This window comes from Phoenix dactylifera, chromosome 11 (assembly GCF_051530095.1).
Source record: "Phoenix dactylifera cultivar Ajwa chromosome 11, Ajwa_hap1_PhDact_Kaust_v1.1, whole genome shotgun sequence".
In the NCBI taxonomy this organism is placed as follows: Eukaryota; Viridiplantae; Streptophyta; class Magnoliopsida; order Arecales; family Arecaceae; genus Phoenix; species Phoenix dactylifera.
The window spans coordinates 30006506-30111330 of record NC_143200.1 but is presented as its reverse complement, the minus strand read 5'-3'; the positions used below and the strand labels follow the sequence as shown (position 1 = coordinate 30111330).

General features: G+C 39.6%; 9 protein-coding genes and 1 pseudogene across 33 annotated transcripts; 7 read left to right on the top strand and 3 right to left on the bottom strand.

The window, feature by feature from the left end:
• Window positions 1-2483: 2483 nt before the first annotated feature.
• Window positions 2484-3849, bottom strand: LOC103714081 (putative xyloglucan endotransglucosylase/hydrolase protein 23; annotated as a pseudogene). The gene is made up of 3 exons (XR_015971578.2): window positions 3592-3849; window positions 3290-3487; window positions 2484-3178 (listed from the first exon to the last, which is right to left on the bottom strand). The product of XR_015971578.2 is annotated as a putative xyloglucan endotransglucosylase/hydrolase protein 23 (transcript).
• A 5582-nt stretch (window positions 3850-9431) lies between these two features.
• Window positions 9432-12449, top strand: LOC103715558 (cation transporter HKT2;1-like). Of its 3 annotated transcripts, none has more exons than XM_088707840.2 (4): window positions 9433-9800; window positions 9968-10921; window positions 11329-11553; window positions 11892-12449. In XM_088707840.2, the coding sequence occupies exons 2-4, from the start codon at window positions 9984-9986 to the stop codon at window positions 12094-12096; spliced, it is 1368 nt and encodes a 455-aa protein (XP_088563966.2). In that variant the 5' UTR covers window positions 9433-9800; window positions 9968-9983; the 3' UTR covers window positions 12097-12449. The 3 variants fall into 3 exon arrangements, with proteins under 3 accessions (XP_026663658.3, XP_088563966.2, XP_038983780.3); XM_039127852.3 differs by having other exon boundaries at window positions 9931-10921; XM_026807857.4 differs by having other exon boundaries at window positions 9432-10921.
• Window positions 12450-17815: 5366 nt separating this feature from the next.
• On the top strand, window positions 17816-23019 carry LOC103715527 (putative mitochondrial adenine nucleotide transporter BTL1). Its single transcript, XM_089926367.1, has 6 exons — window positions 17816-17951; window positions 18118-18346; window positions 19412-19506; window positions 20962-21292; window positions 21903-22140; window positions 22364-23019. Exons 2-6 carry the CDS (start codon window positions 18176-18178, stop codon window positions 22612-22614), a joined length of 1086 nt encoding a protein of 361 aa, XP_089782493.1. The 5' UTR covers window positions 17816-17951; window positions 18118-18175; the 3' UTR covers window positions 22615-23019.
• An 895-nt stretch (window positions 23020-23914) lies between these two features.
• LOC103715526 (large ribosomal subunit protein P3-like) lies at window positions 23915-26370 on the top strand. Its single transcript, XM_008803184.5, has 2 exons — window positions 23915-24203; window positions 26005-26370. Exons 1-2 carry the CDS (start codon window positions 24006-24008, stop codon window positions 26173-26175), a joined length of 369 nt encoding a protein of 122 aa, XP_008801406.1. The 5' UTR covers window positions 23915-24005; the 3' UTR covers window positions 26176-26370.
• Window positions 26371-32760: 6390 nt separating this feature from the next.
• Window positions 32761-41753, top strand: RID2 (S-adenosyl-L-methionine-dependent methyltransferases superfamily protein). Its single transcript, XM_008803183.6, has 9 exons — window positions 32761-33212; window positions 33356-33431; window positions 33755-33838; window positions 33961-34016; window positions 36702-36758; window positions 39645-39694; window positions 39798-39950; window positions 40638-40773; window positions 41256-41753. The coding sequence occupies exons 1-9, from the start codon at window positions 33117-33119 to the stop codon at window positions 41418-41420; spliced, it is 873 nt and encodes a 290-aa protein (XP_008801405.3). The 5' UTR covers window positions 32761-33116; the 3' UTR covers window positions 41421-41753.
• A 686-nt stretch (window positions 41754-42439) lies between these two features.
• Window positions 42440-60711, bottom strand: LOC103715556 (protein ROLLING AND ERECT LEAF 2). 12 transcript variants are annotated; one of them, XM_089926353.1, is made up of 9 exons: window positions 57818-60711; window positions 56466-56518; window positions 55429-56384; window positions 53940-54040; window positions 53052-53202; window positions 47673-49179; window positions 47321-47529; window positions 46997-47220; window positions 42440-43292 (listed from the first exon to the last, which is right to left on the bottom strand). In XM_089926353.1, exons 6-9 carry the CDS (start codon window positions 48790-48792, stop codon window positions 42650-42652), a joined length of 2196 nt encoding a protein of 731 aa, XP_089782479.1. In that variant the 5' UTR covers window positions 48793-49179; window positions 53052-53202; window positions 53940-54040; window positions 55429-56384; window positions 56466-56518; window positions 57818-60711; the 3' UTR covers window positions 42440-42649. The 12 variants fall into 12 exon arrangements, with proteins under 12 accessions (XP_089782479.1, XP_089782478.1, XP_089782481.1 ...); XM_089926352.1 differs by having other exon boundaries at window positions 53052-54040; window positions 55429-55534; window positions 56232-56384; XM_089926355.1 differs by having other exon boundaries at window positions 53052-54040; window positions 55429-55506; window positions 56232-56384.
• Window positions 60712-62345: 1634 nt separating this feature from the next.
• Window positions 62346-68134, top strand: LOC103715524 (eukaryotic initiation factor 4A-15). Of its 3 annotated transcripts, XM_088707829.2 has the most exons (6): window positions 63022-64136; window positions 65686-65764; window positions 65841-65910; window positions 66012-66118; window positions 66209-66639; window positions 67175-68134. In XM_088707829.2, exons 3-6 carry the CDS (start codon window positions 65843-65845, stop codon window positions 67808-67810), a joined length of 1242 nt encoding a protein of 413 aa, XP_088563955.1. In that variant the 5' UTR covers window positions 63022-64136; window positions 65686-65764; window positions 65841-65842; the 3' UTR covers window positions 67811-68134. The 3 variants fall into 3 exon arrangements, with proteins under 3 accessions (XP_008801404.1, XP_088563955.1, XP_008801403.1); XM_008803182.6 differs by lacking the exons at window positions 63022-64136; window positions 65686-65764 and adding an exon at window positions 62346-62595; XM_008803181.6 differs by lacking the exon at window positions 65686-65764.
• Window positions 68135-72557: 4423 nt separating this feature from the next.
• HMA3 (heavy metal atpase 3) lies at window positions 72558-81075 on the top strand. 7 transcript variants are annotated; one of them, XM_039127841.3, is made up of 10 exons: window positions 72558-72682; window positions 73249-73473; window positions 73894-74151; window positions 75352-75449; window positions 76744-76999; window positions 77089-77226; window positions 77555-77882; window positions 78340-78542; window positions 79268-79467; window positions 79779-81075. In XM_039127841.3, the coding sequence occupies exons 2-10, from the start codon at window positions 73260-73262 to the stop codon at window positions 80859-80861; spliced, it is 2778 nt and encodes a 925-aa protein (XP_038983769.2). In that variant the 5' UTR covers window positions 72558-72682; window positions 73249-73259; the 3' UTR covers window positions 80862-81075. The 7 variants fall into 7 exon arrangements, with proteins under 7 accessions (XP_038983769.2, XP_038983770.2, XP_089782475.1 ...); XM_039127842.3 differs by having other exon boundaries at window positions 72560-72692; XM_089926349.1 differs by having other exon boundaries at window positions 72564-72653; window positions 79783-81075.
• A 2829-nt stretch (window positions 81076-83904) lies between these two features.
• On the top strand, window positions 83905-98027 carry LOC103715520 (uncharacterized). 3 transcript variants are annotated; one of them, XM_026807854.4, is made up of 15 exons: window positions 83905-84188; window positions 84731-84858; window positions 84950-85021; window positions 85093-85176; window positions 88235-88303; window positions 88384-88440; window positions 88984-89037; window positions 89122-89184; window positions 89358-89420; window positions 89810-89974; window positions 90116-90271; window positions 91311-91391; window positions 91490-91551; window positions 91674-91809; window positions 97725-98027. In XM_026807854.4, the coding sequence occupies exons 1-14, from the start codon at window positions 84035-84037 to the stop codon at window positions 91756-91758; spliced, it is 1293 nt and encodes a 430-aa protein (XP_026663655.4). In that variant the 5' UTR covers window positions 83905-84034; the 3' UTR covers window positions 91759-91809; window positions 97725-98027. The 3 variants fall into 3 exon arrangements, with proteins under 3 accessions (XP_026663655.4, XP_008801398.4, XP_008801397.4); XM_008803176.6 differs by having other exon boundaries at window positions 85093-85206; window positions 91677-91809; XM_008803175.6 differs by having other exon boundaries at window positions 85093-85206.
• Window positions 98028-99247: 1220 nt separating this feature from the next.
• Window positions 99248-103081, bottom strand: LOC103715519 (protein CUP-SHAPED COTYLEDON 2-like). Its single transcript, XM_008803174.6, has 3 exons — window positions 102495-103081; window positions 101178-101449; window positions 99248-99974 (listed from the first exon to the last, which is right to left on the bottom strand). Exons 1-3 carry the CDS (start codon window positions 102661-102663, stop codon window positions 99483-99485), a joined length of 933 nt encoding a protein of 310 aa, XP_008801396.3. The 5' UTR covers window positions 102664-103081; the 3' UTR covers window positions 99248-99482.
• Window positions 103082-104825: the final 1744 nt, after the last annotated feature.

The following is a 104825-nucleotide window of genomic DNA, read 5'->3' as shown; positions in this document are numbered from 1 at the left end:
AGTGTGTGCAAATGACACATATCTGTGTACAGTAAACAATAAATTGTGTGCACAGAGCAGAATGCTGAACTTAACTGAGTTTTCTGCTTTTTGTAGAAATAATCCTTTTCTTCTTTTTCTTTTCTTTTTCTTCTTTCTTTCCTTTTTCTTCTTTTTCTTTCATTTTCTTCCTTTTCCTTTTCTTTTTTTTCTTTTCTTTCTTTTTCTTCTTTTTCTTTCTTTTTTTTCTTCTTCTTTCCTTTTCTTCTTTTTCTTTCCTTTTTTTTCTTTTTCTTTCCCTCTCTTCTTTTTCTTTCCTTTTCTTCTGTTTTTTTTTTCTTTTCTTTTCTTTTTTTTTCTTCTTTTCTTTTTTCTTTTCCTTTCCTTTTCTTCTTTTTTCTTTTTCTTTCCTTTTCTTCCTTTTGCTTTATTTATTTATTTATTTATAATTATTTTATTTTATTAGAATATATTATTTATTTATTTATTTTATTTATTTGTTTATTTATATTTATTGATTTATTTATTTATGCATTTATTTAATTATTTATTTTTTTTCTTTTTTTTCTTTCTTTTTCTTTCCTTCTCTTTTTTTTTCTTTTTCTTCTCTTCTTCCCTTCTTCTTCTTTCTTCTTTCTTCTCCTCCTGTGAGCCGGCGGCGCCGGAGGGGGCCGGGCCGTGGCGGCCGTTGGAGGGGGCGGGGCCGCCGTCGACGGCGAGCCGGGGCCGACGGCGGCCGCGGGAGGGAGCTCGGGCGGGGGCCGTGGGAGGGGGCGAGGCCGCAGGAGGGGGCTAGGGAGGGGGCGAGCAGGGGCCGGCCGCGGCCGCAGGAGGGAGCTCGGGCGGAGGCGCGCCATGGTCGGCGGCGGCCGGGCCTTCTTCTTCTTCTTTTTCTGCTGAGATCGAAAGATTAGGAGGGGAAGGGGCACGGGAGGTGGCGGAGCCGCGGGATGGGGCTCGGTAGGAAGCGAGACGGCGCCGGTGGCAGCCACGGGAGGGAGCTCGGGCGGGGATGGGCCGTGGTCGGTGGCGGCTGCCCCTTCTTCTTCTTCTTCTTCTGGGAATGGGAGATCAAAAGGGGTAGGGGCATTTTCGGTATTTTTTGAAAAAACAAAAGGGGCTGAAGGACCGGGAATTAAACTTAATAGAGATAATGGACGAAAAATTTTAAGACCGGTCAACGGGGACTTTTTGTTATAGCGTGGTCTAAAAGAGGGTGGGTGATTAATTTCCCCAAAAAAAAATTGCAGAACCTATTGAGGGTTGATAATAGTTTTGTTATATTTTTTCACTTTATCAATAAATTATTTTGGTTTGCTTTTGGAGGCGAAGCAAGTTAATCTAGACTGAATGTATTAACTTACTTTTACTCTTCTTTACTTCGGATAAATTACTCCAACTTTTATAGGGTGGAGTAATTTATTTCTGGATTAAGTAGGGTAAATGAGTTTGGAAAGAAAAAGGTTATGCACCAACTTTTTTGGATTACCCATTTGCACTTAAAAGAGCAGTTTAATTCAACTGCTTTAATGAGTGTTTGGCTGAACAGGATGCAATAACTAGGTTAAACGGCTTTCTCCCTATTATTCCATTTCTAGATGCAGCCTATGATTTACCTTTTTTAGAAAAATAATAAATAAATCTAGGACGAGCAGCCATGCTTTTGCCTACACTTAAATAGTAGGTGCATATGTATCTTTAGAATCAAAGTTGGCTGTAACATAATTATTTTTTGGAGCCCTTCTGTTTAGCAATAATGTATAATGATAACAAAAAACAAAATAAATAAAAGCTGCTATAGCATGGTAATAATGGATGTTAATAGATGTTTTTCGTTCTATTGAAATTAGATAATTCTTTTCAAATCTACATCTTTGTTAGTTGAAAAATATTTTTTAAATCTTTTGGTGTTGTGTTTTTTTTTGTATTAGATGTCTCGGCAATAATTCTTCTTGTGTTTATCTTTTTAGTATTTTCTCCTGATTATTTTCTCTCAACGAAATTTAGTAAAAAGACCTATACTTTGTTTATTATAGTGGATCTTTCTTCTAGTGGATGTATAATTTAAAAAGATCACCAAACTCAACATAAAACACTTTCACCACTGTTGATAGGTTTGGATAGGATTCAAAAGCAACATTCATCACATCCAAACTCAGTTTAGTACTGAAACTTTAAAAAATCATAAATTTTAGTTCAGAAAGAATACGACGATGCGATGAAAAATTAATTAAAAAAGAGGTTTGATATGTACCACAATTCGCTGGTGATGATAAATTAATTAAAAAAGAGGTTTGATCCAAAATTAATGGAATAAAAAAAGAGATGTAGACCATGCTTTAGTCAATTATCTTATTTTCTTTTATTCTATTCTAAACATTCAAGTTGAATAGGTTGAAGAAAATTCTTTGCTCTTCTTGCTTGATCAATGTAGCCACGATTCTAGATAAGCCATGTTAAATCGTGGTTTATTTATTTTTTATTATTTTATTCAGCTGTTAACAAATTCAACTAAAGAGATATATATTTGATCTCAAGTATGTATTCTCTATTTGCGTTGTCAATATTTGGAACTTATTACCTGACTTTCAAATGTATCCATCATCTCCTTTGAAGTTCAGCTGAACGATTAAACAATACTCAGCCTGGTGTTTTTTATTTTAATTCATCGTATCATATTACATGGAGAAAATAATTCTATAAATTGTGTCCTGTGTCTTTTAACAAGAATGACAACGAAGCATATGTGTTGGCATCGTGTAGAAGAATGAATGAATCAAAGAATAACGGAACTCGTTCACTGTTCTTCTCCTCTCTTTCAGGCTATGGAGCACTCTGGAGGCAGGCCCTGAGGGAACCGTTTGAGGTCAGTGCAGTAGTTGTAGATCATATGGTTCTCATCCTCTCTTGGCTTGTGGAATCAAGCTCCTGGTTCCACCAGCCAGCATTGTCAGATTTCTGTGAAGGACAATTGGTGGTACCAGAGGACCAGATGCAGGCATCAGCATTGAAAATTCTGTACGAGGCAGTGAAGGGGGCTTTCGTCCAGTCGGTCTTGATGCGCCCGCCTTGTGTAGCCCAGTCATCAGCATTCCAAAGGCTGGAGTAGATCCTCATGGGCTGGCTCTTCGGAAACGCAATGCCCCTCGATTATTCGAGGTTCTTGAAATCTCTGATCGGTATGCCATCAACCATGAAGCTGAGTGGAGGATGAACCATGGTGAGCATGTCATTCAAATTTTTTCAGAGAATGAATGTTTGGTTGCGTAGAACTAGTCTTAGCGTACGTAGGTAGGATTCGATGACTTACATAACGTGCCCGGGGTTCCAGAGGATGGAGTACGTGTGGAAGTCCTTGGTGGGATCGAACCAGAGGTGGAACTGCATCTCTCTGTTCCCCTTCCCCTGGGTGAACACATTAATTGGTGTGGAGCGTGTAAGGGTCTCCACTGAGGTTTCCGAGGAACTCGAAGTCGATCTCATCATGACTTGGTCCTCGTGAAGACAGCTGCAGTTCAGGTATACATCGTACATGATCCATTAGTTTCTAGAGATCCAATTGAAAAGGAATCTACGGAGCAATTTGGTCAAACAGAGGTGAATAGAGCTTACATAGAAGGCAGTGACGGTGCCAGCGGAGTTCCCAGGGACGAGCTTGAGCTGCATGTCAATCTCGCCGAAGAGATACTCGTTCTTGGACTGGAAGCCGGAGCCGGAGGCTTTGTCGAGGGAGAGAGTGAGGAGCTGGCCATTGTCGAGGATCTTCCCACGCCCATCACCCCAAGTGATGTCAAATTCTTGGTAGAAGTTTCCAGCCGAGGCAATGCCCATCATATAGCATGCTAAGAGAGGAAACAGTACTGATTCCATATAGCACTAGTAGAAGAAATGGTATAGAGAGAACAAAGTAGCGCTGGTATGAGATTGAAGGAAGAGAGAGGATGAAGTTGGTGTGTCGGAGTGAGGAAGGGAAGAGGGGGGATGGTTGGGTTTATCCCCGCTTGGGATAGGTTTCCGAGGGCAGAGCTTATTTGCCGCGTTTGGTTCCGGATTTGAGTCAAATGCTGTTGGAGGTATTGATTTTTTTTATTTTTTTTGATATTTTTAACCTTTTAATTTCTTAGGTTTAATCGACTCTTTTTTTCCTGTCTGAAGGTTGACATTCATGCAGAAAACTATAGACGTATAGACCGATCTGTATATATGAGATGTATAGATTTTTTTTTTTTATAGAATACGAGATGCATATTTTTTTTCTTATAGCTTTATCCTGTAGACTTGTCTATTTTCTAAATGTTTGATTATAATTTGTTGAATATAAATTTCTTCGAGCTATATCCCTGCACAGGATGTTGGATTCATTCTTGTCTTTCTTTTGAAATAGCCAGCGTCGGCAAGTTGATTTTTGATACTTGCATTGTTAATGCTTTATAAAGCAATGAAAATAAAACTGCTGACGCTTATAAGCGTCGATATATACATTAAAAAATATCGAGAATGCCTAAAAATGATGTAGTGCGAAGAGAAACATGAGGTTTAAGGAGTTGGAACCACGTCCCTTGGCATTGAGGTAGTGTGGTATTTATACAATTCCGAAGCCTTCACATGAGCAAGTGGAAGTCGAGAGAGAGGGAGAGAGAGAGAGAGAGAGACAGCTATCTGGACGTGGTGTTGGTGCCCTTAGGACTCCTCCCCGACCTATACAATGATCCAAATGAATGGGCTGGATTTCCTGCCTTTACAGCCTATATTACTGTAACAATCCATTTGAATCGTAGCCCAAATCCCATTTATGGGCCTGCAGAGCTGCTGGAAAAATAACATATTTATAAGATATCTTTTTCTCCCTCCCACGGAACTTGGGCTGAAGGGGTACGTATTTATATGGGCTCCGTCCAAATCGACTGTCAGTTCCACGAATTCAATAAAAAAAAAAGTAGCCTAATCTTGCTGAATTTTTCAGACATGCTTGTGACGTGCACAACTGTAACACGCCAAATCTTGGCTGCATTGCCTTCACGATAGAAGTTACCCCATGAAAGTGCTTCGCCTGCTGATTCCCGAAATGGTGCAATGCATGCATCCATAATTTGACAAATCGCCGATTATATTTGAGGACAAATCCACTCCTGACGCCATCATTTGCATAAAGTATTGAATAATACTCGATGAATATACCTCCTATACTGGTTATGTGTTTTGAGAAAATACATACGATTAACTTAGAAAGAAAAGTCTACCTCATTGGATGGCTCTGGAAACCGGTTGAAACTAAATTTTTGATTAGCAATCTGAGGAAGGCTTCATTTCAATCATGCGCTCATCAGAAAGGGAATTACCCCCCTTAGTGCATGCTTTGGGGAGACTTTCGGGCTTCGAGCCTGCCAGTGTTTGTGTGTTTGTGTGCGTGTCTAAAGGAGAAGGAAGAACGCTTGGGATGAAAGACTCCGTGAAATCAGCCTCAGGAATATGCTGCGAGCTATAAAATTGTGTACATAATTGAGCTCAAGAGCAGACCTACCTTTAAACAATGGTCATTATTGGCCATGATAAAGGCAAAGTCAGCCGTCGCAATTAATATGTTGCATTATTGAAAGCATCACAAGAGGAGCCGTGTTGCCCAGGCAAAGGTACGCATTTTTCTTCGGAAGAAGGCCCGAAGAAGAAATAAATAATTCATCGATGCTTAAAGCTCATGGTCATGGAAGGTTCCAACTGAAAATGGATTGTCGCCATTCAAACTCTTTAACCAATCTTGATTCGCTTGGCCTAATAGTTATTTAATTTGCAGGTCAATTCTCACTCTAGGGAGGCTGCAAACATGCTGATCTGTTGACATGTGGCGTTTTAGGTGAGAAACATATGGTATTTTATTATCACACGGAGCAACTCTCATATATTCCTCAAGTTTGAAGTGATAGGCTAAATCTTTGTTAAGGGGAACGAACCATCGCACTTTGTTGACGATGGGGCCCGGTTCAGTTGACATTAGTAAATAAAAAAAATGCTGTGCTGCCCAGGGAATCTAGGGGCTAGCTAAAGGCTGACAAAAAGGACAAGCTAGGACAAGCTACGTGCACGCACTCTTTTACACCATTGGAGGTCGCGGTCAACGACTACCATGGACGAGATCCATTATGAATTTAGCATGAAATCAACCTAAATAATAGTTTTATTTTACCCTATGATGAAATTATTACCTGGATTTATTTTATCCGAAATCCGTCTAATAATTCGTCCATCTTGATGGTGCCGCCTAGGGAGAATGTAATAATTCATACAGAGATGGTTGATTTTATGCCAAAGATTCGTTGGTGGACATGTCCGGCGGGTTTTCATCATCCTAACTGATTTTTTTAAGCCAAATCTTTTATTATAAGAACATATTTTTTAAATGCTATTATGCTATCTCGTCTGAGGTGTCCTAGGTTCTCTCGACTTTGTATTAAATTATCATGCAATTCGATAACCAAATAATAATATAACCTGAGCGTTAGCTTTCAAGCATGGGATACTTCAGGGGTGTTAAGTATTATCCCTATCTTAATACTTTCTAGATTGATATGCATGATTTTTTCATCCAAAAGCATCAAAACTATGTTTGCGCCAATGATACGCGAAGCGCGCAGGCAACAACATCCCATCTAAAGTAGATGCACCTTCTTGGAGAGCACTTGTAACCGAAGGTCCTTAGCGCATAAATTGGCACCATCCATTATTAGAGTGCAGAGTTAGTTTGACTCCTCTTTCATTATAGAGCGGATTAATTGCAACTACTACGATTGCAACCCTGACAAGGAGGCCACTAGTGCTCCAGCTTCCCCTATTGTCCGGTAAGGACTCGTTTTGACTTTTGATTATGTATGGTCAAGCCAAACTAGCCGACATGCCTTGCTGGCAACTCCCAACATCATGTTAATTAGTATAACCCTTGCGAGCATCCATGTGACGTTTTCTGAAAATAATTCAGCATCCATATGATCTACCATTGTGATGGCTAATTATACCCTATATTGGATGCATCAGCATAATTGTGCACCACGCCTATCAGCTCGTCTTTTTTCTATAAGCCAATTACCCAGACAAAGACATGATGAATAAGTCCTAGCAAGAAGAAGATGAGATGATTAGTATGTTGTCTGACCACATGGTGCATGCATATGGTGTAGGTTATGGACAAGTTTCTAATCACCTTCGAAGGCTCAAAAGTTTCTATATTATTTATGCGCGCCGATCATCTGCAAAAAGAAGATTAAAATCTATAACAAAGAGTGGACCATTCACAATGCAGCCACAAAATATCCCGATCAGATCATTTTATCTATTAGTCATCCATTTTAAATATTTATTTTTGTAAGTATTTGTAGCAATTCAGGTAATTTAATTGTAAGCAGTATAAAAACAGCATTACATACAATGGACGCCGAAATATTTGTAAACAGTCGTAACAAGTTGTAATTTGGTTATGTAGCTTCAGATCGAAACAAGATATATGAAAATCATACCGTATGTGGCATCAATTTAACCAAATGAGATGCTAGGACTCGTTTTTTTCCTTAAAGAAAAAAATATACACAAAAATTGACCGACTTCCTAACTGCAGCAACTAATTAATGCATCCACAATTCGACATGGAGCTAATCTCATTCAACAACAATTCCACCTACAAAACAATCATTTACTTTTAGAATAGATTTACCGCGTACAAGGTTACGGTGGCTGGGACCCAAGTCACCTACCGAACCCCACAAAAGGCTGAAATATACCAATAATTGAAAGAATACTTCACTTAACAATGCACATTATCATTGGTTTTTTTTCAAAAAAAACAAAAAAGTCAGCTCCGGCAATTAAAAAATGTCGCATTATTGAACAGCACAGCATCAATGATAATTTTGACCATGTCACCGGGGAGAGACGAACCTTTTTTTTTGCACTCATAATTGCTACAGGGACAGAACTTAAAGAATCAAGTGATGAGATTTGAACGGTAGCCTTCCAAAAGGCCTCAACCGCACTCTGGATTCACCTGAATTAATATTTATTTAATCTTTATTCCAAATTTGACTCTTAAAAGAGACCGAGACCATAGGCGGCTAGGTGAGTTCGAAGATGGCCTACCAGGTGGACTCTGTGCATTATTATATCATATAAAATACCTGGTCATATAAAATTACATGATTGTGTAATTTATTAGTAGAAAAACGAATGATAAATGTTCCGGCTCCCATCCCTCGTGGTTGTCGACGATTGGTCTCTCCCACGAGGGCTGGATGAATGTCACGTGGAAATTAGTCCATTTCCGGGGGCTCCACGTTGGAAAGCGGAACAAAAAAGGCGTGCCTTAGTAGTCTTTTTTTTTTTAGTTGAAAGGGTCGGCGTTTCTCGGCAAGAAAATCCAACGAAAAGGATAAATATATGTGTGCGATGCGCACCCAATGAATGGGATTGTCGCGAAGACCAAATCTAATGGTTAACACGCTACTATTAGGCAATCCAATGGCCTCGCATTATTCTCGGCCTTTCCTTAATTTTTAGTTCCAAGCATACATAATATGTACGCAGGGGTGGGCCCACAGTATCGACATGCCCTGTACTCTTGCCTCGAAAGGACAAAAAACAGAGAATTTCCCAGAAGGAAAGACATAAAAATAAGAAAAACGAAAGCTCGGCTTTACATGCGAAGATAGATGCAGCTTCCAGTAACAGTGATTACATGTCTGCATAGCTTGCACCATGTCACGGAATCAGACGTCCATTCTCTTGATATCTGATGTAGGATCATAAGTTAACTTGAATTCGTATTCTGTTATGGACCCATGCTATGTCAACCACAAACATCTTGCCAGACTGATCAGGAGTATGCCAAATGCGGAGCAAATTAGGAAAAATTAAAATGCAGCATCTCCGTATGCTGGAACTGTAACAACCCAAAACGGCTAGTCGAAAGGTATTATTTGGGTTCCTCAATTCTGTATAACTATCCAAGATTTCTTTGGCGAATAATCGATGTAAGACTAAACATATGCCCGCATGGGTCCTCACAGAAATAACATGCTTTTCTTTGCTTTTGTAGGTTACATGAACTAAAGTGCTGGCCTATGCTAGTCATATGTATTGATTATAAAATTTGCAATGTTGGGTATTGAAATAGACTCAATTTTACTAATCAAGTGGTTGAGCTCACACCAATAAGCCTACTCTATTTTACCACGTAAATTTTGCTGGATAATAATTAATTTTTTTATTTGCCGATCCCTTGCAGCAGCACACTCGTCAGCTATGGTTCAAATGTTGATTTTTCTTTCCTTTTTGCGATACCGCTAGTTATACTACAGCAAGTCCAAAATTGTCAAACTACTTCACTAAACCATGTAACCAGGAATAATGAATTCAACAAGTACTTCCAAGTTCTGACATCATAAGTACATCGCGATCTCTTCCTCGGTCGCCCTAAAGCTCCAATTGGTCCTCAAACGAAACACCTTCCTGGAATCTTCCCGTATTTATTCAGGATACCGTTCAAAGATTGCAAATTAAGGAAAAATTGAACAGGCCTGCTGCATTTAAATCATGAATGGTAAACCTCCATCCTCATATTTAATCTACCCCTTCGTCTATATATGTTTCTCATTTCTCGGTCTAACTCTATTAATAGGCCAGCTAGTCCCCCAGTCCCATTACGACAAGCCCCGTCTCCCTCTACAACAAGCTTCGCCTCCCCGAGCGCTTTTCTCTGTGAGGAGATGGCTGTCTCTCTCAATCAACCCCTAAACTTTGCCTGCTGGTTCATACTCAACAGTACGCATAGTTTTGCTCGGGTAAGTAGATATTGGCATAAGAACATCGCTCCGGTGAGCAGACATGTGCATCAAATCATGGCCTTGCATTTGAGCCCGTTCTGGATTCAGCTTTCTTATTTTGTTTCTCTTGCCTTGCTGGGTTCTCTAGTCCTGATGATACTTAAGCCAAGCAACCCTGCCTTCAGTCCTAGGTACGTCGACATGCTATTCATGTCCACATCTGCAGTGACGCTCTCGAGTCTCTCGAGCGTCGAAATGGAGAATTTTTCGAGCTCTCAAATTGCCGTCCTCACCCTTTGGATGTTCTTAGGAGGGGAGGTATTCGTTTCCCTGCTCGGCCTTCTGCTGAGAAAAGATGATCGGTATGGCGACCCAGGCACTGCCGATAATAGAGTTGATCCAGTCGTCGACGCAGAACTTGAGTCTACGGATCCTTCAAATGCCGTTGACCGCATGGAGTTGGGTCCTGCAGTTATCGGTTCGGACGCTTCTCTGAGTGATGGCAAGGATTTGAGGCTTCGTTCTGTGACATACTTGGGCTATGTGGTGATGGTTTATCTTCTTCTGATTCATGTCGCCGGCTCTCTATCGATTTTATTATACATGGCTTCCGTTTCGAGCGCAAGGGATGTGTTAAAAAGAAAGGGCATTCATGTTTTCCTCTTCTCCTTGTCTACTACCGTTTCTTCTTTTGCGAATGCGGGCTTCATACCGACGAACGAGAACATGGCGATCTTCAAAACGAACCCAGGTCTCCTACTCCTGATAATTCCTCAAATTCTCGCCGGCAATACGCTGTTCCCTCTGTTCCTCGGATTGGTGATATGGGCCTTGATGAGGCTCTCTGGAGCTGCAGAATTCGAGTATCTATTGAAGAATTCAAGAGAGATCCGGTTCCGTCATTTGCTTCCTAAACTGCGAACTGCTTTCCTGTCTCTCACCGTTCTTTCGTTTATAGCGGCTATGGTCGTGCTCTTTTGCTCCCTCGACTGGAGCTCGGCAGTATTCGATGGATTGAATCCATATCAGAAAATCGTCAGCGCCTTATTCATGGCGGTGAATACCAGGCACGCCGGTGAAAACTCCATCGATGTCTCCCTCGTCTCTCCAGCAGTTCTGGTGTTATTCATCGTCATGATGTCGGTTCTGATCTCTTTTTTGTTTCTTTTTCTATACCTTCTACTCTTTTGCTACTCTGTCTCTGCTAAAGAACATTTGTTTAAGAATTCTCTGATTTGTTTAAGTATTGCTTATTTTACGGTACCTAATGATGCGAGCTTTTTATATATACCACTCAAAACTATTACTGCGGATGATGTATCCAAAATACGCCATGCACGCTCCTCCCCATCTCTGGTGCACTCAGGCCTAAAATATTTAAATATTTTTTTGGGGGGATGTAAACCGTGGATCAAGTAGTATTGCTATATACAATCATAACTTCGTAAATGTTAAGTCATGTTAAGGGCATGGAGTTTTAAATCCTTATTAAGGCAATCCTGATTTCCGACTGACAGGTTATTTGCACCTACCATTTGCTTCACAGGTACCTTCCGTCTTCCACAACCTTTCTACCCATTCAAGAGGATGACACAAGCTCCGTGGGAAATAAGAAAAGCAAGAGAAAAAGATGGTTGGTGCAGAACCTAATATTGTCGCCTCTCTCCTATATCGTCATCTTCGTCATTGCCATCAGCATCATTGAGAGAAGAAAGCTATCCAGAGACCCACTAAATTTTTCCATTTTGAACATAAGCTTCGAAGTGATGAGGTAAGGGCGTATTCGATCTCTCACTGTGAACAACATTTTGATCAGTCATGATATAATAATGACCTGAACGAGGAAGATGAACAAAAAAAAAAAAAAAAAACCCTGTTCGTTAGATAATGCTAGCAAAAATTTTAACCCTGAATCTACCTTTAGCTATGTTAAACACAACTCATGACTTCATCCAAAAAAACTAGCTAGAAGGTATTATTTGGTTTTTTTAGTTCTGCATAAGTATCCAGAATCTATCCAGCTGATGTAGGACTAAACATATGCCCGCTTAGATTGTTACACATAAGATATCTCGCATTGACCGGAGGATCGGGATTTTGTTGATGCAGTGCATACGGAACAGTCGGGCTCTCAACAGGCTATAGCTGTGCCCGATTGCTGCAACTACATCCTGATGTCAAATGTCAGGACAAGTTATATAGTTTTGTGGGGGCATGGAGTGACGAGGGGAAGCTGATTTTGGCTTTCGTCATGCTTTATGGGAGGCTTAAGAAGTTCAGCTGGGGAGGTGGGAAAGCTTGGAAGATAATTTAAGCTATGAAGAAAATCCTCTTTCCTACAGATGAAGAAAATCCACACAGGGAATGGCCCAGAGCTATTGAACTGCGGAAAAGACTCTGCAGAGTACATCTACGAGTGCCAGGAGGATCACCCAAGTAGTGTTTGGATAGCACTAAGTGCACTGAAAAATACTAGAGAACAACCAAGATGGAAGGTTAAGAAAGAGGCAAGGGATGCTCTTTCCAAGCTCCTAGCTGGTATCATAATCAATTTACCAGTCTATCCTGTAAATTCAACAAATATTTTTGTTTTCTGAGAAACCCCCAAACTATCTTTACATTGTAATATTTTCAGGCATATGAATGAATTGCAAGATTCATAACAAAGTTCATGAAATCACCTTTGCTTTCTGCTCTTCGCTGTCACTTCATCCTCACTGATGTCCAATGAAATTAGATATGTAGACATGGATTGTCTGAATGCTTGTTGATCATTAAAGCATATAACATAGTATACGTTGTAGCTGAACATGGTGCATTACACTAAAATATCGCGAGACCTCTGATCATCATGTAGTTAACAGTTGCTCGACAATTTTACAGGGTAAGGACAGAAAAAATGGCAAATTAAAATTAGAGTAAATTACAAAATCTTCATAAAATTAAAAATAAATTATGCTTGCATCCAATAGTTTAAGAAACCTACGCTTATGCTTACCTTCCTGTTAGCTCTGTTTTTGCTGGTGTAATGTCTCTGGGTCTTGTTGGTACATAGATTGAAGATATAAACAGAAAAGCACACTAAGAAATTCAGCAGAGTAGAACATGACAGCAACAAACACAAAAACAATAGAACAATAGTTGGGCACAACTGCCAAAGAATTCAACCATGCCAACCCCGGCCAGGTCCTGCAATATCTCTGGGTTTGAACTCACCCAAATTGGACAAATCTCCTTAGAAAATAGGGACCTTACTTCCTCTGCTTTGGGTGGTTCCACATTGCAGACTTATGTAGTTGAGTCTTCCATGCAGTTTTTGGATATTTTGCATATTGATTCTCATAGATGTATATATACAAGAATCGTATAATATATCTATTTTTATTAGAAAAAAAGTTTCATGACCCTCTTTTTAAAAAACCTTGATCGATTGCCGATTTGTTAGGTACTAATTCGAGATTCTCTGTCCTTTCGTGACTCTCTTATTTTTGTATGCATTTAGTCCTACATCAAGACAGGGTTATCCTTCCAATAATTCTAATTCGAAAATGATATAAGTAAACAGCTAACTATGTAATGCACTGGTGTGGTGAATCCATATCATTCTAGATGTGATACAAAGAATAATGTAATTCTCCAATAATGATTCAGTTTTAAATTCTCATTTCTACTATAATTGCTGATTCTGTATCACATCGCCCATTCCGGGCTCAGATCCACAGATACAAGATGGATGAAAACATAAAAAGTTTATATGAGAAAAATCGAACCTGACGAGAGATGGGTGGGCAAGCGGCCCGTGATGCTTCAAATATTCTATATCTATAGAATAGAAGAAAATAACAAAAAATAAAAAGATGCGTTGATGCTTATTTGAAATCTAGACAAAGATGTTCCAATAGAACCCGGAAGCAAGTAATAGTAATTTTTGATGAATGCGGTTGCATTATAAGATCACAATTGCATAAATCGAGCAAGTTCGAATTGATATAACAAAAAGCCGGCGATGCTAAATTGAAGAAATGATTTGCAATATTGTGCATGATATCATTTGATATCTTGCCTGTAGTGTCACACCCCTGATCCGAGTTCACGATTCGGAGGTCGTGTCAACCACCACATACTTTTAAAAAATCCTCCCCACAAGCATACTGGACATTTCAACATGATTTTATAAACATACAATGGAACAACCTTAAATAATAATATACAAATTTTTATTTCAATAACTAACTTAACATTTAAATGTCTCACAGTTCTAATATTATTCTAAGGTAATACATCAATTTAAATGAACTCTAATATAAAATAATTTGTACAAAAATTCTGCTAGTCGCTCTCTCATATTAAAAACCCCAATCAGGCTAATTCTCTAAATCTATAAAATAATAAAAAATTATATAATGAGATAGATAGTCCAGTAAGCAATGATCACTTTAACTAAATAAATTAGTTAATCGAATAGATAATAATTTGTATAAAATAAGCATACATGCATTACTAATGTACGAATCAAATTTTTCTTAAAATGTTAAATTTTGTTTATGAATTCAAATTCTTTCAAATATTCAATTCATTTTATCGATCCTGTGGTATGACTACATCATCCTGTGGCATGGTCATAGCACCGACTAATTTTTTAGCGGTGAGCTGCGCATCATCTTGAACAAAGTCCTTCAAGACCGCTGGTCTGCTCGTGGTATGTTGCCAATCATTTTGAACACAATCTTTAGGACAAATCATGTACTAACAAATCTGATTCAGACGGGCCTTTGGGCGGCATAAGGATGCTGGGCTGGGCCAACAGGCCGGCCCATTGAAGCTCGGACCCATAGGTAGTCTTCGTAGCATGGTGTATTGGATTTATTAATGATTAAATGTTTTATTTTATTGCAATCTCTTAGTGGTATGGTTGGTTTGTGTGTGGGGTTTGTACTCACAAGGTTTTTTGTGTCACCCCCCTTCTTCCCACATGCTTTTACGACCGTGCAAGCTTTGCACGAACGTAAAAGCAAGAATGCTGCTGCACGAACGTAAAAGCATCCTTGCTTTTACGACCGTGCAAGCTTTGCACGAACGTAAAAGCAAGAATGCTGCTGCACGAACGTAAAAGCATCCTTGCTTTTACGACCGTGCAAAAGGCACGGGATGCGCCCGTCTGCTTTTACGACCGTGCAAAAGGCACGGAGGGACGCTCTCTTCAGGGACGCGCCCATCCACGCGAATGTTTCGCGCCTCACGCAAAAGACGCGCTCGCAACCATACGTCTGTTAGAAGTCTATAAATAGACGACCTCTACAGATTAATTTATTATTCCTTTTCTTTTTCTACTCTCTCTTCCTACCAGTTAAAATATTTCTTTCAAAATTGTTTAACGGGCTTGCTGCATATTGATTCTGGGTTCGAAGCCTTTTTTGATCCGTGCAAATCATTGAGGCAGAAGGAACGAGAGGCTGTTGTATCTCAGGAGTAGAACGCCATCCAAGCCTAGTGCACTGTAAGGCGGCGAAATCTACTTCAAGGAAAGTGACCAACATACCACGCCTCAGCATCTCGGATTTCATTTTTCCTACTTTTACTTTTAATTTTTATTTTAGCCTATTACTGCCAATTATTTATTGAAGTAGAATAGTTTAGTTTTATTTCTGCTTCAAATTTTTATTGCCAACATGGTGTCCATTCTTTTTTTTATTATTTTATATATATTTATCTTAAGAGCTTTTTCAAGTAATATGCAGTTTACCCATATGAGATTGCTCTTTATACTTTCTCAAGATCACCATCTTTTGGAATAGAAAAATTTTATGCTCGTTAGAGAATATTTTCTCTTTAATTTTCTACCACTGATTTGTTTTTTTGTACTGCTAAACAGAAGAAAAGAAAATTCCAAAAGAATTTTTTTTGTCAACAAAGTTTTTTTCTTCTATTTTCTTGACAAAATGACGACATGGTCCGTACACTGAAAGGAAGGCTTCAAAAGGAAGTTGGCTATGCAAGCTAAGAAGCTGATGGTACCCAGCAGGTGGACCGGACAAGCAACAACGACATGACGACCATTGCTTAAAGGCCCGAACCCAAACCCATGGTGGGTTGGGATTAGCCGTCACGTCAACCATGCATTATTATCACATTTTTAGATTAGCCTCCTCAGGCTAGGATTCGCTTTCGTGCTTGGCATCTTCTTTTGGAAAGATAAGCCTCCGTGCCATCATCTAGCTCGAAAGCAACATCCAGGAAAAATACTTTGGAACTTTCTCTGCATTTATTTCAAAGAAAATTTTTTATGGCCAAGGATCAAAACATGAACGACACATGTTTCCTCTTTTTTTTTTTTTTCCTTTTTAAATAACGAAGATCACCAACTATATTACCACTTTATTCACTGGAAAATACAGAAATCAATAACTGATTGAGCACCATCATCACACCCCCATACTGCACTAATCTTTCAATAAATTGAGTGATGATATGTAGCAGTACTCTTAATATGGCCAAGGATCCATTGAGAAATGATGGTTTGTATAGTTTTTTAAAAAACAATTACTGCATCTACTAGGTAATTGGTATGCTTTGATAAGACTAGGAAAGAGCAATGCCCAAGTTTCTTTGATATGTTGGGTGTACTGTCCGTTTCCCCGCATGGCATGCTAATTTGCAGATAAATTAACTCGGTTTCCAGCAAGTCCTGCCATTGATGACGCTGAAACAGCGCGCAGAATGAAGTCCACTGGAAGTCTTTCTGGATGCGTTCGAACAAGATTCGTTGACCCATGAGTTAGTGATTAGAGCCGTAGAGGAGCAGCCAGATGGGGACGGGCTGCGGCCAAGGTTGACCGAAACTAACGCCCATAATGCACCGTCCCATCCACTTAACATCGGCCGAGCTTGGTGGGATGCCAAAAATTCCATGCGTCGCCGGACCCAATCGGTATGTTTTCAAATATAGAACTGTATTAATATTTTTATGAATAGCAGAATAGTATAGATTTAGAATTAGACGTAGGTTGGATGGGACCTGGCCATGCCCTATCCGACTCTGATGAGAGCCCAAGTCCGGGCCCAACCTGAACCTTGTTGGTCCGGTCCCAATTTGTGGTGTGAACTGCGATTCACAAACAAGTTTTTTTTATTGATAATTCAAAATTTTTATCACTTTAATATATCTTGAATCGTATCCAACTATTATATTTTTAGAAGATTCTATATAAGCTTGAAAACTCTAGTGTTCGATAGTTGATAGCTCAAAAAAAAAACAAAAGAGATGTTAATGGACTTGAGACTTGATTGGGCCTAAATTCGGGCTCCATTTTTTAGCCTTGTTCAAGCTCGGGCTCGAGCCGAGCTCAAGCTGAGCCAATAATACACCCAAGCTTGTCCTGAAAAATAAATAAGCTCTATATTTAAGCCCATTCTCAGCCCTATATGGAACTATCTTTATGCTATAAAATTGTCAATATAAAGTAAAACTAGTTATAGACCTCTAAATCATTGATTCAGCACAACTAGATGCTTAAATATCAATGGCAAAACTACTCGCGTTAACAATGTTCTGCAATGAAATCCAACTCTCAAATAGGCTTGATAAAAACCACTGCAATATAGGCAGAAAATAGAGCAATACACTGATGTACAGAATATTGCACACCGGCTTAATAATTTTTAAATTGTATTTTTGAGTTATTAGTGATGAGGTATAGTTCCATATTGGATAGATTAAAAATTTTAGTGGTGCTTATACGTTCATAGGTCTCTCCTTTTACTAGCTCAAATTTTTGGATTGGATTTTAACAGTCAGGGTATTTTTGTTGAATAATATTTTTGATTTACTGGTGAATAAAGTGATCAAAACTTGATGCCTCTAAACCGAGTGGATTGTGAACCATCTCAAGCCAGTTAGCCAATGGCTGGAACCCATCACCAAAGTCAGAGTCCAAGCACAATTTTCAGTTGACTCCTCAAATTTGGGGGTTCTTGAATGGGACCCATACACTCCCCCTTTTTTGAGAAAGGAAATACTTTTATAAACCCATACAGTCCCCTTTACCTTGGAAAGCTACCACCGATACGCCTGGTGAAAAGATTAGCTTCGCAAAGCTAGGGTTCGGTCGAAGCAAAAAAAAAGCTAGGGTTCGGTCCCCTTGGAAAACGTTCGGCGCAGAACCAAAGAAGGTAAAAGGACAAAAAATTGAAAAAAAAATAAAGGGAGAAAAAGAAAAAGAAAAAAAAATCGCGAGACAGGAAGAAACAAATCACAAGCCGAGGCAAGAAAGGGCAAAAAAAAAAAAAAAATCTACCTTACAATTTGCTCACGTTTTCTTGTTTTATTTTTTTTCAGCCTTCCAAGAATTGTTTACGCTTCCAGAAATAGAGGAAGAGAAGAGGCGATCGGCACAATGGGTTTAAAGTTTGAGTCGCAGAAGAGGAGGAAGAAGAAGCGGGAGATGAGGCCGCTGGGGGATGCTTACGCCGTGGAGATGGCGGTGCCCAAAGAACTCGACGTCGACAAAGACGCTCCCGCCGTCGAGCTCCGCATCCGGATCCCCGATGTCGGAGGAGCATTCAAGGTGGTTTTGTTTGATCCCTCCTGTTGTCTCTCCTTTGATCTCTGCCTTTTATTTGTTTATGTATTTTCTTCGTCATGCCAAAGGTCGCACCTTGATTACAGCTTTGTTTTCCTCTTTCGGATTTGGAGAGGAGTCTCTCAATTCCCAAAAAGATGGATTCTTTATTTTTTCTGCTCCTACATTGCTTCCCCGTGTGAAAATCGCATCTTTTTGATTTTGAATAAGATCGGCATCTTCCAATTCGATTGAGCCTTCCATGTTCTGCCAATTATATGCATCATTACAAAGTTCCCACTTTTTTTGAACTTTTAGCTCTATTCCTCGTCTTGGAATCGGAAGGGTCTGATGACACCTTGAAGTACAATGGTTTAGTATTCCACAAGTTGATTTTTTTTAAAAAAATCAAATATATATATATATATATATATATATATATATATATATATATATATATATATATATATATATATATATATATATATATATATATATATATATATATATATATATATATATATATATATATATTTGGGAAGCTCTTTCTGTTCCATTAGGAGTTCTGCGTTTCTGATTATTGCAATTGCTTGGTGTTTGGGATCAATATGGATTGAAAGGTTGAATGCCTTTGTTTGTCTCATCATTCGAGCACTGGTGCAGGCATCAAACAAGACCATCTTAAAATAAACTTAATGTGTTAGTAGCAAAGCTTCGCCATCTTGGTTGCCACACTAGCACTGTATCAACATGGTACAAATTTTTTTCTACATACCGATGTACCTCTAATATTGGATACCAGTACCAAACCGGTACGGTACGTTTCGTACCGACTGATTTGGGCTGGTACGGCGAACCATGCCTATGATGTTTGTTTCCCAATTTCCAATCCCTTCTATGATAAGCTGTATTTGTCACAGAAGGTTGTTCTCAGGCAAGATACTTCTTGTGTGTCCAAGTGTGAAAACGATCTAAAGTGCGTAGGTGGTTTAAGAACTACCATTGAACTCTGAATGGTGATAATAGATTTGTAGCCTGGTGATCCATAAACTTTTATTTGCTTTGCTGCAGAGCTTCTTTAGGACTAGAGAAGTCGGAGAGTTTGTCAGTGGGGCATTAGCTGGTGCCATGACTAAAGCTGTTCTTGCTCCTCTAGAGACTATACGGTGGGCTTCTCTTTCTTTCCAGGCTTTTCATTATATTTCCCTTGAATTCGATATTTGGGTTTAAAATTTATTCTTCTGCAAAATTTCAATCCATGTATACTTTTGCCCTCACTATCTTTTTATATTCATATTTTATTCGTGCAAGATATGGATTCAAATTCCAGTTGGCTTTCAATTTGCAAAGGGTGCAGCAGCTGCTAAAAATCCTCATCCTTTTATTTTCTTTCTTTCTTTCTTTCTTTTTAACTATGGATATCTGTATAGATTTTGTTTAAGTTGATAAACCAAAAGGCAGACCTCAGGAGTTACCTAGGATTTTTCATATTACATCAAGTGAATGCTGGCCAAGGAGCTGGAGTTGTCTAGGATGAACCACATGAACCGATGAACATCAAATACAAACTCCACTGCTCACCCCAACTTAGAGTTCTTGAACTTGGTTCACATTCTAAACCTGCAGCAATGAGGCAAATCTTATCTAATTTCAGATTTGAAACCCATTCATGAACTCAGACTATGCCATCTGACTTAGATTTACTGAAATATAAATGCTACATACATACATTTATAAATTACAGAAATGTAATTTCAGTTAAGGGTTTTTCTTTACATGCTGCATGCTAGGTTCTCTTGCATTCATATATGTGATGATTGTCACTTCCTTAATGCATACCAGAATCTTCTCGTGATTAGAGATCTTTTCTATGTCCGAAACTTGTGATTGCCATTTACTTTTCAAAATTTCATAGTTATATCTTGCTCAGTTCACTAACTTGTGTTACTGCAATCTTATTTACCATAAATTTCAGTTCATCGAGTTATGTACTGCAGTTGACACTTGTCATAACTTTATTTAACTACACAAATTTTTGCTTACATCTAATGCCGTTCTCAGTTGGCAAAATATTAATTGCATTTGTTGTCAGTAGATTCTTTATGAACATGTTTTATTTATGTGCTTTCTAGAAACCATCGCTGTTAAAAAATCTTATGATCCATGATCAGATCTTACAGTTTGGATCTCATCCTTGGATCGTGATCAGTTAGAATCGTAGGATCTAGATCCGTATTGTGGATCATACAATTCCTTAGGTCATAATATCTAACTTCATCATATTATTTAAATATTAAACCAGTTGAAAGTTCATCTTCTATAATTTATTTAACTAATGACTTTTAGAATCACTTATTTATTAATAACAAGCCTTGAGCACATGAACCTAGCAAGCATTTTGGTCTATTTTAACTTCTAAGAAGTAAAGAAAAGGAAAACCTGGAGTTCATGGAGTTAAAAACAAGGGGCATATCTTTGTGCTTTATGGCCATTTGTGAACTAAAGCTGTCAGACTCTTCAATTGATAGCTTTGATATCTTAGACCACCGATATTATTCTTTTCAGGATGACTAAGTCAGGATTGAGGAAAACATCTTATGGCATTGACATCTTGTTTGCAGAACTAGAATGGTTGTTGGAGTTGGATCCAGACACATTCCTGCCAGTTTCATAGAGATCATTGAAGAGCGTGGATGGCAAGGACTTTGGGCTGGAAACACCATCAATATGCTCCGTATAATTCCCACCCAGGCAATTGAGCTTGCCACATTTGAGTGTGTCAAAAGGACCTTAACATCAGCACAAGAGAAGTGGAAAGAAGGAAGTCCGAAGGTGCATATTGGTTATATCAATTTAGACCTCTCCTTTCCATGGATTTTCCCAGCTGCTTTTGGTGGTGCAGCTGCTGGCATCGTAAGCACGCTCATATGCCATCCTCTCGAAGTTATTAAGGTAAAAAGATAGGTTGAACTAGTGGTCAATGATATCATAATGTGGAAAAAGATGACATTGATATTGATCCAATAACTTGCTACTTTAATATTACTTTGTGACCTGAAGTAGATTCAGATATAGCTATTGTTCATTGCTCATTGTTACTTAATGTAATTTTAGTTTGTGATGTTCTAAATCAGATTTTGTTATTTTGTAGTTTGTGATTTTCTAAATTAGATTTTATCATTTTGGTCACTGAATTTCCCAATTTTGAAAGCAAGCATCATCCTGAATTTTTTCCTAAATTCCACTGAATATTTTTTTAAAAATTCAATAAATTAGCAAGTTTCATTCTTACTTAGATTAGTTCCAGCAATGTTGCATAGAACTAACACCTTAAATTTTACATATTTCAGCTATAAACCAAAGTCCCTCTTGTTGTTTCCTATTTAAGACTAATAACCAGTGTCTGTTGTCAGACGTTAAAACAAGACATCAGAGACCACATAAAACTTATTCTAATTTTGTGAGACTGATTGATCTTTGGTACTGTCGACTGCATACCAGTATGGTATTTTGTGATGCTTTTTCAAATGTCTTGTTTTTTCAATTACTGTATTTCTTACAGGATCGTTTGACTGTGAATCGAGAGGTCTACCCCAGCATTAGCCTTGCTTTCAGCAAGATCTACAAGGATGATGGGATTGGTGGTTTCTATGCTGGCCTTTCGCCAACACTAATTGGCATGCTTCCATACAGCACGTGCTACTATTTGATGTATGAGTCAATGAAGAAATCTTACTGCCAGGCACAGAAGAAGAATTCTCTGAACCGTTCAGAGCTGCTGATTATTGGGGCTCTCTCAGGTGAGAGTTTGCTTAAACATTCCCTGGTCTTTTTTTCCTTCTGAATTGCTTCCGATGTGATTCAAGAAGCGAAACTGTGTTTTCGTTCATCAAAGTTCTGGAGTGGTATTGGGAAAGCTGAAAGCAATGTATCTTTCTTATCGATCGGAGATTTGTAATTGGGAAACAAAATAGTAGCCTATTATTTACTGGAGTTGCTTTTGTGTTGTTTGCATCTCATCAGGTTTTACCGCAAGCACAATCAGTTTCCCACTCGAAGTGGCAAGGAAGCGGCTGATGGTTGGAGCCCTGCAAGGAAGGTGCCCGGCTCATATGGCAGCAGCCTTGTCGGAGGTCATTCGCGAGGAGGGTCTGTTGGGTCTCTACAGAGGGTGGGGTGCTAGCTGTCTGAAGGTCATGCCTTCTTCGGGCATTACATGGATGTTCTATGAAGCATGGAAGGATATTCTGCTAGTGGACAGACCTCGGTTGTAACGGCTCCTGGTACTCGACTCCATCTGCATGACCCTGTATTGGAGGATGCTAATTTTTTCTAATTCCATGCATACATAGATTTACATTGGAGAGGGAGGCTGGTGATCTTCCTAACGAGATGGAAAATGTTTGCGACGAGAAGGATCGACTAGTGCTGGTGGGAACTCTGTATCACAACTGATTAGTCTGATGGTGCAAAGAACTGAGAGAAGTGTAAAAAAAGTTATTGGAAAATGATAGTCATTAAGTTTATCGATGTCAGTGATATATAGTTTACACTAGCGAGCGAAATCATGCTTGCGCCCTCAAAAGAATTTGCAGCGGTAGGACATGAAACTCATTCTCAGTAACCTATATTTTTATTTGGCTGTAAAGCAGTGCTTGATGAGAATTCATGAAAATAAATCTGGCATTACGTGTGGGAGTATTTTTCTCATGCAAAAAATAATCTCATAGCTTATGTAGAGCCTTTTTGCTGCTTCTTGAGCACCATGGTTAACTGGTTCAGCCTTCAGCTTAAGTAGGAACCTTTTTCAAGCTGGTTTGGGGTATGGTCTAGCCTGATACAAAAAAATGAATGGAGTGAAACAAGGAGTTCTATAAATTTAGCATAACCGTTAAGGTGTTTTAAGTGGCAGTGCTAGCATACACAATATAGAAATCTAATGCAAAATAATCACACAGCATGCTCATTGCTCAGAGCCTTCTTGTTATACCTCTGGGGCCACAATGAACTAGTTCCCTAAATTATAATTGCGAATTGCGACAAGCAAGGTGATTCCTGTCATATTCCAGCCTAAGAATTCTACATGCTAGCATCGCCATTTATGTTCCCAGTTTTGCTTCGCCTCGGTCCTCCCGGCGTGACCTCAAATAATTTCTACATTATTTTGGCACTTATGTATACACCTTTTTGTAAATTAAAATAAAACTTAATATTAGTTTTTAAAATCAACAAAGAAAAGAAGTCTGGTAACCTACCTCAGGCAAGATCCCACATCATCGAAAGTGAGTTGAAGTCAAAATTATGACTCCTAACCCAATCCAAGTAAACAACCAACAAGTCCAGTATTGTGGCTTGGTTTCATGAGGGTAGTCAGGCTGCGGATTCTAGCAGCTGATGCTTATTAAAAAAAAATTAAAAAGATAAAAAAAAAGGGAGAGGGAGAGCTGGGCGGTTGGCCCGCTACTATAGGATTGGCCCGGCCCGGTCAATTGGCAAACCCAAGTGCAGGGAAGAGGGTCATGGGCATTTTCGTCTTAAGGATTAAGTACTTCGCACTATAAAAGTGAGCGAAGAGAGAGAGAGGTAGGGTTCCTCCTATCCTCTGTATCGTTCGAGCGGGAGGACGGCTTGAGGCTAGGGCAAGGTTTCCATCAACTCGGATCGAATGGGGGTGTTCACATTCGTGTGCAGGAGCTCCGGCGCCGAGTGGAGCGCAAAGCAGCTCTCAGGCGACCTCGAGGGGTCGGCGTCCTCGACCTACGAGCTCCAGCGGAAGCTGGTCCAGGCCGCGCTCGCCGCCGACTCCTCCGGCGGTGTTAGCTCCTCCTTCTCCATGGTCTCCCCCTCCTCGGCCGTCTTCCAGGTGATCGATCTGGACTCTCTTTTGTCTGTTCCGTTGTTGATTTCAGATTTCTTGTCGGGAATTACGTTGCATCCAAATCAAACCTTGATCTTCGGTTAAGCTAGGAGATAATTTTTTTTCTTTAAAAAAAATGATAGGGTTTATGATGCGCTGCAGTTTGGGGGTTTGGATCTTTGTTTATCATTCCAAGATTCGCTGGATCTTGGAATTTTACCGGATGCATACTTTTTTTTGGTCTTCTTGGATTTTTTTCATTTTGCCATGACGTGGAGCAAAAAGAAGGAAAAAAAAAGGGTTTTCGTGGTTTGGGTTTTGTTTTAGAAGACCAAAGAAGACAGAGGCAAGAATTTTTCCGCAGCGGGATAATAGATTAACATTTTCGTGAAATCTTTATGCTTCAATAGTATAATAAATAAACGATCTAATGGCTTAGGGCTAGAGAAAATGGAAATGTAAAGTCTTTTTGAGAGGAGATGGTGGTAACGGTTCAAAGGAGTATTTGTATGTATACGGAAGGAGGAGTTCGATAGCGTGGATGCATATACCGGTCCTTGTGGGCCATGAAACTGTTAATTATTTGTGGTGCAACAGAGGCACCGTACGTATCTGGAAGCATGGCGAGTCTTGGTGAACAAGAGCATGGATCTTTTGCTGTCGCGCGGCACCGCAGAGTGCTGTGCAGGTATGGATGGCCACTATTGGACGGGCATCAAACAATGCAGTTTACTAGTGCATGCCTTGTCATACATAGTGCATGTTGTTTGATGGCCATCCACTCCTGATGCCGGCCATCCAGGGATGCACATCATTCTGCGGTGTGCCGGCTGCACCGGACAGGATCATGGTTGGGTGAATAATTGATTTGCTGAATGTAGCAGTATGGCCCTAGGAAATAATGGTCGCTGAAGCAGAAGAAATAGTGTATTTATAAGCAAGCTTACTGCAATATTTCCAAGGGGGTGTGCAACCTAGGGCTAGAGAGTTCTTTGTGCAGATGCTTCTGTGTTAAACTGTAAATAAATAATGAGTAGCCTTTGCTAGCATAGCTCGATCAAGTATCCGGATAGAAAAATTGGAAGAGCATCTGTTTTTGAGTATCTGCTTCAATGAAGGTGGGGAACTGCCTGATGAACTACTAGATTTATTTTGAGTTGGGCTTCTGAAGGATCTAAAGATATAGTTAGGTAATGCCTTTTGCACATCTCATTGTGTTCTTTGTGCTTGCTGACTAGATACATGCGGTTATGCAAGATGTTATCCTTTCAATGATTGTTATGCTTTATTATATGCTTTGATAACCTTTGGAGTATTGGCAAGTTCTCTTGGAGGTGGATGGATTGCAGTGCTCTTGCGCCCTTTTTTGCCCCTCTGGCGTTCTACATTGTTGCTTGCACTCTGCCTTTTTTTTAAAAGCAAAAAAAAAAAATCCTTTTTTGGAAAAAAATCTGATGTAGTTTCATATAATATTTTCTTTTATGTATCTTTTTTTGGTGGCATTATGTGAAAAAAAAGGGTGCATGCTTATCAGTTATCCTGTATAGTCTGTCCCCGTCACTCCGGGGAGAGGGTGTGGTTGGGGTTTGTATGGTGAACTTTGAATTACGTACTGACTGTGTGAGGATAACTGCATGCCCCTCTCTGTTCATAAGCAATCCTCTTGTTGCATCACTTTTTATTTTTTAAAAGATGATAGAGGTTCTTTTTCTTCCTTTTTTTCCTCCCTATTTTCCCTTGGGGTCTATTACTTGCTGAGTTGCTTTAACATGATGCGGTATTCGAATGGTAATCCTTTGTGCTGCAGGTGATAATTGGTGGAGGTGGAGGTGGAGCATTCATTGGTGGTGCAGCTGCAGGTGCTGCAGCAGCTGGTTCGGCTGCTGGTGGTGCTGCTCCGGAGGCTCCTCCTGCTGAGGAGAAGCAAGAGGAGAAAGAAGAGAGTGATGAGGATATGGGATTCTCGCTCTTTGATTAGATTTCCATTCTTATATTTCAGGAGAACAGTATGAGTTTGCAGTTTTAGTTTGCTTTATTAGTATTATGTTTATGGAATGCACTCTTCATATTAAGATTTTGACTGGCAGATCCTAGTTTATTAGGTGTTATGTTTATGGAATATTCTCTTCATAATGGTGAATTGTTACAACCAAGCTGATTCATGTTAGTATCACCATATATGTTCCCAGATTTGCTTTTCTCTCTGTCCTTCAAGTGCGACTTCAAATAATTTTTTCATTATTTTGTCTCCTATATCTACACCATTTTGTAGGCAAGCTTTTTTGTAAATTAAAAATTAAAAACCTTAGTTTTAAAGAAGTTTCTTAATATCAGTTTTGTGGCCATGTTGCGCCTTGGCATGCTAAACAGACAGCTGGGCGGCTGGCCCACAACTTTAGACATTGGACTGGCCCTGCCCGATCCTGTCAATTGGAAACCTGTGCAGCAGCAAAAATGGTCACGGGCATTTTTGTCTTAAGGATTAAATTCTCTGCACTATAAAACGGACCTAGAGTTTCTTCAATCCTCTGTATTGTTCGAGCGAGTGGACTTGAGGCTACTGTTAGGGTTTTCATCATCTCGGATCGAATAGGGGTGTTCACATTCATGTGTAGGAGTTCCAGCGCTGAGTGGAGCGCAAAGCAGCTCTTCGACGACCTTGAGGTGTTGGCGTCCTCGACCTACGAGCTCCAGCGGAAGCTGGTCCAGGCCGCACTCGCCGCCGACTTGTCCGGCGGGGTTACCTCCTTCTCCATGGTCTCCCACTGTTCCACCGTCTTCCTGGTGATCGATCTGGTGTCTCTTTTCTCTCTCTCATTGTTGATTTCAGCTTTGTTGTTGGGGATTATATGGCATCCGAATCGCACCTGGATCTAGGGTTTGGCTAGTGTTTTGCTTTTTTTTTTTAAAAAAAAATAATGGGGTTTATAATGTACTTCAGTTTGATGTTTGGATCTTTGTCAGTCAACTGATTCGCTGGATTTCATTTCAGGATCAGATTACATTACATGATTTATACCGAATGCATACCTTTTTTGATTGTCTTGGTTGTTTTCTTTTCGCCATGATGTGGAGCAAAGAAAAAGGAAAGGTGCTTTTCAGGGTTTGGGTTTTGTGTTGGAAGATCTTAAGAATTTTTGCCACAGAGGGACAATAGGTGAACATTTGCGCTAAATTTTTATGCTTCAGTAGTATGAGAAATAAACGATCCAAGGGCTTAGGGCTAGAGAAAATGGAAATGTAAGGTCTTTTTGAGGGGATATGGTTGTAACAGTGCAATGGGGGTATTTGAAAGTATATGGATGGGGAAGATTGAAAGGGTGAATGTATATGTGATGTGTTATACTAGTTCTTGTGTGCCATGAAACTGTTAATTTTTTTCGGTGCAACGGAGGAACCGTACGGATCAAGAAGCATGATGAGCCTAAGTCTTGAGTGCGGTGAATAATTAATATGCTGAATGTAGCAGTGGTCCTAGTAAATAATGGTTGCTGAAGCAGAAAAAATATTGTGTATCTAGAAGCATGCTTAGTGCAATATTTCCAAGGGTTTGTGCAACCTAGCGCTAGAGATCCTTGTGCAGATGCTTTTGTGTTAAACTGTGAATAGTAATGCCTAGTTGGCTTTTGCTAGCATGGTGCTTGATCAAGTACGTGGATGGAAAAATTGGAAGTGCATCTGTATCTGAGTGTCTCCTTCAATTTTGGGGAACTGCCTGCTTGGAGACTAGATTTATTTTGAGTTGGGTTTCTGAAGGGTCTTAAAATCTGGATCTGTAATGCTTCTTGCACATCTGATCGTGTTCTTTGTGCTTGCTGACTAGATACCTGCGGTTATGTGAGATGTTATCCTTTCAATGGTTGTTATGCTTTGTTAAATCCTTTGAGAACTTTTGGATTATTGTGTTATCCTCTCTTGGATAATTTCCAGTTTTTGTTGGTGGATTGATTGAAGTGCTCTTGCATCCCTCTTACCCCTCTGGTGTTCTATGTTGTCGTTTGGTGTTTCTTGTGCTCTGCCTTTTTTTGAGGAAAAAAAAAACAATTCTGGTGTAATTTCATACGATAACGTTCTTTCATATCTGTCTATGCTAGGCCTAGTGTGTATATTTTTTGGTGACATTATGTGAGAAAGAAAGGTGCATGCTATCCTGCCTACTCTGCCCCCCCATGTAGAGGGGAGGTTGTTTTGAGGGTGAACTTTGAATTGCTGAACGTGTGAAGATAACCACTTGGCACTCTGTTCATGAGCAGTCCTCTTGTAGCATGACTTTTTATTTTTCAAAGGATGAGAGATGTTCTTTTTTCTTCTTCTTCTTTTTTATTCCATTGGGGTTTGTTACTTGTTGAGTTGCTTGAACATGGTAATCCTTAGCGCTGCAGGTGATAATTGGTGGAGGTGGTGGTGGGGCATTCATTGGTGCTTCAGCTGCAGGTGCTGCAGCAGCTGGTTTTGTTGCTGATGGTGCTGCTCCCGGGGCACCTCCTGCTGAGGAGGAAGAGAAAGTAGAGAGTTCCGATGAGGACTGGGGATTGTCGCCCTTTGATAAGATTTCTGTCATCTCTCAAGAGAACAATATGAGCTTGTGGTTTTAGTTTGCTTTATTAGGTATCATGTGTGTGGAATACTCTCTTCGTGTGAAGAAATTTAACGAACACTGAAGGATTAGGACGGGCAGATCCTAGTTCACCATATGGTTGCGGGCTCCGTTCTCTGCTTCAGTCTCTTTTCGATTGCCATCCATTCTCCATCCCTATCATAATAAGTGGGTGGAAGTCCATGTACTGAATCAATTTTGGCAGGTCATCTTTGATGGATCACTTGGTGAACCAAGCGCGGAGGCCTAATATCACTATAGATATGCGAGAATGATGCTGTTGTCTTTGTAGCTCCTGGGAAGAAAAGCAGCCTGGGCATTGAAGTAGACGTGCAAGTGAAAACCAACTAGAGCAGAGAGAACACAATCTGGATGACCGTTAAGGAGCTGTTTGGATTTTAGATGTTAGGAATTCTGTCGGGGTGCAATGATGTGTAAATTAATATATGATGTCGAATATAGGTAACAAAAACATGTCAAGAACTTCGTAGATTTCCCAAATTTATGTTTTATGAGATGCCTAAAGTTCCATGCCTTTTATTATATTCAATAAGGAGCTGTGACCACCCATTTCTCCGGGACATTTGGGTTATGGTGAGGGTCTGAGGGATGGAGGGGCTTTCAGCCCAAGCATGCATACCACGAAGCCAATGAGGCTACAGATTGGGTGGCTCCTTATGTAGCATATCACTTCGGCAGTATTTTATGGTCTGGAGGTGGAAAGTTGCCCCTGGCACTTGAAGGTATTTTATTTTTTGATTTTATTGGGTGTATTCTTACTCGTCCGGTATAATCCACCCGTCCTAACAAAAAAACAAAACAAAAAAAAACAAGAAAAAAAAAAGAAAGAGGGAAGTGCTCTAAGGCGTTTGTTGATGCTGTAAAATTGTCAAACAATATTGGGTGTTGGTGTTTATAGGGCGATCAAATACCTGCTTTCTTATCTCATGGTCCTCGCATGGCGGGAGGGCCTGGTGAATTTCCGCCCCATGGAGGAAGTAAAGCTCGCTGTGGGTAGATATTAATTCCTGCGTCATCATGCTAGTTCATGTGAGCCACATCAATCATGTTGTGTGATGTGGCAGCAGGATCATCATTTTCTCGTCATTTCATTCTACAATGTTGTCCTTATTTTCTTCCTGCACGTACACTATTTGCGCACCGCAATTTTGCGAAACACGAGCAATTAAAATGGTCACTGTTTATAACTCGTGCAATGAAATTAAATCGGCTCCATCTAGTCCTCTAGGTTAGGGGTTATAAAATCTGACCATCACTCGTCAACCTGCAAGATTCGATGGACACAAGAATTGTTTAACAAGATAAGATCTGTTCAAAATCAATTTGGAATCAACTCAATTATAAATGAATGAGTTTGGGTTTGGCCCTGCGACTTGATGAGGTAGTCAGTTGATTTGATCAGGAGCCAACTGGCTTGCAAACCCAATATTCGATAGTTCTCAAATGTGGTTCAATTTACTATAAAAAGATAAAAGGGGTTTTAGAGAGTAATGGGCATGATGCGTCGCAGGATTTTGGCATGTTCGAGTTGCATTTTAATTAGTTTTATTTTAATTATCATATATCCTAAATTTTTACTTTGTTAAGATTATGATGATATATTTGAAGCTAAATTTAATTATATTGCTCATAATCTTTGTAGACTATGGGTGTATTTAATATTGCTTTAAAAGTAGTTTTGCAACTTTTAAAGTTCAAAACACTCTCAAAAATACATGTTTGGTAATATTATATAGAGAATGCTTCTACAAGGAAAAATGCTCTTAGGAAAAGCTAGAAAACTTAATTTCTGACTTCTCCTCTGTTCATAAGGTATAAGCAATGCCAAATACACTCTATATTTTATTAGCTTTTTTGAGTCATGTGTATATGATGGATGAGTAAAAACTTAATTGCTTGGTGGATACACATGAGTTTATAAAAAAATAAATTGTTCAAGTATAGGTTTACATTGTTAGGTATGAACAGATTTTTTTTGACCTAAACTTGCCCTGACTTTATTTGAAAGCAAATTGAGTTTTGCTGCATTTCTTATTTCTAAATTGATAGCATCGAATGACTATTGCATGTTTAGGGTTAGAAGTGGACCCAATCAGACAAGTTAGGATAGGCTGACTTCGGGTTGAGCTATGGCCTAGGCCTGATAAAATTTGATTTAGGTTTGGGCTTAAAAGGAGAGGCCATAAATATCTCGGGTCAGACTCAGATAGATGCTTGGCTTGGTCCGAGCTTAACCCAAGACTGAGCATGAAGCAAGCTAAAAAATGAAGCCCGAATTCAAGCCTAAGGCAACCTAGAGTCGAGACTAAATGAGGCTTGAGGCCCGACCATTTAATAACTTAAAGTGGTCTAATTGGGTCCAGTCCAAGACGAGGCATGATCTCTTGGTTGAGGTCTTCTCTTGAAGTAACTCTTGAAGAAAACTAGGTCTTCTATGCACCCTTCACCCTTGAAAATCGCTACCCAGACTTCGATTCCACTGAGGTTGGTTTTGCCTACGGAGCAACTCGATTTTCACTGATTTGAAGCTTCGCATCCTACCAATCCTCTCAACACGCCCTCGCCGCCATGTGGTTTGCCGAAGCCTACTGCGCCCTCATGTGAACGATCATCATCCTTGTTGTCCTCATAATTTACCTTATCATATGTTCCAAAACCCCTTACCTCAACATCCAGAGCACCACCCTCAACAATGCCTACCTCGATGACACTAGCGCTCTCAATACCAACATCATGATCCTCGCCAACCATTCAAATATGAACTGTAAGGTGGGTGTACGTGTAGGTGGACCTCTACTTCATGGGGACGATGAGTGCAATGCGGGTGGCGGAGCTGTTTGCTGAGCGGCTGGGGAGTCAGCATTGAAGAGCTTGCACATGGTGATAGTGCCGCCATGGGAGGCGGCGGAGTGGAGCTAGGGATGATGGGACCGATCGAATCCGATTACAAGTTGAGCTTGAACTCGAGCTCGGATTAGGTTTGTGCCTGGATTTTCCAAATTTCTTGAGAGTAAGCCTAACCTGAAGCTTGATAAAAAAAAATTCGGGCCAAACTTGGGTTGGGGCATGGCCCAACCTAGCGTATTTGCATCCCTGTACATATTAAATATGATGGACATTGTTAACCTGTTCTTTATTGGCCTAAATATTTGATTGAGTTTAGTGGTTAATTAATATGGCAGTAGAGATCAAATTTGTTAGAAGTTTTTAGGTTTGAATACTCTCGATGCTAAATATTTATTTAATTCACCGGACTCCATAGGGAAAGCTTGATCCATAATATTGGCTCATTTCTTACTCTAGAGACATGTTTTTTTTTTTCAAAAAATTCTCTTTTGATGCGTCTCGCGGTGTTGTGTCCTTCTCGCATGATCAGTCTGAATTCTTGCCTTCAGATAGAATCCTGAAAAATTAATCATAAGTAGAAGGCATCCGGGCTTTTGATGCGACCGGACCCAGTCTGCTTCCGTGGCTGGTTTTAGCCCGACTGGAATGAGTGCTGCTACGCGGCGCCCTCTTTGGGTACACAGGAAAAGTTCTCCTGCCACGTGGCACCAGGGATTTTTAACTTAATCCCCCAAGAGTTCTAAAATTAGCCAGGGTCCGAGCTGCATGTCGCCCTCTTGGGTAGGGATGGCAAAATATAACCCGACCCACCAATCCAATCTGCGTTCGATCCGTCATATACAAGTTTGGATTTGGCCTAAACAAGTTTAGGTCGTAAACAAGTTGACGCATTTAATATGTTTATTAATTGAATTAGATACATATTTTAAATATATGATGTGTTTAATCCGTATAACTTATTTAACTATTGAGCTGATAAGGATCACAAAAGACAAGGGCCGGCCCAACTATCCCTCTCGACTCGCTTTCACCGCCTCGGCCCAACTCCCCGCCTCGGCCCGATTTCACCGCGAGGTCCACCGTCCGCGACTTCTCCTTAGGGTTGGTGTTTGTCCAATGGCGCCGCCCGAGTTCTCTTTCGCTCTCCCCTCTCCTCGCCTCCGGATTCTTAACCTCCCGAGCTCTCTTCTTTGCCTGTCCCTCTTCTCCTCTCCTCCAGACCTCCGCCTCCGCCCTCTCCTCCCCCTTGCCGACTACTTCCGCCTCCCCGTCGACAGCCGCCCAAGGAGACCATCCTTATCACAGCCAAGAACTTCCTATCTCTTTACCTCGCTCGCATCGCTCGGGTTTCAATTTACTTTCTGCAGGTTTTTAGAGTTGTTAGGGTTTTGCCGCCGTCGTTCTCTCGATTCTTTTGGTGGTGGAGATAGAGAGAGGCGAGATACAATAGAGTCATGCCGCGGCCGGAGATACAGGCCCCGCCGGAGATCTTCTACAACGAGGCGGAGGCTCGCAAGTATACCACCTCCTCTCGAATCATCGAAATCCAAGTCAGTTGTTTCTTTCTTTCTCCATCTCTCTGTGTCTCCCTTCCTTTTCTTTTTTTTTTTTCCTTCTTTTTTTTTAATAGGGTTTATAATCTTCTTTCGTTGCTAGGGGTTATAATCTACTTGTCCCCTAATTATTGTTTCAGGCGAAGATTTCTGAGAGGGCTCTGGAGCTTCTTGCCTTGCCCAACGACGGGGTTCCCCGGCTGCTGCTCGATATAGGTCCGATTCCCGCTTCTGATATCTCTGCTTTCTTCTTCTGTTTTTTTTTGAGCGGATTCTTTGCGTTCCTCAAAGTCGAACATGTTCTCGAAAAATTGAGATCGACACTTCTATTTATCGTTATCTCTTTCAAGAACATTAAATTGGATGCGGAATAAACAGTTCTATCTTGGGAAATTCCATGGGACATTGTATAATTATGCTTCTTGAATGGAGTATTGCTTGCTGTTGATGACCAAGTGATTTACCAGATTCTTTCTACTTCACCTGCGTACAGGAGCTGACTTGTTCTCTTCATCTGATCTTTTTTATTTCTTCATCAGGCTGCGGCTCAGGACTTAGTGGTGAGACCCTGTCCGAGAATGGGCACCACTGGATTGGCTATGACATTTCACAGTCAATGCTTGGTGAGTAAATTGCCTTTTTTTTCAAAAAAAAAGAAATTGTGAAGATTACTCTATAACTTGTTTCTGTTTTTCATCCCACACCCCAATATTTCTTGTTCGTGACTATATTTAATTCTGTTCAGATGTCGCGCTGGAGCGTGAAGCGGAGGGTGATCTTTTGCTTGCTGATATGGGCCAGGTATAACTCTAATTTGTTGCGCGGTTGTCTCATTCATTTTTGGTCCTCTTGCCATCAAAATTTCACTTGTAAATTTACAGATGATAGGTCATCTTAGAGTAGGTACTTCATGGTCTATCTCGCAATTCATTAATTCATCTCGATAGCCTTGATGTTCCAATGCTATTTGATTCTGGTGTGGGTTGGCACCATGCAGTACTAACACATGCCATGAGCCAAAATTATCTTTGATTTGCTTGAAAATCTGAAGTAACTTTTCGAGTAGACTGCATCTTGCTTGGGATGTGACGAAATGAGGCCTACAACTGACAGGTTCATGCCAACAATTTGAATTATGTTCAAAATTATGTATCCTCTTAGGTTGGAACCACCTGGATTGATCTATATTGCCTGGTGTTGGTTAATGCTAAAGTAATGCAATATATTGCATCTTGCTGATGTTCTGCTTTGAAGTTGAGTCTAGATCTACTTCAGAGGAAAAAAAAATCAAAAGAATATGGAATACTAGGCCAGCTATTAGCAGATATTTATATTCTTACAGATTCCTTTTACCCTGTTTTAGGGACCTTCTTTAGCAGGATTATACAGAAAATGCTTTTAAGCTCTACCTTAGGTGTCTTACTAAATGTGGATTTGAGATCAATACCATTCATATTTAAAACATTGCCTTGGAACTGTTATAAAAGATATTCGTATTTACTCGCATAATGATGGCAGTAGCATGTTCGGGAAAAAAATGCTGGAAAATTTTTTGTTAGCTTGCATAGTAGAAGTACTTGCATGATAATAATTGTGAAGAAATTTTGAATAAGTTTGATACAATAAAAGATATCAAGTACTTTATAGTTATAATGTGTGATTTTTGATGCTTTCTGTTCTGGCTTCTTCACTTTATTTTGTTCAGGGCCCGTTCCAATGGTAAACTGACTGTAGGGCTGTCAACGAGCCGAGCCGAGCCCGAGCCACAGCAGGCTCGGCTCGGCTCGTTCTATAAAAGTCTAGGCTCGGGCTCGGGCTCGGGCTCGGTACCGAGCCCTGTACTGGGCTCGGGCTCGGGCTCGCCTGGCACAGCTCCGGCTCGGGCTCGAGCTCGTGAGGCTCGTTTGCCCGAGCCCGAGCCTGCCCCGGCGGCCGGCGCCCCATCCCTATCATTCGTCGGAGGACGGGAGGAGAGAAGAACGAAGGAAATAAAGAAAAAAAGAAAGAAGAGAAGAAAGAAGGGGGCGGCCGCGAGCACCACCGGCACGGACGTCGGCCGCGGGTCGACCGCAGGCGCTGCGGGCGCCGGATGCTCGGCCGCGGACTGAGAACTGAGGAGCAACCGAGCAAAGAGATGATGGACGGTGAGGAAAGAAGAGGAAACTCACCAGCAAGTCGGGGTCGGCCGGTCGCCGGTCGGGGGTCAGCACCGCAGCAACTCAGCAAGTCGGAGTCGGGAAAGATCAGGGAGGAGCAAGTCGAGGGGTCGAGTCGTCGTCTCGTCGAGGTCTAGATGATGGAAGGGGTGAGGGGTTCGAAGGAGAGGGAGGGCCGGAGGCGGAGCCTGTGAAGGGTTTGGAGGGGAGGTTTCGGTGGTGCTGTGAGCCTGTGACTGCTGTCTGTGGAGTCGGGATTCACGGCCGGCGGCGCGGCGTGCGGGCAAAGGAAGGCGGAGCGCGGCGGAGCTGGGGCTTCAGGAAGTCGGGGAAGGCCGGAAGGGGATCGCCGGACGCCGGATCCAGGAACTAGGGCAGCCGTAGCAAGTCGGGGGAGGGCTGGGAGCCTGGGAGTGGGAGAGGCCGAGACTCGAGAGGGACTGAGGTCTGAGGGAGATTAGGGCATGAGCATTTAGGTCGACGGTGGGGGGCCTGGGGGCTGGGGAAAATGGGATTTGGCTATTGGCCATGGGAGTCGGGACTCGGGAGTCACACTCGAAAGGAGGCTGGCTGGGTGGGCCCGTGGGCCGTGGGTCATGAGAGAATGAGAGTTGTTTCCTTGTTTAGCAATTAGCATTCAGCAAATAGCGAAAGGTCCAAGCTTGTTTGGGCTCGTGAGCTGCTCGGGCTCAAGCTCGGGCTCGGGCTCGGATGTAAACGAGCCTCATATTGGGCTCGGGCTCGGGCTCGTTTGACTAACGAGCCGAGCCCGAGCCGGGCTTTTACCGAGCCGAGCCCGAGCCGAGCCCGAGCAGCTCGGCTCATTAACAGCCCTAACTGACTGTTCCTCATACTGAGTAGTCAGCTTGGTCTGTTGTACTGAAAAATGCACCTGAGTGGAATTGATATGAAGACAACAGCTCCCAAATATATAACTTCTGGTGTTTTTTTTAGACTGCTCTTCATACTGAGTAGCCAGCTTGGTCTGTTGGACTGAAAAATGCACCTGAGTGGGATTGATATGAAGACAACAGCTCCCAAATATATCTTTTGGTGTTTTTTTTGTGGGAGGGGGGGGGGTATCGGACTTGACTATAGGATGAATTTGATAATGGAGTATCTTTGGTTTTTGCTACCATGTTCATATGATATGGAGATTATTCATATTAATATCACTTGCTCTCATCTAAATAAGGATTGCATTAAGTTTGGTTCTTGCTTATGATTACTTGAAATTCATGGAAAATGTTTTAGGGTAGTTTGCAGTAATGCAATTACAGATTGTTTACATTGTCAATCTGAACTGATCTGATATTAAGTTAAATTATAGGGCCTAGGCTTGAGACCAGGAGTCATTGATGGTGCCATCAGTATCTCGGCCGTTCAGGTTGGCAATTTTCTCCCCTTCTCTTTCCTTTTCTTCTGACTAGCTAATTGACAATATGCTTGTTATTTTTCTTGTTTCTTTGTTGAATTTTTTATTAATATCAATATGGTTTGCAATTTTGCTAAAAATGTGCCTTTTGCAATGTTTTTCATGTTTTTCTTGATGTTATTGCCATAATTTGTCCTTGCAATTTCTAGCCATCCTGTGTTTGTAGTTTAGTTTTTGTTATACAATGAATTTTGGCAGGATGATTTTTTTTTTGCATAGTGTTTTTTTTAAAAAAGGAATAATTTGTTTGAAACGTTTAAAACAATATTTAGAATTCTAAATTCTTGCGATGATAATATGAATCTTATCAAAAGAAATGATGACATATAATCCTCAGTAGCTAGTATCGAGAAGCTTTATATGTAAAGAGGCATCATGAAGGGTTTGCTTAGTATCTCGATTGGCTTTTTAAAGTCTTTTCCATGTACCATTCAAAAAGAAGTATTCTTGGTCATAACAAATGGTTTCTTGTTGCTGGGATACAAATCTAGTATTTTTGAAAACCTTATCCTGTGTATTCTCAATTAGATTTAACTGATATTGATTCTTTTTTTTTTTTTGCTTCTTTCTATTCCATATGTTCTCAATTGTTTGCTTCCCAACTTGCTTCTCACCACAACCTCCTAGAATAAATACAGACCCATACACATTCATGGGTACATATGCATATACATACATATGTGTCTTTTTGTAATAGCATCAACCCTTGACTTATTCCTATTTAGGGCATTGGAGAAACTATGATAATCAATTGTGTCAAAGAATGGACAATCAGTCACTAGAAGAGACTACAATAACTAATCTCATGTTATTCCAAAGAGCAATTGGAAACAATACAGTTGTATTTTGTATGCTTTACATTTCTTGATTCATTGGTGATATCCTATTTGAGTAAAACTTTTGCAAGAAGGCAAATTGATGCTTTTACTTGATTTTTTTTTTTGCGGGGGGTTGGGGGGTGTTTGTCAACAAGGTGATGCAGTTTCTTGCTTGTCATGGTATGGAAGTGTGATTTGCCGGTAAATTTTTTTATTTTAATCAAAATCTCCTTTAAGATCTTTTGAATCGTCTAACTCATGTATTAAGCATGTTCATCTTTCTATTGGAACATCTATAAAAATTTTAAAGAATACATCTTGTAACCTAAAAGTGGAGGTATAAATAAAACCAAGCATGTAAACAAATGATTAGCTATTGATAGTTAAAACCATATCCTAATCATTTTAATTTTATCCATCTCTTCTAGTAAAAGAAGCTCATTGAATAAGCTTGTTAAATTTCCCTTTTATTTGTAGCAACAGACACCCAAAAAAGAAAAGAAAAGAAGTGCTGGCGCATAGTTTGACACCAATTTGCAATTGTTTGATATTAGGTTGAGAGCCAATAATAGAAATTCTGGAATTTTGACAGATAATATGATTCATAAAGCCATGCTCTTCTAGATGGGGCTTGCAAGTTAAGATTTAAAAATTCTCATATTTTCTTGATGCATGAGCTCTTTCCCTTCCAGGAGTCACTTTTGAATAGTATCAAGCTAATGCTGAGTTTTGTGTTAAAAAAGATACTCAGTTTTTTATGACTTTTGATACATGTTTACTTTCCATTAAGATTATTTGTGCTGCGGCATCCAATTTCTGCATTGGGAACTGTCGAGTTTCATCAATTCAACTATTTGATGATTTTGGTAGCCTTCTTTAGTCATAATGGGCATTTAACATTACGGTAAAATATTATGGAAACCTTTGACACTGTTGTGTATTCAAAATATAGTATGCCGTACCGTACCAGACGGAACCGGTACCGGTGGCGTACCGACACTCGGTACGCCAAAAAGTGTCGGTACGCCAAAAAAAAAACTGCGTATCGTACTGTACCGACACTATGCTAGTGTGGCACCGGTATGGGGTTCGGTACCGAGACGGTATACCTTGATTCAAGATCAAGCATCTTGTTGTAGGTTTGTTTGTACTTCTACCACCCTTGTTTAAATTCTTTGAAGTGAAAAAGAGTCTTCTAGCTTTTGGTCACTTGCTATTCTACAGAAAAACAGAATTTCGCCCTTGCTAAGTTTCCAGTGATTATGCTTTTTTTTTCATTTTTTTTATAAAATAATCCTATTCTAGCTGAACTCTGAACATGAACCACATGCAAAAAAATCAGACTTGCACTCTTATTAGCCTCCATTTCTAGATAGACAGATGCCCAACTGGTTGGTCATGTATTCTTGAATCAAGCTTTCAGTCAGTTAACTCCTGATGGAACACGTACCTTAAGTCAAAGACTCCCTCAACCGGAAAAGTAAGTTACGGTGTCATGTTTCTGACAAATGCCCGACCTTCATCCTGTATATTGTTGTAGGATTTTGAAGTCACGCTGCTTTTAGGGCCTTTTTGGATGTTGAAATCCAGTACCAGGACATTAGGTGCTGACAAGAGTAGTTTTTTGTTCAAAATAAATGAATGATTGGCTAATCCATTCCTGTCTTACCCCTTTTTTATGGATAACGAGTGTCCCTTCAGGTGATCTATCTTATTCCTAGAAACTAGGGATTTGTTGTGCTGAGCTGCCCCTGTTTCTTAAGTTGCCTCCCTTCATTTGTTCTTTGTAAAACTGAACCACATCCAAACAAGCCCTTAATGTTGATTGTATGCCCATTTCATTGCACAATTGGACAGGCTACTTTTGTAGTATTAGAATTATGCTGCTGTCATAATAAAAAAATTGATTGTTAAGTTGATTCTATTGTGGTGGTGGTGGTGGTGGTTGTTGATTTCAAGCTTATTTGCTTCTGTTATGTGCTGCTTAATTGAGCTTTCTTTTTTGAATTGGATTTTGCAGTGGTTATGTTACGCTGACAAGTCCTCTCATGAACCAAGGATGCGATTAAGGTATGTGCTTGATTCATATTCTTATTTTGATTGCATAAATTCTGTTAAATATCATGTCTTTCCTGTCATCATCATGTTAACTGTTGCTGCGGTTGCTTCACAGGGCTTTCTTTGGATCATTATATAGATGCTTAGCAAGGGGAGCTAGAGCAGTGTTGCAGCTATATGCTGAGAATATAAATCAGAGTGAGATGATCATGAGTTATGCCATGCGTGCTGGATTCGCAGGTGGTGTTGTTGTTGACTGGCCTCACAGGTATCCACAGGAAACACCTACCAATGATGGGTTTTATATGTCCAAGCTATATGCGCTAACCATTTGTTCAACCATGCAACTTTTTAAAATTTTCTCTTAAATTATCTTTTCTGTCAACTCTGTTTGCTGGTGATTGTCTATAAGTTTAGCCACATTATGAATTACAGATTTGCAGTAGAAGTTGTCATTTGGTAGGAGCCAAAGTTATGTTCATATCAAATTGTTAACGTGTATGCCCTTAGACGATTCTTATCATGCTGGTTATTTGCATGTGTATGTAGATATAAAAAGTTCTTTTAATCATACTTTAAAATGAATGGTTGCAATCGGTCTCCCGGTCCATCTTTTTTTATTAGAGATTATACATTTGGTTGAGTGTTTTTGTTGACCTCTGCACTTGAGGGGTGTTACAACACTATTTTATGGAAAGTGTGCTAAAAATTCTCTGGATAATTCTCATTATTCATATTATCTTTTCTGAAAGTAATTAAATGTCTCTCTAATGATTTTAAGGCAGGATTCCACCCACTTGCCTGCAATCTTTTCACCTTCCTAACATATTTTTCCGTTCTTCATCATTGTATACTGTCAACTTTTGAAATCTCTGCGCAAATAATGATTCTTTTCATTTTTATATTTTTCTATGTTAAATGATTTTTCTAAGCTAAGGCATTCTACTAATGACAGTTCAAAAGCAAGGAAGGCTTACCTTGTTCTCACTTGTGGTCCACCTTCCATGCAAACATCGCTTCCAAAGGGCAGAGGTGAAGATGGTGAGATGTGCAGTGATGACGATGAGAGTGGTGATGATGAAAGTCAAACGGTAAGCTTATATCTAAAATCCCCCTGAAAGTCAATGATTCTTTTTATTTCCTGGGATATTATTGTAACCATCTATTTGGTAGGACATGCCATAGCGATTTGAATTGTTTGCCTATTTCCTGACATTTTTTTGTTGGAAGCGTGGTGCAAACCATTTCAGTTGGGACTGAGTTGCACAAAATCCTATATAAGTATAAACCCAGATGTAGCCTATGGTGATCTACAATGTCTGAGATACCGTCATGGTGATCTACATTGTCCTAATAATAAAAAGGAATTTTACTTGAAATTTTTTAGACTGGTGAAACTCTGGAAACGTGTGGGTGGTTTGGGGCTATGGCTCATGTTATTGCTAAATACAAAATTTTGTGAGCGACTAATATGCTAGTAGGAAGAATGAGATTAGCGTTATAACTGGAATATCTCATTCATCTCTTAACAATGAATTTTAACTAATTATTTATTCAATTTATTTGGATGCAGGTTGGCATATATGATCGAAACCGGCCAAGGAAGAAATTAAAAGTAAACAAAAAAGGGAAAGGGAGAGAATGGGTTCTTAAGAAAAAGGAACAGATGAGAAGAAAAGGGCATGATATACCTCCTGATACAAAATACACAGCTCGCAAAAGGAAGGCACGCTTTTAAGTGGTCTAATCAAAGTTTTCTGTTCAAGTTAAATCACATGCAAATTTTTGTTTGAGGGAACAATAATATCTTATTAATGCTATTTCCTGTTTTATTTATAAGATAGAGGTTTCTGGGCTACCTCATACAGAGGCGTTGTGTGTAAGCTGGCTTTTGAAAGCATTTGCTTCATTTGCGAGCCATTTGGGCATTTAAAGCGTCCCAGGTTTTCAAGGAAGGTAATCAGGTGACTGATTTTGTGGCATCAGGATCCAAGATGTTAGAAATAGGGAGATACAATTCCTTCTAACCTTAATTCTGTTAATGGACGATGATATAGGTCTGGTTTTGTAAGAGTTTGAGTCTGATTTTCCTTTTGAATGTACCCGGAAAAAAGAGGCATGCTTCATTTTATGCTTCAAGCTGCAGAATTGGTTCCCAGGGGAGATGTAGAACATACCAGAGCTGATCTGATATCTAAGTTAGGGATACAGATACGATATTTGATGAAATCTCTGGGCAACTCAGTTTCTCTCAGTTCAGGAGCCGGCTAACCAAAGTGTCCTAACAAAGTACGCATCTGTATTCTAACAATTTGGTCTTTGGACATATAATACTAAGAAAAATAATTTTTGTATGTTTGATTAATTAATAAAAAATAATATATTTTAAAGTAGTTTATATTTTGCTGGATATTTATTTTTCGAAAAAAAAGTGTGAAATATCTAGTTTTGATAAAAAAATTTATTTCATTCCATCTAAAAATTTAAGAGTATTTAAATTTTAAAAAAAAATCTAAATTTTCAGCTGCTAGAAATTAGTTTTTTTTATATCTCACACAAATTTTTTAATAAAATATATAAAAAATATTTTTTTATCGCATATTTATGAAAATTTTAACTAAATAAGAAACATGTCTTTCATTTCTTTTAATTGATCATAATTTCTCCTGTCCTTTTCTCTCGGCAAAACGGGTCCAAAAAGCTTCCGGTAAAAAATAGTATCAAAAAGATAATGATTAGGCGTAAAGATGCTGGTACTGCTTTTAATCCAGAGAAGGACGAGCTCCCCAAGCGCAGCGTAAACTCCCAAATTGCAATTGCAAAAAATTCCCAAAAACATATCTCAAAAACAGCGCTAATCGACACAAATTAAAAAAGAAAAAGAAAATAGAATAAAACAACACCGCCACAGCAATCATTAATTACAATCCTCACGACCACCCGCTGAGAAAAGCCACCAAAACAAAATTACATCCCCTCCCCGCACCGCTTGACCAGCGACTCGTATCCCTCCGCGGAGCTAACGGCGAACTCCGTCAGCGAGCTAACGGCGACCGATATCCCCGCGCACAGCACTCTCCTGGCGACCTCCGCCACCTTCTCCGGCGTCATCCAGGGCCCCCCCTCCACCTCCACCTCCACCTCCCCCTCCCCTTCCCCCTCCCCGCTCCGCCGCTGCGCTCCGCTCACCGACCCCATCCCCGCTGCGAAGAAATCCAGGCCGTCCACCACCTGCGCCTCGCTCACCGACTCCAGCACCCGCGACCACTGCACGCACGCCCCGAAGGCCAGCGGCCCCCGGCCCGACGACGATCGCCGCTCCCCCCGCGGCGACCGAGCCTCCGCGCCGCCGCTCCCGTCGCACCGGAGGGCCCAGCCGGCGAGGGCGCGGGCGTAGGCCCGCTGGGCCGCAATCCAGGCCTCTAGGCAGGACCTCCAGTTCCGAAGCTCCGCCTCGAGTGCGGCAGCTGAACGGGCCGCTCTCGCCGCCTCCGAGGGCTTCGCAGCGGCGGCAGAGGAGGAGGAGGAGAGGAGGAGCAGCTTGGCCTCTTCTATCGTGCGCTTCTGGATCCGGTGGCAATCCGCCATCGTCCTCCACATCCTCGCTAACCTGCGCTCCAGAAGAATCAAGAATCAAGGACTCATGCAAACTTGCCCGGCTTGAGGACGCTAACATACGCCCGGAGGTTGGGGTGGGGGTTTGGGGCCCACCAATCTGGACCTTGCAAAGAAGGACACACACATCGAACGGATATCATTTGCTGTACTTCCGCTAGGTAGGGGGCCTACCATATCACGTGCATGTCTTCCATTCATACTCCAAGTCTTAAAATATTACTTTCTTAGAAAGTGGATCGAGTCATACAACAAAACAAGAGGATGAACACAGATGAAACAAAGGATAAATATTGTCCATATCTAATATTTTTTAATAAGTACTTTGGTATTAATAATAATAGCAGAATGTGGACTGCATGCAAGCTATGAATGATTATCCGATGAGTCTATCAACAGCTTTGTGCTGATCGTATTTAGTGAATAGAATTGAGTCAATATCTGATATTCTGCAACCTTCTTTGCAAGAGCATGTATTAAGTAACGGAAATTGTAGTTCATCTCAACCAAAAATTAAAAAAAGAGGAGTTCATCATTTCATGATTGTTGTTAGCTAGAAAACTGCATACAAATAAGGTTTTGACACCTTTTCGAGAATCAGCTAAATGCAAAATATTACTCATTCTTATGTCGTCTGTTGCACTAGTTACTTAGTTAGGCCTTCCACCAGAGTTGCAGCATGGATGGTCGAATCCCTTTTCGATATCACTTGATGTTTTGAGAGTGAGGAAAGTTCAATTTAATCAGAGAATGAATTGGGTACTTACTTTACTGAGTATAGGAGGTTCGGTATCTGGCCATGGTCCATGGGTTGAAAATGATATTAGTATGAAAGAACATTGGTATGTGAAGGAAAGTGACATTTTCCAGCCATTCCTTGGTCGATGGATGGAACTACCTGCCTAACTTTCTGTTCTGCATTCTTTGCAAAATAGCATATTTGTCCCAGTTCTTGTCGCATGCTTTACCTTCTTTTTTTCCTCTAAGGAAATTCAAATTGTGGAATTATAATATGTGGATCAACCTTAGTTTGTCCCCAAGAGTGGCTCACAAATGCAACAACCTTAAAGCAATCTTCAATTTGGTCATTCCATATACTGCATTGCTTCAAACTTCCTGGATATCTCAAGAAAATTATTGTTTTCGAGCACCTGAAGTGCCAAATCCTGTTCAGGATTTCATTTGTGTCCAATCATTGCCTCCTGCATTTTTTATATTATAATGATTGATTATTGCTTCAAGATCCCTTCCCACATGACTTCTCTAGTCTTTTTTTTTTTCGGGAAAAAAAAGCATTGCTTGAGAAAAGAAAAGGAATCTTAACTTGCTCTGTGGATTGCAGTGCGCAACTTCACTTTCCAAATCAAAACAAACCTGATTTAATTAACTTTAGTCAAACTGTGTCAAACTGCTTAGACGTGCTCTACTAGCGGTATGCACTGCCTAGCATACAAATGGAGCTTTCCGCTTCCATTCTTAGCAGCTTGGCTCTTTTAACTCGCACCATATCATACAATAGGGGCCTGAGGACCACCTAAATTTCATGGTATCATTAGAAACATCATGCTAACATCAGTTTCTGTTTCATACATTTAGATCTTCAAGATACTACCAGTCTCTTCTTTCATTAGTGAGTCTCGGATTTTCCTTCTTCTAAATCTGAAGTCATTTTTTGTTCTTAATCCTAATGAATCGCCTTGCTATCTATCATTATCTGCCCAAGATTTTTCGGGTCTTATCTTTTTCAGAGCTCACTTGAATTGGTTTATAGACAGCTTATCATGATGATACCATATCAATTATTTCGTAAGCAGCTCTTGGCCTAAAAGTGCAATTCACTAAGTTTTCTCTCATTTCCATAACTTTGCCCTTCCTCCTTTTATCATCATTCACTTCCACAAGCTCGCCACTGCTATGCCCAGCTCCGGTCCACTATAGAATGTCTCTCCTTACGACTGCTAAATGTTTCACCGCTTGTAACACTATTATATGCTTTCCAAGTCTATAGAAGCCATATGGAGTTTCTAGCAGTCCATGTTGATCTGTAACTTCATTCCACAGTTTCATCAGATCAGCAAAATGCTATATGGAGAATCCTTTCTCTCTAAATTTTTTGATCACCTGCCTTGGGATAAACTAGCTTTAATGGTTAAACTTCCTGTGATAAAGTCAAACTGACCTCAAAGAAATCACCATTACTTTTGATCCCACCCTCTTCTATAGGGTGTTAGCTTGAAGGCAAGCCTCACAAATTAATTTGCAGGTTCAAAAATTTAATCACCTCATTCTTTTACTGGCATTAAATATGTCCTGTCCCATGTCATTAGATTTTTTTTATGTTCTTATGTTCAAAATGTTCAGGATTTCATGTCATAAATGAGTCAGTTAAACCAACATTATCATCCTACAACTTGTGATGCTGCTGTTAGTTTCCAAGTGGCCCTCACAATTCACACCTTCCTTCTATGCGGTATCTTTACTAAAGCATCCTCTTGATTGTTATCTAATTCTATATCAAAATTCCCCTATCTTTAGGAGTTTTCTCCTTGCAAAACCTTTTACTAAATGGTACTCGAAATGCATTTCTAATCTTCTTCTAAGTTTGATTGCTGGATCAATGTAAGCCTCAAAGTTCACATTTATTTTCGTTAATCATTTTAGATCTGTATGTCCAAAAAAGTTATTGTAAGCAAGCTGCTTATCTTTATACTATTATGACCTCTTAGTTACTTTTCTAATGCAGTAACCCTACATAATTTTTCACTCCACTTTCCTCCTTTGTTACCTCTAAAGACTGCCTCATTTGAAATATTTAAGGGGCTTGGATTACAATCCAAAGGGTTATAGAAAAAAAGAGAGAAGCTGATTTTGAAATGGATTGTGTCAAACAAGTAGGTAATTTTTTTTGTAGGAATGAATGGAAAAGGATTCAACACTTCAAACCTCTGGGGCCAATAATGCATCAGGCAGGAAAAGGGAGTGTTCTTAAATTAGGAAGTAAGCTATTCTGTGACATCCATCATCTATGGGAACTATGAACTTTTCCTAGAAGAATAGAAATCTCAGAATCACGCAAATGACTATACACTACTCAAGAATATAACGCATGATTATAGAAAGCATGAAAACCTAGTTCACCGAATATATCAAATGCATGTTTAAATCAATGAATCATACAACAAGGTTCCTACCAACCTTCCCGGACTTATTTGAGTTGGTATGCAATGATACTTGAGATGTAATAAAGAGCACCTTAATACCAACTAAGTGCAAGTTCACAGTAAGACAAATGAATAATGTTTTGTAGCAGATGAAATGATAATCATGGTCACCTTGTTAATTTGTTTTCCTGTTGTACTCAATAGGACTGCAACCATTTATGCCTAATTGTGAATTTATGTAGAGTGTACTGGTTTGCTGTCTATATGCATATATCATTTTATTCAACATGATAATGGATCATCATACCTGGCTCCGGTGATATGCTCTCCATAAGCTTAAGACAGGTTCTTGCTCATTCAAAAAATGTAGTCCAAGTAATACTTGTTTGTTCTAAGTCAAATGGCAAATGCTATCTTGTTTAGTACTTAATATTTAGTCTGAAGAGCATGAGGTTATACTTTAATTGTAGTTTAATTAATTGTATGAGTTTTACCAAATTATATGCTCAAAAAATGAAGCAAGAATATAGAGACATACCCTTGTATCAACTCCCTAAGCTGTGGGTGCAACTCCTCATCCCTTAAAATTTCAATTCTTTTTGACACCAACTCAACTGAATGTATAGAAACTTGTAATTGGGTATGAAGATCTCTTATTGTTACTCTTGTCTTATAAACAGCAGAAGGCGCCTCCCCATGCACATCTTGGTTCCTTAGTTGCAGGCATTTCTTCTCATATGCTATTCTTATACGCTCTCCAGCCTGCCAACAGGAGGAGATAAAGCTATATGTCAGTAAAAATTCCACACAATATACATGACTTACTTTTTCACCTAAGTTTGTTCGTGAAAAATACAATTACCTTCACTTCATCATATAATTTCTTCTCCCATGCATACAACCTATCCAATGTGGACTGGTGGCTTCCAGATATCATACAAGTTTCCATTGAGTAATCACTGCTGCTTTCATAGCCATCATTTCTTGAGCTGGAAGAAGCCTGAACGAACCTTGAAGATGATGAGTACGATGATGCAGAACGAAACAAGGAAACTGGGTTCAATGTTCTAACTGCATTAAAACCCAAAATGTATCACTTGATTTTAAAGCCAAAATAAATAGAAATGCATGAAATAGTTTTGGGGAGACTTCACGAATTTGTTAATATCACTAACAGAAGATAAAGACTGATGTTAATGGCTCGATGAATGTACCAGCAAGTTCCCTTGAACTTGAAGAGTACTGGGCTCTGCTTGCTTCCAGCATCACTGAAACCTCGTGAGCAGAATCACAAATCCTCACAAACTGGTTCTCAATGTCTTTCATGACCTCTGCCATGCTCGTTGGTCTTCGATTTAGATATACCGTAAAACCAGGGGTTTGTTCTTCTGCAGCTGCTCTATTTTCCTCCACCTCCTCTCTAGTCACCTCGAGTTTTACAGCTTTGGGTGCTTCTGATACTTTAACACTCTTCACTCTCTTCGACCGAAGTTCCTTCACTTTGTGAACTGTATTAGATTTGATGTTGGCTTTAGGAGGATCGTCACTTTTAACTGTCACCCTAGTAGGGTTTGAGTCATCTTTAGATCTCTCATCCTTTATTTCTCCCTCCATAAGTTCTTTTTCTTCCTCTTCCTCTTCTTCCTCTTCTTCTCTTATTCCTTGTTCTTCCAATTCTGGAATGCCTTCGTCCTCCCTTAGCTGCCTTAAACCTGCATGCTCATCATCACCTACTATCTGGTCAAAGCTGCAACTGTAGGGATATCCATATGTATCCATTGATGAGAAAGGGTTCCAAAAAAAGTCCCACTGTGAATTTTGAGGTGATGGTGGTGGGTAGCTTGGTCCATCATAAGAAGAAGAGAAGAATGATCTCACTGGTGAAGCCTGTGTAGCGAAAAAACCATCAATTTCGTTGTGGTCTGCAGCGTAATAAGAATCAATTCTCACAGTTTCTGGAGAGTCGGGCCACTCCTCGACTGCTACCGATGGATTCCCACGTGATCTCAAGAATTTTGCCGCATGAATGGAGCTCTTGTCTGACTGGTTTGGTGTCAGGCAACAGGACTTCAATGGAATGCCTATGATTTTTGGGCTCAATCTTTTCACAGGTGTGAAAGGAGGAGTTGTGTATGAATCAAAGAAGTCATGATGTTCATCTCCATTAACATAATTTCGAAGAGCACGTGAGGCTCGTTTCAGCGACTGGATGTAAGCAACATGCGCAGAAGCAAAGCAGATTCGCTGCTCAACAGCCTGCTTCATCAAATTTCTTCTATCCTTGCAGAGCTGGACAGCTTCTTCATCTTCCAATCTTGAAGTATAACATCCCATCTCTCCAAAATTGTCTATGAATCCTTCAGGCCTCAGCTGAAACCAGCGTTACGTGCCAAAATGTGCTGATCTCCGACCAAATTCATAGGATCTTTTTGTACTGTTTCGTACACATCTTTGATCGGAGAAAATCGCACACAGCTACTGCTGCAAGAATGGAGACGAAAGATTCTCCGTGGCATTTATCATCGAATGCATAAAGGTGACAAAACAAACTTCAGCGGAAGCAATACCTTATGGTTCCTTGCTTAATTTAGAAGTTACTCAAAGAAGACTTTGGATGGAAAATTTTTCTGAAAAAATGCTTTCCTCTCGTTCGAATCCTTTCCTGCAGCTTTCTCAAAATAAAACTGTTCTTGACCTCGAACCACCACAAATGGCTGCCCTCTGGACAGTGAAACAAGAAAATAGAAGGGTTAGCGTTTGAGCTTTCAAAAAGGAGCAATGACAAATCAGTTTGATAATAGTTCCTCTGGAGTCTGGACAATAGATTTAATTGGACAACTAGATTCTGAAACGATTGAAGAGATGAAAGGTGCGAACTACAAGAGCATTGTTCCAAAAGCAGGGGGGATGATGCTGAAAAAAGTACAAATGAAACACAAAACAACAAAAAAAGAGCATGATTGTGATACAAGGACCTATAACAAGTAAAGCCTGGAGAAGATGCAATTTCAAGTAAAGATAGAAAAAAAATGCTTGGAGAAGTATTTCGCAAAGGAAATAACAGAAAAAGAAGCACTTGATGTGTGAGGAAATAGAAAAGACACACCCACGCGATGAAGAACAACTCATGATGCAGCAACAGAGGACTAAATATTCGCAGAAGTAAAACAAGGTAGGAATCATATGAAATTGACATATACCAATACCTCTTGAAATACAAGTGGAAAAAAGGAGGCTAACATAGGTAAGCCACACAAGTAAAACCCCAGAATAGCAAGAGAAGATAAAAATCAAAAGCAAAAATGTTCAGAACGCCACTATTTTGTGAAGGCACTAGCATTCAGTTCCATCAAGGACCTTATGTCAGATAAAAATGGGGGGTCTTTAAGCCCACGGACATCAGAAACCAACGGCAGTCCTGTGCATATTATCAAGAAAAAGTTAAAGGAGATGGGATCTGATTACTGAAATGACACAAAAAATGACAAAGCTTTAAGACGCTATGCTAACAACATGGGAATGCTGATATTCTACTGTTGATATTATAAAGATATAACAATGGGAAAATCTACAAGAGATGAACAGTTAAAACCCCATTTAATGGATTTTACAACCACCGAGCTGTTCATACCCCCAGAAAAAAAAGTAAAAGACGAAGGAATTCGAAAGCGCAAAAAGATAACCAAGACTTTTCTCTCTTTTTTCTAATGAAGGCATTGCTGCTCTCGAACTTTGAAACCAGACCTTCTGATAATATTAAAAAAATCAATTTTTTATCCAAATGAGATCAAAACTAACCCGATTCACTCAGGCGGGAAGAAGAACACTTAATCCTCGATAAAAAAAAAAAGAGAGACAGAAGACTATAAGAGAGAGAGAGCGAGGGGGAGAGAGCAGTCAGATGAGCTCAGAGAAGAATTCCAGCGAATGAGAGGGAGGAGCACATTAAAAAAACAGAGAGAGAGGGTAGGCAGGCCAAGAGTATGACACTTGTCATAAACACTGCCCCTAAGGTTCAATAAAATGGAAAAAACCGTCCTATTTATCAGTTACCAAGAGGAACCTTGTAAGTTGTAATCCATCCTAGTTCGTTCTCTCATCAGACGGCTGTGGTCGACCTTTATTGTAGCCGGAGTCACAACGTGTGTCTGTGTGTAAGACTAACAGGGGATGCACGCAGATGGCTATTATGGAAACAAAAAAAAGTCGAACGTTACCGTACCATGTGGTTCGGCTCTCCGGACGTTTATTTATGTTCCTCTCCAACACTTCTTTTTCCAGTCGTTTAGAAATGCGAAATATTTTGATGAAGACTTGGGTAAAGTAGTAATTTTGTCGGTAGGGAATTTAACGGTAAAAAAGAGCGTTTGATTCTGCATTTAGTGCGGAGATTTTTGAGATATTTGTGGGATTAGAAAGGTGTTATAGTTAACAAAATAGTATTAGTATTTGTTAAAGGTTTGGGAAAGTAGGGGAAGGCATTCGGAATTTTCTAAAGGGCAAAGTAGAATTTTGTGTAGGCTGGAAAAGCAAAAGAGGAAAAGATTGGGTGGTTCTATATACACCCCCCCTATTGCTCAGGACACCCCCCAAAAATTAAAAAAAAATTAAATACTCTCTACACCCCCCCCATTTGCTAAGGACACCCCTAAAAAATTAAAAATTCCTAAATTACCCCACACCCTCCCCACCCCCTCACCTAAATTGCTCTCTACACCCCCCAAACCCCCCCCACCCCGCTCTTCCCCTCCAAAACACCTCGCCAACGCCCAAAACCCCCCCGTTCCCCCTTCTCCCTCTCGTCGCCGGCATTCTCCCGATCTCCGACCACCTTGCCGGCTTCTCCCGGAACCACCTCGCCGGCTTCTCCCGAAATTTTTTTTTTCACGGTTCGTGCTCCGTTCGGCACTGGATCGCCGAACAAAAGGCTTCTGTTCGGCTGAACATTGCCGGACAGAAGCCTTCTGTTCGGCACTGTGCAGCCGAACAGATCTGTTCGGTTGAGGGTTGCCGAACAGAAGGCTTCTGTTCGGCACTGTTCAGCCGAACAAAAGCCTTTTGTTCGGCGATCCAGTGCCGAACGGAGCACGAACCGTGAAAAAAAAAAAAATTCGAAACAAGGTGGAACACGTACCTTTGCGGCCGATTCTTCGTCCCAAATCACTAGTTGCTTGTCCATGCTTCGAATGGGGCTTAAATCTCCTTCAAAGATCGCCTAAACGATGTAAATGGATCGAGGGGTTTAAGGGGGGTTTGAGGGGGGTTTTTTTTTTCTTTTCAAAACGAAACGGAGGAGGAGGAAGGGGGGTGTATGAGAAAATTTCAAGGGCAATATGGTAATTACACTAAAGGTTAGTTTGGGTATTTTTTTTTTGGTTTTTGGGGGGTGTCCTGAGCAATAGGGGGGGTGTATATAGAACTACCCGAAAAGATTCGTTCCGTTCCATCTAAAACAAAGAGTACCCATCAATTGCCCCTGGAGGCACAGTTATTTACTAAACCATCTCGGCCAAAACATCGTGCATCAAAATTTTGGCCCATGAAGATTGTAATAGCTTGAGATAAAAGCTAGTCTCATTTTTCGAGTGGTTAATGACATTACATACTCTCAAACAAAAGTCCTTGTTTATATGAAAAAAAAGAAGAATGAAGCATATATCGCTATAATTTTGATGATTTTGAGTTATGTATAATTATGTGAATCAGTAATAACATTTTTTTTTATCGGAAAAAAAATCGCGATGGTGGTGAGAATATGATCAAGATATGAAATGGACATGATTTATATAGAGTTTGCAGTAACTTATAAATCTAAAATCTCACAACTCACAGAAAGATTAGAATAAGAATAATCAGCTGAGGCCTTCCATAGCATTGTGCCCTCAATGTAAAATATGGAATGGCCTGTTTACACCATGCATGTGGTGCAATCCTTTCCCCATCTAAGCATAATATCTGACTATTCTTATGACCGGGTGATTAAGGGCTAGTGTTAACCTCATGTCGGATGCATGGGTTTGTTGGAAACAACCTGACTCCTTAACCATGCCCTGCTTCCAGGGCGCATGAGGAATCTTAGATTTTTTTTCTTTCTTTGTCAGGTAGATGGACCTCTATATCAAACTTCAATTTAAGGGCACATCCAAATGCACATAGATGGGTATAATACAAAATTAAAAGCCGGTACCCCTTACAAGCTGCCACAATGGCAAGATCTGTACAACTGATGAGCTCGCAAATCTCATTGTTATTATATAGCTAGCAAGTTTGTCCATAACCATCCAAATTGTGGGTGTTAATTACAGTGATTTTATGCAACTAGTTGTTCTAACTGTTTGTTAACGATCCACATAAAGCCAATTAAATAAGATAGGCATGGACCCTTCCTCCAACGCGTTTTCATATGCTCAAAACTTGAAAAAGGAAAAAGAAAGTGCTGAACAATAAAGTTCATAAAATCTTCATAGGCGACAAGCTCCTTTCTACAAAAAGAAGCTGCTAGAAAACTCGATTAATAGATAAATTAGTCTAATTAAGGTGCTAGAAAACTGAAGTGATACAGTAAAAGATAAATTAGTCGAATGTCACTCTACCTTCTAGTCACGCGCCATCTTGCAGGTGTAAAGGAAGTCTACGACAGTCAAGAGGGGGCGAGATAAATACTCTGTGATAGTGGAGCAGATCAACCTCAAAATGCGGAAAGGTAGTTTAGTACAATCTTTCGATCATCCCGAGGCCTGCCAGCTGAATAGAACACTGACAGGTGCATCAAAATAACCAACAGAATATTACACCAAAACACCAGAGTAAGACTGCAATCATGGCAAAAGCAACATCCTCAAAAGAAAAACTCGTGCAGCCTTACGCAAAGACGAGAGAAGCAAGGTCCCATCTTGCATTCTTAAAGGAGAATGCAGAGCATTCAAGCGTACATGTTAGTTTTAGGTAACAACAGGTCACAATTTGCTTGTCCTTGCAAACCATGAACTTATTTATTTATCAAATGGTGGGAGAACAAAGGTCTGCTTCGAGTCAATACTAAGCTTATACATTTTCTATAGCAACAGTCTGATTTTTGAAAGGGGTAGGAATGAACAAGGTCTTTCCATGACCATGATCGGTGGTCAGGGATTACCCTCAGCTGAAATTTTCTCTGCCTATCAAATTACATGTCAGGAGACATACACATGCTTGCCTCTAAGAACAACAAAGGTCACGCGAGAAACGAGTGGAGACCCATTTCCCCACCACTTGTTTTTAGACCTGAGGAAAATATCGGGTTGGGCCAGGTTCAGGCCAGGGTTAGCTTTGATGACAAACGAAATTTCTCAGTCTGAGCCCAGCCCGACCTAGCTTCGGATCTGAACTCCAAACCCCGAGTTCAACCGTCCAAAAGGTTAAAGGCCTGGGTCTTGGCCTGGGTCTTCCCTGCCAGGCCCGAACCGACCAAGGCCTGACCTGTTAGGAGACAGCAATCTTACCTCTCCTCCATTTCAGGATTAATGACGGGATCCGTCTCGTCTCCAATGTCCCGAGCTGACACTGCAATGCCGCTGCATACGTTGTGGAGGGGGCGTGGCATCTGCAGATTTGTCATAAAAAGTAACCCAAAAGTATACGGGAGATAAGAGGCAAGGAATAACAATATTCCGAATGAACTCATCAATCTGACTACTGTTCAAGATGAAGATCCAAGGAGGATATTTTGACATTGACACTAAAGAAAAATGATACGACTGTTGAAAATGTGCTGTCTGTATTTCATATACAGGGATATGAGAGAGAGAGAGAGAGATTGCTGTCGTGTTGCTTCATAAAATGTGAATGTTTCTCTTTATCTTGGCTTCCTTGCGCATACAAAATCTATACTGAAGAGAAGATAAGTGAATCCCGCAGCCAGTTACATTGTTTGGTTATCAATAACAGCCAATTCTGGCTCATGCCAGCAAGCTGCAATTCGTTAACGGTTCTAAAGAACATGGGGACGTCAACTGTTTTATGCAAGCTACAGAGGAAGAGGCAACAAAGTGAAATGATCTTTTAGGTAGCAAACATGCTCATCTCGCTAAGCTAAGCACGGATAATTTCCTAGCTTTAACATTCTCCTGTACATATTATAAGTGCTTTAATAAGGTCATAATGAATGGTTTGCAATTCCATGGATCTGACATCTAGAAAATATAAACCTGCACATAGTTGGTGCAGCTGGCATCTCAATGCCATGACTTTGTTAAGTCACCGACTATAAAACAAGGATTCAATGGGGCTGCCTTGAACAATATGTGCCGTGCCAAAAAAAAAAAAATCAAATAAGGCTCGACACCGAGTGGTATTGACCCATATTGACCCTTATCGAACTGATATGTATTCATATGGGCCACCATGGGTTGATACCCTGTGATAAGTAGGTTATCGTGGCACATGTGTTTACCCAAACCAGCACCTAGTTAACATAGCATGGCATGGTCAGCACTTAATTCCTTGCTACAGAGTTACTAAAATAATATGTGGCAAGATATTGAATAACAACCTATACACGATATTTTCCATAATATGAATGCGAACCACTAGGTAGAAGGATTTAGTACCAAGATTGAAAACCTTGCCTCTACACAATACCAGATTTGGCATATAGCACAAAAAGCATATATGGATGCATACACCCCGATATTGAATGTCAACTTCCTCTTCCTTGTCCCAATTCAAAAGGAGGTATATTAAGTTGCTCTACAAACCCCATTGTCATAAATGCCATATGGTGAAAACTAGCTCTAAAAGATGTCGTGGCTATATGGTTGAAAGACTGCAAATTTGCTTTCTAAAGGTTATCTTGTTTTGAGGAAATGTGACATCTGATTTAAATATGCGGCCATATCTTAAAGCAAGTAATATTTTTAAAATCATAATATAGACGAAGAGCACCGTCTTGCACAAACTGAGTGTGAATAAAAGGGTGATGACAATGCTTACATCTCCTTGTGCAAGAAGCTTTAGCAGCAAAAATGTCAGCTCATTTTCTTCCAAATTGTTGATAACCGCTAGCCAGATCTGGCAAGCAAGTTCGTAAGCCTTGTCCCTTGACATACCACAAGGAACAAATTGATCCGTTTGAAGAAAAAAAAGCAAAAAAAACAAAAAAAGAGGTCGCTGATTAATGAGAACTACATGCATCACTGGAGATACATAGCAAAAACAAACAGAATTTTCACATTGTTATCACGGAAACATGCTATTTTTAAGACATTCTGAATGAGTGGCAACAAGAAGGTGCAATAGCAGCATTGTCTTTCTACCGTTTCATGCTATTGAAGTTTAATGTGTTCTGGAGAATAAGCAAGAAAAACACAAAATAGTAACTGGTTCAATGTCATATAATTTAGTGATCCCTGCTTCTAGGTGATATAATATCATAGGCTGGGTCTTATTTTTCCCCTAATATCTAATTAGCAAACATTTTTTTTTAAAAAAAAGAATGATATAAAACCTCTCAGTACAATCTCCAAGTGCACTTCCAAGGTTTAAAATGCTCATTTAATGCAATAAAAAAGAACCTATGGGTCATGCTGCAGAAAACTCTGAATTATGAGTGATCAATTACCCCTTTTGTGTATACAAATATCTTTGTCCAAATACAAAAGGAATAAGCATTGCCACCCTTATTTCCATAATTACAGCAAATGACTAAAACAGCATATATCATGAAATCCAAACTTGCTAAATACCTTATCGAGGAGACATAGTAGCAGAAATTTTGAAAAATATAGAAAACCAACCAATTATGGTTCCATGAAGTATGCTAGATGGAGGCAGCATTATTGAAAGCTCAAGCCGCTCTTTCAGATACAAGTAAATCTGGCCAAGAAGTTTGCCAATTTCACCATCCAATGCAACAATATATTCATCTGGTATATAAGGCTGCATATCTCCTGATACATTAGATAAACTGCTAGTTAGTAAAAATGCTGCTTCAATAGAATGGTTCTAATTAAATGCACAAACAACAAAACCTTCACAATTTTGTCATCTTGATTGCAATGGTATCAGCTACTGTTACGCACACCTGCGAAAAACATAGAAAGCCTTCAGTTCAAATTCTATCACATGATGCTTGTCATATTATAAGCAGCAAAACTACACCTATTCACTAGGCGTACCTGTAGGATATACATCAAGACAACATATTTGATCTAAAAATCCAAAATTCCATATTAATACCTCCCTCCTTTAGGAAGGAAAACATCAAAAGTTGAACAATATGGTGCCTCCAGATGTGACATATTACTATTAAGGCTTGCACTTGTATCAATATGCACAAAATCCATTTTAAACATTTAACTATAACACAGTGGATATTATACAAGATTCCTGCAAGGGACATTACCATTTAGGTATAGTTTGGAAATGGGATTCGGGGTGGGATATTGATGTTATCCTGATTTTATCCCCGGATAACTGTGAATGAAGACATGTGCAAATGAAGACTTACCCCATGATATGAATACCCTATAAAAGCCTAACTCTAGTTACTGACTTAACCCCTGAATTTTCAGAACCCTGCAACCCCACCCCCCCACCCCCCCTTCCAAAACCCAACCCAAGCCCGAACTACACGCAACCAAAACCAAATTTTTTTAGGAGGCTCTCCCTCTGTTCCACATATTCAGACAGTTTTCCCAACCAACTGCTTGTTGAGGGCTCTCTTTCACCTTCTGCAAGCAGACCTCTTCCCACCTTGCAATATGATTTGTTTTTCGCATTCACAGATCCTTTGCAGAAAATTCCATGAGTCACTTTTCAAGGTGATTTATTGTGACGTGTTTGTGGCTTTTCCTATAGAAAATTTTCAAATCATGAGAACAAAATCAGATGTCAGAAAAGAGGGACCTGCAGGCTGCAGAAAACATATGTCTAACCAGCTTAACATGCAAGAGAGTATGACTTGAAAAAACAAACCAGGAAACAACTTTTTTTAGAATGTAATGAATATGTTTTAGTAGAAGTATAGAAATTGAGAACAGAGGCATATAATTTCACACTGTCAACAGGTACCACATTTCATGCAATCATAATAATTTACAAAATGAGATTTTTTTATTATTGAGATTATTATGTTCTATTTAGCTACCTTGCTTTCCAGTGAGACTTACACATATCAGAAGCTAAAACACACAATGGACATAGGTCAGGGAAAGGTGCCTTCAGTTGACTGTATTATCAGATTCAACTTATATTATATTAAATGGAATACGACAATGCCGCAACTGTGCAATAGAAAGGGGACAAATGCACATGTAATTTAGGTCGATTAACATGCGAAAATGATCTTATGGTGGTCGTGAGAATAGGGTTATAAACTTACAATGGCCTGTTAAAGTCCAAAATGGATTTTCTGCAAAAGGAAAAAAGAAAAAGTGACCCATTTTGGCAAAAATGAAATTTTCTTGCAATATCTCCCATGTTTGCTAGAATGAAAACAAAGTAGAACTTTCTGGCAATATCCCCCAGAATAAACAAAAGGAAATTGACTTACCCAGAGAACTCACCTCCTACCTACACCTTGAGGAATTGGTTTGGGCCATCGTTTCCTCTGATCGGCCGAAAGCCAGGTCCTGACAGTAGCAGTTTGCCACAAAGATTCTCCTCGAAATATAGCAGCTCAGCGCTTACTGAAAGATGAAATCTGACCCCATTCACAGATCGGTAACCGAACAAAAATTTCTATAAGGAGATGATCGCAAAGCTTTCAAGTATGATCATTGTCCTCCTGGGTCATAGGGCTTGCAAAAAACAGATTAACAGGTCGCTGTAAATCTCTGATGACTTAGTTCAGCAAATACCATAAGATAAAATCATTCTACATACATATATGGTCATGGAAATCCTTCAAATATAGTACTTTGGCTAAGGAGAAACTGAGTGAACATATTATCAGCTATACTTCAAACAACAGTAATACAGTAATCAAACATGAATCCAGAAATGCATGTCCGTGTCTATTACTGTTTTTTGGCATAGCAAAAGAGAATAAGAAAAAAGTTCTACATCAAGAACTTCCTTCAGAAGTATTTTCAAATTTGAAAAAAAAAAATCAAAATAGTTATATATTAAAATGATGAGATCTATGCCTTGCAACTATTACCTGACCTTTTCATTTTAAAAGTAGGTTTCATGATCTTCTTTTCCTTCTGAATTTCCCACCCGAGAACTCAACTTCCAACAGTAAGTGGTAATGCTGTTTTGAATTTTAATCTCCTATATCATCCTAACTCCTAGTGCCACTTTTTTGCTTTTGAGCTAAAGTTTCATTCACAACAAAATAATCCCGATTCCTCACTGTGAGAATTATAACACAAACACTAAGCACCCTGCATATCAGCAAAAGAAAAAAAAAGGGAGCTTTCTACCACAACAAGAACAGCAGAAAGCAAGCGATCTAGGGAATGGATAGACAAGGAACAGTTGAAACAGTGCCATGCTCCAAGTCACAGTCAAAGACAGCATAGTAAAAGCAACAGAGCACTAGATCAGGAAATGGCAAGCATGCCTCCATGCATAAAACTGCAGGACCAAGTAGCAACCAACATTTTTGGTCAGGGGCATACACCAAGGAATCAGCACATGAACAAATGACATTAAAACACTGCTCCACCAAGTCTTATACATGACAGGGTGGATATTAGTACCTAACCACTCGACAGGGAGAGGAATCAATTACTCGCACATGTTATACATTGCTCCAGGCTATATCTATATTGATGATTAATAAGTACCCTCACATTATCCAAACTAATGTCTACTTCCAGATATCATCAGCTGTATCAGATGCAGAACTTCCAAATTCAGTCATAGCTTTTGCAGCCTGGCTCAAACCAACTTCACAGTCTTCAATGGCTGAACATCTGTGCATCAACCACTCCTAGTAATAAAGAATTCTGCCCTGCTCGGGCTTTTTGTATTTACTGATGATGCAGTTCGCTAAGTGCATCAAAATATTTTGCATTTGTTGTTTCGAAATTTCATATAGCCCTCTCATTCTCAAATCCACATGATATCTCCAAGTTTAATTCACTTCACTTTGCGAAAAATAATTATTCAAATATCAGAAGCTTTGTTCTTCTCCACTTCTGGAAGAAAGGGATATCTGCTTGTATTTTAAGAATTGTCTAGTTAATATGGACGCATCCACCTCTTGTGCGTCATTACGTGTCAATTAACGGAGCTTCCTCAAATCCCCGGTTAGAGTTACGGAACTAGGGTTCTGTGCCTGTTCACAATTATCAAGTAAAAGTTTGATAAAATCCCTCTTTTCTTCTTCGAGCTCCTCCAAATAATGTCTGAAATCCTGTTTCTGGAGGTAACATAAAACCCAAAAGTGGCGGGAAATCCACATCTCAAAAACACATTACCGACTTCGGATCATCTCGAACCGAACTTGCATCTAGAAAATAATTCGCAAGTATCCATGAAAAATTCAAATCAGCTGATTAATATGCAATTCTGCCTAGAAAAGAAAAGAATCGATAAATCCCAATTAAAAAAGAAGAAAAGGAGACGGTATCAGTAAACTCGTCGAGAAAGTCAGTATTGAAATCATTCGACAGGATAAACAACGAAGCTAATAAAACAATGTGTATGCTAATAGATTTAATTTAGCGCATATATAGAGATTATATACCGTAGTGATCGCGATAATATAATCGATAAACAGGAAATGGATGAGAGAAATAGCCGAGAGAGATCGAGGTGGGGGTCGAAAGGCTCAGAGAGAGAGAGAGAGAGAGAGAGAGAGAGAGAGAGAGAGGGAGGGAGGGCGAGGGTGGAGGGGGAGGATTTGGGGCGGGGTTGCGTGGTGGGAGATGGGTGGGAGTAAAAAACGAGGAACGGCTGGGTAGGGACGCGCCTCCCTGCAGTTTCTGGCTCGCATGTTGATGACGATGACGACGGCGATGGCGAGACCACCATTCATTCATTCTTCGGTAAGGCTGTGACGCCATGGAAGGGGAAGAAAGAAAAGCCTGATCAGCCATCCGAAGGTGGCCCGAGATCACCCACCATTGTTTGGGCAACGAAGAAATTACTCGTAGCATCCTTTCGGTTTCTAACAATAGTTCGAAGATTTCTTGCTAGATAACAATGCAAGGTGCGGGGAAAAGAAGCTGAGAGACTTTCCATGACCATGACCATGATGTACCATCTGATTCAATGCGACGTCGGCGTTGAAAGATTTGGCTCAAATTCCATGCGTTATATTCAAGCTTGACTATCCAACTTGAATAGTCCCACTTGCAATTCGAATATATCAGGCCAAACGACGAAACTGAGCCAAACCTAGGTTGGTTCTTGGTGCCACAAAATTTGCTATATGGGGCCACTAATTATTATATGGGTGCCTTGCTTCCAAATAAATTTTATGCTTGATTTGCTTAAGAGATAAGATTCAAGAAATTTAACCATCTTAGCGATTGCTCGATATAATATGTAACAAATTAAAAGGCATGAATATATACACATACATGTACATGTGACGAGCTTAAAAACATAAGATGGGATCGAATTTGCTTTTTTTCATGCATTTTTATGTGCCAATACACTATGAATAATAATATTTGTTCAGAATCATCCTTTCTGCTTGAAAAAGACTTTCAATTAGTTAAGATTTTCTAATTTGGATGTCCTAAATCCTTTCTAGTTGGTAAAGACTTTGAATTACTTGCATCGATGACCTAAAGGTTGCTAACTATTACATGGATGGTAGCCTTAGGTTGCTAGCTTCTTTTTATAATGGTAACCAAATATTCATGCATTTCCATGGGAAAAAAATGGAATATATACTAGCATGCCGGCACTTCCTTAGGAATCAGTGATATTTATAGGTGTCATGTAGAACATGTTTGTTAGTTGGCTAGTTCATCCATATAATTACTATTTTGGAAATAAAGTAATGATTAGTATGATGAATCTATTTAGTGACGACATTGTGTTAAATAATAATACAATCTAATATTAAAATATTTTTATTTCAATAGAATTTTTTTTGTGTGTGCGCATGCTTTTCCTCCTTCCTCTTTTTTTTTAAGAAATGAACATTAATCGCAGTATGCCAAAAATTCATTATGCAATAACAATGTCAAATAAGGATATAACAATATGGTTATTTCATCCTTTAATTTCTATTATGTTTATGATAGCTGAGGGACTTCAACTTACTTGGAGGATGTTGAGTATGTGGTGGGGAAGTAACAATAGTGGCAATAATGTAGCGATAATTATGAAAATATTGGTAGAGGTGGTAATAATAGCGGTAATAATATGGTGAAGACGGCGACAGTAGCGGGAGTGGTAGTGATAGCATCAATAAGAGAAGCAATTCAATAATGGTAAAGATGACGGTGATGACCGTAGAAGCGGTTTTGATCAGTCATAAAACAAAATCATAAGTTTGTTATTTTTGAAAAAGTAGAAAGTAAAAATTTCTTACTTTTATTTTTTGAAAATTATAAAAGTGCTTTTAAAAATAAAAAATAAAAAAGCATTAAACATATTTTTTATCTTAATTTTATTTTTTAAAAAATAATAAAAATAATAAAATAATAAAAATGATGCTAAATAGGAACTAAGCAAGTGAACGACCAACTTCATAAAGTAATTTTAGGAAGAATTTCCAAAATAGAGTTTTTCAAATAAATTTTTTCAGCTTTCTATCAAAACTAATTATCTATTTTTTTACTATATATTATTATATTATTTAAAAGTACTTTGGAGCCAAGCGGGGTACAGCAGTAACGAGTCCGTTTCCATCGGACCCTGTGAGGTTCAGAGAAAGGGGGCTTGGTCTTGGGCCTAGCGGTGATCCAGTAAATAGGCGAGGCCCAGCCCTCGGCCTAAATGCTGAGGCCCGGCGTAGTCCGCTTCCATTGGCAGCCTACCCTAGCCCCGCGGCCCCGCTGCCGCTTCTGTTCCCTCTGTCATACACTTTGCTTTCTGATCTCTCCAAAAGCCGTCTCCGACTTCTCGTACCGTCGTTGAGTCCGAGGCTTGATCTCGGGTTCAGCTGCCGATCGCCGCGCACTTTTCCCTCAATCGCAAGAGAATTTGATCCGGAGGTCGTTTCCGTTGCCTTCTCGATCTAGCAAGCAGGTGGAGTTCATCTTGCTTCGAATCCAATACTATCTAATAGTTTTCATAATCCACATCGATTTCGTTTTGTTGCTGTTCCGCTTTCGTTTGAGTTAGAAGAGATCTTGTTTTTCTTATCTCTAATTTCTAAACAACTGGATATGGTTCGCTTTATTGGCTCATGAGCGTTAAAGATCTCATCTTGGAGGTGGTAGGGTTGCTTTTGTTCTCTCTCTGTCCATGTAGATCTGCATTAAAATCTATGTTTTTTGTCCTATTTGTTTTTTCCTTGGGGATATGTTAAACTGGTGGTGGATCTGGTTGGACTGATTGGGTTTTGGAGGTCTTAGGGTTTATTTTGTTTGGTTGAGTTCTCGCTCTTCATGCATTTTCTATCTATAAATTGAATTGGGTTTGCCGGATTTTGGGAAAAATCTTGAAGAACAGGTGCATGGAACGGCTCTTCCAGGTGGATTGATAGGCCTGCTTTGATATCTTTTGCCAGCGTAGAGGGGGACTAGAACTTGCGTATACGGTATCTGGGGTTCGATGTTAGTATTGTTTGATATCTGGGGTTCGAGTAAACTCGTACTTCAATTAGGTTACAGGCAAATGACGATTCAACGCAGTGCTTGAAATAAAGTAGAGAAAGGAGACTTAGACACGGACGTGACACCTGCCATCAACATCACTTTATTATGGTCAAAAGTATAATTAATGGAGATAAGGATCATGCATCAGGCAAGATATGACTGGTCATATAATCAACGGCCAATACGTTAACAGCTTACGTGGCATCACCACATCAACAAAGCTTCTGCTTCAGCATTTTTATGCAAGTGGTGTCATGGAAACTAAAGGAGTGCCATGGTAACACAAACGTCACAAGAACTTGTTTACTACTTGTAACTGCTGGCGAAAGCTCTAATAACTTTTTTTATGTGAAATTTGTGTTGTACTAGCATTTTCCAAATCATATGCCCCTTCTTCATATGATTTGTGCTAATGTCGCACCGAAATCTCACATAAAAATTATACCTATATCATGGTGAAGTTGTCAGTGAGAGGAAGGTGGCACCATGAGCCAGCCATGTAACTCTCTTTTGTGCAGTATCTTCTTGCTATTGCACATAAAAAAAGAAGAAAGAGGAGGAAAAATGGAGTGATTTCATCCTAGGTTCACAATGGACTTGGTCCACCGTCCACCTAATAATTCTCCTTCATTGAAGGAGAGAGAGAAACAAAAGGAAGCCCAAAGTGTGGGCCTCCACAGGATCAGGCCAGGCCGGTAGTCTTGACTATTGGGCCAAATGGGCTGGTTCTGGGCCGGTCCAATCTAGTGGCCAGTGAGAAGTGGGAAACCCTAGACGCCACACTCGCACCTCCCGCACGCTCATCGCCTTTAAAAGATCCCTCTCGACGCCGGCTCCGACTCCTCCAACCGCCGTCGCCGTCGAATCCGAGGCTCGATCTCGGGTTCAGCAGTTGATCAGAGTTCTCGATTCGATTCGTCTCTCCCCGGTAATCCACCAGCACCGGAGCCTTCTCCATCTCGCAAGCAGGTGAAGTAGAAAATGTTTTATGAATCTTGAAATGTCTGTAGGCTGTTGTAATCTCTTTGACTGGATCCGTTTTCGGAGTTCTTTATGGTTATAATTCTACGCAGACGAGACCTTGTTTCTATTTCATCGAAAATTACTGGATCTGATGATTTTGTTGGATTTGGAGGTCTCGGTACTTTTTTTTTCGTTATTTCGTTCAGATCTTTATGGTCCTGTTTCGAAATTTAAGGTTTGTTACAGTTTTCTATCTGTTTTTCTGCTTGATCTATTTGGAAACAGATTTTGCTTGATCTGATTAGCTTTATTGTTTTTTAGGGCTAGGGTTTCATATTTTTTAAAGAACGTGCCTTCTTTGAAGGCTTTCTCTCTCTTTCGAGCGGGTTGAGGATTCTTTTCTTTGCCTTTTCTCTTTAAAGTCGGATCTAGCTGGGTAGATTTTTCTGTAAATAATGCGTTCGAAGGAGCCTTTTTATAGGAAATAGTATCAGTGCGTCCCTTCTTTATCGAGAAAGAAGATTATGGTTTCATATTATTCTGGCATGTCTTGAATTTGCAACTCATGTTTCTTTTTGAATTGAGTCCAGAACTTTTTGCATTCCTTTCCGTCCAGGGATTTTTTTATGTCAACTGAATTCATCTTCTCATCCCTTTTGTCCGTTTCTTCTTTCCTGTATGCCGAGCTTACGCTATGAATTGTTTTTATGATTTAGTCTTGATTCTCAAATTTCAGATTCTCATCTATACCTTTTTCTATTAGTCTACATGTCTTTTCTGAATCCAAGTTCTTAGACGTGTACGAATGTTGGACACCAAAAATGCTTGCGTGGTACTTCTACTTATCTGATGTTGTAGGATTTTGGAATTTTAATTCTATATGGCAAATCCTTGAACTGGATTTTGATCCTTGTGTTCAAAATCATGTTAGACATGCTTTTCTTTTTTGATTTCTCTTGCATTCATTGAAAGATTCTTTAGGTCTTGTTCTGGAGTTTTTTTTTCCTCATGTAAATAATTCATATATAGTGTCATTCTTTCTCTTCTTCCTGAAGAAAGAATAAAAAAAAAAGAGTTGACATGTTTCCCTGACTCATAACTTGTTGGCATATTACACTCTTCATGAAGTTCCCAATACCAGACATCTATACATAGCTGGTCATTTAAGGATGAGATAATTAGAGATGTTAATTGCTTTTCATGTTTGGACATCTACCTTTTAAGTAAATATTTTGATATTAATTGATAAAAATATATTTCATGGCACTGAGACCTTGAACTGTGATTTCTTGCTTTGACTACGTGATTTCAAATGTTTGTATTATTCGGTATAACATATGCTTGAGCTTGTTTTCAAAGTGGTAACGAGATTAATGCACAGACATGGATTCACTAACCATATTCTGTCATGTCTTGAAGGGTGTTTTCTCAACAAAGCAATATTTGTCTATGCATTTGTGCAGGAAATCTATTATCAATAAAATAGAAATTGTATTGTTTAAAGAGTCAATCCAATGCCAGTACATGCTGATTTGGTTTTCTTGCTTGGACTCAGGAGTCCAAGTAAGACCGATCTAGTGCTCCTGTTCCAGGCATTTCTACTTGCGATTACTGATTATGAGAACTATAATTAGGTTTCCCCTCCTCTTGGAGTTGGATTTGCTTCATTGTCAATACGTATGAACCTTATTTTTTACCTTTTGTTTGCAGACATGGCAGGAGTGACACCAGAGGGATCTCAATTTGATGCTCGTCAATATGATGCCAAGATGACTGAGCTGTATTGCCTCTTATTTATTATCATTGTACTTTGTTTTACTATAAGTTCTTTTTCCCACAATGTTTGTTAAATTTATATTTGTTATATGCCCATGAGTGTAGGTTGTCGACAGATGGTCAGGACTTTTTTACATCATATGATGAGGTCTATGATAGTTTCGATGCTATGGGGCTCCAAGAAAATCTTCTAAGGGGCATTTATGCTTATGGTACAGACATATATAATTAACTTATCCTCATACTTATGATATGCTAATGCACTTGGTGTGAGGACTAATAAGTATTGTTTATCTCTTTAGGTTTTGAAAAGCCCTCTGCAATTCAGCAGAGAGGAATTGTTCCTTTCTGCAAGGGACTGGATGTCATTCAGCAGGCACAATCAGGGACAGGAAAAACTGCAACTTTCTGTTCAGGAATTTTGCAGCAGCTTAATTACGAGCTGCTTGAGTGCCAGGCCTTGGTTCTTGCCCCAACTCGAGAATTGGCACAACAAATTGAGAAGGTCATGCGAGCACTTGGTGACTACCTGGGCGTAAAAGTTCATGCCTGTGTAGGAGGAACCAGTGTGCGCGAGGATCAACGTATTCTTTCAAGTGGTGTCCATGTTGTTGTTGGTACTCCAGGTCGTGTATTCGACATGTTAAGAAGGCAGTCCCTTCGGCCTGATTATATCAGGATGTTTGTTTTGGATGAGGCAGATGAAATGCTTTCACGTGGTTTCAAGGACCAGGTTCCTTTTTGGCTATTCCTCTTTGTTTTTAACATTTCTTACGTTTCCCTGCTGGCTACATCACTGAAAATAGATCACCAGGAAATTTCTACATCTGAACGCAATTATCTTACACTTCACCACTAGTCTCATAGAAAGTCTGGATTCTTGTGCATGTGATTCTTTTTTGACTTGTATGATTTGTTGGCCACATTTCTCAATGCCCGTGCTGTATGCTACCTGTGACTAAATAGGCACTTGACAGTCCACAGTACCGTAACAACAATATGAGTTGGTTTAATACTATATTGTTAATGCTCAATCTGTGTGTGATGCTTCTGCTGCTAGTATCAGTGGCTTACTGGGGCATGTCAGATAATGTCACCTGCACATATGGTTCTTGTGTGTGCGCTTTTGCAGCTGTGTTCATGTTATGTTTTTGTGATGTTGCTGTTTGCTTCCTTCACCTTTCATCCTTTGATCTGATGCATTTTTTTAACTCTGTTTGCAAGGGGATTCTTCTTGTTTATGTTTTAACAGTTGACTTTCACTGCAGATCTACGACATCTTCCAGCTTCTTCCTTCTAAAATCCAGGTTGGGGTCTTCTCCGCCACAATGCCTCCTGAGGCCCTTGAGATCACCCGCAAATTCATGAACAAACCTGTGAGGATCCTTGTGAAGCGAGATGAGCTCACCCTTGAGGGTATTAAACAGTTTTATGTCAATGTTGAAAGAGAAGAGTGGAAGCTCGAGACTCTCTGTGATCTTTATGAGACTCTGGCGATCACTCAGAGTGTCATCTTTGTGAACACGCGGCGCAAGGTTGACTGGCTCACCGACAAGATGAGGAGCAGGGATCACACGGTCTCGGCTACACATGGAGACATGGATCAGAATACTAGGGACATTATAATGCGTGAATTCCGATCTGGTTCCTCCCGTGTTCTGATCACCACTGATCTCCTTGCCCGTGGTATCGATGTCCAGCAAGTTTCACTGGTCATAAATTATGACCTGCCAACCCAACCAGAGAACTATCTTCACCGAATTGGACGTAGTGGACGTTTTGGAAGGAAGGGTGTTGCGATCAACTTTGTCACTCGTGATGATGAAAGGATGTTGTTTGATATCCAGAGGTTTTACAACGTGGTGATTGAAGAGCTGCCATCTAATGTTGCAGACCTTCTCTAGACGAATCTCCATCATAGCATGGTAATTAATAGTGCCTTTCTAGGTGTTCTTTTTCAAGAATTATTTTTCTAGAACTTTGAACATTTTGGGTGCTATGTATTTGGACAACTTGAATTGATGGTGATCTAGAGCAAATCGTTGTCTATTCCATCTTTTTGAAATTTTTGTAGCAGCTAGGGTGTGCTTTATTTGTCTTGGTAACCTTAAAAGAGGGAGACGTTATGGATATTATTTGTTAGACTTTGCTTGTTCTCAGATTATTTTGATGAGGCATGCCACAGGTCTCTGCAAGTTCAGTACTTAATTCTAAGCATAATTTTTTCATTGTGGTATTTAACTATGTATGTTAGTGGCGTCGAAAAAATTTAGAACACTCTTATAGGCCTTTGCAGTGGCTAAATGTCCAAAGGGGGACAGTCAAGATCTGCATTTGAGTCAGTCACTTTATACTGGCCCTGAGTTCATTGTTTGGATGTAACTGGTGATAGTTTTGTTTGTTCAACTTTATAATTAAGATGTAGCTTGAGTAATGGATATGATTGCTGATAGTCTATTTTGGGAAAAGGCAAAGGGCTCAAATTATATGGAAGCGAGCTGGACAGAAGATGCATGATGCATGCGGCATATGTTATATAGATGGATGTAATCTGATGGAGGTTCAATGCCTGTTTTAGGTGGGAGTCGTGCTTCAATGAAAGATATTGCGCCATGCAGTTCTTATTCAACAAAAGGGGAGTCGCTTGCACCGTGTACTGTTGCTACTTTTGACAGAGATGATTGACAGGATTTTGTTCCTATAATTCATAGCTATCGAACTAGCTGCTTTATTTGCTTGGCAGTGGCACGAGACACCTTAGTCCTGATGCTTCAAAGCTGTGGTGTGCTGAAATTTATGGTTAACTATGCCAATTGCTTGGAAGATACTGATGACCATCAAACAGTCGGATATTTGCAGTCACATTGTTAGGTGGCGTTGCAAAGTGGATTATAAGCAGTTTGTAGGCGTGAATGAATGGCAATGACCTGCTCCCAGGCTGGGTCAAGTATAGAAGCAGCAGCTTGTTGTACCTCTTAATATTTATGAATTCCCTGTGTTCTAAAATCCACCTTGGCGGGCCTCAGCCTCGGGCCAAGCAGTTGGTACCAAAGGCTTTTCTGCCATTGGACCCAGTGGGAAAGTCATGCGATGTCCACCCTGTTGATGAGGGAGGTCTGTCTCGATCTCAAGATGAAGTTCATAAAAAGAAAAATTCTAAGGTTTGTAGCTGATGCTTGGGATTTTTGTTCCCTAAATAAATTTCTAATGGCCTATGATTTGATGTGAAGTTTGTAAGCAATTCCAAAATCGTTGCTCGAGTGGACCGAGCCTTGTGCAATAGAAAGTCTTCAATCTGACCGTGTCGTCTGAATGGAAGGATGTTTGGGCCCTAAAACGTCGGCCAACTTTTGGCCACATGCAAGATGGGCATCAACCAACGCGCTAGATTTGCTAGATGTAGTGTGCTGATGGTGAATATTAGAGATGGTAATTTATAACTTGACCGGCAATTGACCTATTTTAAATGAGTTTAAATTTGACATAAATGAGTTTGCGTCCTAAATAGGTTGACTCTACCTACATTGTATATTAAATAGTTAGGATTTATTTTAGATTCTTCGTCTATTTAACCTATTTTGACCTATTTAATAATCTGGTTGAGTAATGATTGGATGTATTGGAGATCCATTTAACCTATTTCATACCCATTTAATTTATTTAAAATATTCTTAACCTATTTAGAATATATTTATAACTCAATTCATTTTGTCCATTAAACTAGCTATGGGTTATGTCAGAATACTATACCATATCAAACATAGCATACTATATTGGTATCAAACCAGTACAACATCTTGTATTGTACCGATACTCTGTTTATCTGATCATTTCATGCTATACCGTATATTAATATTGTAATAAAATAGTATCCGTATAAGATCTGATACCGAGGCAACCAACTTTACAGAATTAAATAATATATTTATTCAATATTTACATACCGTAACTATATGAAAGCCCAAGCCGGGTGCATTACGACAAGTGCCGCCTCCAGCCAAAAGGTGGTCCCAGCGATAAAAATCCAATCCATCTAATAAACAACAGATGCATGAAATGATGTGACCTTACGTATCAAATGGTAATTGGACAGCACAATTAAGTGCGTAAGAATGGGCCTTCCTTTCTTGCTTTTCTTCTCTTTGTTGCAAATCATGCCACAGAGAGATTGTGTGTGGTTTCTGTGCTTTCAGCTGGGCCTTGCATGACTGTGGAGGATTAGATTCTTGCCTTTTTTTTTTTCTTTGGGTGGGGGGGGGGGTAGAGCTAGAATCTTGGTTTTATTTTGAAGAGTTTCTTTATGGCAAAGTTCCGCATGGTAGGCCAAAGGTTCCTTTCTGTGGAGCACCTAATAAGAGCATCCACTGTGCTCTCTGGACCATCTGAGCTGAGACGAACTTCACAAACTAGAAGAGTGCCCAAACACTAATTGCAGTTTTTATTTTTCCATGTCTTGTAATATCTTCTTGCAATATAAGAAAATTTTCTTCTGGCACTTAGTTCATTGAATAATTCAAATGACTATGTTTTTTCCTTCCATTATCATTTTTGCTCAAAGGAAGAGACCGGAAGTGCTATTGCCTTTGCTCTATATATGCCTTTCCCATTGATGATGTGCAGCAAACAAAAGAAACCTAATCCTAACAATGGAGGATCTAATGTGGGCCACTCTTGCATGGGACCATGAATTGGATTCAATATTGGGCATTGCGGAGGGACCTAACCAGGCGCATCTCTTGAACTCATTTTAATCCCACTAAGAGATTGTTGATAGAGAGAAGACACTGACAAGTTTTGCAAAGTATGAGGCAATAAGAGAAAAGTTCAGTGTAAAAGAAAATGTGCTCTTCTTTGGGGCCTTTATGTGGTAAAGAGCCTTTATGGAAGTGCAATCATACCCATTTTAAATTAAAAGGGAAAAGGACAGCTCATGAAACACAAGATATGGTATGCTTTAAGTCAGGTGGTCTGGTAAGTGTCATGAATCATGATTAGAACCTAATCGAAAAATAATCACATCATCTTTAACTTATGAAATCAAATTCCCAAGTAGAGGATACAAACAAACTCAAACCCCAATCATTTAAATGACCGGAAGGAATGAATCATATTCCTAATGATGCCATTTGCTACATGCTGATCATTATAGAAATAATGTATTGTTCTTTTGTCTTTTTTTTTATTTGAGAGGAAAATGAATACCCATATATTGAAAGTAAGAAGAACAAAGGTAAGTAATTACATCATATATTTGTTATAGAAAGACAAAAGATCATTAATTAGATAGTTTAGAAAAAAATATATTTAGAAGCCCGATCTTTCAAATTTCAAGGATCTACCCTAGCTACTAGTAGCACTTGGTGCGGCGCATGACACATGTAGGTGCCGTAAACATGCCAACTATAGCTCAAATTATGTGTCTTCGTACTAATCTAACCTGCCAATCTCCTAAATCTCACAGGCGGTACACCTATGGGATATTTAACCATGTAAAATGGCATTATCAGGAATTTGGTAACTTTTGTCTACTCAAGGTTCCAATTTTGCCAAGCTTTCTCACACTATCACTCATGTTGCCGTCATATCCAGACCAAGGTGGGAGCACAGCTCAGACGACTCTGAGATTGACTGGAGACGGGCTGAGCAGGCTGGTTGAGGCATTGGACACTGAACTCCTCTACTGGATGGCATACAAGACGTCCATTTGTCAAAGAATTTCTAGCAGAGGACCCTCCGATGCCTAAGTCAAAACAACGAAGCAATAGTATGGAAGGAAGAGATTCCAACAAAGTGAGAGCTATATGAGAAAGGTAGGGTATTGCATGTATATCGTGTACCTAAGATCCTCCAGGTTGCTCTTCTTATATAAAAAAGCTAGTTTGTCGTTATCTGGGCCGATGTAGTATGAAATAATGGCCAAAAAGTGGTCAGTGGTACGGTCGCGACATGAGTGCCAGTCTATGTGGATGGTAGAGTGTACTAGTGGGGTGCAGGATGTAATGCTGCTGCGACTAGGATTGCAGAGCTGTCGCTAGTTGGGGCTGTCAGCCCTTATTGATGTGTGCCGATTGTTCTCCATAGCTGGTGACTCTTCGGTTGGAGCCAAAGTCGTTCGCCTTGGTTTACGTTGGAGGACAGGGAGGTCAATCAAGCCCGAAGCTATTTTCCCCCATCAACCCTCATTCAAAAATGATTTTGAACAAAATAATACCCTTGACACGTAGAGTTGCAATGACGTCCTACAAGAAGGACGCACCAAGTTATGCCAAATTTCGCTAATGAGGCATGGTATTGGCCTACTTACATTCGATGATACCTGACTGAGATGTTGGGATGGAGTCTAGGATCACAGGTCTATCTTTGCTTTTGGGCACCCAGAAAGTAATAATTCTTGGCTTATTGGCAAGAATTTTTATGACCATGCATGTGGATCCCTCCACAAGAATTTATGACCCATTAAAAAAGTTAATTTAGGAGAACATATCCCTCGACAAGAGAGACCAATTTGGAGGCCCATATGGATTCCTCCCTCTTTCGAGAGCCAGGATGCCATGAGCCTTTCCTCAACCTCATGAAAAGAATGATATATATATATATATATATATATATATATATATATATATATATATATATATATATATATAGATAGATAGATAGATCCCTCCCACAACAAACCGTATCATAGCATTGTTCTTTTAAAGCACCTCGCCTCTCTTTCCTCCCATTTTCACAAGCAAGAGGAACCAGGTTCTCTGTTGGCACTCAGACCCCCCTCGGTAGTATTGGGTGAATGGTCTCTTAGGGCTATTCTTTTCCGTGTTTACTACTTGTATGCATTCTGAAGTTCTTTACTGGAAATTCAGATGTTGATGATATTCTGCTGCTATTTTAATGTATATAGTATATAGATGATTAGTGACAAGAAGGCAGTGATCTCACGCCTCTCCATCACCTCCTATTTCCCTCATCAAGGCATCTTCACATCTTAGTGATCTGATATTGATTCTTTCTTCTTCTTTTCTTTTGAGAAGTTCATGCTCAATAATTTTTTTCTTGTATGTAATTTGATGTTGTAGAAGTTTATAACTTTTTCAATTACTTTTCTTCTATTTGCAAGCTGCCCAAAAGCAAAAGCTCTAATTTTCCCTTTCTTTTTTTCCTTCCATGTACAAACGAATATAAACCAGACTGCTGCCACTTGAAAACTTAAGATCTTTTTGAATTAAATTTATGCAATTTTAAATTATTGCATGTTAATGCCTTTCTTGTTTGACTGTCTTCCAGCTAGGTACTCGAATAGATGACTAATTATTGGTTATTTTCTTTTTCTTCGTGTCTAAAGAAAGCTTAGAGATGATGGGGGAAGAGGGTAGCGACAGAAGAAGCAGAGAAGTGAAGTATCAGAAGAGCTACTTTGATGTCTTGGGCCTCTGCTGCTCCTCTGAAGTACCCCTGATTGAAAAGATTTTAATGCCATTGGATGGCATCCATAAGGTCTCCGTGATCGTTCCTTCAAAGACGGTCATAGTAGTCCATGACAGCCTCCTCATTTCTCAGCTTCAGATAGGTAAGCAAGCATCAGATGGCCCCAGCAACACTGATGCCGATGACTTTTTGCACTTCACTACTTTAACCTTTCATACCCCTTAGGTTAGTGCACAAATCAAATAGAGAGGAGATTAACTATTAGACATTCAAGGTGTGGGAAGCTAGTTTGATTAACAAGTGTTGTCCACTCTGTTTAAGTGCTCAGTTTGGTTATTTGTGATTAAAAGAGATTGCTCTAATTAAGGCTCTAAAGAGGTTGGCACTTGGAATGGTTATATCGATAGTTCTTATGCTCACCATCAAGCAAAAATCTCGTGCCACATACCTACCACCTGCCCAAAGTTGGATTCTGAGAGCTACTGTAGGACCACCTAACCAACCATGCACTTTCATTTGATTGTTCTATTGAATCCCCAAGTGACTCTATTTTTTCCATCAGTTAGAGCTCTCAACCAGGCAAGGCTCGAAGCCACAATACGTGCATATGGCACGGATAGCATCATCAAGAAATGGCCAAGTCCATATGTATTGGCCTGCGGGGCGCTGCTGCTGGTCTCACTGTTCAAAAAGTTCTTCCATCCCCTGCAATGGTTCGCCTTAGCAGCAGCTGCGGTCGGCGCACCGCCTATCATATTCAGAAGCATTGCTGCACTCCGGCGATTCACACTGGACATCAACATCCTCATGTTGATTGCAGGTACATCAATTTGATTCCTCGAACCTCTGGAAGAACAATCTTTCTTTAGATGGGTAAGAAACATCTTGGTCTAATGTCGGACATCCCAAAAGGCATTTTTGTTGCACTAAATTTTTTCCTAAGTTCAGTTTATACATCTCAGAGCACAGATTTTTTGCGTGATTTGCACCATTGAATGCTATGCAGCACTCGATGGCCATCCATCTCTCTGATGGTGGCCTTCACAGTATTTTACAGTACTTTACAGTGCACCCCAGAGGATCTATCTTAAGCTTGAGTTGAAAGCCTTTATCTTTAGGTAGGAACCAGCCCACGCGATGAGATATAAAATTCATTGCGAAGAACTGATGCAAGATACGCGATTCTTTGCCAGGGATTTGGTATATAAGAATCACTGTTGTGTCAGTAGTGGGTCTATCTAGGAAGCACCTTTCAACTTTTTCTTTGAGCTCCCAGTGAGCTATCACGGAAATTCGTGTAGTGATATGATGGAGATTGCGCGAGTATTCCGGCATGGAGATTCCGACTCTGGGAATATCGTACTGCAGTCCATAATTTTCAATTTAGACCCATCTTTAATGGTCACTTATTTACTGATGATTCTAATGATGCATATAGTATTTTTCTATTTAACTAGACATTTGCTTTGGTTGGCCGAACCCAAGAGAGAGAGAGAGAGAGAGATGCATGCAATTGAACAGATGTGGCATATTTGTGAAGAGTCTTATATAGAAGGGCAATACGATGTTGTCGTCCCTATCCACAGAGAACGCACATAACTAGCGTTTCACTTTCCACTTGCCCAAATTAAAACGGGGCTTCCTACTTCCACCAGCACGCACAAAAATTTTAATATGTTATTATTGTACGGTAATAGCTACTGTGGTACTTACATTGAGATATAGAAGTCTGTCGTCTGGAAATCTTGGCTATGTGCCAGTCTTATACAACAAAAAGATCCATCTATACTCAAATTGGGATGCGGATATCTCTCAGATTTTTGCTTGATGACTTATCTCAGAGTTATTTTAATGTGCCAATCTTGTACAATGGTACGATGGTAAGCTTTTCTCTATTCAATCTGGGGCATGGGTGTCTCTTGTTGTTAAATTTAGATCTGCAAAAATACTATTCCCATACAATGATGAAGTAATTTATGTTCACAATCGTGTATGGGTGTCTTCTGTCCATTTTTGGCAGTTTGTGGGGCAGTTGCCCTTGGGGACTACTCCGAGGCAGGGTTCATTGTCTTCCTCTTCACTGTAGCTCAATGGTTGGAATCAAGAGCCAGCTATAAGGTACTCTCTCTCTCTCTCTCTCTCTCTCTCTCTCTCTCTCTCTCTGTCTCTGTGTGTGGATGCTCATAACAAAGCAAACACGACTCAGCTTCCTCGCCTAGAATTCACGAACCGGTTCGGTCAATCCAGCTACCACGACAAGAAAACTTCTTCCCCCCTACTTTCTCTTAAATATAAGCAGCATTTTTTACTCAATAATATAATTTATCATTTTATGGTAAACTCTTCTGTGACGGCAACATTAATTAGTTATTCATCTTGCCTATCTGCCAATCGATCGACCGGTACTGGCACAGTAACTTTCCTACCGAAAGTTACATGGAATAATACCAAGCCATGAAGAGGTCGCAACAGGTGGAAGGCTGATCATTATTAACTTTCTAAAATCATAACCCGTACATTTCAAGTATATTATAAGGTAGTGAATGTTAATATATTTTCGAAACTATCAGCATAAGCCTTGAGTTATTCAACCGACAAATTATCTTGGTGTCACTCCTTGGTTCAATTTATGACTCTTAGGATGCTGAGCAAAAAATGATAATAGAAGGATAGGATGAAATCACGCACCACTTCGTTCTAGGAGAAAATCACGCAGCTATTAGGGTTTGATTCTAGTTGGAGTTAGGAGGGTGGCAATCAGTGGGTCAATATCGAGGCTTATGGGGGGGCTGACTCGAAACTGACCTAACCACCAACTCGAACTCAATCGACGGCCAACCTACCAGCACATGCAGCCAACTTGTTGACCCATTTAAAGTTCCAACCCGTTTATGCTACATCTTATCTCTCTACTTTTAGTTCCGAGACATTGCAGTAATGGTCCAATGGCTCATATGCTTTTAAATCTCTTAAAATATATAAATATCAATAACCCTTCCCATCAGACATATTGGCAGGTCGGATGGGATGGTTTAGGCAGGTTGGGTTGGAAACGACAACCTCTCGATGAGGATTAGTCCTTTCTAAACTCAAAAAAAAAAAAAAAAAAAAATCGAGAAAAATAGGGCATTGGTGTGCGACATTGAGTGAAGAAAGAAGGCCCAGTATCACTTTGATGGGCTTAACCTCCATGGTATTGGGCCTTGCTGTAGAACAAACTAACACGATCATTGAAATAGGGGCTCGGCCTTGTTCATACTTGTTCTACGTGCAAGAGCAGTAGACCTTCCCGAACGTTTCATGCCGGGAACTCGAGCAACCAGCTCTCGTAAATTCTCATTGTTTGATTGAATCGAGAAAGGGTTCCGGCACAGTTTCGTATCGAGTTTTAGAACCAGAACCTGACATGCAGGCCGCCGCCGGGATGTCATCGCTGATGAAGATGGCCCCACAGAAGGCTGTTCTAGCGGAAACAGGCCAGGTCGTAGACGCCCGAGATGTAAAGATCGGCACCATCCTCGCCGTCAAAGCCGGAGAAGTGATCCCAATTGATGGAGTGGTGGTCGACGGGAGGAGCGAAGCTGACGAGAGGAGCCTGACCGGAGAGTCTTTCCCTGTTGCCAAGCAAGCCCAGTCCTCGGTTTGGGCTGGCACGCTCAACATGGATGGTATAAATCCTTCATTGCTCATCTCCTCTTTCTCCTCCTGCGTGCGTCAAGTTTGCTCTCTCCTTCGTGATTTGGTGGAAGCATCGCAGGTTACATCAGCGTGAGGACAACTGCTTTGGCCGAGCACTCTGCCGTGGCCAAAATGGCGAGGCTGGTGGAAGAAGCCCAAAATAGCAGGTCTAAGACCCAGAGATTGATAGATTCTTGTGCCAGGTATTACACACCAGGTCGGTGAAGAAGCTTCAACCCGAGATTGCTTCCTGCAAAAGTTGCTCCCTTCTTGAATATAATGCTTCTCTCAGCCAACTAAACAATCAATAAACTTGAACGAGAAGACGCGAATTTTACGTTACGTAAGAACATCATCTTTGATTGGAGTTGGCACTCTTAATCAAAGAAATCCTTATTGCAACAGCAAGGGAAAACATAACACTTATTTAAGTTATAATTCTAAGAGGGCCATTGAATATATGCTGTTCCAGTTAATTTGTATCGATTGATGCAGACATCGATCTTGCACCATCTTTGACTCATTTTTATCTATGCACGCTGCAGCTGTGGTGATGGCAGCGGCGGGCTTCGCAGTGATTCCTTTGATAATAAGGGTCCATAATCCCAAACACTGGATCGAGTTGGCACTGGTCCTTCTCGTGAGTGCCTGCCCATGCGCGCTGGTGCTATCCACTCCGGTTGCAGCCTTCTGTGCGCTCTTGAAGGCAGCAAGGACAGGGCTTCTCGTCAAAGGAGGGGATGTTCTTGAAGCCCTGGCCAGGATTAAAGTAGTGGCTTTTGACAAGACAGGGACCATAACAAGAGGAGAGTTCGCTGTCGTTGAGTTCCGTTCGATCAACAATGAGGTCAACCTGCATGCGCTTCTTTATTGGTAAGAATTCGTTATTTCGTGGTTTTTGGAACGAGTTAAAATTAATACATCAAAAAGGCCTAGTCTAGAAACTATCGTGATGCGTTTGTCTTGCTCTTTTCTATATGCTCAAAATCCTTGTAGCGCCATCTTATTAGAAATGATGATAATTCCTTCGATGTTACACTCCATCAGAACTAAGAGCATTGATACAAATAGGAGAAAGGTGAAAGCAAGGATGCTTAGTTAATTGGAGACTTCGATAGGCCCATCTAACAAGCTTGTAAAATAGAATTTGTTGAAACAGGGCACTTTGATATTATTTTAATCTGTGAAGCTATGCAGAGCTGCTCACGTCCTTTCTTCTTTACTTTTTCTAGCACAATTTTTAGGCATTTCACTGCCTTTCACTAGTCTCTAGAGACTTAGAATTTTGCAAATTATTGGAAATTGGTTTGAGAGGGTGACAATTTTTCAGGGTTTCAAGCATCGAGAGTAAATCAAGCCACCCAATGGCATCTGCACTTGTTGACTATGCTCGGTCAAATTCCATAGAACCAAAACCAGATTGTGTGAGAGAATTTCACATCTATCCTGGCGAGGGAATTTATGGAGAAATAGATGGAAAAAACATTTATATTGGAAACAAAAGAATAGCTGCAAGGGCCTCATGTGAGACAGGTAGGAAATATCTGTTCCATCAACAAGTTTCAAGGAGCTGATGCTCATACCTATTTCTTTTGTTATTGCTGCAGCAATCCCATTCTTCAATTCATAACAAAATCCCCCTTTGATTATCCAAGTTTATGGAATTTACATTGAAATCTACTAATACAAACTCGAATGAGATTTTAAAAAAGCAAATTATGTGAAATGCAAATTTACAATGATGCTATCACCAGATAAACAACGTGCTGAGGGATGGCAATGATGACTTGAGAAATACGGGAGTGAATGTAAGAGTAATTGTAGAAATAGAGGTTCTATCTACTTATTTGTTAGTTTATTTCACATGAGAATGTCCTGAGTCCGTGATACAGCAATGTGGCTAAAATATTACCTTTAAACTATAGCTTCATCCTGGCACCTGGATTGATAGACGTGACTGACTGAGCATGTCTGATCAAAAAAATGAAAGAAGGTTCATAACATATTTCACAAAATGTAGATTAAGATACACTAAGAAGGAACCAAGACATGAAATATTATTCCAACTAACAACTAATCTCTATGCCGCTCTATATCTAGCTGAACATCTGTTACAGCAGTGTAGTATGATAGAAGCCTAGAACATGTTTCTTTGACTTGACCAAACATGCTTAAACTATTACAAGGTGTACAAATACCCAACATATCTGTTACTTATTTCCAAGAATTTCTATGACATCTGGCCTTGAATTTTTTAGTTCCAGAGTTGGACGACATCAAGGAAGGAGTTACTCTGGGGTACATCTTCTCTGGTACTGTAGCAATTGGAGTATTTACTCTCTCTGACACCTGCCGAACAGGGGCTACAGAAGCAATCAAAGAGTTAAAATTGCTAGGTATAAAGACCGCAATGCTTACAGGAGACAGCGCTGCAGCAGCCATGCATGCCCAGAATCAGGTACATAAAATCTATGTTTAGGAGGAGGGCAAAAATAAGTATGTAATTATAGATTGTAGAATCCTACTGCATGAAGCTTATTTTTTATAATCAGATGCCTCCAAAGAGGCTACTACATAAGCTTATGAGAATGACGTTACTCGTGATATATGCTAACTAGAAGACAGACAAGAATCTGGAAGGAAGTTTTAAGCTACCATCCTTATTTGAGTTGCTCATTTGTGGTCTAGCCCTGCATATAGATTTCTATGTACTTTGCACAATTTTACAATCCTACAGTCCTTATAATAATACTTGTTGTTCTTTGGTAGATAGGGCATGCCATACAAGAAATTCATGCAGAACTTCTACCGGAAGACAAAGTTTGTATCATCAATGACCTCAAGACCAGAGAAGGATCTACAGCGATGGTTGGAGATGGGATGAATGATGCACCTGCATTGGCTATGGCTGATGTGGGGATCTCAATAGGGATATCAGGTTCGGCAGTTGCAATGGAGATCAGCCACATAGCCCTCATGTCAAACGATATCCGAAAGATCCCAAAAGCCATTCGACTTGCAAGAAAGACACATTTCAAGATCATTGGGAACATTCTCTTCTCTGCAGTAACTAAAATCGCCATCCTTGCATTGGCTTTTGCTGGCCATCCACTTCTCTGGGCAGCTGTCCTAGCTGATGTTGGCACATGCCTTCTTGTAATCTTGAACAGCATGATGTTGTTACAAACAAGAACCCAGAAGGAGAAGAAATGCTGTGGTTCTCTACACAAGCCGCTTGTGCAAAGGCCTGCATGTGTGGACCACTGTGCCAATGGTGCACACAAATCTGCAAGCACTTGCGGACAACTAAACAGTTCAAGTTGCCTGGATAAGCATAGTTGCCATGACCACAAGGAGGCAGAGGAAGTAAGGATACACAACTGCGAGAAACAAGAATGTCACAAGGAATCACCCAGCCATTATCATTGTTTTCAGGAATCAGTTATACACACAATGAATGCAACCCAAGAGCACCTGATTTCGATCACTCCAGCATCAGGGCTTCACGATGATCGGTTGCAAAAAGAACATTCTATGGAGCCTGCTGCATGCAACCATAAACCCAAATTAAGGGACGATTGTAGAAGCTGCGTTGCATGTGGGAATGTGAATTGGTCTTTGGACAATGATTCATCGAGGGCATCTTCAAACATTTGCAGCAACACAAACAAGAATGACACAGGTAAGTGCTGCAAGAATGATTGGAAAGAATGCAGGAGCAAAGATGGCTGCCCTTCACAAGAGATTAAAGAGATTGGTGGGTGTTGTAGGAGCTACATGAAGGAATGTGGAAAGAAAGACGGTTGCTGTGGAGGAGGCATAGTACACTTGCCTGAGATCATTACAGATTAGGAGCCAAAGCATCATGTAGTTACCTCATGATCATGGAACCAATAGCAGCCAACCAATTTTGGGTGCGTCCCCTAGTAAGCAATTAGAGTAAGTACAGTGATTGGCCCATACCTGTCCAAGAAGACTGAGAGGTTTGGCAACCTGTTGTTTCCCTTGGATGGAAAAAGGATCGCATGCTTAGAAAATATAACATTTGCAGGAGGGTTGGTTGGAAGATTTTGATTGCTGACACATCGTATAAAACTCTGGTCTTATACTTTTAAACAATGCAAGGAAACATGACATTGATTGGTGGTGAAAGGTCAGGTGGAGCACAAAGCTATAATACTACTGTTAGATTAGAAGGAATAGGACATTCAAGATAAATAGATAAATAAAAGACCAACTTTTCATATGAAGACTGAATATATCTCATATTGGGACATTAAACACTGAAGAACTATATTTACCCTAAGAACAAAGAAAAGGCTTGCACTGCAGCAAGTGATTAAGGGGAAGGGAGCATACACTTTTAGGTTTCTTTATGGGGCTTCAATATGGGCTTGTAGAGCATGCTCTTATTTCTGAAACATAATAAAACTTGAACGCCTTTTGAAGAACTCACAGAACACAAGCCAACTAGTTGTAATCAAAAAAGAAATATTGATCTAAATTCTTGCATATTCTAACAGATAGCATTAACCATCACATGTTAACTGAAATAACCTTGTGTTGATGGAGAATTATTTAGTGTGTCTCTGATGCTCATCTTTTTGTCAGTTAATTGAAATAACCTGTGATTGTTTCAGGTCTTTATCCTGCAAAGGTCTAAGAAATTGTTTTCTACATAATTCTGTAGAATATGAAAAGGTTCTCCACTGCTAACATTCTCTCTTAGATCATCAATAAATTCCACTTTCAAAGATCGCCTTCAACAGATGAACAATCATCACTTGTTAAAGGAAAAGAATGGCAAAAAGAATCACAAAACCGACCCTTTAAAACAATGGAGAGACGAAAAAGAAAAATGTTAAACTTTTTTATCCTTTTTCCATTTTTTTCCCATATACTAAGGGATCACATGGATAAGGTGCAGGCTCGATTATGCAAAAACCAATATTCAATAACTTTCCTAATTCAGATAGCTCTCCCAAGTCTTATAATCTTTAGCCTTCTTTGTAGTTGTCCTGAGTTCTCGAGATCTTCATCACCCGATGGACACCAAGATACCTTTGTTACTGATTTCTTTTCGACAATATCATGAAATCATGCCATACTCGTACAATGCCAGAATCTTAGCCATTGTTCCTCTGCCAGTTGTGATACTGTTATTGTCACCCTCAGTTACATCTGTCTCATGGTACACAATTTTCAAAATGCTTTGCAACAAGTGAGACCTCAAGCTCACGTCAAAACCAGAAATATGTTTTTTTCTTTTTTTTTTTTGTCATTCCAATCTCCAAGTACAGTGTATCCTCAGAAAAGTTCACTTGGCGTTCGTATCCTAAGTCCGCAGTTCACACTTTGGTTTCGTATCTTGGTACCATCATGTCTTAATTGATCCACCAATTTCAGTAAAGATTAATTTACTAAAAATTAAAAACAGTTCATCTCAACAGTTAAACTATGATATGTTCTCCACAAAGAAAATGAAGGAAATTAGATTCCCTTAGATCAAGGGTACAATATGGTTGTTTTGTTTAAGAAAAGGGGAAAAAAACTAAGGGAAATTTTTCATTACATAATTGTATGGAGAAGATTTAAAAAATCAAAGACTACAGCAATTCTTACCCAAAAAAAAAAAGGCCACAGAGAAAAATATTCAGTTAAACCTCCTCCTAAATATCGAGAAATGTTATTCATGAAAAGGTTTAAACTAGAGAAAGGAGCGACTAATTCTCTATTCCACCAACACATGTTAAGAGCCTTTTATTATTTTAAGAATGCTTCTGGATCATACCTAACAAGTACGGATGCATCCAATAAAATCAAAAAACAAAATACTTCTGAGTGTTAGTGGCAACTTCCCGTCTCCAGCCCACAGGATACTATCGGAGTGACTGGTTACGTAAGCAACTACCTAGTCCGCAGCCCCGTTAGCTTCACAGAAAATATGCTTGATCTAAAAGGCTCCTTTATCCTTCACCATTGTTCAGATATCTCGGAGCAAGGGGTGGATGCAACCATTACCTCTAGGACTCCCCCGGATCTAACTGATGACCATGGCCGAGTTCCTTCTAGAACAATGGAACGGCCCATAACACACGCCGGGTGGGGCGAAGGCCCGCTCCACGCGGCCCTCAGCTTCGCACCCGGAACCGATATATCGAAAAGCTAACTGCTCCTGCAGCCACGACCCTGGCAGATATGTCTCGAAATAACAAAACTCACGCCTCGCCTCGAGCCTCCGTTCAATACAGACCCAGCGAAGTTGATCTTGAGGAAACTCGATGGTGGGAGCTTCTAAGTGAAAAACACCGTATAGAATACTGCCAAAGCAAAATAGAAACTCCAGATGCCCTAAGTTGCCAAGAACGTTAGGTATAATGTGATTGAGCTCTGCCGCCTGTATACGGCCCCTCTCTATCACAAATTTTGGCGACACAATGCGCTGATGACGGTAAGAGGACCCCACTTGAAGGAAAAAAAAAAAAAAAGAAGCTTGTTAGGAGCCTCGCGCCACTTTCACCGGGCGGTAAGAGGACCCCATTCGATCTCCATCGGACGGATGAGACGTCGCTCATAAACGGCAATAACCAAAAATGGAAGTCTCATCCCTGGGATGGTCGCATAAAAAGTTTTAAGCGGAAACTTAACTGCCGTCCACACTACACACATGGCCAGATTCAACGGCAGATCATAACCCACACGTTAGATATTTATGCGACGGATCAAAGGTCTGTCGTGAAGCAACCGGTGCTTCCAGTTTGGGAAGGCAACGTGGCCTGTCCCGGAGAGCACGTCTCGCTACGTGTCGGTTTCCAGCAGGACGATCTCCTGACTTTTGGCTGACACGTGACGGTCACAGCTATCAGAACTCCGTAATAAAACCCTAATCACATGAACTGGGCCTCCGCGACCGTCCTCAACCTCCCGCACTTTGTGAGATAAAGTACCGTATAAAGGAAAAAGAAAAAGAAAAAGAAAGAAAGGGTTTTAGGGTTTTCTTTGTTCTTTTTTGCGTGAAGATTTATATGGGGGCTTGGAAGCTTGTGATAGCCTTGATCGCGATCTCGTCTGTGGTAGTTGGAGTATGGGCCGACGCGGGGATCGAGGACGGAACTGAGGCCTCGAATTCGGCGCTGAGGCTGGAATTAGAGCAGCTCAGAACCAAGATCTCTGCCCTAGGTCAGCCCTGATTGAATCTTTAGAGGAGCTCTTGTTTTGTGATTCGATTGTCTTGTTGTTAGGGTCTATGGAAGTTAAGGAGATTTTTTTCCCCTTTTCCTCAGTGCATTACGACTGCTATATTTTCTGGTTTGTTTTTTGGGGCAGTGATCTTGCTTCGGTGTTTATATTCTTTCTTGATTCGGACTTCTCTGACTTTGTTTATAGTGTCAGAGCAAGGCCTATATAAAGAACGCTTCTTGACAAGTTGGTTACCGTTTTTGACCCCAAACTTTTTGAATTCTTTTTCTTTTTTCTAAAAAGATAAAGGAAATCATGGGATGTTTATTTGCCAATTCTGCTGCTTTTTGTGGTTTTGTTCAGAAATTAAATGAAGACCAGGTTTTCGATTCAAGAAATTAAAGAAACTTCGATTCTTGGATTAATCTTGTTCGGAAAGATATTCTAATATTAGTTTTGGGTTTTATTAGCTCAAGAAATTCCGACATTGCGAGATATTCCTCTAAGTATATGATGTTGTGCTGTCTTGGTTTTGATTATAGAATCTAGTATCTCATGTCAAAACAAGGAACTGAAAAGCAAGGATGAGAGCATTGCGCAGTTGGAAAAGACTATTCAAGAAAGGTCAGCAAGCACTGCCTCATTGCAAAGCGAGATAGAATCACTTCAGGTGAGCTTGCAGAAAGACACAGTCTTTTGTTTAAAAAAAACAATTTTTGAGATTGCAGTTAACATATCAGGTTTTGTTTTTGCTTGCGTAGAAGAAGGGCTCTGTTGATGCGGAGGAGCTAGTGGGGAAGGCCTCTGCTAGAGCTGTTGAACTTGAGAAGCAAGTATGCAAGGAGAGAACTTTGTTAATATTTCTAAGGACTTAATAAGATTGTGCTGTCCATTCGCTGTGCAGGTTGAGAAACTTAGAAATGAGATTGAATCACAAACTAGGAAGAGAGATGCATTGGAGGCTCGCGCTAGTGAAGCAGAGAAGAAGGTGCAAGAATTGAATTTGAAACTAGAAAGCGTGAGTATACATATTTTTTTGATTGAATTATTTCATATTATGAACGACATTATCTGTTTTTATCTAGCTTGTAGGGTTTATGCTGTTAGTGGATCTTTAAATATGCTTCTTTGTATATTTGTTTGTCATCCTGACATATCTATCTGTCATTATTTTTGCCAGCCTTTCTCAGTATCTTGCTAAAAATGTATCCGCTGTTTTTATTCAGTTGATGCTGGTCTGCACCTTATGGTGTCAATAATCAGCTCTTAGCAATGAGATGCTGTCACCATCAAAGGCACTTAAGAACTTCAATTGTTTCATTAGAGTATTAATGTTTACTGGCATAAAACTTTTGTACAGCTATAAGATTGTTGTATTTATGTCGATTTTTGTCATTTTAGTACTTTTGTTCAGAAAACAATTTATATGTTTCTAGTTCTGTAAAAGCAAGTGACAAGAATAGGGTCCATGTTCATGGCAAAATACTCAATGAAATGTCACACTCCATACTCAACCAATATATCAGGTATTACCTTGACTATATAGAATCGCCTTTATATTCTTGGCAATGCTTGAATCGCATAATATTTCACATGAGATTTTGTAATACGACCTCCAATTAGGAGCTTGTAGTGAGTTTGTAGCCAGGTAGATGAAGGATTTGCTGTTGTTGAGTTTTTCAATGAAAAGAACAGTTATTGTCTAGGATGGACCTGCAGGTTTCTCATTATGGATTTGTCACTTGATTTGGAGGTCATTTAAGGATTTCTTCTAATTATTGGAATCTCTCCAGATGTTGACAGAATTTTACAATGTCAGGGAAGAACTTGTTTTGGTGGAGACCATGGCTTGCCCCTTGGTGTCTGACAGGCCTCCAACAATTAGAATCCTGGAGTGCAAATTCTCCAGTAAAACATGAAGAAGTGGATAGGACGATAGTAAGGGTTTCATGACATAGTTTGGGTGGTTTTACTGCTTTGATCATTTGAAGCTTTTAATGTGTTCGAACATTGATGTTAGCTTATATTGAGTGTGGAAGATCATAAGTGAAGTTTTTTTCCCTCTTGATACAGATTGAATTGTTAGCTCTTTGGATCCATAAAATATTTCCTCGAGTTAATAGTAGCAGTTCTATCTCTTCTTGAAGTTAATTCTGGTTTGCTTTGGGTAAATTGTTGATACTATAACCTTTCTCAAAGGATGGGTGCTATTTAGTTTACATTGCATAAGGAGTTCTCTAGTTTCATCACCAATTTTGATGCGTGGGGCCCTCTTGCTAGCTATGAAGCAAGAATGGACCATGCGAAATTATGAATCATTTAGCAAAGGAGCATAAACTAGAATATATGAAAAGATTTATGAGGAGACCTCAAAATGTTATAATACTGAGGATTGACATCGTATTGACCAGGGTGGGTATGGCACAATACCTTATCAAGGTTCGTACAAGTGAAGAGTATTGATGGGCATGCATAAATATGCCCAAAACACCCTTGGTGTGGTCTTTTTTGGCCTCTAAACTCTGGAATTTTGGTTTTTTTATCATTCTCTCTTCTCTAAATGCTTTGCGATGCAATCAACAAGATAGGAGTATTGAATTAAATGCCCTAGTCAAAGTTTTCTTTTTGTTCTAAAGTCATTAACATGCATAAATATCATATAATATCAAATAACTTGGAGTCTGGTATATATTTAAAACTTATAGGTGTTAAAATCCACCTATTGAAGTAGACAAAGAAAAATACATTCGTAAAGTAATTTAGTATCAGTAGCAACTGCAATTCAAAATTATTCAAATGATCACTACCATAATTGATGATCATGTACTAGGCACTAGCTTACTTATCCATATTTCTGTCCTTTTTTTAATATTTCAAAATTTTATAACATGCCCTATGTGCAGGTTCTTTGCATCCACTTTGGGCATTCACCTGTCTTTTAATGCATCAATTTATCTTGTCTTTTTTTGATGATTGGACAACATTCTTTAAATATATTTTAATTAATTAAAAATTGGTAATTTATTTAAAATTTATGATAATTTCAAGCCTTGGCATGAGTGGAAGTTCAAATGGAATGTGCATATCAGTAGTACAAAAATGGTTGTAGATTGGATGATCCAATTGGAAAACCCCTATAATAGCTCGTCCTTCCTTCTCACATTTCCTCTTTCAAATGGTGGAAAAAAGAGAGAATCACCTTTTAACCTACGGCTTAAGCGGTATCCAGACACGTCGCTTAGTTCGAGAATGGTCTGGGGTTTGATCCGCCCTCCAACCACTAGATCCCCCTAAATCGCTGGATCTTTCCTTAGTGTCAAGGAGATGCCTTGTGCCAAGGAGACCTCAGTATGTTATGGCCCGAGAGGTATATGCCAAACTGCTAGGATTTTAGACCTTGAAGTTGCTTTCAAATCATGCTTGATTAGACCCAAGCTTGATCAAGCTCGGTTCAGTTACACCTTACTGGTGGTTGAATGGCTATTGGAGGGCTCCACAAGAGCCACCAATTGGTGGTGAATAGGTGGATGGGTAGACAGCAGCTGGAGGGTTCCACGCCCTAGTGTTGAGAGGTGAGTGAGGCATTAGGTTGGGAGATATGGGCAAGGAATGAGCAAAGTGATTGTTATTTTCATATCTGATTTACTTCATATAAGTGTATTTCAGTCAAAACAGCAAAAATAAACAAAGCAACAACAAGGAGTATATGTATCTTTTAATATAAGAGTGCCTAGTGAGCTACTAATTAGGCAGTCTAATGACTCTAATCCCTCTAAACAACTAGGCAGACCATCTAGGTGCCTAGGCAGTGCTTTTGATAAAACTGGTCTTGATATGTAAACATGTGCTATCATGCTTTGTTATATTTAAAAGTCTGTGATGTCTCGATAAGAAGTAAAATTCTTGTTTCGGAAGTTTGTACTGGATCAGTAGTTACCTCTTCTCAGAGGCAACCTACTTTGTGTAGAACGGCTACATAGTATAATACAGTTATCTAGAGTTTCATACGGCTAACATCACGATCTTTCCTCTTTTTTTTCTTTTAGCTACAAAAAACCAATAATGAGCAAAAGCGCAGAATTCAGAAAACTGAAAGCGCTCTTCAACTGGCAGAGGTGTGTGGTAGATACCATAATTTTTACATTATATTCATTCATGATAAGTTGCTTATGTTTATTTTTCAAATTGTTGCCAGGAAGAGTTGCTGAGGGCACAGTTAGAAGCAACAGCAAAATCAAAACAGTTGACAGAGGTGAGTATATGAATTTTTGCTTCTTTAGCTGAATACCTCTTCCCCTGATGGACCAGTTGTAGTATCTACCTTTAAACTTTCAAGATAAAACCTTGTATTTAGTTGCCAACTTCTTAAAATTTTTGCCCTAACTAATTTTGAGAGAAGATCTATAAAAGTGTGGAATGCGATTGAACAACTGAACTTTATCTAAGGAGTAATTGTAACTGGCTGAGATCATGGGGGAGACATCAATTCCTGAGTGAGATCTTAAAGAGAACTGAACCAATCAAATTAGTACCACGTCAGAATTCCTGTTTGTTGTTGCAGGGTGGTTGTAAATTTGTTGCTAGGATTGTGATAAAAGGTTATGCTTATCACCAGTATCATTGTGTCCCTGCATTTGATGCCTTATTCAGTTGTGGTACTTGTGAATTGTGATCCTATAAACTTGCTATCTCATTGCCCCTTTCATGTCAAAATTCTTTCAATAGTTCATCCTAACTTTATAGTAGCAATAGTTGAATCAGATGTGAAACAAGTTCCACTATTTTTGCTATTCAGGTCCATGGAGCATGGCTACCACCTTGGTTTGCATACCATATAAGTCATTGTCAGGTATATGTTTTGTTTCTTATGAAATGTGCATACATGCATTTATAGTATATGCTTCGTATGCTAGCTCTGATGCTCCATGTTCAGGAGCTTGTAGCTACTCACTGGAAGGAGCACGCAAAACCAGCATTGGATGTTTTCCTGCAAAAGGTGCTTGTTCATGACATATCTAAAGTGAAAATGGCAGTTTTAAGAGAATTTTTTTATTGTATGATGTGTGTCATTGCCCTCTGGCATTCTTAGTTAAGCTGTTGCTTTAAATATATTTTTTTTATACAGTATGTGCACTAAATGATTAGTTTTGGATTTCAAAATCATTTCAGGCATCAGATAAATCAGCACAAGCAAAAAAATGGGCTGAACCCCATTTGGTAACTGCTAAGACAGTAAGTTGCTGCTAAACATTATCTGAAATGAAGGTTTCTGATCCATTTGTAATGCTAGATGATGTCTTTGTTGTTGAACTATCATGCATAATAGCTGTAAGAGATCTTCCTAAATATAAATAGTATATGCATTTTTAATGGATAAAATTTTGAATTGCGATCCCAAGTGATCATATATGATAGCTGTAATTTGAAATGCTAGAGTTTCCATGGCATGTCAGTTCATATGTGATCCTAGAAAGTATTTTTGTGGTCGCTAAAGCCTTGCTGTATTTCTGATATAATGCTCCATGCATTCTTGAGTTGTACATGTTCTATACAGCTAATTGATTGACTTATTGACTTGATTTAGTTGAGTTTCTACTAATTTTTCGTTCTGTGCTATGAAGAAATGGATCCCTGCCATCAAACAACAGTGGATGATCTTTCTAACCCATGCCGAACCATACATGCGAACAATATCTATTAAAACAGTTGAGGTTTACAAGGCATCCAAGAGTACCATTGCGCCGCATATTCTTAAAATACAAGAGCTGGCAGATCCCTATTACCAGGTAAGTTTAGCTGGTGTCACTTCATAGAGATATGAGCAAGATGGCTTCATGGAAGCCCTAGTGTAAACTCAGTAAAATCTTATTATTATTATTACTATTTGTGCATTGACTTGCAACTTCATTATCAAAATCTGATACCAGGAAGCCAAGAAGTTCTCTAAACCCTATATTGATCAAGTTGCTACTGTCACCAAACCGCACGTTGAAAAAGTGCGAGTTGTTCTGAAGCCCTACAGAAAGCATGTTGTTCGTGCATATGGAAAATTTCTTAAATCAGCAACAGCATATCACCATCAGGTAGTCCTTGGCCTTTTCTTTTCCCACTGTTTTCAACTATTCTTTCAGTGTGATCTACTTCACCATTCCATAGAACCTTATATTTTACGATTGGGTGTTGATCACCTATTTCTCACTTGTTATTTTATCTGGCATGATTAAGAAGCTCCACAAAAAAAATAATAATCATGCAGAGCTGATATTCATTATTATTCTGGTCAATATCAGTACTCCCTAAGTAAGTCTGACTGACAGCTTTTTTATATGCATAGTAAGGAGATTCAAATAGTAACCCCCTTTTAATTGTCAATTATGAGAATAACGAACAAGTGGTGTAGAATGAATATTTTTCCAAATGATTAGCTTAGATTGCCTACGTTTTATGAAAATTATTTATCTTTTCATACTGCCTCATCAACAATGCACTTTGTCATCTTGTACTCAGAAATATCACCTATGCTTCATGCCTTCTCTTATGCACTGTAGTTTTTTATACAAGTAGGTAGAGCCCTAAGCCCCTAACAATCAACAACTCCTGTATGGGGATCTAGCACAGGCTTATAAAAATGGAGACATCCTTACTTGTCAACTAACCTCTACTAGAAATGGCATCGACCATATAAAGATTCAGCAACAACAACAAAGCCTTTATGCCATTCAAATGGAATGGGTCTGGAGAAACATTCTTATGTTTTTTGAATGGATCCTAATTTAATGTAATTGAAGTCGAAGGAAACCCTGTTGTAACTCTTTTTTAGGTTTTGGAGCACTTCCAAATATGGCTCATGCTCTGCTGCTGGGACTATATTTTAGTAATTGAGTTCTATCCATTCCACATGGACCTCTGAGATATCCACAGCTAGCTATGTGACAGATAAATAGATAATGAATACTGCTGCTACAGGCACATTGCCTTCTTTTTCTTTTGTTTCTCGACCTCTCCATGCAGAAGTACTTCTTGATTTCTTACTTGAAATGCCTGCCATTCATCAATATTTTTTAGTTAGTCATGTATTGAAACAGCTTACCATTGCTCGGGATTTATTTGATTCTGTTGTAGGTTCAAGCTGCTGTCCAGGAACATCTAAAGAAACATGAATTAACAAAACCTCTTGCAACTAAGGAGTTGGTGTGGTTTGTGGTATGTAGTATCCAAACTTTATCCTGAACAGATTTCGAACATATATTTTATTTAAAAATCGTTAATTACTGCTGTTGTAACTCATTTTATTGTTACAGGCTTCTGCTTTATTGGCATTACCAATATTCTTTTTGTACAGACTCCTATCAGATATTTTCTGGTCAGTTAGATCCATTAACATATAGTCCACTTGTCCGCCTATTCTATCACTTCCCCACCTTTCCTTTTCATGGTTACCATCATTATTTTCTGTTAATTGTTGTCTTGTTACTTCATATACAGCAGTAAGAAGACTAGGAAACCTGCACGGAATGCCCATGCAAACCATGCACATCGTAGGCCTAAGCGCAGGCATGCTGACAAGTAGCAGTAAATTTATCAAAATATAAACTTCATCTTTCCGATGTTTATATGCAAGGTATGATTCCTCCTCTCTGTGTTTATCCATTATAAATTCAGTTGTGAAAAATTACAAAACTTCCCCAATGGTCTAAATATTGTTTATTATATTTCTTGCAATCAAACTTTTCTGTACTCATTTTCTGAAATTAAGAATAAACAATGAATACTTCATAGTTTGTGGGTGTATCGGTGCATTTTAGTGAATCTATGTGCAGTTGATATGCAGCATATGCCCACTTCTCTCAGAAAAAAGTTAGATGTTATAAGCCCTGTTGTTGGGTATTTGCTCATAAAAATAATCTGTAAGTAGGGCTAGTGTTCCTTTGATCTAGAGTCTTGGTGGTGCAAAACTTCATAATCTTAGTTTGGACTTTTCTACTTCATAATGAAGTGAACAAGGATACGCTGGTAAAAGTTTCAAAATTTCAGGGCTATGACTTAAATAAGGCTTTTCAAAGTGGTAATACATGTTACTTATTGTGTTGCAATTGAGGGATATTGCTATTTACATTTCCTACTAGTTGTTTACGGTAACCTGCTTTGGAAGTATTTCATGAATTGTCTTGTGCATGTCCGAATGGAAACACTTTTTGCAGTCTGTGCACACTGCGCCGGATATAGTTTGTAGGCTGCTTTGTTGGAGGGAGTCTAACCATTAGCAATGCCTGTTTGATAGACAATAATGATAAATAGACTACTGGATATCAATGTTTCTAAACATCTCAAGTACTAATTTGTTACTACAATGAATCATCACAAGTGTTGTTGACAAGTTAGCATGCTGGTGCTATAAGTTTTATGTTGACCACGATGTGTGCAAACAGCACCTTCTGTGCATAACCATTGAGCGTGCTACTTAGCTAATTGGATTGATGGGAAAAATGTCCTTATAAGTTTGAAGAATTTGTAGGTCACCGCCATGTACTTGGAGCTTTATCTTAGTTTCTGCATGGTGGTGACATGAGTTGTGCGCCTGTGCCTAGCTCAGCAAGTGGTCACATCTTCTTATCATGCTTTTGTATAGGGCCTGACTTGAGGCTAGGGGTGCAAATGAGCTGAGTAGCTCGCGAGCTGCTCGAGTTCGACTCGACTCGACCGTAACCAAGTTTTTGAGTTGAGCTCGAGCAGCCAAATACTCGACTTAAATGCTCGCGAGCTTAGTCTAGTATATATATTTTTAATAATACTATATTTTATTTATAATATATATTATTAATTTAATATTTTAAATTATAATATTATGTTTAGTTTGAATGTGATTAGGGAGATCAAACAGAGTCCTACTCTTAGGGAAAGCTAGGTGTTTACCAACTACAATCTAGAAGAAGTCACTAAAGAAGGTAGGAGACGACATAGGTAGCTTCCGGATGAGAACTAAAAGCACTTCCAAATCGGACTCTGAATTTTCCTTCTTCGGCACTCCCACATTGGTTATGTCGATCGGCCATAGAACCAGTTTTTGATGTATATTTTGGTTTAAGCTTATTCTTAATTATAATCAAGGCTCGAATTTAATCTTGAACTCAAGCTCAAGTATGGCCCGGTTGATATTCGAGTTGAGTCGAGTCAAACTCGAGTATTACTTTTTTTTATTATCGAGTTGACTTCAAGCTTGGATATTAAAGCTCAATCGATCTCAAGTCAGAGTTTCGAGCCCGAGTATTTTGAATCGAGGCAAGCTCAAGCCTCTACATGACTCAGCTTGGTTCGGCTTGATTGGGCCTAACCCGATCCTAGCCATGGTGGTGCAAAGCCCAGGCTGGTATTATTCCATGTATTTCTCAAAGTTGCAGTCTCATATGTTCATGTACATACACGTATATAGCTTGAAATACATGTATCTTATTATGTGGGAACACAAAAGGTTCACTTAAGACTTCCAAATTTAAGTTGGCTCAAGGACATCTTGAATATCAGCACTCCACCAACACATACAAAAGGGAGGGGGAAAAACACTTGTTAAGTTGAATGCTGATTGGGTCAAGCCAGGCTTGGGCTGACCAAATTTAATATTGGATCTAAAGGTCCCTCATGATCCACATAAGGAAGATGAATGCATTAAATATTTGTTAAGTATGATTTCAGGTTGTATGCTCTCTGTCTCCCTCCGCCCTCTTCTCACTCCCTCCTTCTCCTTGTCTCTTTCTCTCTCTTCTCCTTTGTGAAAGAAAAGCTCTCTCAGGTTTATGTATGGAGATTGATGAATGAAATGAGTCAGACCCCGGCTAGGAAGTTACTTAAATTGGGTAATGATGAAGATGGCCTATGGGAAATGGTGATGATTCCAGGTTGAGTGCCCTCTCTCTCTCTCTGTGTGTGTGTATGAAAAGAAAAGCTTTCATAGGGTTAGTACAGAGATTGGTGAATGAAATGAGTTTGACCCTGACTAGGAAGTTACTTAAATTGGGTAGTCATGAAGATGTCCTATGGAAAATGGTGATGAGAAATTGATTCGCGGAGGAAGGGTGGTAAGAAGAGGCTGTGAATAGGTTTAATATGTAATGGTTTGAAAGAAAATTTTGATTGTTGGTTTCATTGCTGGTGTCAGCTAATAGTGCTATGGATTTGGAAGGGGTGGTAGCATGAGTTTTTGGATAGGTGATGCAAATAAATTTGTTTTTCCTTCTTTCGATTATATTTTGTGTCATCAGAGTGTACAAGTGAGTGATTATGAGTGTGAGGAAAGTCATCAAGACGATTTCAAAATGTGAAATTTGGATGAGCAAATTGTAGTGATTACCATGTTCAAAATTTCAAGCACATTGTTGTACAATTTATATAGCTTGGGGTTTCAGTTAGAGGAGGAAGTCATGGAATCCTATTTGTATCTTTACTGATTCAGTAAGCCCTCTGGATGGTTGTTTCACATAGATCTTTGATATGAAAATTCTTGGGTTGAGAGATATTCATATTGAGAGAAGGTGCCATCTATTTTATAGGGAATGATATCATGGTTCATCTACTTGTGCATTGTGACATTTGGCAGAGTTTATGACTCTCTGGCACTAGCTCAATTATCGTACCCTTGGGGGAGGCTTTTTATCGTGGCCATTTGGGCTCTTTGAGGCTACTGTATCATGTATCATTTTGAATGTTTGGAGGAGAAATTGTTGCTTGGATTTGGATGGGTACTAGAGGAGAAATCTCTTTATTGGCTTTTGGACTTCAAAACATATCCTTTCATTTGATGATTAAGATTTGTATTTAGTCTCATTTTGATTTTTTTTCCTTCTTCTATATTCTTACGTTTAGTTCATATCATCTTGTGGCTATAATTATCTTTGCTCAAGAACTTGTTGCTTCACCCAATAGGTAGGGGTTTCATATTTGTGGAAAGGGAGTTTTGTCTTAACTTTTTCAAGAGAGTGATTTTTGCTTGCCACCAAATTTAACTAACAAACTGCTGCTTTTATTGAAAATTAGAAGGGAAACAAATACTTTTTCTTGGAAAGGGCATCACGTGTTACCTTCGGGAGGGAGATCAATTATCCTTTATATTTTAACTGACTTGCTACTACATTGCTTTCATAATTTTTTTTACATATATTCATATTTCACATATATATATTATTGGCAAAAAACTATGCTCATCTTTGTTGTGAGTGAGCAAGAGATGGGGAGGAAGGACATGAGCAGCTAGTTTGATTTTGCAAAAAGATGGGTGGGTGGGTTGGGGGGGGGGGGGGGGGGGTGATGAGGGATGGAGGAGCATTGGTTTTGATATTGTTTGGCTTTGAGTCATTTGACAATGTTTTCTTGCAATTCATCCTTGTATTGGCAAGGAATATGGACAGTAAATTGTTTGACTGCATGGTATAGTGTTATCTGTTCCTCCATTTTTCCTTAAGTAATTGAAGGTTGCAATAACATTAGAGTAAGTCCTAAATATGAATAATTGGTAAATGAGGTTTTCATAATGCCAATCCCAACTGCGCAATCCCTAGTAACACGTGTTGTCGGTTATCACGATAGGATGTTCTTATAATTTATCAATCAAATATTGTAAAGAAATGATCTTTTGTGGATTGTCGGTCTTGGATTTGAATAATTGGTAAATGAGGTTTTCATAATGCCAATCCCAACTGCGCAATCCCTAGTAACAAGTGTTGTCGGTTATCACGATAGGGTGTTCTTATAATTTATCAATCAAATATTGTAAAGAAATGATCTTTTGTGGATTGTCGGTCTTGGATTTGAAATAAAGGGGCTTTTATGATCATATGCGCCAATTCTTGCTTGACTATGGTTGCCAAAAGTTCACATTCTTTGGGATGTTTCACCAAAAAAAAAAGATTCTCCATTTTCCTGTCTAATAAGGTGCCAACTAATACCTGATTAAATGAATTGGCTATTTCTAAAGTAGCTTCTATGTATTGCTTCACTTGTTAGATCTTCTGCTGCTGCTTTTTTCTCTGTTTTTTGTTTTTTGTTTTTTTTTTTTTTTGTGGGGGGGGGGGGGGGGGTTTAGGGGCAAGAACTTAGATTCAGATATGGATATTTTTGGATTGCTTTTATATGGAGGCTTTGGCATTGAAGATCATAAAAATCTGTTGACCACAAAGATGATAAAATGTTTCAGATGGTAGTGTGATAGGACATTGTTTTCTATTCACAATTTGTTTTTGGGTCTCCATTGTTGGAGATGTAGATGCTGGGAAGCATTTTCTTCGCTAATTGCTCTATTAAATGTTGTGCTTTCCAAACAGAGCTCTTTGGTGGTATGGAAAGCTATCCAGCTTAATATGTTTCTTTGATTTCCTTCTTGCTAGTGCCAAGCTATATATCTAATCTATCACTTTATCTGTTCATTTACCCATGGCCATCAATAGGAATTCTCTTTCTGATCTGATAATATTGGCTGAAGTCGCGCCAAACTTCCTTTGCATAATTGATACTAGGTGCACAGTTTGAGGACAACAATTGCAACTTATGCGCAGAAATGTAGCAACTTTTTTTTCTCCCAAGAGAGGAAGACCCACCTGGAATAAGTTAGACGAGTTTAAATACTTGGGGACGCACCATTTCAAGACTGTTACTTAGAAATTCCTTTTCTTAGGAGGGCTGCGACTATTGAAGCAATCTCCAGTTTAGCAGTCAAATCTGGAAATTTTTACTTTACCATCAGTTACTCTACAATGAGAGCGAGGATTCTATTGTTCCTCTCGGCTAACAATTTTTGATAGTAGCCTCCTTGCTGGAAACTCTGATGATTAGTTGTAAAAGTATTGCTTCTAGCCTCGAGGTGCCAATGCCTCTTAAGCCGTTGTCCTTCTAGGGAGAAGAACATTAAGCTGATTCATGGACAGTTTATTAATCAACTGCTTGAGCTACGACTGCTGGTTTGAAGTAGTGAAGTCTTAAATGTACATAAGAAGTTTGTAGTTCTTGTTTTTGCCGAGGATTTCATGCTTTATACCATCTTTAATATAAGTGATTACTGTTTTATTTGCTTTCTACGCGGAGATATTTTTTATTTTTCATTTTTTAAAAAAGAGGGGCATCCATGCACGTATAAGTAGAAGTGTGGTAAGGTTATTTAAAAGAAAAATAATAAAGACTGACTCCAGACATTGGTGATAATGGAGGAAACAGAAGAGTGACTCTATAAAATTGTGTGCACAGATCATTCAATCATAAGGATGATATACATTGATATGCAGTTTTATTGTTCTGGTGTTGGCGACAATCCTTTTGACAGGCAATTCTCTTCTTTCATAATCGTATAGATAGGCCTCTTTTTAATGTTAGTGCCATCTTCTCTGTGTCTGTAAAATTAATTTATGTAACTAATTCTGCAAATTCATTCATTTGATCACAAGTTCAGAATTAAAAAAGTATATCTGTCTTAGTAACCTGGGAAACTCTTTTTGTGACTTTCGGAAGTAATGTTTTGCGATGCATTGATTACTTGGTAGTTTGGGTTATTTTCAGGTTTCACCTTGGCATTTGACAATTAGCTGCGTAGCGTTTGGAGCGCCAGAGCTTTGTTGGGAGTAGAAGATAGTTTTGGGTTTGAAGGACCCTTGTGTGACATTTTCAGAACATCCAACGCCAACAATACATCCTTTTGTGGTAGAATTGCATGTGCTTTTATTATGGCAGCACTTGTATATGTTTTATGAAGACTTATTCTTTCGTCTCCCATTCCATTCATTACACTGATTCTTGTGTTTGGATCTAGATAACGAATCTACCGCCAGAAACTAAGTTGCTTTGGTGTAGGATTGGTCGCTACTTGGTCCTCTGCCCAATGAGTTGAATTTTTGTGTCTATGCTTGGTCCTCTATATCCATTCCTCCTGTCAAAGTGTATCACCATTTGCAACGAGCCTGATTATCTGTATTTCTTGTCAGCCAGCATGCTGTGGATATTGGGTACAAGACGTCACTTGCAGCACCGATCAATGAGATCTTTGTATCGTAGGAGGCATATACTTTGGTGTTTTATCCGGTAGAAAGAAAACATTTGGTTTTGGTATCTTGTGTGAAGCTTCCGTTGCGATTAATGCACAAATTCGGCACTGTCACCGCCTAATTCTTCTTTCCGGCCTGGTTATCTTAACGTGCTCTCTAATCTAGCGCTTGAGTGGACAGGCTGATTTCGAGTGAACCAGGTAGCGGCAGCAAGAGCCAGGGCCCCGAGAGCTGGCTTGTTGCATGTATCTAATCCGACCAAGCACGGACGGTTGGGTGTTTCATGTTTCTGTGCGTGCAAATGCTCCGCGATTACTCGACATCATTTGTCATGGAGAATTAAGAGCTGGCATGGGACAATCAATGCTCTACCCCAAGATTGAGGAGAGCGAGGAACAAAAGTTTGTTTTATTGTGGGTACTGTACGTCATGCCTCAGATCACTGCTTCGTTCACCGGGTTGATTTGATATGAACATTGGTGATTGGTGCGGTATGAGGAGAGGTCCTGCTGTAGCCATCGGGCCCTGTGTAGTGCTCCGTAGATCATGAATTTCCACGCCAGATTGGTGAACTGGTCTTGTGATCTGGAGGGCGATTTATAGCTCTTTTTCCCATTACAAATTATTTCGTAAGCAACTTAAGAACTCGCTCTTCTTTAGTCATCGTTCTTGGTGAGGCCGCAACAACGTGGCATTTTGTATGACATTCTATTACCACTTAATGGCATGGGAGGCCTCGACTGTCTTTAGGGAATAAGGAGGAAGCAGGACTCTTCTCCCGATCAACTACATTATATTGAAGGCTCCGACGTACAAGCCTAGTATCGATCTTTTCAAAGATCTTACCCCGTATTTTGTCCACATATATTATTCAGACGCCAAATCTTTCATTAAGTGTTCCATTGTAATATATTATAGCTCTCGAATCACTCTTCGGCCTCTGCGTTTATCCTGTCATCCCCAGCTGCATAGTTCTAAAACGTTTTCTTCTCGAAGATTATTAGACACTTATGGATATATAGAAGAATCGATCAGCATCTATTTAAGTTATTCTTTATCAGCCGTGAAATACCATATCGATCACTCGCTAGTATAGTGACGCTTGCATTTAACAATTGTTCAACTTTCAAAGAAACCAAAAAGTTACAGTAGCTGAAGAAGAGAACATGAAGCAAAAAGCTCCGGTACTACAAGTAATGATGCAAACAAGAAGAGCAGGTCGCAATAAACTCCATGCATATCAGTGGAGGCTTAATTCGGTCCTTCCACTATTTGGTCAGTAAGAAGGCCAGTAGCCCTGATCGAATTCGACGCATGGGTCCATTTGCTGGTGGTACCTTACCCCGGTCCCGGCAGAAGTCACGACCCCGTCGGCGATACTCATGAATCCCCCGTCCGCTGCCATGACGCAGTTATTGGCCAGCATCGACGAGGGCGGCTCGGGCACCAGCTGTGGCTGCTGGGCTAGAGGGACCGGCATGGTCCTCAGGGGCCCCAGGTTGACGTTGAGGCCGGAGAGGTTGTAGGGAGGGAAGTTGAACTGGGGCTGGATGGGGAGGTTCGATCCCGGGGTGCCCCTGGCGAACCTGGACAGCTCCACGAGGTCGGCGTTGGTGGTGAGGTAGCCGCGGCCGCCTACTCCGAAGTGGCATGCCTCCGGCTGGACCATGCCCAGGTGGTGGTGGTAGGGGTTGCCGCGGGGCTGGCTCGACAGGTACTTCTTCCCGCTGGAGCTCTTCATGAACACACGGCAGACCACCCACTCGTCCTGTGTCACCTTCAACATGTTATATCATATCCTATCTTGGATATCAGACAGATAGAGATAAGCAGCGAGAGAGAGAGTATAAAGGAAGAGGATGAACTTTAATTACTATTTACTTTTTGGGAGAAGGTGACAAACATTGTACTTGAATGTTGCTCTTTGTTAGCTGCAACTTACTGGAACCTGTCATGCCTATTTACGGGCATTATTTGCCACCTCGCATCACCGATACCAGAGTTCCAGACTCGTTTGATTTTTCTCCCATGATCTCATCTTTACATGAGTAACCAGACATCTGTATCAGCTGACTATTGCACTTTTGAATCTTGATATGATATCTTAATTTGCAATATCTTGCGATATTGCATGATCTTTTAGGTTAACTTTCTGACGCTAAATACATATACATATAAAAATAAGCTAACATCAAGCACGCTTTTCCTAAAATCGGACTCTGCCGACCATAGCATGTAGAAGGCCATTACTGAGTGGCTGCTGCAAATACAAAACTAATAGATGCTAACCTTGTTAAAAGAACTTACAACTTTTCTGTATGTTATTTAGTTACTAATTATTAGGGGCCGTTGTTGGTTGCTAAAACAAGAACTGATGGCTAACAGTGAAATAACAATGTTTGATTTGTTCATATTCAGATATTATTATTAAACAATACAATTATTTGTGAATGGCAGTGATATGGGAAAACTGGCCCTTCTAACTTGAAAGCATTACATAAGACGTACACCTCTAAATATTGTGTAATATTGATAGTAAAGTAACATTATTTTGCCCTATATGAACTTTATGAGTTTTATGATGGGAAATAATGGACAACGACCGTACAATAACGGTGCTAGTAGACAATCACTATATGTGGAATGTGGTGAAATCCTTATATTATATATAGTAGAAATACGTTTATAAAATATTAATTGATATAAATATTATATATATATATATATATAAACAATAGAAGTATATTCATAAAGACCATTACCTAATTTGGCTGTTTTAGATATGACATCGTTTGCGACGTCGCCATTATAGCATATAACCTTTGTAATTCGACAAGGTCCAAAACTGTTAGTAGATGCGAAATGATAAAAGAACACAACCGACTTGAATGATCTCAGGTATGTTTCCCTAGTTTTTTCCTAAGATTTTCTTTTATGAGTTTGGAAAGACTCCTCAATGGAAGTGAATTACCTTGTTGGCTTTGGTGGCAGATTTGGGTTGCAGGCGGTACTCATGCATGACCCAGTTGGTCTTCTCCCCTCTTGGAGCTCTTCCTTTGTAGAAGACCAGCGTCTTCTTCAACCCTACGAGCTCCGAGGTCTGGCCACTGAAGATCTCCTTGTCTTTGCCGGTCGTCTTCCAGTAGCCGGCGTTCGTCGCTCGGTTCGTTCGGACTCCGGTCGGGTACTTGCGGTCGCGTAGGCTGAAGAAATACCATTCCTTTTCTCCCATCTTCGCCTTAGCTAATAACAAATTCGAGATTTCATTAGGAGAGAGAACAAAATTGGTGTGGCTATTTCGGCGTTCAAAAAAAGAAAAAGAAAAAACCTTCAGCGAGATGAGATAGCGTGAATGAAGAAAGGAAAACAATTTGGAAAAACTTGCCGAGGTTGGAGAGACAGTAGCATACGTTTTTTCTTAAAACTTATAACCTGGCTTGTAATGTTTTCTACCGGTCACCAACTTTGTAGAAGATGAGAAACCATTCTTTGCTAAAACGTTGAACAAAACAAAACAGAAAAAAAATCTCTCTCCGTCATACCTCGGAACAAAACAAAATATAAGGAACTCTCTCTCTCTCTCTCTGCAGAAAGGGGAAAAGGAAAAAAAAACCTCAGATGGCTTAAGACAATGTTTTATGATTTCCAATTCAGGCCTTATGTTCTTTTAGATTATAATGGAAAATGACTCATCTTTTGCTTTGTATATCAGATTAGCTATGAAATTCTTTCAAGATATAAAAGGACACCAAAACACAGTGGTTACAAATTACTTGAAAACAGTTGTGTATGGAAGCAAAGGCAATTGGCGTTTCATTTATAGAAATACAAATGGGCGTTCTATTATTCGTTGGCAGATAGAATCAAACTAATTATAACAATCCCATCAGATTTTTATTAGGGAGATGAAATGTTTGACTACCTTGCCAAGCTTTTTTTTCTCTAACTATGCACTATAATTTCATATAAAGATCGAGCGATGATCAGAATTCAACATGACATAATTTTATGAAACAAATAATATTTTTAAAAGATTGTTAAGGCATGCTCAGTATCAGTTGATATGAGACATCATGCGTGCTATACCCATTTTATACATCTAAGGACTGCTCTTAGGAAAAAAAAATCACAACATCTGGGCAGGAATGAAAATATTCCTTGTAAAAGTTCAATTTCTTTGACATTCTAATAAAATCTGAAGCTTGTCAAAAAACGCCTACTTGAAATATATAGTTATTCATAATTTATACACCAAAAAAAAGGGAAAATTATGTATTGAGATTGCTACCTGGGAGATCCCATGGCTCGCACTTGTTGAGGTCGACCTCAGTGATCGCTCTTGCACTAAAATTAGCCTCGGATATCTTGTGGCTCAGGTAGAAAGTGATGAGCTCTTCATCTGTGGGATGAAACCTGAATCCGGGAGGCAGCTGCTCCTCCTTATCCCCTCCTTCCATGTCTGTTCCTCTTTTTTGGTCAGAACGACTCAACCCTTACATAAAACTATCAAGACACTCAACGTACAAAGATCGTATGCTACTCGGAACTTCGAATCTCCTATGAACAAGCTCAGACTATGAAAGAAACCCTAAACTCCAAATAGGTTGATGATGGGGTCCTTCACCTTACTTGACCTACTTGATGACTACCTTTGTGCTCAGATCGAGAATTAGGATTTGGAAGAGAACATCAAAACCTACGTTTAGTACAAGAAATTATTGTAGGATAATTGGATTTTCTAAGCGACATACTAAGGGTAAGGGAAGGAATGAAAGGAGGGGAAGGTGTAAACTGTGGTGGCTAACAAACAATATGATATTGATAAATAGAGGGGCTGAGGTTGTTGGTCAAGGAGAAACACACGGCAGCTCCGTTGCCTTTGGGCCGCTGTCTCTCGGATTATTATATAGTGAAGCTAGCTACAGGTCTTTCTTCGCACCAAGCCCGCAAGAAGTTTGAGATTTAAGCTTTTGCTGTGGAGATAGTGTGTTCATGAAGCTCTTACCAACTAAGGGTCTTCACTCACAAGATGAGAAAGGGTATCAAATCCTCCAATACATATGTCACTAAAACAATGTTGAGGCTATGGTGACCAGTTGTCTTCTATTGCTGCTGCAATTTTACCATCTTACCCACACCGCATGGGTACGTATAATTAACTTGTGACACTAGCATATTTCAATTCCATTAATTATTTGAAGGAATGATTATTGTAAGTTTTATTTCATGGATGCATTGTTAATAGCTTTTGCATTGGGCGGACACCAGGCTTATGATTATTCGAATGCTTTGAGAAGTAAAATAATTTCTAGAATTTTATATAATAGGATAGAAATTAGATGTCTATGAAAAAAAGAAAATTTTTGCTTTGTCTTGATTCATTATAATAGGTTACAAAATAAGTTATTCTTGGTAAATTAAATATTTAAAATGATTCAGAGTTTTTATGAACTAAATATGAAAAATCTATGTATAATTAGAAAAAGTTATGAGATTAATTGACCAGAGATTTTTGCAGCAAGTTATTCTTAGTTAACTGCCCCAAAAATAATAAATTATTTGCAATATTGAATAATTTAGAAATTATTAAGTAATTGACGTAAATATCGTTACCTTCTTATTTCAAATATTCAGTTTCTCAAATATCTTGCTAAATTAGCATCATTCTATTTTATTAACTTTTCCCCATGTAACAGCTTGGCCTTTGTAGCTAATTTCTAATATTCTAAGCAATATATTGAAAGCTTATGTAGAGCACCAACTTTTTTTTTTCCTTTAAAATTAAAGATAAAACAGATAAACTCTTGGCTTATGCATTATTACAAGTCTCTCACATGCCATATTAAACGAAGGACGTAAGATCCAGTTTTAGAAAATCGTCAACTTCTAGGTCTCTGTCCGTTTTTTTTCGGTGGGGGTACTACAATACTTTAAATAATGCATGGGGGTAAAATTGGCATAACAGGACGCCTCACAAAAGAAGATGACATCCCACACGGATCGGGTCACGTAATCACACACTCCTTAGATTCTGAGTTCCCGACCAAAGGCTCGAGCAGTCAACAACGCGCCACGTGCGAGCGGGTCGCCTGGCAAATGGTCCAGCCACTCGTGCGTTTCCACGTCAGTCCTGGGCCCAGCTGACGTCCCAACCGACCTCTTTGACCCGGGGAGCAGTCGGTCAGGCGAGCCGGTTCCGGGTCCCCTCACACGCAAACCGCTCACCACTAAACAATAAAAAAACACATTTATTAAAGGGAAATAGTTTGATGACTATTGTCTCTTTTGAATTCTCTACGTGCCCAAAATTAGGGTTTTGTGGGGTACAGACGTACAGTTTGGCTTCTTTTATTCCCTTCAGCTATCCTTTCCTTCCAAATGTTTGTCCATATGGACTTCTTTTATTCCCTTCAGCTATCCTTTCCTTCCAAAGGTGTGTCTATTTGGAAGTCCTTTTTTGTGTTTGTGTTTCAAATTCCAGTGGGCGGGGGGTCCGTTGGGGTACTAGAAACCAGTGAAAGTTGGACGCTATTGTGTTTTAATTCACAAATTTATTAGACATCTCTTGAGAAAGAGGAAGCAGTGTGCTCATCGAGAAACATTCTTCCTTTTGCCAGGC

Coding starts and splice junctions, on each gene's coding strand:
- LOC103715520 (XM_008803175.6), top strand. CDS start 84,035: ATGGGGGCTTGGAAGCTTGTGATAGCCTTGATCGCGATCTCGTCTGTG. Junction 88,304..88,383: donor GCGCTCTTCAACTGGCAGAG/GTGTGTGGTAGA, acceptor AATTGTTGCCAG/GAAGAGTTGCTGAGGGCACA. Junction 88,441..88,983: donor AATCAAAACAGTTGACAGAG/GTGAGTATATGA, acceptor TTTGCTATTCAG/GTCCATGGAGCATGGCTACC.
- LOC103715524 (XM_008803182.6), top strand. CDS start 65,843: ATGGCAGGAGTGACACCAGAGGGATCTCAATTTGATGCTCGTCAATAT. Junction 65,911..66,011: donor GATGCCAAGATGACTGAGCT/GTATTGCCTCTT, acceptor CCATGAGTGTAG/GTTGTCGACAGATGGTCAGG. Junction 66,640..67,174: donor CACGTGGTTTCAAGGACCAG/GTTCCTTTTTGG, acceptor CTTTCACTGCAG/ATCTACGACATCTTCCAGCT.
- LOC103715556 (XM_089926350.1), bottom strand. CDS start 48,792: ATGGGATGTTATACTTCAAGATTGGAAGATGAAGAAGCTGTCCAGCTC. Junction 47,530..47,672: donor AAGTTCAAGGGAACTTGCTG/GTACATTCATCG, acceptor GTTTTAATGCAG/TTAGAACATTGAACCCAGTT. Junction 47,221..47,320: donor AATTATATGATGAAGTGAAG/GTAATTGTATTT, acceptor TCCTGTTGGCAG/GCTGGAGAGCGTATAAGAAT.
- LOC103715519 (XM_008803174.6), bottom strand. CDS start 102,663: ATGGAAGGAGGGGATAAGGAGGAGCAGCTGCCTCCCGGATTCAGGTTT. Junction 101,450..102,494: donor CGAGCCATGGGATCTCCCAG/GTAGCAATCTCA, acceptor ATTTGTTATTAG/CTAAGGCGAAGATGGGAGAA. Junction 99,975..101,177: donor CTGCCACCAAAGCCAACAAG/GTAATTCACTTC, acceptor AAGGTGACACAG/GACGAGTGGGTGGTCTGCCG.
- LOC103715558 (XM_026807857.4), top strand. CDS start 9,603: ATGTTTCTCATTTCTCGGTCTAACTCTATTAATAGGCCAGCTAGTCCC. Junction 10,922..11,328: donor GTGTTATTCATCGTCATGAT/GTCGGTTCTGAT, acceptor TTTGCTTCACAG/GTACCTTCCGTCTTCCACAA. Junction 11,554..11,891: donor ATAAGCTTCGAAGTGATGAG/GTAAGGGCGTAT, acceptor TTGTTGATGCAG/TGCATACGGAACAGTCGGGC.
- LOC103715527 (XM_089926367.1), top strand. CDS start 18,176: ATGGGTTTAAAGTTTGAGTCGCAGAAGAGGAGGAAGAAGAAGCGGGAG. Junction 18,347..19,411: donor ATGTCGGAGGAGCATTCAAG/GTGGTTTTGTTT, acceptor GCTTTGCTGCAG/AGCTTCTTTAGGACTAGAGA. Junction 19,507..20,961: donor GCTCCTCTAGAGACTATACG/GTGGGCTTCTCT, acceptor TCTTGTTTGCAG/AACTAGAATGGTTGTTGGAG.
- LOC103715526 (XM_008803184.5), top strand. CDS start 24,006: ATGGGGGTGTTCACATTCGTGTGCAGGAGCTCCGGCGCCGAGTGGAGC. Junction 24,204..26,004: donor CCTCCTCGGCCGTCTTCCAG/GTGATCGATCTG, acceptor TTTGTGCTGCAG/GTGATAATTGGTGGAGGTGG.
- HMA3 (XM_089926347.1), top strand. CDS start 72,815: ATGATTAGTGACAAGAAGGCAGTGATCTCACGCCTCTCCATCACCTCC. Junction 72,879..73,248: donor CTCCTATTTCCCTCATCAAG/GCATCTTCACAT, acceptor TCGTGTCTAAAG/AAAGCTTAGAGATGATGGGG. Junction 77,000..77,088: donor TGGCACGCTCAACATGGATG/GTATAAATCCTT, acceptor GAAGCATCGCAG/GTTACATCAGCGTGAGGACA.
- RID2 (XM_008803183.6), top strand. CDS start 33,117: ATGCCGCGGCCGGAGATACAGGCCCCGCCGGAGATCTTCTACAACGAG. Junction 34,017..36,701: donor TGCTTGCTGATATGGGCCAG/GTATAACTCTAA, acceptor GTTAAATTATAG/GGCCTAGGCTTGAGACCAGG. Junction 39,951..40,637: donor GTTGTTGACTGGCCTCACAG/GTATCCACAGGA, acceptor TACTAATGACAG/TTCAAAAGCAAGGAAGGCTT.